Raw genomic sequence first — 144,179 nt, 5'->3', positions numbered from 1 at the left:
AGAACTACAAGATCACGAGAGAACTACAAGATCACAGGAGAACTACAAAATCACAGGGGAACTACAAGATCACAGGAGAACTACAAGATCAGAAGAGAACTACAAGATCACAGGAGAACTACAAGATCAGAGAACTACAAGAACGCATGAGAATTACAAGATCACAAGAGAACTACAAGATGTGTCCTGTGGACAGGTGTTGAGAACTAGCATGCTTGCTAAAATACTTAAACAATGCATCTGGTTCGTCCAATGTATCTGTGATGTCCATGCCAAATAAAGTCTATTATTATTAGATAACTACAAAATCTCAGGAGAACTACAAACTCTCAGGAGTACTACAAACTCTCAGGAGTACTACAAGATCATAGGAGAACTTCAAGATCACAAGAGAACTACAAGATCACAGGAGAAGTACAAGATCACAGGAGAACTACAAGATCAGAGAACTAAAAGATCACAGGAGAACTACAAGATCACATGAGAACTACAAGATCAGAGAACTACAAGATCACAAGAGAACTACAAGATCTCAGGAGAACTACAAGATCAGAGGAGAACTACAAGATCAGAAGAGAACTACAAGCTCTCAGGAGAACTACAAGATCAGAGAACTACAAGAACGCATGAGAATTACAAGATCACAAGAGAACTACAAGATCACAGGAGAACTGCAAGATCATGCAGGAATAAAGACAACAACATGTAAACAACATGTTGCTTTGTCTTTCTGAGGATGATTTGTTGTTCATTCTGTGTCTGTTTTGACATCATGTTGATAAAGTGATGAAAAATACAATAGTCAGTCCGTATATTAAGTTTTATTTTGAAATTGAACGGACGCTCTGTGTGTTTCCTTGTCTGACTTCCTGTCTGGGTCGATCTATTCTGTTCAGCTTAACATGTGTTTGCAGTGTGTGTAAAGTAGACTTGGTGCGTATTTAAAAACGGAGCCGAGTGTAGTGGCGCTGCTGGCACGCTCTGGAGACGGACTGCAGTGCGTTCTGTGGAAATATGAGCTGGAGTGGGTGTGAATGGAGTGTGAATGTGGAAATTGGCAGTCAGAGCAGTAAACAACACCCAGTGCTAATTTTCTTTAAACGTGTTGCAGGCATCAAATCTTCCAAAAACAAGGTTTGACATATTTCTGCTGTTTTTTATAAAATGTTTTTTTTTTCCAAATCATCACATTCAGTTTTTATATCTATTCTTCAGAACGTCCCGACTGTTTTGCAAATCAGGGGTTATAAACACGGGCCTGTTGCAGCTTTCCCTTCAGCTTTGAATGACTTTCTGTGGACCAGAAGAAAAGCTGTTCAGACTGCCGGACATTTCTTATTGTGTCCAGAGCGCGCTGAGCACAACACGTTTTATAAAGATGACCTTATACAGTTTCCCCCTTCAGTCGATGTTGAAGGAAGTTGTCAGGCTATAAAAAAGCACATTTAAATATTGATGGTCTCCTTATCGGTGTGTAAATACAGTGAAATTAACTTTTTAAATAATTTTGTCTTTAATTGCATAGATAAACATTTGGAGCGTCCCACACATGTGAATTGGGAAAAGCAAGGTGTCAATCAAAAACACATTTTTTATCATAGCAGATGTTCAAGAGAGCAATTAAAATGCTAATGTGTGTTATTTCTGAAGTTATAGAATGTAAATTATTCTTTACTTTGGGAACGACCTCCATAACTTATTGCTTTTTGTTTGTTTTCCATCTCAGGGCGTCGTCGCAGGATTGGCACTCTGAGCGCCGGCTCATTTTAAATTTTTACTGGACAAGACAGTTTTTGAATTTATTTAAGTAATTTTTTGGGGCCTTTTTTGCCTTCCTTAGACAGGACAGCTGAGGAGAGAGAGGAAATGTTCGGGAGGAGAGAGAGCGAGGGATGGTATGCAGCAAAGGACCGAGGGTCGGATCAGAACAAGCGGCCTCTGTGACAAGGACTACAGCCTCCATACATGTGGTGACCATAGGATGACCATATGTCCAGATTTGATCTGGACCGTCCCATTTCCAAACTCCATGTGATTCCCCACAAATATCTATAAAACACTCATGTGTCCCAGTTTTGAAAAGTCCCTGTCCCGGTTTTAACAAATATAAACAACACAAGTTGCTAGTAACACTCATTGATCTGTACATGTGCCAATCAATGTCGTCGCCAAGGCTGCTGCTGTTTTAACCAATAGAAAACAACACTAAAGCAGCAAGAGTCAAAGAACAACACTGATTGGTCTGTTCATGTGTCAATCAATTTAAGGGTTGTGGCTGTTGCCTAGCTAGCCTAGCTAATCATGGTAACATGACCTGTTGCGTAACAACAGGTAACCTAACTAATCATGCTAACAGGACCTGCTGCGTAACGACAGGTAGTCTAGCTAATCATGCTAACATGACCTGCTGCGTAACGACAGGTAGTCTAGCTAATCATGCTAACATGACCTGCTGCATAACGACAGGTAGTCTAGCTAATCATGCTAACAGGACCTGCTGCGTAACGACAGGTAGTCTAGCTAATCATGCTAACATGACCTGCTGCGTAACGACATTTAGGCGAGTTGTCATTCTGAAAAGGAAGTCAGCATTTCCAAAGAGCTCCAGGAAAGTAACAGCTTCCTTTGAGAAGTACCAGCTAATGAATATGTTGCATTTAGCACACACTGCATTTTCATATGCTCACGGTGGAAATTACATATTAAAACAAGCAAACACAAGCGGTGGTTTCAGGCTTTGAAGTAGCTCTGTCTACTTCAGTGAAACAAACACTGATAACTATCTTCTATTGTCTATTAACATGGAGGTTGGAAAATATGGTCACCCGAGACGGTGCAACATAAAAACTAGGCTATCCTGCCCCCTTTAAATTGCATTTACAGAGACACACACACCAAAACAGAGCATTCTGAGAGAGCTGGTTTATACAGGGTCACAAACCTCCTCTGGTGCTTGATTCATGTTATATTCTGACCAAAGCACAGCACAGAAATTGGGAAAAGGGTTTTTGAGTACTCTGCACCCTCAGCCTGGAATCTGTTGCAAAATGACTTAAAGCTCAAGGAGCTGGTGTCCTTAAATGTTTTTAAATCTAAAATGAAGGCCATGGAAGCAGATTCTATAAGATGTCGATGCAGCTCGGCTGTTTGAACAAGTGATTCCTAAATATGACTCATAGATGGTTCTATTTTAATCCAAAATGTTGTGCTTTGTAAATTGTACTTTGTCTCATTATGTATTTCCGTCTGTAACTTTGTGTTTTTGCTGCTGCCTGTCTTGGCCAGGTCTCCCTTGAAAAAGGGGTTTTTAATCTCAAAAATCCAATCTGGTTAAATAAATAAAAAATAAAATAAAACAGATGTTTCATTTAGACCACAGGGGACTGTTTGGAAAGGTGCAAAAAGGGGATAATATGTCCTCTTTAACTCTTGTTTTGTACTCTGTGTTTTGTGTTTTTGCTGACAGTGCTGTGAAAAGAAATTTACCCATGGGGACATTAAAGTCTGTGGAACGCTCTCCCCGAGCAGCTGAGGGCTCCACAGTCTGCTGAGGCTTTTAAAAGGGCCCTAAAAACCCACCTTTTTAACAAAGCCTTCTGCTTGTGCTTTTAGTTTTGTTAGTTGCTTAGTTGATTAAAATTTTTTTTCTATTTTTTCTTCCTGTAGCACTTTGAGATTTTTTTTGCAAAAATGTAAAGTGTGTTACAAATTAAATGTATTATTATTATTATTATTATTAATAAAGTCTAGTCTTCTGACAACTCAAAGCACTTTTACACCGCAGGTCACAACTACACATTCACACACTGATGGTAGAGGCCACTGTGTAAAGAGTCCATCAGTATTAACTCATCCATTCACACACATTCACACCCAGCCGACGAAGCAGTGGGAGCAACTTGGGTTTAATTATCTTTCACAAGGACACAACGGACATGTGGCTGCAGGAGCTGGGGATCGAACCCCCGACTTTCCAGTTGAGAGACGACCCACTCAGCCAAGTAAGCCACAGCAGGTCTGTTCCTGATGCTGCTCCTCCTTTTTTACAGAGTACAGAGACCAGAGTCTAATGCACACTCACCTGAAGGCCATAAAAGAAACTCCTGAGCGTCCAATCCAAACGTGTCACTGTGCTATAACCTTCAGCACACAAACGTGCCCTGATTTCTCGCCATGTGGTCGTGTGACTGTTAAAACAACCAATGATGGAGAGGATGAGTCATGGCAGAAGGACACAGGGTACAGAGAGCGTCGTTCTCGCCGTTTTATAACCAGTTTATGATGTTTGATCTATTTTGAGAGTGTTAATTGTTGTGGTGTACCCACTTTCATTCAACCTGCATCATTGACTCCAGAGGTGGTCGAAGACGTTATACATGTCACGGGCTGTTTTTTTTTTCTAAAATTAAAAATGGTGTTGAACATCAGCAGCTTGGAGGCCTTTCTGTTTGGAGATAAAACATTAACACTGACTTCATGTTTCAGCGTCTTGTGGTGGAAATTCAAAAGAGTTCAAAAGGTTTTCCTTCAAAGAATTGTTTTGATTAAAACGCAGAAAAACTGTGATGGCAGCTAGCTTTAAAGAGGGTGTTGACTTGTTGCTCCTGTTTGCCTCCGCCCTACCCTTACACCCAAAAGTGTCCCGCGTTGATAACTGCAACTCCCTTCTCTTTGGTCTCCCTCTCAAGTCCATCCACAAACTTCATCAAGTATCACATCATCTCCAAAACGCCGCTCCGTTCATCACACCTCTCCCGTCCTTCAGCAGCTTCATCAGCTTGCTGTTAAATTTCAGATCGACTTTACGATTCTGTGTTTAGCACGTTAAGCTTGAGTGTTACTTTCATTAAGTTCTCTTTGCTTGCAGTTGAGGGAGGAAGCTTTGTTTCAAAGGGGAAGCCAGTATTGCATTTTTCAAGTCTGGTCTCACCATAAATTTGAAAAAGTTTCCTCTCCCCTCCTATGTCATCATCTTTATGTGGACCAAACCGCTCTATCAGCATGAGTGTGCAGTTCTGCGCAGAGCAAACTGCTCAGATGAACATGCACTCCTGGAAATATTTAGATCATTTCAGGAGGATTGCTCATGACATCCTACTGATCTGGTTAGTTCACACATGCACCTCACAGCTGGAGACTATCCCTGTTATACCCTTTTCACACATACAGAAATCTCCTGAAAAACTCCGGAGATTTGGCTACCTGGAGGTTCTTTAGGCTGTGTGAACGCAAACAGATGCATTTTTCGCGCAGACTTTACCCGGAGTTTCTCCGGCCAGACCCCTAGTATTTTATCCGCAGAATATCCGAGTGAGCTGATGTCTGAGATTTTCAATTTCAGCCAATGGAAAGAGAATGACGTTGATAAAGTGACCGGCTAAAGTGTCTACACGCGATCACTACGATCTCCATGCACATAATTTAACGGCTGCATTCTGTTTTCTGTTCATCAGTATGTTGTTCTCCACTCTTTTGTGGATGTTGTCATTCCATTGGATTACACACAGCATTGATATAAAGGAAAATATTTGTCTTTCTATCAATGCTACGTGTAGTTGAACAGAATGTGAAGAACATACTGGAGAACAGGAAACATAATGCAGCAGGTTCATTAGAGCACAGAGATGGTAGAGGTGGCATGCAGACAGTCTATAGTCGTGCAGCGATCACAGGGAATAAACGTCACCACCCCCTCCCACTCGCTCCAGGTGAATTCTCCTGATTATTTCCTGCTGCGTTCTCACATCAGCTCACTCTGACTTTCTGCAGAATAAATATGAGGAGGCTGGAGGAGAAACTCCGGGTGAAGAGAGAAACATTCAGCTGTTTGAGTTCACACATGACGCTCAGACTGCAAATATCAGGAGTTTTCAGAAGTTTTGGGCAAGTGTGAAAACATTATAAGTGAATCTGGCCCTGAATCCCTGATGCACCACCAACTGATGTTTTACAAAGATGATGAAATGTTTTTATCTTTACAGAATAATGCATAAAGAAGAAGCCAATCATGCTCAAAGCCCCCTCTCTTTTCAGCTTCCCAGAACACATCAGTGTGGGAGACAGGCTGCACCGGTCTGCTCTCAAGTATGACGCTCCTTCTCTCTCTCTTTCTCTCTCTCTCTCTCTCTGTCTCTCTCTCTCTCTCTCTGTGCTACATGACAAAGTGTTCTATGCAAATATGTATGAAAATGGCAATGGCAATATAAACATAATCAATCGTGTAATTGTTCAGAAACAATGGCCGTGTCTGAATAAGTGCAGCTGAGTCATCGCAGGAAAATGATTCAACAGCAAACATGGAAACACATCTTTGTTGAGCTGTTGTTGTTTGTTTGGAGCTGACAAAGTACTACAGGTGTACAAAATAAAAGATGATGAAACCTTGAGCGTTATGCTTACTCATTAACCAGCACTGGTTCACTAACAGACCACACCAAGAAAGTTACTGATTTGGAATAGTTTCTTTATATGCTGAGATCAAAAATGATGAGCGAGGTTAGATAATCGGACAGTTGAGGGTGGAAAGGTGAAAGAGATGAAGGGATGAAGGTAAGGGTTGAGGAAAGGAGGGATGAGATAAGGGTCGAGGGATGAAGGTAAGGGTGGAGGAAAGGAGGGATGGAGGTAAGGGTGGAGGAAAGGAGGGATGAAGGTAAGGGTCAAGGGATGAGGGAAGAAGCGATGAAGGTAAGGGTGGAGGAAAGGAGGGGTGGAGGTAAGGGTCAAGGGAAGAAGGGATGAAGGTAAGGGTGGAGGAAAGGAGGGGTGGAGGTAAGGGTTGAGGGAAGAAAGGATGAAGGTAAGGGTCAAGGGAAGAAGGGAAGAAGGTAAGGGTGGAGGAAAGGAGGGATGGAGGTAAGGGTCGAGGGAAGAAGGGAAGAAGGGATGATGTATTTAGACGATGAGAAAAGTGAAAAAACACAGAGAAGGGGGAGGGTTGTGAAATCAGCGTCAGAGGAGTAGGAGTGAGTAAGACCTGCTTTAATACAAATCAAACGAAAATGGATTTCCTAAAAATCTATATTTAAAGCAATTCTGCAAAAACGTTCACAGAATCTGCATCCAGGTGATCCAGAGTGAAGTCGAACCTGCTGTACCTCCAGAGTTAAATTTTGTAAAGTCGTACATAAAAAAAAGAACACAAATGGATAGAAACTCATCCTGTCTCCTTAAAAATAATCAAAACGACCTGTGTGCAGCGCTGCAAAGATCCATTTATCTGTGCATCATGACAACATTTCCATAAGCCTGGCAGTGATTCACATGGCTGGCACTCTTTTTTTTACACAACACGGTTTGTTATTGATGCCAACTCTTGGCTCTTCGGGGAGATCGAGTCAAAGGGGAGAGGATGTTCGACTGATAAGTCTCAGAATAAAAAAACTCTGAGCAAAACACAATGCATCAAGTGACGAGCGGATATTGCAGAGGCTGAAGCGTCATGTGATGAGAGCGTTTCTGCAAACGAGATATTTACTCGTCTTTTGGAGGAAAACAGACGAGAGCAGCGAGGAGGAGGAGGAGGAGGAGGAGGAAGTGGATTCAAAGCACAAACAGACACTTTTTATGATAATTTCTAAATACAGATTAGAGCCCGAGGATCAGTTTATACTTAACTAATACATACAAATCATGACCATAAATACAAGAAAGGCTCACTTTCCTTTGAAACCATTTAATAAAAGGATACAACACTCAGGAATAAAGTTAAAAGTACCAACCAGTGAGATGTGTAGTGAGTGAAATGATAAAGTGACCTTACTATATGATCAGACATTAAGGAAACATGCTATGTTGAAGTGCTGGCTTCTCTGACAACAATGCAGCAGCCAGTATGTCCTCCTTCTAACTTTAGATTCTGGTCCTGAATGCTCTGGATTTGTTTGGACCAGAGAACGTAGGTGGTTTTAAGGCACCCCCTACACGCCTGTTTTGGACGCCCCTCGGTTTGCCAGATATGAGAGCAGTTATCAGGTCAAACCAACAGGTGTTGCAGCGATGGAAGCGGGCAAGAGAACTGGTTCAGATAGAAGTGATTGTACCCGACCTAAAAAGCCTCTGCATGTTTCTAATAAGCTCCACGAGCAGAAACGTGCTCAAACTAGGATCAATATTGGAGATGCTTCTGAAAAATGGATAGAGGTTAGAACACAGAAAGGTTTACAGACCGATGCAGAGCTGGCTAAACACTGAAGCTTCAGTGTCCACCATGGCAACCTGAGTGAGCATCGACTCTAGAGAGGAGGGGGCGGGGGGGAGACTGCAGTACCCATTTTAAACACTAGGTGTCAGAGTTACACACTGCTCCTTTAATATCTTTAAAGTTATTGAAAATTAAAAAGAACATAACAGAAAGCCTGAAAACAAAGCACTGAGGTGTTTTTGCTGTGAGGCCGGGAGAGAGTTTTATACGGTTTTATATCACATTTAAGAACGAAAGAGGCAGAAAACAGATATAAGACATATAAAAACAAATTAGTATGGATAATACTACAAAAAAAGGAATACTATCGTGAGTTACTAAACAAAAATAGAAACAATATGAAGGCTACATGGGGGGTAATAAACAGTGTAGTAAAGAAAGATAAAGTTAAATCAACTTTTCCGGAATACTTTGTGAAAGACGACATAGACATTTGTGACACAAACAAAATAATAAATTAGTTCAATGTATGTAGGTCCTTGTCTTGCAAAAAATATTCCAAAAAGAATGGAAGATAATGCAGATGGAAACACAATAAAAGATAACGTTAACAGCATTTTTCTTGTTATAGTAGAAAATGATGAAATACTTAAAATTTTAAAAGATTGTGCAAGTAAAGGATCAACTGACTGTGAACATATGGACATGATATTAGTAAAGAATATAATTGATTTGGTCAACATTAACATACATATGTTATTTGTCATTCTCAACGGGAGTATTTCCTGATGAGATGAAAACAGCCAAAGTGATTCCACTTTATAAAAATGGAGACAAACATATTTTCTCCAACTACAGCCCAGTATCCTTGCTTCCACAGTTTTCAAAAATATTAGAGAAATTATTTGCAGCCAGATTGGACACATTTATCGACAAACATAATATTTTAAGCAGCAGTCAGTATGGATTTAGGACCAATCACTCCACATCAATGGCACTTATGGAATTAACTGAAGAAATATCCACTGCAATAGAAAAAGTATTTAGTAAGCATTTTTGTTGACCTCAAAAAAGCATTTGACACCATAGCGCATTCCTCACTTCTTAAAAAACGTAGCAAATACGGTATCAGAGGGGTGGCACATCAGTGGCTAGCTAGTTACTTAGAAAACAGGAAACAGTTTGTTCAGATAAAAAATTCAAAATCTGATCTGTACAACATTCATTTTGGGGTAAATGGTAAATGGACTTGAGCTTATATAGCGCTTTTCTAATCTTCCGACTACTCAAAGCGCTTTTACACCGCAGGTCACACCCACCCATTCACACATTGATGGTAGTGATCGCTATGTAGTATCATCAGAAGTAACTAATCCCATTCATACACCACCACTGAAGCAGTGGGAGCAATTCAGGGTTAGGTGTCTTGCCCAAGGACACATCGGACATGTTGCCCAGCTGGGGATTGATCCCTCAACCAACCGGAAGGCGAGGCGACGACTCTACCAACTGAGCCACAGCCGCCCCAGGGTACCTCAGAGGTCAGTCCTAGGACCAAAACTGTTTATTTTGTACATCAATGATTTTGTGAATGTATCCAAACTGCTCAAGTGTATTCTGTTTGCAGATGATACCACCTTATTTTTTATCTGGGAATAACATATCACAGATGTTGGATGTGGTCAAAAATGAATTGAAGAAAATAAAAGAATGGTTTATTATAAATAAATTATCACTGAATCTTGAAAAAACAAATTTCATGATATTCAGTAATAGAGGGGAAAGCGTTGATGCTTCAATTAATGTAGAAGGTATGGAAATTCACAGAGTAAAGGAAACTAAGTTCTTAGGTGTCATGATTGATGAAAATTTGAACTGGAAGTCACATGTAAATTATATAAAAATGAAAATATCAAAAGCACTTGCTCTGGTACACAAAGTTAAGGATTCATTAGATAATAAAGCATTGTACATTTTATATAACTCATTGATTCTTCCATATCTCACATACTGTGTTGAAGTATGGGGAAGTGCCTGTAAAACATTCACCCATTCAATTTTCATTTTGCAAAAAAGAGCCATAAGAATCATCAGTAGAAGTCGGTATAGAGATCCATCAAACCTGCTATTCATTCAGTTAAAGTTGTTGAAATTTCATGAATTAGTTGATTACAGTATTCTGCAAATTATTTTTAAAGCTAATCATAAAACATTGCCAAAAAACATCCAAAACAGATTTGAAAAAAGGGAAAGCCGTTATAATTTAAAAGGAACAGAGATCTTTAATAAACCGAGATTCAGAACCAAATTGAGGGAACGTTGTTTTATTGTGAAAGGAATCGGTTTATGGAACAATCTCAACAGAAAAACTAAAGAATCAAAATCAAACATGATATTTAAAAGAAAATTAAAGCCAGTTTGTTGAATAAATATGTGGAAATATGTCAGTGAGATACTGTTTTGTTTCGTGATGCTGTAACAAAAATTCATTGTGATATGCTTTGTACGGTGCATAATGAATTGGTAAGGAGGACTTACAATGGGGCTGCCAATGGCTGTGTTTGCCTGCAGCCAATTTAATTTAATTCTAATTGTTTTTGAATTAAGTGTTCTGTTTTGTTTTAATTCATGTTTTGTGAAAGAGGGTCAGATATTATAAGATTAGTCTTCTTTCTGCTCCTTTTCATTCTAAATTTGAGATTTTATGTTTGTTTGTTTTGCTTAACTTTATTGTTTCTTTGAATGAAATAAAATTGACAAATAAAAAAATTAAAATAAAACATACATCGTATTATCTTGCGCTGTCTCTCCAGTTGTCCGGTGGTTCTACTATGGCTGCGCACTGAGAACTTAGCCTGTGATTGTTGACGGCTGAGGGTGCATGTATCCATAACAGAGCGAAGCATAAACGCAATGCACGTATCTGGTGGAAGTTCATGGGTAAGTCCTCCAAGCGAGCGGCCCCGGTTCAAATTCGACATGTGGATCTTACCCCCATGTCATTCCTCACTCTCTCTCCCTCCTCGGTTTCTGACTATCCTCTGACCTATGTCTATAATAAAGGCATCGTATTTTATAAAGTGGAGGAGAACAGCATGATGAACAATATGTGTCCTAAGTTCTTGAGCTGATATAAATGTCTCAGAGTCGCTCGGTGTGAAGTGGCACACAAATGAAAACTGTCTTCTGTAAGTGGTGAGTTTAATGTTTCCTTGGAGCGGAGAATATGAGTGCAGCTGCTGAAGGTTTTTTTTTTTTACCTCGTTTTCAAATTTCTTTCCTGATAATTGTTCATCTTGACATGAGTTTTCATCCTGCACAGTGGAAGTGTAATTTAGTACTGCAGTGATTTTCTTTATCTTACCCCCCCCCCCCCCCCCCCCCCCCACAGCGCCATGGAGGTAGAAAAGCATGGATAAAAATGCAATAAGCACTGCAGAATCAAATTAAAAACCAAAGACCATTGGAAGGTAACATTCACATGCAGCAGTGAGTGTAATAAAAAAATAATAGTTTGATATTTTGATTAAAAACAGAAGACATTTTGGTGCAGGAGAGGTGCTGGCCGAGACAGCAGCATTAAGAGAACAAAGACAGACAGTAAGATTACATCAGAAGCTTTAAAGGAGCTCTTGAGCTCCAGCATTAAACCAAAACAAATTGCTGTTTGGCCACACCTCCTACATACTGAAGCCTCCGCTCTCCTCCAGAGACACACCTCCAACCCCTCTCCCCTCACATTCACACGAAGGAGTCAAGCAGAAACAACGCACAAAATCGCCCTTGGCCCCGAGTCGCAATCACCTGTGTCCTGCATTGTTGTGTTAGCATGCTAATGTTAGCGCTCTTTAGTTAGCTCTTAGCTTCACATTGCATGTAATTTGACACAGAGTGAGCGTGATCCAAAAACTCTTACTAACATCCAAATAATCAGTGAGTATGTTCTTCTTCTTTATAGTCCTTGACTAAAACAGCTTTTATACACAAGGGGAGGAGCCGGCCGTACCATCATGAGGTCATCATGGTGCATTGAAATTAGAGCCCGACCGATTAATTGGCCGGCCAATAATATCTATATTATATATATTAGCATATCCAGTGACTATTGGTGTCGGCTACTTTTATCGCAGATATGCAGCGATATTACTCAATTTATTCACCAGTCAGATAGCATTTCATCTGAGTTTCATTGTCTTACACTAGCAGTTTTTCTTCACCAGCAGAGGGCGCTGTATGGATTACAACGAGCATCATCACTCTGCATAGTGTCAAGCAGTGACACACGTACATGCTCAGATGTTGCTAAAAGAGCGACACAGCTCTTCAATACTTTGATGAATGCAATAAAATTGTGCACGCATGTGTGGAGGCTGTGGTCCTCCAGGTGGGCAGCCCAGGTTTGAATCCGACCTGTGGCTCCTTTACTGCATGTCGGTCCCCAATCACTCTCGCCCTGATCTCCATCTCTAGCCTTGCACTGTCCTATCTCTTTAATAAAGGCACCAAAAGCCCCAAAAAAAATCTTAGGAAAGAAAAAAAATCGTCAGGCAGGAAGACAGTTTAAACCCCCAACATGTACTTAAAGCAAGAGAAAATGGGGACTGCTGGTTCCTACACACACACACTGGGAGATGTTTTTGTTCACTATGACGGGGAAAAGCAATCTTTACACAAATGGCAACATCCATACCTGCACACACACACACACACACACACACACACACACACACACACACACACACACACACACACACACACACACACACACACACACACACACACTCACACACAGGCTTACTGTTACTGTCAGTTCTGGGGCTCGCCGTCTGTCCTTCATTCTCTCATTCGATTGCATTTGTTTTATGATGGACAGACCTTCCCCTGAGTAAACACTGTAATCTCTATCCAATCAAATATCGCTGCGGGCCCCATCCAGAGAAGAAGATGCCTCCACACTCCCTCAATCTGTATGTATTTGTTTTTGTTTATCCTAACAGCCAGAGTTTTCCCAGTCACGGACTCTTTCTCCTGAACGATCCGTCTTTGTTGGGCTGTAACCTCCTGATGTCTGGGTCAACGTCGCTGTGGTTATTTTTTCCACGGGAACAGATTCAGCCCGATGTAGTGCTCCGGTATTACTGTGCTGTTTGTGAACGGCTTTGAATTGCGTCTCCCGGGCGTCGCATCAGAATGATAAGTTTATCATCTCTCTGCAAAATAACAGCAGAATGGGAGGATGGATGCAGCACCTTTAGGAGGTCCATGCAATTGAATCCCCCTCTGGTAATACTGTAATTCATGTCCACCGAAATGTAGCAGCGATTATGTGAAAACACAGTGTGTGTCTGAGTGTGTGTGTGTGTGTGTGTGTGTGTGTGTGTGTGTGTGTGTGTGTGTGTGTGTGTGTGTGTGTACAATGAGGAGGGATTCCAAAAACTCGGTGTGTGTCTTATCTCCAGGCAGCAGTCACATCCCTCTGCCTTGTGTCTGCCTTGTTGTTTTCATATTTCTGCTACAAGTTCCCACTTAGTCAAACGCTCGCTGAGGGGGAGAGGTCACCGGATGCTAGAGAAGGAGGAGGAGGAGGAAGAGGAAGAGGAAGAGGAAGAGGAGGAGGAGGAGGAAGAGGAGGAGGAGGAGGAGGAGGAGGAGGAGGAGGAAGACAAGGAGGAGGTAGAGGAGGAGGAGGAGGAGGAAGAAGAGGAGGAGGAGGACGAGGAGGAGAATGAGTAATGACAGGGGGAGGGAGGGAGAGAAATGGGTGAGGAAATTAAAAGGGGAGTAGATGAGAAGTAAAAAGTGAATGCAAATGGGAGGGAAAGTGGATAAAACAAAGAGCATTGACAGGTACTAGCAGAAAGAGGATGTGTACTGGAAGAGGGGAATAAGGAGAGGAGGACGTAGAAGGACATAAGAAAGAGAAAAGGAGAGTATCAGAGGCAGGGTATAATTCAATAGAAAAGCATCATTTATACAATCGATTTATGAGCAGAACATTCAGAGCTTTAAAAGAAACATGACATTAAGCAAAAAATACGACATTAGGGGCGCAGATGGCCTAGTGGTTAGGTCAGCCCCCCATGCATGTACAGAGGCTAAAGTCCTCGGCTCGGGTTCATGTCATTCCTCACGCTCTCTCTCTCTCGCCACATTTTTCTACTCCACCCACTTTTCTATCAAATAAAGGTTAAAAAAAAAAGACATTTAAATAACAAAATGTATCAAAATAAAAGATACAAGAAACATCAGATACATAAATCAGATTAGGCAAGAATAATACCTTAAATAAAGAAGGAAAAATAGGTTAAAACATGGAGAGGAAGAGGAGGAAGGTAAAGAGGATAGTAGGGGAGGAGGAGGAGGGTGAAGAGGAGAGGAGGAGGAGTTGGGGGTGTTGTGCTGGCCCAGAATAAGCTTGTCTGTTTATCGTTTAATTCCCAATAGAGGGTCGAAAATCCTGTGAGAACGGACTACTGTGGAACCCTGGACAGACTCCATGGTGAGGGCAGGACACACACACTCACCACACACACACACACACACACACACACACACACAGACACACACACACACACACACACACACACACACACACACACACACACACACACACACACACACACACACACACACACACACACACACATGGTATGGTGGAGCTTCAACCAGAGCTCAGCAGGCGCTGAGTGTTGCGCAGCACTTTGACACCTGCTCATTGAAAATCCATCCTGACAGCAGGAATATTAAAAGAAACGTGTTCAGCGACGTTTTCTTCAGAACACTAAGTCCAGCTGTCAGGACGTTAATGATGAAATATGATGACTGATAGGCAGAACATAAACATCCGCCCACACGAGGTTAACCGAACTCTCAAGACAGGCCCGCCTGGCCACTTTGTGACGTGTTGAATGAAGCTGGACCAAAGGTTAAGAACTACTGATGACAGAGTGCACATTCTGAGCGTCATTTCTGTTAATTCATGACTGAGAGCAAATCTTTATGTTCCTATTTATGCTGCACATTACGGGACATTGATGTCTCTATTTTCCCTCGGATAACTCACTGTCCCATTAATTCCCCAGACACAAATGAGAACCCCGCAGAAACGTGACGAGGAACCAGTGAGAGACCGCTCCAGATGTTGTCCTCCCAGAAGCTCAGCTCCTACTTCCTATATAATTCCCCCCCCCCGTCCGCCTCCTCTGGGGCTGACTCGCTTTTTCATGCACAAGATGGAAACACGAGTGATTGTCCCATCAGTATTCACAGCCAGCTCCGGTCCCTGCCGCCGTCTACCTCTCTGCTGCTCATGCATAGCCGCCTCATTTTGCATCTCTTTTTCAGCCCACCTTGGACTCAGCTGAGAGAATTGATACATTTAAAGATGAAATAAATTAGAGGACAGATCCGTGTGTGCGTGTGCGTGTGCGTGTGCGTGTGCGTGTGCGTGTGCGTGCCTGTGCCTGTGCCTGTGCGCGCGCGCATGCGCGTGTGTGTGTGTATGCCTCCTTTATTTCGCAGTTTCTTCCAAATACCTCCTCAGGTGATGCCTGGGGAAGAAAAAGGACCAGTTTAAAAGGAATAAGCAGTGTACAGAGTTCAAAGCAGACTCCTAAAGTTAACACACACACACACACACACAAATCAAACACACACCACCACTCGGTGCTGCATTGATTTAAGTGTACCCTGTGTGCTGGCCAAGAAATAATGTGGCTCCCTGCAGACTAGCTCATTTTAAGGCTGACCTTTGTTAGGAGGAGATGCTGTGAATTCAGTGGCATAGTTTAAAAAGTCTTTCTGCTGAACATAAGCAGAGGAACGAGCGGAGGCGTGGTGCAGAAAATCTCTCCGATACAGCTGTGTGAATAGTTCAGCAAGTGTGAATGAAAGACCAGTTTGCCGTAATAGGCCCTCCGTTTTACAAGCAGCACGACTCAGAGTAAATGTGGGGATGCCTTGTGCTCTCTTTCACGTGTAAAAGCCGGTGTTTTCACTCGTCATAGGGACGACGTGGAGGCAAAAAACAACAGCTGGAGCATTCCACTCTTCTTCAATCAGATAAAAGAATATCTGACGCCTGATTTCTCGTTTGCAATTATGCTTCCCAGCTCAAATGTGCACACTTTCGGGGGAGAATTAAACTCAATTTGTGTGCGAGCGCTCTGCAGGAGAGGCCGTGCTGCGGGATGGCGTACAAAAAAAAAGAAAACATGGCATGCTGATTTCGTTCAGCAGGAGAAGAGCGAAGGCAGTCAGACAAAGTGGCAGAGCGATGATGTGTCGCCGCTCTGTTTTGCAACATTACGATGTGCAGCTGTTTTGTAATGACTACTTCAATTGTACAAAATGTCCCAGAGATCCCAAACCCATATTCACCCGGGCCGCTCTAATGTTTAATGTACACACTGGCTGCTCGCTGCTCGCTCGATTTGCTGGAAGCGCTCCAGAGAGAATACCGGTAGTTTTCTTCCATTTGTGTTTGCCAGCCACATAACCCAATTCAGCTGTAAATATGGGCTATCATGTCCATTTTCCATGGCCGGGCCTCAGACTCATTTACCACCAGCACTGATATGAAATATGAGCTTTTTGTTCCTGGGAAATAGGATTATTGTCATCGATGGGAGAAGGCGGAATCAGATCAGCTTTGACAAAAAGCTGCATCTGCGACATCAGAAGATGAGTTTCAGGAGGGTGTAACGTAAACTAGAGTTTGAAGATCGTGTCGGGCTCAACGAGCAGAAGGCTTTAGCATATAGATGAGGCGGACTTTGTGATCCCTCCAAAGTGGTTTGAGGACTCACTTCAGACTCTCTCTGAAGCTCTCCCTCCGTCACACAAGACACACACATACACACACCTGCTGCTGCTGAACCTTCAGATCTGCTCTCAATTAGCTGTTTGTTTTCACAATATCCAATCATCCCCAGAATTTACCTGCCACACTGTCTCTCTCTCTCTTTCTCTCTCTGTGCCACACACTCTCTCTCTTTCTCTCTCTCTGTGCCACACTCTCTCATTTTCTCTCTCTCTCTGCCACACTCTCTCTCTCTCTCTGCCACTCTCTCTCTCTCTCTCTCTGCCACACTCTCTCTCTTTCTCTCTCTCTGCCACTCACTCTCTCTCTCTCTGCCACACTCTCTCTCTTTCTCTCTCTCTGCCACTCACTCTCTCTCTCTCTGCCACACTCTCTCTCTTTCTCTCTCTCTCTGCCACACTCTCTCTCTTTCTCTCTCTCTGCCACTCACTCTCTCTCTCTCTGCCACACTCTCTCTCTTTCTCTCTCTGCCACTCACTCTCTCTCTCTCTGTGCCACACTCTCTCTCTTTCTCTCTCTCTGTGCCACTCTCTCTCTTTCTCTCTGCCACTCACTCTCTCTCTCTCTGTGCCACACTCTCTCTCTTTCTCTCTCTCTGTGCCACTCTCTCTTTCTCTCTCTGTGCCACACTCTCTCTCTTTCTCTCTCTGTGCCACACTCTCTCTCTTTCTCTCTCGCTTTCTGCCACACTCTCTCTCTCTGCCCCTCTCTCTCTCTTTCTCTCTGCCACACTATCTCTCTCTCTCTCTTTCTCTCTGCCACACTGTCTCTCTCTCTCTTTCTCTCTGCCACACTCTCTCTCTCTTTCTCTCTGCCACACTGTCTCTCTCTCTCTCTTTCTCCCTCTCTGCCCCTATCTCTCTCTGCCACACTGTCTCTCTCTCTCTCTTTCTCCCTCTCTACCCCTCTCTCTCTCTGCCACACTGTCTCTCTCTCTCTCTTTCTCTCTCTGCCCCTCTCTCTCTTTCTCTCTGCCACACTGTCTCTCTCTCTCTCTTTCTCCCTCTCTACTCCTCTCTCTCTGCCACACTGTCTCTCTCTCTCTGCCACACTGTCTCTCTCTCTTTCTCCCTCTCTGCCCCTCTCTCTCTCTGCCACACTGTCTCTCTCTCTCTGACACACTGTCTCTCTCTCTTTCTCTCTGCCACACTGTCTCTCTCTCTCTCTTTCTCCCTCTCTGCCCCTCTCTCTCTCTGCCACACTGTCTCTCTCTCTCTGCCACACTGTCTCTCTCTCTCTCTGCCACACTGTCTCTCTCTCTCTGCCCCTCTCTCTGTTTCTCTCTGCCACACTGTCTCTCTCTCTCTCTTATTCTCTCTGCCAAACTTTCTCTCTCTCTGTGTGCAGCCGTTTGTCTATTTTATGTTTTGTTTTTCCACTCTCTCTCTCTCTCTTTTCTGTCATTATTACATTTCCTCCGGCGTTTTCATCCATGAAACAAACAAGACTGATGTCACGACTAAACCACATATTAGATCAGCATCAATATTCACCTTCTTCCTCGCTTCCTCGTCGCTTTGGCTTCTTCGTGGTTCTGATAATGACTTTTAATGCATTTATTTTTTTACTCCTGTGGTTTGCAGCCTTCCAGTCCTGCTCTCAGTTTCAGGGAAAATCTTTAAACTGCCCATAAAAGATATCGTACCTCTGAATTATTCATCTTCTTTAGAGCGCCACGTCATGGCGATGTTGTTGTCGCAGAGTGAAAATAAAAGAAATAAGTTGTGAGTCGTTTCCACAAAGTGTGTGTGTGTGTGTGTGTGTGTGTGTGTGTGTGTGTGTGATTGTCTTGTGATGTGACGTCTTTTGGTAGATTGTCACTCAAGTTTAGATCAGAGCTCAGACCCGGGAGGTCAGAGATCACGGAGGCTGCTGAAGAAGAAGAACGTGGAAGGGTTGCAGAGAGAAAAACTTACTCAAACATCGAAATTACTTCGTCATGAAACTCTTTACTTGTTAGTAAGTTATTTCGGACATGTTAGCTGTGTTTATGACCATAAACATACCTGAAAAAGGAGAGAAATAATCTTGAGAGTGATTCAGTTGTGTTTCCTCATCAAGAGCGTTTAGTGTAATGAATGGTATGTGGGCGGAGACAAAAGCAACCGCCCCCAGATAATCTAACTCAGACAAGTCAGTAGATCACAGATACACATCAATATATCTTATTTTTAACAATAAAGAATGATTTAAATCATGTCTATTAAACATTCTTTTAACATCTTTAACCTTTTCTTTTAACATAAAAACTGATATTTAAGCATTTTAACTTATTTATACTTTTTAATCACTCTCTATATAACTTCTTGTGACTATGCAATGTTTTTATCCACAATCAATTATTTAACCCTGTAACAGATCATGAACTTTGTGTTTTATTCTTAACTGTAAGTGCATTACTTTTTAACGTGTCACACTTGCAGGAAGTGACCAGAGGCAGAGCACAGGTGTTTTCGGGAAGTGACCAGAGGTGCTGACAGGAAGTGACCAGAGAAAGAGCACAACATTGACAACTGTTTTTGAGAGTTCTATCAGCATTAAAAACCATCCTAAATTCGTCATTACAAAACAAAACCATCAACATCATTGCGGCTGTAGTGGTAGAGCCTGAAGGTCGGAGGTTCGATCCCGAGCTCCTGCAGTTCAGTTTAAAATAAAGCTTTAAAACAAACTAAATCATACTTTTATGAACTCTCACTGTACTTAAAATCAGTTAACTTAAAAGTCACAGTCCAACAACACTGAACTTAAAGAGGCTGTAGAGACATCAGCAACAGAGCTCATGTCTGAGGTCACTCCTGATAAACACTTCAGACGGATGATTTTTCCTCCCTGTCGCTTTCAAACACACAAACTCTTGGAGAAGTTTAGGAGGAACACGACGAGCTGCTGTTCATGAGCCACCTGCTTTCATTTAGTCACTGCATTAAACCGCTGCAGCCATGAAACAGCAGAGTGCTCGGGTATAATCTCCTTCAAACGCCCACCGGCCCGTCCATCAGCACACACTAGACGCTCGTTACAGACACTCCAGCAGCCCACTCCAGCTGCCCCCTCCGCCGCACACTGACCCGCTGCCCCCGTCATCGAACACATATTCTTCTCTGCTGTCCATCACCGCTGAGAGAGATGTGAAGTTCCTGCACAAAGAGGCTGAAGGATGGAGAGAGGTACTCTCTGTCGCTTTCATCTGTGATAATTACAGAGACGCACAATGAGCGAGGGGCTGGAAATGTGTTGGCTGTTTTTATAATCTTCCACCCCTGTCTGACACTCGCTCATCGATGACCATCAGAGGGCGGAAACACCACTCACACGCTGGTTGACTCATGATTGATGTGTGACGATGTGTGTGCCTGCCATGTGACCGTTAACAAGGAGTCCTGTGATATACGGTGATACAATCAGACCGAAGGGATTACTACTTTAATCAATCAGTGGAAACACTAAATGATTTAACAGCCGTTGATTATAGTCGTCTAGTCCATTGAATTTTTTAAAAAGTTTTGCCTTTATTGTCTGGTACAGCTGAAGAGCGACAGGAAACGCTTGGAGGAGAGAGAAAGGGGGGGTGGCATGCAGGAAAGGTCAGAGGTCAGATCAGAACCCAGGGCCGCTGAACGAGGACCACAGCCTCCGGACATTGGGTCGCGCAATATAACTGATCTGTTCATTTGATAAAATCAAACTTAATCAGGTGAATTCAAGCCGCGGTACACTGTACGACATCATGCGGATTCAGACCCTTAAAAAAAAAAAAGTTGTACGGCTGCACACACACACACACACACAGCAGAGCGACGAGCTGATTGCCCCACTTCAGAACCTGATTGTACCTGAACAAACTAGCGGACAATGTCTGAAATCCATATGGAAACACCAGGTAACTGTGGCTCATTTGGTAGAGACAGTCCTCTCTCAACCGGAAGGTCGGGGGTTTGATCCCCAGCTCCTGCAGCCACCTGATATGTTCTTGGGCAAGACACTTAACCCCAAGTTGCTCCCGCTGCTTCATTGGGGGTGTATGAATGAATGAGTTAATACTGATGGACTCTTTACTCAGCAGCCTCTACCATCAGTGTGTGAATGTGTAGGTGTGACCTGCGGTGTAAAAGAGTTTTGAGTAGTCAGAAGACTGGAAAAAAACTATACAAGCTCAGGTCCATTCAACAACTTATCTGTCTTCCCCTTTCGATCATAAAAGAAATGTTGGCTGGAAATATCTAACTCTGTGTATAAATCACTTACTGACTTTTCACCCTCTTAACGGCCCCTTGCAGCCTGGTCAGCGTCAATATCCAGCCCTGCTATTATTAAGAAAAGGTACAAATACAGAATCTGGGTTTGGTGCCGGGGCATAAACTTTTCTCTGTGTAAAAAGGTCTCATGTAGTTTTACTGACATGTGCTTTGTCACAAAATCTGAGTGGGCTCAGCATGAAAACAGAGACACTGTAATGATATGCGAACGGCTGTTTAAAGGCATGCATGTAAAGGGTTAATTTGATGATGTATGCGTTGTCAAAGCGGGGTACACACCACAAGATAATCGGGCTGATTGATCAGCAAAGGCCCGATTATCTGATGGTTCCAAAGATGAGACAGGGTCCTCTTGTTGTGAGGGGAGAGCACCGGACAGCCGAGCCAATCATGAAGCAAGCTGATCGAAGCAGGAAGCAAAACAAACATCACCATGGCAACGACAGCAAACTTAGACAGATAGATAGAAGTTAGATAAACGTCAGAAATGGACGAGCAACTTATTGATTTGTTGCAACAACACATCCAAAAACCACTGCCATCAATTCCTTCCCGCTCGTTGTCCCCCGTGTTAGTTTACTCTTAAGTGACGTTTGAGGGCGTGAGATGACGAGTTCTGAGAGAGGAAACGTGGTCGTCTCATCGCTCTCAACACACTATAAGAACTAAACGGTTTAATCCGTCATGATTTGTCGTCATGTGTGGTCGCTCTCACTTTTTTAAAATCCTTTAAGATTTTTATCTGAGTGTGTGTCCGGCTTAAGTGTTTTTCTTTAAATGTAACAAAGTGAACATAACGTCTTAAATCTGCACGTTTCTTTCTTCAGTGTCTCTGCCATTAACAACGCTGGGTCCAAACTGACCTGTTTTATGAATCAATCCCCTGCACCATCATCTCATCATCATCTCCTTTTTTTTCCCCATCCACATCAAACACCTCGCAGGTCCAATCTGGGCTCTCTGGGATGATGGCGGCTGATTGCTCTCGATCATAATGAGCTCCAACAAAAATAGATTTACTGGGCAAATTATTTTCAAGGGAAATATCTGCTGCACGGTGTTGTTTTGTGTCCCCAATCAGAGCCACAAGGCCTGACTGATAATCAGCCACTAATGAACCAGAGACTCTATTTTAAATGATATCTCAGAAACCTCTCATGCAGTGTTCTTGGAAAGTGTAAACTCTCTTTTACTTGTCAAAATCAGACAACCTGTGAGAGGGCAGCGCTGAAGCAAATGAAAGTATACGGTGAGTCATCACCAACGCCGTGAATTATCATGTTTATGCAGCAACCTTCAATGGGCGGGTGTCACTGGAAAAAAAGATGCTACAGGTTGGAGCATGTGGGTGCCACAGTCGACAGGCAGCGTCATCGCGACCTTTTCACCCCGGCCACCTACAGCACACGTGCACAAAGCAGACCTGCCCATCCTCCCACATCATTGTTAAAACCATCCCCCCTCACACACACACACACACACACACACACACACACACACACACACATACACTCGTACAGACTGTCAGCTCTAATGTGAGGACACTTAATCCAAACCCAACGCCCACATCCTCCACCTGTAAATAATCGTTTGTCCTGTATGATTTTCTGCAGCTGACAACAATTCATCCCCGTCTCTTTGAATGGTAGCTGCACTTCCCCGCCATGCTTTGCCTTTTAGAGACGGATGTACACTCTAACCTGATGATCCATGCCCCGATTCCCAGAGGCTGTGTGTGTGTGTGTGTGTGTGTGTGTGTGTGTGTGTGTGTGTGTGTGCATGTGTGTGCGTGTGTGTGCGTGTGTGTGTGTGTGTGTGTGTGTGTGTGTGTGTGTGTGTGGAGAGAAGGGTCTGCTGACTTCAACAGCTGGCTTCTTCCAATAGGCTGTCAGGGAGCACATCCGCCTAATGATATCACTGCTGCTTGTTGATGTGTGAGGTAAAGAAAGGCCGAGGAAAAAAAGAGGGACAAGACGAGACAAATGTGCTCATATTTATCAGCGAACAGACGCCAGAGAGCGCCCTGCGCTGCTTCACTTGTTGAAAGACATGTTCTCAGGTCAATTCGCTATAGCTGTTCCTTCTTTCTACACTGCCCCTGAAAAAAATCACAACATGTTTCCAGTTCAAGCGCTGGAAGTCAACATCCACATTGGATTCATATGTGTTGGGCATAAACTTAAAAAAGACCGGGAAAGTGTATCCTATTGTATCTGTCACCATATATTATTGTATCGTATCTGTCGTATGGTTTTGTACTGTCAGAGGATATTTCAGTTTTTTTTCCATTTTATACATACAAATATCTAACGATGCACAATTCTGAAAACTTGAAGCTCCTGTATCTACAACATGACTCAAAACCAAGCAGCAACCTCTGAAAAGTGAAGCCGATGCTGAAGTGTAAAATCCTGCAGTTCCTCAAGTGTCCACTAGAGGCTGGCTGCAGAAGCACAGGAAGTCACATACACACCCATTCTAAAAGGCCTGTTTTCACAGCAGAGATTAACATGTTTACAGCCTGGTTCAAAAAACAAATAGGTCTGATTAGCTCATGTCTCGATCGGCACACACTGTACGGGGGGGTGAATGTTTTGATGACTCATCAGTTTTGATTTGATGAAGGATAAGAGTTATTCACAATAAGGTGTGTAACTGACCTGATTGACAGGTGGGCGCGGTGTAACGGTTTGTCAGGAGGTTTAAAACCCGCCTCAGCTCCAGCTCTCAGCCTGTCGTTAGGTTGACTGAAAGTTAGGCTGAGATAGCATTTCCAGCATGGAGACCGCCATCGATGAGATTCTAGCGCCCCCTGCAGGAACAGACGGGCGACGTCACTCAGGCTTCGTCCTTTAATATTTACAGTCTTTCCTCCAAACTGCTAAACTCTGAGCACAGAGTTTCCGTCACACTCCTGGACCAATCAGAGACCTTTCTCTGTATTCAGCGTTTACATTTTCTCTGAGACAATGAGCCAAGGAAATCCTCCGCCACGCTGAACACAGTGTATCAGCACGATTACAGCAAACTTGTCCGTCCAGTGGGAGTTCATCCTCTCTGTTTACATATGCTGCACACACACACACACACACACACACACACACACATTCTCTCACATGCACATGTCGTCTTTTTCAAAGACTCGCGCTCGGGCATTTTGCAGACGTGCAGGGAAACCCACCAACGGCTGCATGAGCACACGGCAGACTGGAGGAGACTGCTGAGACTCTCCCAGAGGAGCTATTTAGCTTTCTGAGGCTACATTGCTACAGCTACCATCCTGAATGTCAAAAGAAATGCATTTACTTACAGTCGGTCCAGTGGGAAAAGACGCTCACTCTGTATTCAGGACACAGATAACAGACGTTTTCTGTTCATTTTCAACGTTCTCTTAAAGATGGAGAGCAGCGAGAGACAGAGACCAGTCAATCAGGTTCTCTTTGACAGGCTCAATGTCTTCACTTAATGGAGCAGTACGTGGCAACACAAACACAAGTGAACCGTTACTTTTCTGCTTCCCGTGTCTTGCATTTCAACTGTATTCTGAGCACGATTCATTAAACCGACTCTAACAGGAAGGAGCCTGAGCAAACACACATTTGGAAGAAATAAATATGAAGATATTAAAGAGTATGATTCAGGGAATCCAGCCGGCACACAAAAGACCTTCGCCTCATCATCACAAACATGATTAATCCAAAGAAGATTGGATCATTTTTTCATTCTGCCTCATTAAGAGCTGAACTCCTTGTTATTCCTTCACAAAGGTTACACAGCAACACAGCAGAGGATTTGAGTGCAACCAAGGAGTAGGTATAAGGGGACCTGTGGGTTTTGCCCTCCTGGTGCCAAAGTTTGCACAACTTCACATAAAGTAGAGAGAAACTGCTTTTCATTTCACCAAATCATCTGATGGAAGCGGGCAAGAGAACTGGTTGAGATAGAAGTGATTGTACTCGACCTAAAAAGCCTCTGCATGTTTCTAATAAGCTCCACGAGCAGAAACGTGCTCAAACTAGGATCAATATTGGAGATGCTTTTGAAAAATGGAGAGAGGTTAGAACACAGAAAGGTTTACAGACAGATGCAGAGCTGGCTAAACACCTGCGTGAGCATTGACTCTAGAGAGGAGGGGGGGGGGGGGGAGATTGTTTAAAATTTGGACTGCAGTACCCATTTTAAACACTAGGTGTTAGAGTTAAATATTTAATTCAGTTGTTTGTTTTTACCTAAGAGCCCGGTTTAAAATATTCAAACAATACAACATTTAGACAAGGAAGTTTATAATTTAAGACAATTGTTTAAGTATATTTTACACTAGATTGCTGTTTTTATACTGTTGATTTATATTTCACCAAATATCATCGATATGAAACGTAAAATAATTTAAGTTCCTCTGAATATCTCTGAGTGTGTGGACTTTGGCGCTCCCTGTGGACACAATGTGTAGTGTAGTCGCCTTTACCCCTAATTTCCACATACTCCCTCTGCGCCGCGGTCCGACAGTGCCGCGCACTACGCCGCCATTAGCCACCATTAGCCGCCATTAGCTGCCATTCTAGTCAATGATTGTGTTTCGCTGCAACCGAGCCTCAAGCTGGACCTAATAGATCGACCCGGACAGGAAGTCAGACAACGAAACGCACAGAGCGTCCGGTCAATTTCAAAACTTCTTGAACCATGCTGCATCAAAAAAAAAACTAATTTGAACTCACATCTCGCCTCAGATGAGACAAAAAGAAAATCAGATCTCAAGGGGGGCCATGGCACCTCTGGACGACCCTCTGGAGGCGCCCCTGTTTACGCCTGAACCTGTGTTTCCCATCCTGGTTGAAAAATGTGTGTGTGTGTGTGTGTGTGTTAGACAGCAGAGATGACATCATGTGTAACAAACCAGCTTCTTTAAACTGCAGAGGAGCCTTGAGATCCATTAAGAAAAAGGGTTTTTATTCTTTAAAAGAGCCAGCACTTTCCTGTCACTCTGCATTCTTACAATCATCGTCATCATATGATATCATAGAAACGGCACAATACTGTGTCAACGACAGAGGAGAAATAGAGACACATATCCACACACCTTTGTACAACATTCAGCGGTAAAAGTACGACACATTTCATGACTGGACTAGGTTTCATTTATAAAAATAAAAGAACATTTACATAAAGACATGGTTTCACTGCGCTGTGTGTCTGTGTGTGTGTGTGTGTGTGTGTGTGTGTGTGTGTGTGTGTGTGTGTGTGTGTGTGTGTGTGTCTGTGTGTGTGTGTGTGTGTGTGTGTGTGTGTGTGTGTGTGTGTGTGTCTGTGTGTCTGTGTGTGTGTGTGTGTGTGTGTGTGCGTGTGTGCGTGCGTGTCTGTGTGTGTGTGCGTGTCTGTGTGTGTGTGTGTGTGTGTGTGTGCGTGCGTGTGTGCCTGTGTGCGTGTGTGCGTGCGTGTGTGTCTGTGTGTGTGTCTGGACGTGGTTGGTTCTGAAGTCTTGGTGGTGTCTGATTCAAAAGAAGCTGCATGTAAAGCTCATCCTCTCCGTGCAGTTACACCATGAGCGATGGAAAGCAAGAGCCCCATGCACAACGCTCGATGCACTTCACAGTTTATGTAAAAAAAAAAACAAAGAAAAAACCAAGTATGTACATGTATCGTGCGGGCCATCATACGTATCTTCTGGCGTCCCTCCTGCACAGTATCTTTTTGAACGACCTCCTGAAGTCGTTGTTGAAGATGGTGTAGATGATTGGGTTCAGCGCACTGTTGCAGTAGCCGAACCAGAAGAAGAACTTGAAGAGCGTGGGCGGCACCGGGCAGGAATCGCACAGCGTCATCAGCATATACGTAAAGAAAAAGGGGAACCAGCACACCATAAACACTCCAATGACGACGGCGAGGACGAAGGTGAAGCGTTTCTCGCGGTTCTGCCGGCCCTTCCAGCGGCTGCCCTTCGTGCTCGGCTCCCGTTTCTGGACGTCGCTGGTCCCCGGTTTGATTTGGCTCAGCTTGGTTTTCCCCTTGGTGGATTTCTTTTTGATGGAGCAGGGATTGTTCACCTTGTGGTCGGAGGAGGACGAGTCCTCGAGGTCCATCCCATTCACCTCGGCCTTCTCCTCCTCGCCTCCTCCTCCTCCTCCCACATCCTCCCTCAGCTCGATGTCCCGCTCGCCGTTTAGTTTCTCTGCGTCGCCAGCGCCCACACCGTTCTCCTTCCGGTTAGCAGCGGTCGTTGCCATCTTAGGCGCCTCCTTCCGCTGCCTATCTCCTGGCGGCGCACGTGTCCTCCTTTTGGCGATCTGGTAGATCCGTACATAGACGAGCACCATGATGAGGCAGGGGAGGAAGAAGGAGCCGATGCAGGAGGAGATGACGTACCATTTGTCGTTATTAATCTTACACACGGGCTCCTCTTTGCTGTTTTCTTTCTCCATAGTGATCAGAGGAGGGAAGGAGATAACCGCCGCGATGACCCACACGATGAAGATGATGCACTTGATGCGTCTCGGCGTCCTCTTCAGGTTGTACTGGATGGCCTGTGTGATGGACCAGTAGCGGTCCAGGCTAATGGCACACAGGTGGGTGATGGAGGCGGTGCAGAAAAGAACGTCGAGAGCCAGATAGATCTCACACCACACCTCGCCAAAGTACCAATATCCCATCAGCTCGTTGGCGAGAGAAAAAGGCATCACCAGGGTGGCCACCAAGATGTCCGCCGACGCCAGGGACACCAGGAATAAGTTCTGCGGAGCCCTGAGGGCCCGGCTTGTAAACACGGCGATGACCACGAGGACGTTTCCAAACACAGTGAGCAGGATCATGATCCCCACCAGCACGGTGAGCGGTAGGGAGATCTGCAGGCTGTAAGGGGCCCCGCCTGGGAGAGTCCGGTTGGTGGTGTTGTTGTTGTCGAACCCCATCAGAGCAGACTGGCCCACCTTCAGTTTGAGTTCACCTGAGGTTAACAAAAAATCATCACCAGGAAGGACCGAGCTAGTGGCTCACAGCGGGGACGAGATAGGAAGCGACTGAATCCGCCCTCGGAGGCTCTCCTGGATTTCTCTCTTTCATCATGAACAGGCTCCTCGAGGATACGCTCTGATCTTTTTCTAAGGCTGTCAGATCATCTGGAAACATGAGGCAGCAAGAGGAAACATCAGAAGCCTTCAATGCTGTTTAACAAGCTCAGTCTTTATCTATCAAAATTATTACTGTTTTAATTATCTCAGGCTTTAAATCAGCTCCTTCTCCTGGTTATTAATGAGAACAAAAGCCAAATAAAGTATGAAATAATCTTACCTGAAACTGGTGAAACAGCCTCTCCGGTGCGCGCGTGCATTAAAAAAACAGTCCCTGTGTAACTTCTTTACGCGGATCAGAATGAAGCAAAGCAGATCCATGTGTCGGATGAAGCGTGAAGTCTCCCCTCCGTGTCTCCTCTCGCTCCCCTCGCAGTGCTCCCTGTGCTGCATCTATAGAGCCCGGTGTTGTGCCCTTAATAAGAGCGCTAATCGTGTTACCCCCGCGCGCGCTGCCGTTCTCCTGGCTCCTGTCTGCCTGCCTGCGCGTGGAGTCTCTCTCCTTCCTCAGTGTTAACCGGAGCGACACTCCCTCTCTTTATAGCCCGCACGCTGCAAAAAGTGTCCCGTGTTCAGAGGGTCACGCAAAGGCAACACACACACACACACACACACACACACACACACACACACACACACACACACACACACACAGAGGGTGACATCGGCAGGAAGTAATATCCACGCGCGTGTGCACGAAATAAAATACCAGTGGATATGCATCCTGCGTGCAGCACAAAATAAACATTAAATTATAAGTGCATTAAGAATGATGTGCTGTACTTTCACATGATGATCAAAACACTTTAAGGAGGAATAACCCCCCCTGAATATTTAATCTGAGGTTTCTTAGGGAGAGCTGTTATTATTCGCCCCTCTATACTTCTGTCTTAATGACTATAAGAGGAGAACCAATCAGCTGATCAAGGCAAACACACTGAGTGCTTTACATAACCAGACACGCAGCTGTTAATGTAACGACAAAGAAATATAATAAAACTGAGGAGGGGAGAAAAGAGGATGCATGGGTTACATCAACACTTAACGCACAGCAAGTTGGGGTTTTTTTTGATGATAAAAAAGGCGTAGATGAATTAACCAATCAGAAGCTCGTGAGAGGTAGCATGTTTGTTTGATATTAAAGTGAGTTTGTTGTGCAAATACAGTGAGCCATCATTTTGGTGTCAGTATAACTGGGAGGTCATTAAAAAGTGAGTTATGATTCTGATTCAGTCACTTTCTCTCTGTGCATAATCACCTGAAATAACACGTTCAAGTGTAGACAGAAAGATGTAAACAACGATATAATGAGTTCATATAAAGGCCTGTGTTTTTAGTATCATTTTAATTAGTAGTAGGCCTACTTCTTTTTTCCACAAATGTTAGTGTTATTGTCGTCTTCTTCAAGGTGTTTTATGATGTTGATAGTAATAGGAAAATAGGATCTTATCTTCAGTTTCCTTTAATCATTTTTTTTTTCAAATGTAAAGTGTCAACATGTCGTTTATTAATCCTCCCAGTCTTAAGTTGAAATGAAAAAGTCTCCCCTATCAGAGTGAACTACTAAAGTTAGGGAGTCATTTTTTGCAGTGCAGCTGCTACACTCGTTGCTAGGCAGCAGCCAGAGCAGCACCACGTGGGAATAGACAGATGCGTTTTATTACTCTGTCCAAACTCAATTAATTTACTCTCTTTTTACACCTCATGTCCACCCAGGGACACACACACACACACACACACACACACACACACACACACACACACACACACACACACACACAGGTAAGATGGGAGCGGCGACACAGCCAGGTGCGGCCTCCTCTTCTTCTACAGATTTAAACGTGCTTGTGTCACAATCGGTAGTAAAACAAGGATCAGGATTCATGTTGCAGATTAACAAAACACACTCAATTCCAAAGAAACAAGCCGGAGTGATGACACGTTTCTGCACATGCTCAGTAGGATTCTCTCTGCCTACTGGAAATGAGCAGTAGGCCGGCCCTTTTTTAAAATTCTTCAAAGTTCATTTTTGGACTTTCCGGGCCTCTAGAGAGAGGAGGACAGTGGACAGAGCCAGAAATCAAGGAGAGAGAGAGTGGGCAACGACACACTGGAAAGGAGCCACCGGTCGGACCGAACCCGGTCAGTCCGCCCGGAGGACTTCAGCCTCTGCCAAGGGGCGCATGCACCAACCACCAGGCAACCGGTGCCCCGATTAATCACATTTTTAATCGCATGTTTGAAATTCCATTATTTCACCTTTAAAATAAAAATTGTTAGGCTTTTATTTTGAAGGTTTTTACTGTCTTATAGTAAGCTGAGAGTACTTTACTTGCTGTGTGCTTTTATATTGAAATACAGTAAGGCCTTTATGGTAGATGGAAGGTTAGGAATGAAATTAAGCACAGAAACAGAAAGAGGTTAGGTATCCCAAAGTGACAGCTCAAAAGAACGGTAACAAAGGCCAATGTGTGATGTCATAAGGTCAATGTGTGATGTCATAAGGTGGATATTACTTTGAACTCGTCAGCTGAGCTGTCTGAGAGTTTGTTAAAGTGAAATGAGACAGCCTGAGGCCCTGTCTACACGACATGATTTCAGACAAAAACAGTAACCTTTTGGTGTGTGTTGGCTGTTTGTTTACATGACAACGTTTGCGTTGCCTGAAAACGCTAACTTTCTCTACTCGGGGCAATCAAACACAGGTGAGACTAACAAAACAAAGGTGAGGACAGTGAGGGAAATCAGAGTGCAGGAAAGACAGTCAAAGGAAGGAAGCGAAACATGAAACATTTTGTAGACTCTCTAAGATGCTTTTATTTTATATCCCATCATGTTACTAACCTGTTGACAGGTTCCAACTTTTTTTAAACCGGCTCAACATCACACTTTGTTTTTTTTTATTATTTGAGGATTGTAATAATTTTAAAATACATTTCTTAGCTTAAAGGAGCAATATGTAACTCTGACACCTAGTGTTTAAAATGGGTACTGCAGTTTAAATTCTAAACATTGTAGAGCGCTGTCTCTCTCCCCCCCCCCCCCCCCTCCTCTCTATAGTCGATGCTCACACAGGTTGCCATGTGGTGGACACTGAAGCTTCAGTGTTTAGCCAGCTCTGCATCAGTCTGTAAACCTTTCTGTGTTCTAACCTCTCTCCATTTTTCAAAAGCATCTCCAATATTGATCCTAGTTTGAGCACGTTTCTGCTCGTGCAGCTTATTAGAAACATGCAGAGGTTTTTTAGGTCGGGTACAATCACTTCTATCTGAACCAGTTCTCTTGCACGCTTCCATCACTGCAACACCTGTTGGTTTGACCTGATAACTGCTCTCATATCTGGCAAACCGAGGGGCGTCCAAAACGGCTGTGTGGAGGGTGCCTTAAAACTGCCTACCTTCTCTGGTCCAAACAAATCCAGAGCATTCAGGACCAGAATCTAAAGTTAGAAGGAGGACATACTGGCTGCTGCATTGTTGTCAGAGAAGCCAACACTTCAACATAGCATGTTTCCTTAATGTCTGATCATATAGTAAGGTCACTTTATCATTTCACTCACTACACATCTTACTGATTGGACCTTTAAATGTTTCTAATAGTGACCTGAAGGTCTGTACATGTACTTAATGTAACCACATGAACAGGTTCCGTTACTCTCTCTCTCTCTATCATGGACGATCGACACTGACGGTTATTTTCAATCTTTTCTGCAAATCGACAACAAACAGGAACAACATTTCTTCAGATTTCATCCGCCGGGGGATTCTTCATTTTTTCCGTCTCCCACAGTCTTTCTGGAACTGGAGCCGCTTTCTAACCTCAGACTCTCCGTCTCTCCGGCTCTCAGTTTAATACGTTGTTTGTGCTCCACTTCTCTAGGAAATTTAAAATCACTGTGGGAGGGGATTCTCGGAGAAGAGAGTTCTAGAGGAAGTGTGGGAGGACGCAGGGTTCGTTCATTTCTCGATTCATCAAAGGACTCTGTGTCAATCCTCTGCTTCTGAAATTATGTCGACCTCACTCTGTGCCGCCTAAAACCTGCAAATGTTACACGGGCTTGATTCAGCCCCAAATCCCAATACATGTTGAAAATCTGAAGGTATTTTTTTTTTGTTTTGTGTCTCTGACTTTACATCCACCTCAATGTTTCTCTTCAATCTGTTCTTTCTTCCGTTTCTGTTTAACATTTACTTTCCTGTTGTGATGTAGTTGGCCGCTGCTTTTGAATTATTCCATAAACAGATTATCAATTATTTCCAAAAGTACAATCAGTTGCGCACGTTGCCCCTCGGAGTGCAGAATCAGTCCCTTCTTTAAATGTCACCGTGTCATCTCTCCACTCTACGGCCGACTGGTGACGTTTTTTAAAACAAAGACCACGCCTCAGTCATCCCATTGCCCTGCTGTACGTATTTACCTCACCTCATCTGTTTCTTTGCCCCTAGATTCGACTTTCTCGTCCCTCCCCCCAAAATCTCCCCCCCCCTCTCTCTGTCTCTTTCCTTTTCTGAATAGAGGCACCTCAGGGGTCTCCACATGTCAGAGCATGAAGAAATGGCTCCCCCTACCTGAGTCTTGACTCCGCCGCTTCCTTCAACCCATCCTGACACCATCTGCTTCAACTCAGTTTCCTCCAGTCCACTTCATCCCCTCATCCCTTGACCTCTACCTACATCCCTCATCCCTTCATCCCTTCATCCCTTCATCCCTTCATCCCTTCATCCCTCTACCCCTACCCATATTCCTTCATCCTTGATCCCTCGTCCCCAACCCACATCCCTCTTCACTTCATCCTTCATCCCTGGATCCCTACCTACATTCCTCACCCCTTCATTCCTTGACCCTTACTTTACCATCTGCTACAACTCAGTTTTCTCCAGTCGACGTCTAAACTCATCCCTCAACCATCGACCCCTGCCCATATTCCTCCATCCTTCAGCCCTTGTCCCCTACCCTCATCCTTTGAACCCTAACCTCATCCCTTCATCCCTTCATCCCTCATCCCTGGACGCCTACTAACCTCCCTTCTCTCATCCCTTCATCTCTCATTTCTATCCATGCATGTCATCTTCATTCCCTGTTACGGTTGGAAGAGATGGGCTTCAGCAGAAGCACAGGTCCTCGACATGAACTTGATGTACATCCTAATCGATGCAAACGTTCCACTCGACAATCATTTTAAAGGATATCGGCAAAGGGTTCACGTTGGTCCGATGCAGAGGTCGAGTACTCAAAATTTGGGCAGACGTACATTTCCAGACTCAGCTGCATTAAACTCACAAGAATTCTGTAAGTATTACACTGTGATGACATACAGTATGTAAAGGAGGTCACTGTGCTCGGGCTCGGTTGGTCCTGGAGGCCACGTGTGAGTTCGCCCTGGGCCCTCTTACTATTTATTTAAGGTGCTGGATGCAGGTGATGGTGACTTATGTTGATTTAAACTCTTTGTTTTATGTCTTATCTGAAAACAAACAGACACATGAAGTTTGTTTTTATGAGCTTCTGCTCACAGGAGGTTTAATGGGGTGGCTCCTTGGTGTCAGGTTTAGTGCAGAGCAGTTTATGTTGTTGGAGAGGTGTGATGATAGCATCATTAAAGATCAATATGTACCCAAGGCTGCTCACCTGAAGGAAACATATACAATAAGGAAATTAATAGAAGATGTGAACGTGGCAAAGGTCAGAAAACTGACCATGACAATCTGTATTTGAAAAAAGAAATTCAAAGACTAATGCAGGATTATTGGAGAAGGGTACAAAATTACTCAAACAAAGCTTGACTTAACAATTCAATTCAGACTTGTTTACACTTGAACAAAAGTCCTGAAGTGTTCATACTGAGCTGCATGTGTGAATACAAAGAGCTTACATACTTTATTCATCCGAGAGGGAATTCTGTTTTACCCTCTGTTAATTTTAGAGACATACTTCTCACACACACAGGACCCGGCTGCTACACGGGGCGCACACCAGAATGTTTTGACGTGCTCAAGGGCATCTCATCAGTCTTCTGGAGTGACCTGGCATGTCTCCAGCTACCAGACCAACTTCCACACCGGGACTTGAGTCGGGGACCCTCTGGTTCCCAACCCAAGTCCCTACAGACTGAGCTACTGCTATTGCCTATCTGCAGCTGCACACTCTCACAAGATCTTTGATTTATTGCATGATGGCCTCAGTGACAAAACTATCTGCACATGCTTTTTATTTTTTGTAATAAACTTTATTTCAAAGTTACACAAAGTAGAAAATATCGTGTAATGATACAAGTACACAAAATAGTTGGACAATTTAAAAAAACAGACTTAAATAAAATAAATCACATTAAACAAAAGAAAAGAAGCCAGGGGACAACATCTCAAAACACCTACTTTTAACTTATCTGCACTTTGTATTTGAGCTGGGCACAGTGACGTCACTCAGGCCTGTTTCTGCAGAAACGGAGGCGTGTCAGCTGACCCCGTTCCTCTTGAGCAGGAGATGACGAGGATTCCTGAAGAGAGGGAGACCAGCTAAGCTCAGAAACCACAACGTGTGAGACAGCTGCTCTCTCTCTCTCTCTCTCCTTTCTCTCTCACACACACACACACACACACACACACACAGTCAGCCTGATATTCCCGTCTGTCCAGGTTGGCGTAAAAACGGTCCTGACTCACTGTTTTTCGGTAAACATCGTTCTGTCACGGCTCTTGTTGATGCATGTGGGCGCAGACGGAGTGCAAAGACACAGTGACACCTGTCGTCTACTGCGGCCAGCAGCCTCCTAGTTTCAGGAAAGATTATGTTTGAAGAAGAACTCAAAGGTAAAGTGTTGGAGGTGCTGAAGCTACCTTTTTTCTAGACTCGTTGGAGCTGCTGTACCCTTCCTCAGAGGTGAGCAGAAGCATGTTGGAGATCAATCAGTTCAGTGAAGCTTCATAAGAGAGACGTTTTCACATGTGAATTAGCCAAATGTGGGACACCTACACTCAGGTGGGTGTAGGTCTTCCTACAACAAATGAAAGTCAATAAAACTAAGGGTTAACACAAGTTGTGATGTCATGTGATCAAAATAACATGACTTCTCAAATGTCCAATCATAGATTAGAATGATACCATCTTCAAAAAGGAAGTACACAGCGTGAAGACCACCCAAAGGTCAGGGACATACTGTTTAGACAAACTTAATGTTAAGGATATACATTTCTTATAACTAAAACAATCCTACTTTTTTTATCTGGATGTTTTTTATGATATGCTTGTTCATCAAAAAATATTATATTATGTTGTAAATAAACTGTATATTTGTTATTTTAAATTAAAATTTCCTTTGATTTGCCTAATGTGGGACAGTTTTTTGCATTCAAATATGCCTGTTATGATTGTATGCGTTTCCTGTTTTGTGGAGCTATTTGTTGACTTATTGGTCGTTTTTTCCATGCTGAATGACATATTTTTAAGAAACCTTGGTTATGTTGCATATTTCTATGTGGAAAAACACAGTTTGGAAGAGTTGACGATCGATTAATCAACTAGTCAACAAAACAGTATTGGTGTTAGTTGGCTAAGCATTTCTTTTGTTCAGGACAGACATATGGAATAGAAAATATTTTAACATTTTAAGATGAATAAATTAATGCATAAAATGTTCATTACATTCTGCTTTCTCTGCATGTCAGATATGATGATATAATAGCCTATTGTCTTTCTACTGAATGCATCAAAACTATTATTGTCCCTTTGTGTTTTGTAACACCAATAACATTGTAAGTTTTAAAATTACAGAACATTGGATTGCACATTTTAGACTTGTGAGGTTTTCATACTTGAATTAAGGTGATTTAGGCCTTTTAACATAGACTTTTCAGTGTCCCACATTAAGAAATGCAGATTGTCTGAGAAAATGTATATGTATACTATTTCTTTAATGAGTGTGATAACTAGATTTTCTCTTTGGGTTTGATTAGGGGACATCCTGGGGATTTCAGAGTGGTACTGGGTATGGCTTTAATGTATAGCTTCATGTTGCATTCAGTCCTCTTCATGGCGGGCAGAGCTCTCAGTATGCAGCTTCAACCGTCAACTTTACTCAGGCTCTATTTCACCAGCAGGGGGCGGTGTTGTACAGGAGCAGAGAGGGACAACTCACACAAACACTGATCTGTAATACACCTGTGGCCTGCTGCTGCCATTGTGTCATCTGATGAGACATGTTCTGTACTTTACATATCACACACGACCTTGAATGATTAACATGTTGTTCATCGCTGAGGAGATTCAGAGACATCCTTTAAACCACTTCTTCAAAATCACTTTTAGACTTGCTTTTATGTGATGTCACCTTTTGAAATGTTTTAATCTATCCCATGCTTTTGAGTCAAAGCTGTTTGTTTAATGGGATTCTTAAAAATGTATTAATGATGGAAAAGTTCAGTTTTAAAGCTGACAGTTTTTATTGGGTTATTATAACAGAAATAAGTCCTGTCAAAAACAAACTATTAGAGTAAACCTTGCTGAATCCATATGTTCTCTCTGCAACCGTTTTATCTGATGACTGATGACAGGTCTTCCTTCTAAGGGACATCTCCAATCTCAATGGGACTAATCCAAGCAGCAACTTCTGGTATTGAAAAAAGAAGCCGATGCTGAAGTGTTAAATCCTGCAGTTCCTCGAATGTCCACTAGAGGCTGGCTGCAGAAGCACAGGAAGTCACATACACACCCATTGTAAAAAGCCTGTTTTTACAGCAGAGATTAACATGTTTACAGCCTGGTTCAAAAAACCAAATAGGTCTGATTAGCTCATGTCTCGATGGACACACACTGTATGGGGGGTGAATGTTTTGATGACTCATCAGTTTTGATTTGATGAAGGATAAGAGTTATTCACAATAAGGTGTGTAGCTGACCTGATTGACAGGTGGGTGTGGTGTAACGGTTTGTCAGGTCTTAAAACCCGCCTCAGCTCCAGCTCTCAGCCGTTAGTTAGACTGAGAAAGCATTTCCAGCATGGAGACTGCCAGGAACAGATGGGGTCGTCCATTCGTTTTAAACAAAGGTCAAAAGAATGACAAAGACACAACACGTGATAAATTTGTAAATATTTATCGGTTTATTACAGTTAAAAAGATGTATGTACATACAGAACATCACCAAACATGGTCATTTTTACTCGTTTGCAGAGCGGCACTCTGCAGCTAGTTGTTTTCTCTTACAATGGGGCGGCATTGATTAAGTTTGTCATTTACAACAAGCACACAAATCAGTGTTTACTTCCTCTTTTGCTTTTCAAAATAATACTTTTATAAAGGTGTTTAACAGAAATAAAAAACAACTGAAGGATGCTTAGTAAAAACAAAACAAAAAAAGAACTGCTGGTCCAGATCTACGTTCCCGCTTCAACACGCGTCTGTGTGCGAACAGGTAGGAACACCTCGCACCGGATGTTGGTCACCGTGGTTAGCGATGAAGACTCACATAGAGGTAGTCACGTCTGCATCTGCTCGACCCCCCCGCCCCCCCACCCAAAAAAAACACCTTCAACATCTGCCCAATCCGTGGAGCCGGATCCCTTTACTGACCGGAGGAGAAGAAGAGCGATTTATCTGCGTGGTGGTTTTTAATCAAAGGTTCTGCTCGGTGAACGTGCGGCGCTCGAATCAAGAAGCGGAGCAAACGGGAGAGAAAAGGGACGCTTCGCCTTAAAGGGCCACTCCACTTGAACTGACTTAAGCAGGATGTGGATGTAGTTATGTGCTTTATCAGATGAAGAAAATGTGATCCAACGGCAACATGAACGATTTGAAAAATGGTTTCAGAACTACGGGCGACCGCACGATATGAGCGGAGAGAAAAACACATGTTGGGAAAAAAAAGGGAAAAAAGTAAGTTTTGGTGGAGTTCCCCTTGAACACCGAAGCCAAGTGAGACACAAGCTGACGCACATCCACTTGGTAGCACGATGGCGTTTACTGTCGTCACATTACAGACGTCGTAATACTGAGTTGACCAGGACGCCACATTTCTGTACAGGGCAAAAGAAGAAGACGACAGAGAGTAACCAGGGCCAAAAGAACATTTTAACCTTCGTCATCAAGTACAGTCAGCGGCCTTAGACACGAGGAGTCGCCCAACAAACACGTGAAAGAAGAAAAAAGAGAGCATTAAGGCTGCTTGTCAAAGTCGATTAAGTAGGAGAAGCATCGCCAAACGCAACGCCTCGATACCCTTTGTAATGTACAAAAAAAAAAAAGGGAGCGTTTGCAGACACACCGAAGCCACTAAATCGAAGTCCTCTACGCAGAAACGCCCCGGTTCTGACCCGAACCAGTCATGTCAACATGCTTGTTTCCTGTACAAAACGACCAGGCAAGAAAAAAAGATCGATTATAAACCAGAGAGGAGCGAAACCACAGATTCAGCGACGCCCTCAGCGGCCGCAAATCACAGACATTAGAAAAATAAACACCAATTCTACTCCGATTATTTTGGATGCAGCGGTACTCTAAATCATCTTTTGGATCCAAACAACAGTCCTCTGACTGAGCGGGCTCCTCCTCCTCCTCCTCCTCCTCCGCACGTTAAAAACTACATTCCAGGATCTGATAAATGCTCTCCGGTCGATCCGTCCCGGTTCAGTTTCCGCCCCGCCTTCCTCTCCGTACACTGGCACGCTCACCCCCGTCGCAAAATGGCACATGACAAAAGTAAAAAACAGAGACTGAATGTAAAAACGGGTCACAGCACTGGCGCTGCATACCTAATGCACATCTCACTTTTGAGTACTCGTTGAAGGCATTTGTCACACAATAGTTTACAGCTCAAAGAAAATACACAAAGAAAAAGAAACTTCCAAAGCTTTGATAGAAAACCCAGGAATGCAATGCCTCCGGTGTGTTGTCGAGCGTGAACACAGAAAGCCCTTTTTACATTTTTTTTGTCTTTTTTCCCCGACAGTCTTAAACTGTAAGTGCGTGAAGCTCAAATATGCACCTTGTTGTCTCATCGCTGCGTCCCAACGATTTGATCTGTGAGAGAAACCAGCGAGCCTGACGCCCGATGGAAAAACTCAGGGAGGTTTGTCTCTTGTCAGGTTTTTTAGTGAAGTCTGTATCAGTGGATATTTCCTTTGTCCAGCCCCCCACCCCCCGTCGTCTTGTACAGCATCAGTTTCAGTCCACAGAAGCAGCAAAAGGTTCTGCTGGTAAATAAGAAGCAGCGGTACATCGTTCACCTCAAACCCGCCCCCCCAGAGCGGAGGTGAGCTGCGGCGCCGTCATCGCTCAGCTCTCCCCGAGGAGGAGACCGAACCACAGCCCACTGAAACACGCAAAAGCTGCTGCAAGAAAAAGTAGACCCACATGTTTCCATCGAGTAACAGAATCATGATTGAAGAGCGAGCTGGGATGCAACACGTTTTGAAAAAGTAACGTCGGGTCGCCGACCGTCCGCTCGGGATGTTTCATGTACACTTGAAAATAATACTAACTGAATATTACATCTCATTAAGAAAACACTCACCGTCAAATGATTTCAAAATAAACAATCCTGATGTGAAGTAAACCGTGCGCTCGCCAAGGACGAAGCAACGTGTGGGAAACATCTCACGGCCGCACGGAAAAATCTGTCACAGTTCAAGAGAGCGAGTTCCTGACAGGTTAAAAAAAAGGATCCTATTCTGAGCCCGCCAACGTCCACGTTTAATGCACACGATAAAATACTTCTTTAAGAGACCGAGTGCCCCTTGCCGCGAGTCACCGCTGAGAGGCTGCTGTGTGTGTTTACATCATCTAGAGGGCGCCAATGTCTCCGTAAAAAGTGCATAAGAGCAGCAGCATTGCTGGGACAGTGTGGGACAAAGAAGATATTAAGAAGTTAAAATTCAGAGACCCGGTCCGAGATTAAACGTCAATGTGTGATGATTTCACTTTCGTTTAAACTCGCCACGACCGCGACAGACGCCGGCGTTTCCTTTCTGATATGTTGGTCAACGATCAATTGAACGACAGCGGCGCAGCCCGACACTGGCAATAATATCAAAGAAGTAAACAGAATTAAAAAATTGCACTCAAGGCAACAACCAGGATTTGTTTACATCATAAAAAAAGAAAAAACGCTCTGACCGCTCGTCCCGCCAACCGTGGTTTTTAAATACCTTTTATCACGTGAAGCGATATTGGCAGCGGCGGTCACAGCGCCACCCATCTCACAGATATTTTTATTTTCTTTTAAAGCAGGCGTGATCAGCGTTTCTCACGTTTGTTTACAAACATTACCGGCTTCATGTTCGACGACTGCCGCTGCAGTTTGTTAGACACGCCTCAGCGCCGCGTTTTTACAGCCGATATCACTCGATTACAGATTAATGCAACAGCAGAAGAAGAAGCAGTAAAAACAAAAGAGAAGAAGAAGAAGGTAAAAACAGCAGTGATAAAAAAAAAAAAAAAAAAAGAACCTTTGAAATAATTTATACCTTTGTATTCTCACGGACATTTGCGTTTAGAGGTGACCCCGCGGCTCGCTCATAACGTAGGCACAGTTTTAAAAAAGAGCACGCCGTCCGTAGACCTTTTTGTTCTCTGCGGTCAAGAAGCCGTTAACAGAAGTGATTCTGAGTGACGCTGATGTAAAAACAAAAGAAAGAGGGCGTATCCAAAGCGACCGTGGCGAGAGGACAGGGTTACGGCAGCAGCAGTAAATGTGACGGCGTTTTTGCATACAGTTGTTTCCTCGCTCACATGATGTAATGACTGTAGATACATTGGCGATGGGAGCACGGCGTATATGTTTCAAAGACTTGCCACGTAGCTCACAGTTACTCAATATATAGAACTTTATATATCTTCAGTTTTTGGCAAACGGAGGGAAATGTTTTTCCTTTTGTACGGTTTCGGAATGAAAGATAAGCAGGGGTCCGAGAATGACCACGATAGCCACGCCTCCAAAGAATCCCCTCGAGTCTGCCTAAGGATGGTGAAAGAAACATCTCCTCCTCCTCCCCCCCTCCTCGTCCTGTTTGCCCCCACCACTGATTTTGGTGGTCTGCTTTCTTTACAGTGTATGATACACGTAGTGTGGCGGGCGGGCGTCAGAGCGCAGAGCGAGAGGAGGGGTCTTAAGTAGGTCTGGGATGGAGCTGCTCCAGGCTCAGACCATGGCACGGTACGGTCCCTGCATCTTGAGGAACTGGATGATGAAGGAGGGGCCTCCGGCGACGATCTGCGGCGGCAGGTGGCTGAGGGGACAGTTCTCGATGCTCATGATGGACAGCTTGCTGCAGAGGGCCAGCTCGAACGGGAGGCTGTGCAGGTTGGGGTTGTCGTTGAGGTACAGCTCCTCCAGGTTCTCCAGTGTACCTGAGGACAGACGACAGGGACAGTAAGAAGAGAAACGTACTGAAGCCGTCATACAGAGAGAGACACAAGGGCGGAGATAAGTGAACTACTGATTTTCAGGAACAAAACGCCGCCCTCCCAACTCCCGATGAAATCATTCCTTTGTTTTTCTCTAAACTGTGATTGTAAAGAAAAACCTTTAAAAAAAGAATGTTCGACTTTTTGATCCAGTAGAGGTCGCCCTTGAGCAACAGCGTAAAACCAAAACAAGCTGTTAGGCCACACCTCTTCCATACTGAAGCCTCCGCTCTCTTCCAGAGACACACCTCCAACCCTCCTCCTCTTGCGTCCGCACAAAATCATCAAATGGAACGCAAGTGGTGGACGACACTCTGCAATCACCTGTGTCCTGCATTGTTGTGTTAGCATGCTAATGTTAGTGCTCTTTAGTTAGCTCGTAGCTTCATGTAAACTGTTAGAATCTGATTCCTGTCGTAACTTTGTGAACAAAAAGAATCGTCTGCTGCTAACGTCTCAAGTTTAATCGCACTGAGTGTGGTGCTTCGTCTCACGTCTAGAGAAAGAGATCTGATAAAACTATTGAAATGTACGTCGCAGGACAAAGATATGGCGATGTGAGTAAATTCAATTCAATTCAAAAAACTTTATTTGTCCCCGGGGGGCAATTCAAATTCAAATTAACCATTTAATGGTTTCTGCATCCTGGGGGATACAGACATGTGACAGGCTGTGGGGTGGGGGCATTAAGTGGGTGTTCAGTCCACACGTAGGCAGGTATTTTTGACCTTTCGTACGTAAACGGCGTTTCAGGTCACTTAAATCTCTCTTTTAGTAAAACTCCTTCCAGGGTGAAGATGTTCAGAAACTGTTTAAGGTGTTTCTGTGTAGACGGGAAAAACAGAGCGTTGTTCTTTGTTCACGCTGTGCACCGGTTTCTCCTCCGTGTGACGCTGTCTCTTTAGTTTAAATTAGATTAATGCATTAATGGCAGATGTGACCAAACTGGCGCTGGTGCTAACGATGCTAAATAGACTTTTTACAAGCTCACAGATACTCTCCCACTATCTATGTTGACGGGCAGAGATGCAGGAATGGACGACTCTGTAAAATAAAATGGTCATTGCAGAGAAATGGCGAGAACATTTTAGCATGTCAAGGTCATCATTTTTGACTTGGCGTGCTTATGACAGCCATAACAGTAGGTTTTGCATTTTCATGTGGATGAACATGTTTTTGGGAACTTGTGTATGTGGACAGGATTATTTTTTGAAACAGAGGATGAAAACCTCAGTTTAAAAAAAATACCTGCCTATGTGTGGACTAGACCTCAATATCATAAGAAACACTGAGGGGGGGGGGGGGGGGGGGGTCAAACACTCAGGTCATGTGACTTCATGCCAACATTCAAACAGTAACCAATCACTTGTATCTAAATCCAGGCAGCGTGGATAGACCATGAACTGAGTGTTTTTCAGTTTTCATGTTTATAAGGAGCATTATTAAGTTCTTGTTGAAAAATTATGAACTGGATTTCTTAGCTCTGATAATCAGGTGCCCCATACGTCTTCTCAGTGTGCAGCGTCACTAGAGGACGCTCTCCCTCCCCGGTAGAGTCACATATCTCCAGCTCTTGTAAGACTGAGGTGTCACGTGTTTATGTTAGCGATCTATGAAGCCGGCAGTTTGAGGGAACTGCTTACCAATCTCCTCTGGAAGATGCTGCAGCAGGTTCTCCCCCAAACCAAGATGAGTGAGGTTGGTGAGGTGACCGATGCCTCTGGGTAACGTAGTCAGCTGGTTATTTGTCAACACCAGTTTCTAATGAGAAAGCGCAAATGGAGCAGGAAGTTTGGCATTAGTGCTAAAGATGTAAAAGTCATTTACCAATTCACACAGAATAATTTCAACTTCAATGGAACTTAAAGGTCACATATTATTTAAAATCCACTTCACCATGTTCCTCTGACTCTAATATGTGTCTCTAGTCTGTCTACAAACCCCCAATGATGAGAAAAGTCCATCCTCTCCGTCTTTTGCCTGCTCCACTTTTCAGAAAATGTGTGCTCAAACAGGCTGTTTGGAGAGTTTCCCTTCATGACATCACAAAGGGCAGTAACCCCTCCCCCAGGTGGGTGACACTCCCACAGCTAGGTGTTTGTTCTGCCCTCTGAGTCTGCCTTCTTTCCGTAAACAATAGGACATGGAGTGAGAAAGACCGAGACACCCAAGCCCTTCCAAAGAAGGAGGCGTGGTCAGCCACAGCTCATTTACATTTAAAGGTACAGACACAGAAACAGCCTGTTCTGAGCAGGGCTGAAATAGAGGGGTTTATAGTTCATGATCATATACAGGATCAGAGTGGATTTAGAACAAGAAACTTCACACACATGTTTTGAGGATCTCTGAGACTTATTAGGAGGATAATATGTGACCTTTAAGATAAACATATCAAACTCATACTGTTAGTTCTGGAATTAAAACATCTCTTGTACAGATGGGAGATCCACCTCTTTGCAGTGAGTAGGATCATTTTGCAGCTACAACACAATAGCCTAATTTAGCAAGACTAAATGTATTTCTTTAAGTATGCAGAAATTCACAGGATGACAACTTAAAAAATGTCGTAAAATGTTTGATATAAAACATTGTGTAAAAACATCGGCTCATAGTCGTTGACACAGTCCTGATCTTTTGTAGTTGATACAACAGAGCCAGTTTTATCCAACACTGATGTTCATTTCTCACAGAGACCATCTGTGGCTGATTATCTAACGGTGAGGACAGCAAGTCCAGGAGCCCGCTCCTTCAGACTGAAAAAGAAAGAAGAGGAGTCTTTCCAACACTTACTTGTAAATCTTTCAGATAAGCTATTTCATTGGGTAGAGATTCCAACTTGTTTTCCTCCAAGTCCAGCTCACGTAGTTTCCTCAAATTCCCAATACCATGTGGTAGCTTCTTGAGGAGATTATTGGACAATATTAAAACCTGTTAAAACAAAAAAGCATGTCACAATGAGAACAATATATCATGACAAAAGCAACAATACACTCCTGATATCGAAATAACACACCGGGCATGAAGTAGGAACATAAAAATGCACATGTTATTTGAAACCAAGAAAAGCCTCAAAGACACGCGTCCTCACATCACTCTTAGGCACACTCACACTAGGCAATCCGTACCGCGCTTGACCCCTAAAGTCCAGTTCGTTTGACGAGTGTGAGTGCTCCAATCTGTGTGTAAGCTCGGTACACTTCCTCGCCCCTGGCATGCTTAGAAGAGGTGTGAGTGAAGACCAGTGGGGGGAATGGGGAGAGGGGGGCAATCCTGCCTAACCGTAGTACCGCACAACTTTGCTTCATGTGAGTGCGCTCTTATTAAATATTGGTCAAAATGAACACCTCAGGTCACACCTACACATTAACACAATGAAAGTAGACCATCTATGTGATCTTGAATAAATTCATCGAGTTGGTTCACTAGCGAGCTAAATTCCTGCTACCTGTGTGTGGAAGACTCACCTCCAGAGAGACCAAACCACAGACGTCTTCTTGGATCTTTGTCAGCTGATTGGTGGCCAGATTCAGCTCAACCATGCTAGTCCATGTGCCAAAGTCCAGCGGCAGAGACGTTAACTGGTTGTCCTGAAGAACAGAAAAACAAACTCTTATAAGCAAAACATTGAACAATTCAGACACCGGTCAACACAAGAACAATTCCGACTGTAAATATTAATGGATGAAGCCTGAGTGACATCAGCCATCTGTTCCTGCAGGGGGTTCTGTAAGCTCATCGGCAGCCACCGCCATGCTGGAAATGCTGTCTCAGTCTAACTTTCACGACAGGCTGAGAGCTGGAGCTGAGGTGGGTTTTAAGCCTCTTGACAAACTGTTACACCGCGCCCGCCTGTCAATCAGGTCAGCTACATGTCTAACTATGGATAACACATATTGCTCATAAAATCAAAACGTGGCCGTTTAAAGAAAAATTCACCCCCGTACAGTGTGTGCCAATCAAGACATGAGCTAATCAGACCTATTTTGTTTTTTGTGCCAGGCTGTAAACATGTTGATTTATGTTTTAAAAAAACACTTTTTTTGGTGGTGGTGTGTAAGTGACTTCCTGTGCGTTTGCAGCCAGCCTCAAGCGGACAACTGCAGGATTTTGCACTTCAGCATTAGCTTAATTTTTCAAGACCGGAAGTTTCCGCTTGATAAAAACATGCAGCACATTCAGTAAGTATGCAAACTCAGAAACACAAGCAAAAAGCAAAAACGGATACAACAATGGAAACCCTGCTGCACTCTGAAAATTAATTAATGATGCAACAACACATATTCAGAAAATGAAAGTGAAACGATGCAAATCCAGCTGTCAGCTGACGGGCTGTAGGACGTCACCTTTATTGGTGTCTCCTTTAGAAACATTCTCATAAAGTATGCACACCTAAAATGTTCTTGAGAAGATTATTGGACAATATTGAAAAATGTTCAAGCTTTAAACATGTCCAAATAAGAACAACAGACCCAACTTGATAAAAGCAAAGATGCACTCCTGATGTCAAACTCAAAAACACGAGCTGAAGTCCATGACGAACGCAAGAATGGAAACCTGCTGCAAATGAAAAAAATGCTGCACTAACAGCAAGCATGCTGCAAATACCTTAAAGACGCAAAAACATACATATTCAGAAAACGACTGCAAAAGAAAAAAATCTAGCTTTCAACTTAAGGCCTGTAGGAACATAGTCTGTAGGGGCGCTCTCTGAAAGTATGCACATCGCCAATATAAAAAACAAACAAAGTACATCATTGTTTTTATTTATGTATATGATTATAGTCCTATCACAGACTGCAGTTTCAAGCTGCGATAATTACATCACTGGGAGGTTTCTCCTTCAATCTGAATGCCCCTGAGGTGTAATAGGGGGATGAAGTGATCCCACACAGGTAGTAACAGAGGCGTTACAGAGGGGAGACGGGATCAGCTGAGCCAGCAGGGGAGCGCAGCGCTGTATGTGTGCATGTCTGACTGTGTATGTGGAGCTCCTGCGGTGCCGAGCTTTCTCAACACCAAAACATAATGTGACTTCACAGACTGAGACACCAATATTACGCCGTCACTGAATCCATATGAATATTTAAAGATGGGATAATGGCTATAGTAGTCAATCCAACAGCTTTAATACTTGTATGTTTGATTTACAAACTTAGATCAACACTCTCATGACGTGTGATTCGTTAGGGACTCTTCTGGATCACTCACTCGTGAGAGGATAATTTGTGTTTTTGCCGAAGTCAAGTATGAAAAGTTGATCCAACTTAATCTCACATGCTCCCACAGGCTTTCTCACTGAAAATATTACAACATGTCAGGGCAGGAAAAGTACAGGTGTAAAGGTTATATAATAATGACAGCTGGATTAAGCTCGGCTGTTTTAGCTTCATGGTTCTGGTGCATTCTGGTCCGCTGTCAAAGTCATGGCTTACAGGGATGCTTGAACATACTGAGGTATTGTTAAAGTCATTGTGCGCTTTATTCTAATAGAACACGTCTGCTGGGAGAAGCACCAAACGTCCAAGTCTGATTATAGAAGCTAGACATATTTAGAATTTTTTTTTTTTTTTTTTTATAAACAGGCTGACTGACTTTTTCTCACTGCTTTCAGTGAGTACCACAGGCGACAGGATTCTCGTGGGATTCCAGGGGGATGGGAATGGATTTCACTTCTAATCACAGGACAGGAAAAACAGTAAACTGGAGCGGACAGGAGCGGGAATCACAGAAGTTTTCTATGCACATAAAAATAAATTAATGAAGGCTGTCATTGCTATCAGCTTCACACTGCATGGTCTCGCACGCGCTGCAGCCATCGCATAAATTAAACAATGTATTCAGAGACAGCAGGTAGAGTTACTGACATGCGTCTTAAGAAGAAGATTTCCTTTATTAATCCCACCAGAGGAAACTACTAGGATACTCTATTATTGAACACACACACACATGCACAAACAGGATCCATAAAATATGTACTGATGAGAGATGTCAGAGTGACGGGCTGCACATGAAGGAGCGCTCAAGCAGCTGGGGGTTCTGTGCCCCTTGAACCTTGGCATTGCTCAGAAAGTGACCTAGCAACCAGACTAACTTCCAGACTTGATCCACACTGGGACTTGAACCGGTGACCCTCTAAAGTCTCTACAGACAGAGCTATATACATGACAGGTGATAGATTCCTATGGCACAAGACATCACAGGTAAATTAATTAGTACTGCCAACGCACTGGCCAAAAGGACAAGGTGAAGTAAAGATAACATAAAAAATAAATAAAGAGGAGTGGGATGGGACGGTACAGGAGTCAGTCTACCAGGATTGGGATGGGACAGGATTATTAAAATGGAATGAGACGGGAGTGAAAACCCCCTCCTGTGTTCATACCTTCATGTTGAGCTTGCTTAACACTTTGGCCCTGGAGAAGATACCGAAAGGGATCTTGTTGATTCGGTTGTGCTCCATGTTCAGGGAGTAGATGGTGGAGAACTGGGACGGTCCTCCAACGGGGTACGACTGGAAGCAGTTCCTGGCCAGTGTTAGACTGGTCAGGTTGACCAGACTCGACAGTAAGCCCTGGTCCGGCACAGAGACCGAAACCATACGATCAGAACAGAACTCTTTAGCAAAATAATGAGATATTTACTTTGGATGTACGAGCAAACATCGGGCATACAAAGGAATTAATCTGCATTAGACCTCAGGAAGTATGAATATCAGACGACAGGACAAGAGGTCTGAATTTAAAATTTACAGGAAATTATAAATGTTGATTTTAGCTTTAAGAAAAATAGAGCCCAGTATTAAGAATAGTTTTATTTTTATGCAGCGATGGCCCTCTTGGTTGTGCTTACCTCTGGCAACACTGAAATGTTGTTGTTCTCGAGGTTTAGCTCCTCCAGTTCTCGACATTTGGCTAATGATCTGGGGATGGCCGACAATCTGTTGTATCGAAGACCTAAGCGGTTTATGCTTGCCAGATTGCCTGGGACAAGAAAATAAAAACAGAGCTTAAGTTATACAAATTAGAATATACGTAAAATCCCAGTGGGAGCAGACAGGTCGACTAAAATAAACAGGTACGTTTTCTTTCGTTGCCTGAAGTTTGTTTACCTATAGTTTCTGGGAGGTCCAAGAGTTCATTGTGCTGCAAGTCGAGGTTGGTTATCTGTGTGCAATTCCCGATCTCCTTCGGTAGATGCTCCAACTGGTTATGGGCAACATCCAGAGTTATGAGGCTGCACAGTTCGCCTGTGGAAAGATGCACGACATGTTCAGATATCTGGAGCTTTTCAGTAACCCGCCCCTCTGCCCCACAGAGGACATCCAACTCATCATAATACAATCTGAATAGCATTGGTGCAGAGTGTAGGATGTGTTTCATCTCTCTAACATTACATTAAGACAACGAAGTAGCAGAGTCAGAAATTAACACCCAGCTGAGCACAAAAAGAAGGTAGATTTTCCATTAGGTGAGTTAACTTCAGAGGGCAATCCGCCTCATGGCGAAGGAAATGTTTGTACTGGGACCCGTCTGATATGGGATTTTTGGGGGAGGTACAGATATTGATATTGGGGAGACATAAAATCCTATACAGATAAATGAGAAGCTCGAATCACGCTGGCTGTGTTGTTGTCAGAGCCGTGTTTACATGGACGGGACGGCCGGCTCCTCCCCTTGAGTATAAAAGCTGTTTTAGTCAAGGACTAGAGAGAAGAAGAAGAACATACTCACTGATTATTTGGATGTTAGTAAGAGTTTTTAGATCACACTCATTCTGTGTCAATTTATATGAAATGTGAAGCTACGAGCTAACTGAAGAGTGCTAACATTAGCATGCTAACACAACAATGCAGGACACAGGTGTCAGCTCAAATAAAGGACTGTCGCTTGCACTTAACGGTACTTAATTATGGAACGTCCTAATTGATTACTCCTTCATGCGAATGCGAGTGGAGGGGGGTTGGAGGTGTGTCTCTGTAGGAGAACGGCAGCTTCAGTGTGGAGGAGGTGTGGCCAAACAGCAGTTTGTTTTGGTTTCATGCTGGTGCTTAAAGGCAACATCTACTGGACCAAATAGTTGCACATTCTTCCTTTAAAGCTAATTTCTTTTTCTCAGATAGATTTTTGTTTTGAGTTCGTAATGTTGTAATGCAGGGGCAGTTCAGTGGGGAGCAGGAGGGACCTGGGCACGACTTCTTTTTTAGAAAATGAAGGCGAGCAAATGTTATTTTTATCATTTCTCAAATTCCTGATCTGATAAAAATGATCTGTGACTCAAATCTACGATCTGATCCGACGGGACATAATACTTTATTACCCAAGAAACAAAAACACTTTTTTTTGTTTTGCCTATAAATGCTTAGCCGGTGATTCAAAGTTAATTTCAGACCCTGTGAAGAAATGTATTTGACAATTTAATGTATAAACTAAACATGAATACATTTGCATGTAAGGTTTATAAAACTATGGATTTGATGAAGGGTTTACACTCCCATCTTTCAACATAGCTTAAACTCACCTATCTCTGCAGGCAGCTGTTTAATCTTGTTCTCACGTATGCTGAGCATGGTGATCTTTGACAGGTTTCGGATGTCCTTCTCCACTGTTGTGATTCGGTTGAAGCGTAGGTACAGCGTGGCAAGCGACGTCAGCCGGTAGACAACGGCCGGTATCTCCCTCAGCTTGTTGTGCCGGAGGTCAAGCATCCGCAGCTTCTTGAGGGAGTCCAGGGAGTCCGGCAAACTGGTCAAGGAGTTCTCACTCAGGGCCAAAGTGACCAGGCCTGACAGGCAACCCACCTCAGCCGGCAGGCTCTGCAGCTTGTTGCTGTATAAGTAGAGTTCAGCCAGCTGTGTCAGCTCCTTTATGGAGGTGGGCAGCATGTGAATGGACCGTTTCGACAGGTCCAGTCTCATCGAGTTCTCCTCCCGGCACTTGTTAAGCTCTTTGATCACCTCGGCATTGCTGGACTTCTTGCGCGTGCCTGGTGCCGGGTTTGGCCGCTTTATTGTATTGTCAACGGAGAAGGCAACACCCGGTGTCGAGCTGCTGGTGTCCTTCTTTCCTTCTTTGGCATCTTTCCCTTTGGTCTTAGTTTCTTTGCCCCCATCCTTGACTAAGCTGGCTAGAGCCTTGGCCTCCTTTTCCCTTTCTTTCCCAGCTGGACCACCTTTAGGGTCCTTTTCTTTCGATTCTTTTTCTTTTCCTAAAGTACTACTCATGTCGACGTTATCGGGCCTCCTGCAGAGTTGCTCATGGGAGTCTCTCTTGTCGGCTTACTTATTTTGGAAAAAGGGGACGCAGACAGCCCAGGAGGCTTTCACGGAAAACATCCCTGTTCAGGCCCACACATTTATGATGATCCTGGAAATAAAGACCTTGTGATCCAAAGGTTTTTTTTTGGGTACACTTTTGATACTTTGTTCCTTTGTTAAAATGGCATGGGCGAAAAAATCCTTTGAAGTAGCTGGATTGAGGCACCAGTGGGCCACATGCTTAAGTGTTTGAACAGCATACAATCCCAGGACCTTCAGATATAAGTTCTTTCAGGTTTCTTTTCAATCCCTTGAAGATTTCCTGTTGGAGAAAGGAAAAACAGGTTGGTTATATTTACAAAATCATGTTGACATTTTAAAATCATTCTCAATCTTTGTAACTTCTACTATTCAGTTGACGTCCCAAGTGTCACTCATTATGGTAATTAATGTCATTTATTTCTAGAATATCTGACACTATTTACGTAGAGAAACACTCATCTATTTCAAAGGGACACAGGGAACAAAAACAAAAAAAGAAGACTCTGCTCACCGCAATTAGCAGAAAAAATATGGGAAGACAATTCAACCACAAACATTTATATCTTCATGACTTCACTTTCTGCATGTATCTAAGATCAGGCATATCCTGTCGCAAAATGATGCAGAAAAACTAGTTCATGCATTTGTTCCCTCCAGGTTGGATTATTGTAATTCTCTTTTGTCAGGGTGCTCTGGTAAGTCTCTAAAGACTCTTCAACTAGTCCAGAACGCTGCAGCTCGTGTACTGACCAGAACTAGGAAAAGGGACCACATCACTCCCGTCCTGGCTTCTCTGCACTGGCTCCCTATACAGTCTAGAATAGAATTCAAGATCCTTCTTCTCACTTACAAAGCTCTAAATGGCCAGGCACCATCTTATCTTAAGGGGCTACTAGTGCCGTACTGCCCTTCGAGAACATTACGGTCCCAGAATGCAGACCTGCTAGTGGTACCTGCAGTCTCTAAGTGTACTATGGGAGGTAAAACCTTCAGTTATCAGGCTCCTTTCCTCTGGAATCATCTTCCAGCCGGGGTCCAGCAGGCAGACACAGTCTGTATTTTTAAGAATAGACTTAAAACTTTCCTTTTTGATAAATCTTATAGTTAGGGCTGGTGCTGGTGTAGACCAGCTCCTAGTTATACTGCTATAGGCTTAGACTACTGGGGGAACTGCCACCTTGAGCCCCTCTCTCTCGCAATCTCTCTCTCTCTCTCACTGTGCATATACAGTACATCATATTACTGCATGTATCTGTAAATCTCAGTCCAGTGTTTCCCCTAGGTTTACAGCGTTGGGGGGGTGGGGACACGGCGACACGACGACATGAAGGAATCTTGGTGTTCATGTGTTACTTTTAATGACAGCTGTCCTTTTCTATGGGAAAGGTATCCTTAAATGACTTCTTTCCCTGATTTCCAACTCTATCCACTATCCTATCTCTACAATAAAGGCACAAAAAGCCCAAAAATAAATAATAATAATTTTGTTTTTTTACTTGACCTTCAGGGGGGGCCGTATAATGGTAGGGGAAACACTGCAGTCACTAACCACCTACGTTCCTGGGAGCTCTTGAGCTCTCTTAGGCTCCTCAAGATCGTTGATTGACGTCCTGTCAGAACACGTTCAGCCTTTTAATAAGGCAGTTTTTTCTTACCACTGTTACTTTTGCTACTTTGCTAAAGTGCTCATGATGGATAGGCCGGGTCTTTGTAATATAGCAATAAGTAAGGTCTTTTACCTGCTTTTTGTAACATTTCAATGAGTAAGGTCTTTTTACCTGCTCTTTTGTAATGTTAACAGACAAAGAGTAAGGTCTTTTACCTGCTTTTTGTAAAGTGTCTCGAGATAACACTTGTTATGGTTTGTTTTGTTTACAAGACGTGTGGTCTCAGTGTCAGCATAATAAAGAACAACACAGAGGACATGACTGAACCTTTACTGACTCTACACACTCGTGGATTTCTCAATTATGCAAGGCGGCCATCAGTTATACGCCATTTCAGCGTTGGGTACCATCAATGAGCAACTAGCATGCCCAAACCCACCTCTACCAACCAAAGCAAAAAACACCAAAATCACTTTCTCTCTGCCTGGGGCTTTAACACAGGCTATGTGCTACGGGTCTACCTGCTTAAAGGTTTGTAGTTAAGTTCAAGATTATTAAATAATAATTATTTTAATAATTATTATTGTGGCTGTGAGAGGCGGGGTTACACCCTGGACTGATCCCAGCCAATCACAAGACTGGCATACAGAGACAGACAACCAGCCAAACTCACATTCACACCTACGGGCAATTTAGAGTCACCAGGAAGCAGGATTACTCGGAGAGAACCAACCATGCACGGGTAGAACATGCAGACTCCACACAGAGAGGCTCCTGTCCGAGGGGGATTCAAACCAGGAACCGTCTTGCTGCTGCGTGGGAACAGCGCTAACCACTGCAACCGCTTTTATTATGATAGAGTTATATCAGGAAATGTGGTGTTTTTGGCAGCAGCGAGAAACAAAACTTAAAAACCACACAGATCCACATAGAAGCTACCAAGATCTAAATGCACAGTGACTTCTAAAAAGATCTTTTTCTGGTCTCATGCACAGAAATGAGTAAGACATCCCATCAGGCAGGCTTCTTTGAGGGGGGTCTTAATGTGTGGGATATGTGTTCATATGCTCAATCCTGTAAAACTGTGCTATAACACCGTTAAATACTGTGATATGAATCTGAGGTCGTATCGTCAACCTCTATTGTAAACTGAATATAATGATAAAAAAGAACAAACATAAGTATCCAGACAATATCTTCCTTTGACTTTCAACAGGTTGTGCAGGTTGTCAGTACCAAGAAATACAGGTTAGTGTGTGTGTGTGTGTGTGTGTGTGTGTGTGTGTGTGTGTGTGTGTGTGTGAGTGAGTGAGTGTACGCGCCTGTCCCCATAAATCTGTTGAATGTACTGTGCATAACCTCATACCAACTCACTCCTACTAAACAAACATGGCCCAGCGGGTGTTGACATTACTTTAAACCTACTGCCCCACCTTCACATGCATTGAGCGATCGGTCTGTTCCCTATGAAGTCTGTAACGCGACAATGAACATTTACATCTTAAAAGACACCCAGACAAAACACACACCCCTTCGGATCTTTACAAGACAAACTGAGCCACAATGTCTCTGCTGGTCTGTCTCTGTTTAGTCTCTGTAACCGGAGTAAAGCTCCCCCTGCACAAGCACGAGCTAAGCTTTGGTGAAAAGAGAGGCAGGTTTGGCTCAGGATCAGAGCTAAGTGAAAAGGTTAGGACTGCTGAGAGTAATCTTTAGAAGTGGCTTTCAAACCATGAAGCCCCCACAACAACAGGTCATATGACCTTTTGGTTAAAAGAACTATCGGGTCAATACCAGCACCCCTGACATGACGGACTGTTGACAGTGTGTTTCTGTGGATAAAAAAGGGAATCCACGGCTTTTTCAGTCTGTCATGAATAAGAAGGTGGACATCTACCACTGGGCATACCAGTGCAAAATAATTATTGGCCGAGAATGACAATAGCCAGCCCAGGCCAAATGCTGGGGCCATGAAAACCAAACTGTGCAAGCGACTTCCTTTTATGGTTCTGCACTCTATGTCCCTGCACTGGTACACCATTCTGTTTATAACAAACTGCATGTTAGCCTCATCTGCGCAGATTTATGTCTGTGTCGGAAGACGTTTTCTGCACTACCTCAATAAAAGTCATAACAGGGTTTGAATAAAGTGGTTAACCAACCTAATGTTTGTTACTTTTTTAAATTTCACTTTTTCTAATTATGACAGTTAAACAGATACAGCCATTTTAGACAAGAATACAGGATTAATGGTTCATATACAGGGCTTTCACACTTGCAGAAAACTCCTGAAAAAGGCCTGATATTTACCGGAGGAGCTGAATGTGTGAACGCAAACAACAGAATAGACTTCACCCAGGACTTCAGGAGTTTCTCCTCCAGTCTCCTCGTATTTATTCTGCAGAAATCAAATCAGAGTGAGCTGATGTGAGATCGCAGCAGGATATAATCAGGAGAATTCACCTCGAGCCAATTGGAGGGGGGAGTGACGTCTATATTCTATGACTGCACTTTGCATTGAGTGTATGCATGCGGCCGCTACGATCTCTGTGCTCTAAAGAACCTGCAGCATTATGTTTTCTTTTCTCCAGTATGTTCTTCTCCACTCTTTAGTTCAGATTCTGATAAAACTGAACTACACAGCATTGATATAAAGACAAATATTCTCATTATAGCATTGTAAAGAGGACTGGTATACTTTGTAGTTGTGTGGGGTTTATTTCAATTCAATGATGTCCCTGCTGGAGACGTTGGTACTAACTATTGGATAACATAACAGACAAGTATTATATCAAGGTATGACAAAACTTGCACATTTTGGTGACTTGTATCTCTAAATATGGGACAACTTGGAGACGTAAATTAAACAGGACTGTCACTTTTTACTCTAAATTCCAACCTGGGGGAGAAAATTCACAAACTAATCTGTGATGAGCCATTTGAATTCAGTTACAATATACAGTCCATAAGGGCTTTGGACCGTCTGAAGTAGTTTGCAGTTTGATCCAGAGGAGGGCACTCTCATTGTAACTTGAACCTCACATGCACTCCTACGACTGATGAGGACAATAGTGTTGTGTCAAAAGCAACGGGGCACGATTCAGGACATGCAGACTGACATGAGGGAGACCCCTCTCTCTACACACAGCAGCTGATTGGAGGAGAGACACAGGGTTGCTAGAAAACCGTGCAACTCTCCAAGATGGCTCGCAAATATTTGTGTGTAGAAGGAAAGTTTCTGCGCTCTGAACGGGTGTTCTTGTCAGCAGGTCATATTGTGAATAAAAAGAGAGCTGCACTCGATCCTGACCAAGTTAATAGACTTGTGTTTCTGGAGAATAATATTTTTTAATGTCATTAGTCTGTCCTTTCGGATTGTCAACAGGCTGTTGGTTTTGGGGCGGGGTGGGATGGGTCATGTTCTTAATTTGTTCAAAGTTGTTCTCTTGAAAAAGTGACAGCCCTATGATACGAGGTTCAACTTGTGCTAATGCATGTCCATCAACACTAACACAATGCTCCCAGAAAATGGACTTCATGGTACTTGCAACCCACATGGAGGCTAATGAAGTTTCCACTAAGGAAATCTTGGCCACATCTGATAATACCAGCACTTGTAGAGCCAAGCATAATTGCACACTGTTCTCATCGTGTATCCATTACAGTGCCTTTGGATTAAAGAGGGAGAGCATCCAGAACACAATTCAGCATGTGTGTAACATAAATGCAACAAATTAAAGTGCTATGACATGCCTGGGCTGGACAATAAATTGCAATGTTGTCATTACGTATTAAGAGCGGTCGCACTAAAACACATCCCAAAAGTCTGAAGTATTTAAGGCAGAAAATATTTCTCACTCAGCATGTGTACATTTTACCTGTTGGAAGAACACATGGATATACTAATCATGCTTTCACACCATTTAGATGAAGCTCAAGCTGCTATCAGACACCCTCAGATTAATCACTGCCAATTTTGTGGAAGAAAAAAAAGCATTTTGGATTATTTTGGCTGCAGGAGTGACTTGTTGACACAGATATTGTGTAAATCATTGCAGCAGATAACAGCTAACATGCACACTTTTATATTTTCTAATTTACCAGACTTGTTTTAGCTATTGAAATATGGTACAGCACATATAAAATGCAACATTAGTAGCTAATATTTATTTTCAATAGTTGCACATTTAAGAAAGCAAACTTAACTATAATGCATGCCAGGCAAGTATATTAACATCGACAACAACCTGTAATTGATGCTCATTTTCCCTCCCGCTGACAGGCAGATGATTAGTCTGGCCCTGGACTAATCTACACTGAAAACTAGGAAATGCATGGTTGCATAATGTAACTTGCAATCTGTCTGCAAACCGGTCAACAAATTCTCTCAGTCATCCATGTGTACAATACTGATACAAGCTGGATAACACTGTCTTCACTGAGCCTTGTGTGCAACACTCCGTGCCATATCGACACTGCACATGTGTATTTGTAAATATTGTTCTTATATTTTGAATTCCCTGTGGTTGTACATGTGTTTTGGAGCTACTGTAAAGACCAAATCCCCCCCGGCATGTTTAAGTATTTCTGATGCTCATTCAATGTGCTTTCTGCTGAAGCATAAAGGAGCTCTCCTCTAATTACATAAACATAGCCACACAAAACAAACCTAACTTCTAGTGTCCATGTCTGTTGCTTTTTTACCGATTTGAATGGGTGTGTGTCGTCATTACGACTGCACATCTGGGAAGTACGATGTTTCCGAGGAGCCCATGAAGGCAGCATAAAAAAAAAACTGTCTAATGTAAAGTAAGCTAGCCTCTAAACTGACGTTGAAAATAAATATTTACAGTTACTTTAAGTAGCAACCAATCTTCAGAAAGTAAAAAATGCACCCACTAAGCCGCATATAAGGACTGACAACAAGGCAGGAAATAAAAGCTGCTAAGCTAAACGTCAACACGTCAGTTATGCTAACGGTGCTAACGTGAGCTAGTTAGCCTAGCTGCTAAGGTTCCAGTCAGATACTGATGAAGGTAACAACACGGCCGAGATGACACCTTAAAACAGGTGTTCACTGCTACTGGTAGATCCATGCAGAGTGTGCAGGTGTCACCTGACAAGAGTACTCACATCCAAACGATAAGCATATACTGAAGCGGAGCTGTGTATGTGTGTATGTGTGTGTGTGTAAGTGTGTGTATGTGTATGTAAGTGTGTGTGTATGTGTATGTAAGTGTGTGTGTAAGTGTGTGTGTGTGTGTGTGTGTGTGTGTGTGTGTGTGTGTGTGTGTGTGTGTGTGTGTGTGTGTGTAGGCCCGAGCCGAGCCGAGCGGCTGTCGGGCGATCACTCCGCCGGGGAGAGAGAGGGGAAACCTCCGCTACAGCCAGAAGACAAGAACCGGCCGCGGCGGCTGATATCGCAGTAGAAACGCCACTAAAATCACTAAAAATGTCTTAGTACTGTAGCACAGTGTCTAAGCGATGTTCCCGTGTTGAATATTAGCCGAGGGAAAAAGGAAAAAACTGTGAAAAACAGCGGCCATTCCGGAGCTGAACAAAAGAGTGCGTTCGTGGTCGCCACCACAGAAACGACACTGAAACGTGATTCAGCCTTTAACCGGAGACTAACGGACAGGTGGGGGGACTCGTCGTCGTATTGTGGGGCTAAAAGGCCCCCTGTTAATGTGATAATATAACTGTTTTACCTTCAGAGGTGTGACTCCGCCATCCTTGCTGCTTCCTCCTCTTTTCCTACACTGCTGCTGCTCTGCACCCCTCCCTCCCCTGACACCAAACTGCGTCATTCGCACGCCTAACCAATGTTATCGCGAGACTTTGTAATATCAAATATTCAGGGATAAACAATGTTACAATTCACTTAGCAGACGCTTTTATCCAAAGCGACGTACATCAGAGAGTAACCACTGGCTTATCATAATAATAATAATTATTATTATAACTTCTATTGCCACTGTATTTCTATTTAAATTTTAGCCCAATACGATTCAGTTTTTGAAATTTTCATGGTTTATGTTAAAGAGGACATGTTATTCCCCTTTTCCATTTCTAAATGAAACATCTGTGCTGTGCTTTGGTCAGAATATAACATGAATCAGGCACCAGAGGAGGTTTGTCACCCTGTATAAAACAGCTCTCTCAGAATGCTCCGTTTTGGTGTGTGTGTCTCTTTAAATGTAATGACCCCCCCACCCCCCATCACTCCTCTGTAACGAGAATTAAAAAAGGTTTTGCTCTAGGCTGGGGGTGGAGTCCATGGGTGGAGATATCAGGGGAGGGGAGGGGATTTTTTTTAGCCTGGACCAGATTTTTTTAATCTGGTCTTGACTACAACACTAATTGGAGGATAGAAAGGGCCGGTACATTTACGTCAAGATTCTGTTGTTTGTAAATTTGTTTTGTCCTCGGTAAAAGTGTTTTTCAATTTGTGAATTTGTCTCACGTTTTGTAAAAATGTTTCCCACTTTGTTTTTACACTTCCAAGCCACGTATTACGAAAACATTTATTCATTCCCTGGAACAATAGATCGTACAAACTTCCACACACAAGACATAAACATACTAACAACGCCGGACGCACCATCACAACAACCGTCCATGTTTGTCCGCCTCAGTAATCTGACCTCCTCATTTATCTTCTTGTAACTCCTTTCAGTTTAATCACTGATTCCACTTTTTCTGAGTTTCTTCACAATCAGTTATTCAATTACAAATGATTCATGTCCAGATCAGACTCCTGAACAGAATAGCCCCAACACAATATGCTAAGCTACTTGGCCATCTAGTTTAAACTCATTTAAATCTTAACCCTTTCACACAACTAACTCAATGCAGCCTTACGTTTATTGGATTTCATGGATTATTGCCGTTAATGCCAATAAATCAACATATTCAACAATTTCAACTACACTATATTATTAACCAAAAAATCAAACATGTGAAATCATAATTCAACACATTACCCCAGAACCTGATCCATTTTAGTCCTTTTTCTTTGATTCCAAACTTGGTGTTGGCAGTCCCGTTTGCATTATGCACCTCACTGTCACACTGCTGTTGCTGTAATCGTGGTGAGATAAGTCTCTGCAGACTTATGTTCTTGGAAGTAGGCCTCTTTAGTTTCTCCGTTGAAGGTGATGATGAGTGTGGCTGGATGGATTAGCCCATGCTTAATCCCTTTTTCACGTAATTTTGCTCAAACATCTTGGAACTGGATTCTTCTTCTGGCTGTCTCCACAGTCAGATCTGGGAAGATCCTTACTTTCATTCCTGGAAAATTCATAATTCCTTCCTTCTTGGCTATTTTTAAAATAGCTTCCTTCGCCGAATATCTTTGCATTCCCACAATCATGGCTCTGGCTCCTGATTTGTTTGCTGACCCGACTCCAGTCAAAATCAGGCCGTCCAAAGAGCCGACCCATAGATTGAACTTTCAGCTGTGGGTTTCCAAATGTTCGGCCTTTTCTCTCGAGTCCTTGTTCTTAATGTTGAGCAACTTGTTGGATTTCTCAGTCTTGGTCTCAAGGTTACTGTGGTCTTGACTACAACACGATGCCCTACACCAAAGGGTCCCAAGCCCACATGGGCTCACAAGTCACTGACAAACAAAACAACCAAGAGCACTTAATGAAAGAAGAGAAAAAGAAAAAGCTACACTGAACATGCAGTAGACTACACGTTAGTGTTGGTCAAGACCACACTAACGAGACCAAGACATTCATGAGACCAGATTGCTCCGAGACTGAGACAAGACCAAGACATTTAGGGATCGAGACTGAGTCAGGACCAAGACCAAGGCAGGGTGAGACCGAATCAAGACCAAGACATTTAGGGAGACCAAGACCGATTTTGAGTTCTACAACACTAATATAGCACGTTGAAATAAATAAACTAAACTAAAAAATACACTCTATAATTAACATACTTAGCTGTTACTGCTAATACGACACATACTTTTATTACTGATGTTGTAGCTTTAAATCTGTCGTATTCATTTTTGTTGTTGCTCTGTTCGTCTCTATCCTTCTTCCTACATCTCCCTCTATCCCTGCAAGCCCAGCAATGTTTCTGCAGATGGCTGTTCATCATGAGTCTGGTTCTGCTCCAGGTTTCTGCCTCTTAAAGGACACAGTCTCCTTTAACCTCCAGTGTAATTAAGTGTCAGAGCTCCCCAAAACATGTCTGTGAAGTTTCTTGTTCTAAATCCACTCTGATACTGTATTTGGGGGTTAGGGTGAGCCGCACTGAGTGAGGAGGAGGGCCGCACGTGGACCATGGGCCGCCAGTTGCCCATCACTGATTTAAAGCATATATGATCTGGAGGCAAGTGGCAGCCGCCGGTGTTGAAAAATGAACCGATGCTGAAGTGTAAAATCCTGCAGTATGTCAAGTGTCCACTAGAGGCTGGCTGCAGAAGCACAGGAAGTCACATACACACCCATTCTAAAAAGTGTTTGCCTGTTTTCACAGCAGAGATTAACATGTTTACAGCCTGGTTCAAAAAACCAAATAGGTCTGATTAGCTCATGTCTCCATTGACACACACTGTACGGGGGGGTGAACGTTTTGAACTCCAGCGCCCCCTGCAGGAACAGACGGATGAGATCACTAAATACTTTGCTATGACAGTAGGTATAAATCCTGCTGGTTAAAACCTACTTTTAAGTACGTTAAGTATGAGTGAAGAAAATATTCCATCACCAAATGCATGCATTAGTGAACCTCATGCTGACAGCTCTTAAAATAATATAATCTAGACCCCTGAAAGTGACTATATTGCATGCATAATGCATATTTATCGTTAAGGGGTTAGGGTTAATCCTGAACATTATTGTTTATAGAAAAATTTAAAAATTAAACAGTAATCTCTGCAGACTCCTTAAAAATCAGTTTCTTAGGGGTGCCGGAAGCCTAGTGGTTAGTGCGGTCGTCCCACGTAATGAGACATAGTCCTCCAAGCGGGCAGCCCTGGTTCAAATCCGACATGTGGCTCCTTTTACAAGTCGTTCCCCACTCACTCTCTCTCTCTCTCTCTCTCCCCGATGTCTGACTCTATCCAGTATTATATATCTCCAATTAAGGCACAACAAACCCTTTATAAATAAAAATAACAACTTATTTTTGAACTGTTTCATGAACGGACGTTGTGTGAGTTCAGTTCCACTGTTTTTATTCCACAGAAACATGTAGAAAACGTTACAAGACTGTAATTGACTACTGTTGTTGTTGTTCCGAGAGCCGCCACCAGGTGTCAGCAAAGTACTGTGGCTTTAAAAGCGACGCGAAGAAGAATGTCACGTGATTCTCCCGGAAGTGTTGGCCTGACAACCGCAATAATCCTCTCACTGGGATAAAGGTAAGATCCCACTCATCCCACGATCGAATTATTAAAGTTATGTTTTTCTGTTTGACCTGAGACGACAGTAAAACATGTTTCAGTTTGTTTTCTTTCTTTTAGCGGTTGCCAGGCAGAATACGTTTGTTGCTATGTTGTGTTAGCTTTGAGCTAAATGTGGCTAACAGTAACTGTTAGCTGAAAAAGACGATTTATAAAAGGTCCGACTCTACTCTGTTACGTTAATGTACATCAGAGTTATGGTGTTTAATACAGAGTAAATGGCTGAATATAGAGCTACAGCAAACGGAGTTTTAATTCATTTTTTAAACTGTAACTTTAAAAATATTCAATAAAATATTCCTACAAAATCTCGTCGAGTGTTTTTGTCCTTCGCGGAATATTTAAAACCATGAAAAGGTTAAAGTGAAACTAAATCAGTCCAGAGGGGGATTTTATACAAAAATGTAATTTAAAAAGTCAGAAATGTAAGGTAATAAATTAAACATCAGGGGCCGGATTCACGAAGAGTTGCTCCTAGTGATTAAATTCTAAGTAAATTCTTAGAATCAGGACATTGACAGTCAAAGTTAAGACTACATCCAATTTTACAGGTCGACCCCTCCTCCTCACTAAGATTAAAGTTTCTGTCTCTTCCTTGCTCAAGAGTTGCTGAAGGCCGATATCAAAGTAACCTGGTCTTCCAAAACCCCTCAGCAGGACCACAGGCTGCAGGGATTTATTCACAAGTCCTGAGTGATCCTGGATTTTTGATTTCCATGAGCTGAGAGCTGTTCTTTACTTCAAAATAAAAGCATGGTTGAATTCAAACAGCAATTAAAGTACTCTCAGCCATTACTTAAGACCTTTCAAAATAAAGGCCTAAACGTTTTTATTATGAAATGTAAAATAATGGAGTTTCAATTAAAAAATGTCATTAATCATGATTAAAAATGTCCGTGGTATTCTAATATTTCTTGGAGATGCACCTGTCAGTCGTGATGAGGTCAGAACACCTTATGACCAGCCGAGAGAGAACCAGAAACTTAAACAACCGCTCTGATGGCCTCATACGTTCATTATTATTTTACATCTTCGGCTTCAGTTTGAATCCTTCTAAATCATACGTTTACCTTTCAGCGAGCAGATCGAAGACACCATGCCAGAAGTCAAGTCAATAATCCGAGAAGTTCTGCCGAAACAAGGTTTGGACCACAGCTGTTTGTTAGCTGCAGACAAAAGCCTGTTTGTGAAACTCAGTACAACATGGGAACTGTTTGGAAAAGTGCAGAAGCTTGCACAAAGAGTCAGTGGGTGCTCTGTGCAGCGTGCTGCCTCTTTACAGTCTCTCTACGGCTCCACAGCATTAACAGTGATGCTCTATTTGAGGAGATGACACTCAAAGTTTGATTGTTCTTTGTATCATGAGAGTAAAGTTCTATTCTAATCCTGCTTGGATCAGTAACGTAGCTGCTAACGTAGACTCTCGAGTCGTTTCTGCACCACCTTCTCGTGTGTGCATGCCATTAAAGTCGAGAGCGTATGATCAGGGAGTGATGGATAAACACTTGAAAGCCCTCCAATCATCCCCCCTGCTTTAAAGAGGAAATATTCTCCCCCCCTTTTCCACCTTCTGTACTGTGCTTTGGTCAAAATATAACATGAATCAAGCACCAGAGGAGGTTTGTGACCCTGTATGAACCAGCTCTCTCAGAATGCTCCATTTTGGTGTGTGTGTCTCTTTAAATGCAATGAGCCCCCCTGAGTTTTCCCCGTAGACATCACTCTTCTGTAGCGAGAATAAAAATGGCCGACCTGCTCAAAAGTTTTGTTCTAGGCTGGGGGTGTAGTCCATGGGTGGAGATACTAGGGGAGGGGAGGGGATTTGTTTTACCAGAATCCCACTGTGACATCACAAGGAGTGCACATTTGAAACGGAGCATTTTTCTCTGTGTTGTAAGACTTATGCAGACCACAAACAAAGGACTGGATGGGTTTATTTCACATTTTGTGGGTCAGTAGACACTCAGGTTACCCAAATATATGTTCAACAACACTGTAGAAGAGGATTTTCCATAATATGTCCCCTTTAACGTTCTGGGGTTTGCAGGAAACTGAAGTGCGACTTTGCAGAGATGCTCTCACAATTTGAAACACAGATGGATTGTTGTCGCTGCTCGTGTGTTTATTTAGGGGTTGCATTAAAGCCGAGACGTTGATTTAATGTGAGAATGTATATTTTCAGGGCAACTCTCCATGGAAGATGTCCCCACCATGGTCCTGTGCAAGCCAAAGCTGCTCCCACTCAAATCTGTCACCCTGGAGAAGTTGGAGAAGATGCAAATGGAGGCGCAGGAGGCGGTCAAGCAGCAGGAACTGGCAATGAAGGAGCCGTCACAGTAAGATGGATGCGCAGCAGAAGACTTAAAACAGAAGGAGTGAAAGTCCAATGGCTGGTTTTTGTTCCAATGCTTTCGAGCACTGAAAGGAAAAGATTCACTGCACATCGGTACGGATCTGTTGCTCACCTCGTCAGGATAGCCGACTGCTGATCCAAATGTTCTACTTCATACTCTGTGTGTTAGTGTTTCTATAACTCTGCAGAAACACCGTGTTGAGGGATGGTAGGTGCAGCTCAGGTGTCAGGTGTTCAGCATGAAGGTGGTGCATGTGAAGGTAGCAGACTGTACTGTGTGTTTATGTTTTAGATCATTGAACTGTGATTCATGAAGAAAAGGAGCAATGCTTGGTACGTTTCCCGCGGCAGTATCCTGCTGATAAATAAATAAACACTCTGAACGCCACTTTTCAAGGTACCTGACTGTTTGTTGTTCCTGCACACGTTTTGACGCCTTCAGTAATAAAATCTTTGTGTCTCGTAGATACATTTGTAGGCACACCACAGGGTTATGGGAGTTCAGCCGATGATTGTCCTTTAAATGAACAAAATCAGTGAATTCCTCAATAATCTGACGATGCAGCTCTGATATCTTAAAGTTACTTGTAGGACGCCGGGCTGCAGCAACACGCCGAGAACAAAGAGGTGGAGTGATGATAACGCTCTAAAGATGAATCAAAGAAAACAGAGGAGAATGTGTTTACAATCTGATGCTCACTAAGCCTCTATTTTTAATCATGAAACATGATAAAGAGTCATCTTGTAAATATTTGGGATTAACTGTTTGTTGTCCTGCAGAGACCACGTTGAATGTTTCTGCAAGACAACACAGGTTTTATTTCCTTGTCTAATTAAGATCTTTTGGGTGGAGTTGACAAATTCTGTGACTCTGTGTCCTACAGGACTGTAAATGGACATTTCTTTTCTAGTCTTCTGACAACTCAAAGCCCTTTAACACTACAGGTCACACCTACACACTCACACCCTGATGGTAGAGGACATGTGGCTGCAGGAGCTGGGGATTGAACCCTTGACCTTCCTGTTGAGAGACAACCGACTCTACCACTGAGCCACAGCTGCCCCGACTGTAACACCTCATGGTCTACTTTAGACTATGAATCAGCCGACTATAAAAACATCTCCCCCCCTGGTCTCACAGCATCATCTCTGACCTTAAACACACTCTGAACTTTGAACTATGACCCTCAAACTTGAGATACTGCATCCCACGTTTTAATAAAGACAGACTAAAATGACTCTTTCAAACAGCTGTTTATCCAAACATTAAATCTGCAATCTGAATCCCCGATCAAAGGACGTCGCAGGCGTGTTGAATGTCAAATGTTTGGATCTATTCTTGAACTTTCATGTTGTTGAAGCTGCTGGGATGCAAAACAAACCTCAGACTCTGACACTAAAGTTTAATGTTTAACCAATGAAATGTTAGAAAAGGTCAAGCAGAGCCCAGAAGCAGCAGCTGGTTGTGGAGCCGTTGAACCAACAGCTCCTTTCTTTATTGGTTTTTTAGATCCTTTTAAAAAGCTCTCGACACAAACCAGTCATCTCTGTACAAACACTGCTGTCTAGAAAACACAAACGGATTGGCAGTGAAATCAAGAAAATACTGTACAAAACAACGTGGAATGACAGACACAGAGAGGCGTGGCACTTTAAGGGTTAGCTTATGTGAATGTTTGAATTGAAACACCGTGGAGGGCAGTACCAACTTCAGTTTCAATTCAAAGTGCAGCTTTTGTTCCTCCGCTTCAGAAATGTACATTCTCTCTGACTGTTTGAAGGGAAATCAGATTTTGTAACCCGACACGTTTGAAAAAATCTGCGAGTAAAAAAAGTCGCTTCGTCCTCTTCTTCAAAGGAAACCTGGCACGTAAAAAGGAGGCGCCTCAGCAGCTTTCAAGTTTGACCACACCGCCGTCTCCCTCGCTGACAAATCTCTTCCGTCCCCTGACGAGACGAGGACAAAAAGATTAGCAACGTGTAAACACATCGACATTCAGAAAACATGTGAAGTGTGACGCCGGCGTGTACTCACCGACAGGGACAAAGATCTCTTAACTTGACGTCGATGATTCCCATGTTGAAGCTCTTGTCGACAAACTGCTCTAGGATGAAGTACGCACGCGGGACATCGATGTTGATCTCGGCGATGTCCAGATAAACTCTCCCGTAGCCCTGTGAAGAAAAACAAACCGTGTCAAATAAACAGGCTGACACGTGCTCTGCAGTGCAGGATTCCACTCACCCTTCTCATCTGGTCCACAGTGATGACGGAGGAAGCAGAGAACGACTTGAGGAGCTGCAGAACCATTTTGAACGTTTTCTCGCCTTTGGACTCCAATGCCGTCACGATCGCCTGAGGGGAAACGACACGATCATTCACTACCTCGTGTTTAAGTTTATACTCGTTCACGACCCAGCGGAAGCACAGGATGTCACACAAAGCACAGAATTGTAGTTCGTAATATTTTTAAACTGTAAATCCTGCTAGAAGAAGCACTTTTGGGGTAGCCTAGCAGTTTTTGTGAGCGCCCCGTGTACAGCGGTTTAACCCTCATGCATCATTATGGACATTTTTGTCCATTTGGTCCAATGTTTCCTCTTCATCTGGTCATCATTTTGTCTGTGTTAGTGCATATGGCACACATTTTTGTGAGAAAGTCTCTCTTGACATATTTTGGAATGCAAATTTTTTTTTTTTTTTTTTTTTATAGATGTTGTTTAATAACTAATTTAACCCTTTAAATGCCAGAATCATGTCATCAAACGGGCATTTAAAGGGTTAAATTCCTGATAATTATTCAATATTTGATATTTTTGAGCAGGGCTGGAGTTGTTTAAGAGATTTATGCAGAAAAAAATAGAAAAAAATATGAATCTGTTCTATTTTTACAGCAGTTTTTTGGAAGTGGACATTTTTGTCCTTAGTGACTTAAGAGGGTAATAAATTAAACTGATGCCTGAGGGTTAAGTCCTTGAGAGCGGACGGTCTGGGTTCTGATCCGAGCTGCAGCTCCTTTCCTGCAGGTCGTTCCCCCCACTCTCTCTCTCTCCCCCCCGGTGTTTCTCTAAAATAAAAGTATAGAAAGCCCCCAATACACCTTTAGAGAAGCAATTTAAATACCCGTTTTTTTTTTACCTTAAAGGGGGGCTCTGTCCTGCAGACCGGTTCAAACAATATACCAGTAGAACGTGCAGAGACATGCACCGCCACCGTCACCCATGGCACTCGACCTGACGCGGTTGAAAATTTGCCCCCATGTGGAAATCGCGCCGCGTGCTGATAGGACAGGCTGAGTGACCAGCTTGAGGTGGGCGGGGTGACTTTAGGCAAAGCTTCTTACTTCACAACTTTACCTCAGAATGAGAAACTAACCACCATACTGATGTCATGCAGGTTTACAAACTGGACATAATGACATCAGAGGGTACCAGACAAACTGCACGCCGTGGACTTTGTTCAAAGAAATATAAAACGTTACACGGATACCTCTGAGAGGACGACAGCGTCCTATACATCGGACTATTAAATGAAGAAAAATATAAACTACATGCATGTCTCTGTTTTAGTTTTTTTTTCAGCTGTCGTGTCTCTAACCACAGGAAATGTTTTTTTTACCTCGTAGACAAACTCGTGGTAGAAGTGGGGGACCTCCAGATCTTGGAGACATCGCTCGGCCTCCTTGCTGTCTCCAGACAGGATGTACTCCTTCAGCAGCAGGTTCATCTGACCGGACAGAGAGAGGGTTAACAATCACAGCCATTTGTTCACATTCTAAATCATTTTCTCTTTCAGTGGTGAAATATGTGACGTTCAGAGCAGCGCAGTCTCTGAGGGCGCACACCAACAGGAAATCAGTACTGTGTGCCCAAGCAACATTCAGGTCCTTCCTCTAGTGTCAGCACTCTGCACACTTCCTTGGCCCTGACTCGGTTTGAAGAAGAGGTGGGCGCACGAGAACAGGCACACAACGTGGATATGACAAATATCCTAAACGATGTTCCTCTCCACGATCGTTTGAAACAAAGGGTTCCCACTCAAATATTTAGTCAGCTGGATAAAACCCACAAGAACTCAGAGGTCTTTGGGAGCTCTATGATGGTAACCTTGCTCAGGCCGGGTTGGATGTGAGTGCGAGAGGGGGGCAACTGGATCTAGTGTGAGTGCACCCTTGGCCTGAACACTGAGGGAGGGGAGTTTGGTCTGAGTACGGCCCAAAGATGATTCTGTTTCCCCCGTATGAAAAAACACGTTTGAGCTTGAGTGAAACATTAACGAGCTGAAGGAAGCGCTGTCTCTACTGTCCTATCTCTCCATTAAAGGCTATATATGATCCAGCAGATGTCGCCCTTGAGCACCAGCATGAAACAAAAACAACTCGCGTTGCATTGTGGGTTAGCATGCTAATGCTAGCGATCTTTATAATGCTTGTATCTTCACACTGCATGTAAATTTACCTGAAATGAGCGTGATCTAGAAACATAGTTAGGCAGTGAGTACAGTATGTTATTCTTCTTTTCTCTAGTCCCTCAATTAAACAACTTTTATACATGAGGGGACGAGCCGGCCGGCCGGGCCAGCTATGTCAAAAAACTCTGAAAACATCACAGACAGTGGGACTCGGGTGTTACACCCATTGTAGACAGTCATGACTCACTGAGTTATTTTCAGAGGATAAAAAAATGCTGCATATTCTACCTCCGAGTCAGCCGACAACATCCGTCCTTCTGTCTTTGAGATTTTGGTTTTCAAAGCAGAACTTTTGTTTTCTGATCTTAGAAACCCCCTTCTCGTGAAACAGGAAGTCAGACAGCTGCATCGATTCTAAAACATAAATGTGTTGTTCTGTGGAAAACACCTGAGGATGGTTTCCTGGGGGGTTTCAGCGCTGACTGAAGTACATGTAAGCGGTGACAGAAAGGAAGAACATCAGACTGCGTTGAGTTTTACCTCTTTGATGAGCTGCGTGACAGGTCTCTGGCCCCCGCCAGCCCCCCACTGGTTTTCGACACGTAGGCCCCCCAGGCTCATCTTCAGCAGCACCGTCGCTCGCTCTAATGCCGACCTGGAAGATAAAAACGGGAGAGGTTTGTGGTGGTCACACTGAAACGCTAACTTTCTCTCTGCTTTGTTCTGTTCCTGTCTAACTGCGTGTCGACCCGGGTGATTGGCTGAAGCTCCTAAAACATATCAACACTTTTTTTTTTTTTTTAAACGCCGTCGCTTTGATAAAAAACGTTAAGGCGCCGTGTTCACCTGAGAAGAAAAGCTGCACGTCCGTCCTGTCTCTATGGCAACAGTCTGTTGACAATGGCTGCTGTATGACCCACACTGCTCCGTTACTTTTCACTTCATGTTTTATATTTGAGATCGTAGCGAGGAGGATGTGGGGACAAAACACAGGGAATATCAGACATTTGGAAAAGAGCGCCAGTGACGTCAACAGAGCCTTTCTGAAAAGTTGAACGAGCACCCGGAGCGGCCACACAAAAAAGTTGGAGCGCTGCTGCTGAGATCGCTCTCTACTCACTGAAACGATTGAAAAAAAGACGCTGCCGCTCAGACACAAACGCCAGGTGGAGACGGCGCCTTACATAGCTTTTACAAAAACAAACAGAATCCAGAAGCAAACACTGGTTAACGTTCACATACCTTGTAAACTCACAGTCCACTCTGCCTTTGTAGCCCTCGATGAAGCTCTTGGATAATATCTGGTCACTAACAGCTCGAGCGATGAACTGACCCACCAGCTGTTCAAAACAAACAAACAAACAAACAAACAATGTAAACAAACGAGCTGTTTTCACATTTCAGGAGGACAGCCCCTGAAATCCTACTGATATTTTTGTTCACACATGCACCTCACAGCGGGAGACTATCCCTGTCAGACGGGAGGTCATCTGTGTTCGATAGTTTAGCATTAATATTTAGAGGCGACCAGCGAAGACATGCTACATTGTTATTAAACATTTAGAAAGGTCACATTGTTCAGTTTAAAGAACCAGAGGCCTAAAAACAAAACACTACACATGACTGTCAGTGGCCTCAGGGGTGGGTGTGTGTGTGTGTGTGTGTGTGTGTGCGTGCGTCTGTCTGTCTCTGTGTGTGTGTGCATGTGTTTGTGTCTGTTTGAGTGTCTGTGTGTGTGTGTGTGTCTGTGTGTCTGTGTGTGTTCACAGGTTTGTCAGACGGATGATTTAGAGAAATTAAAGAGCTTGTTTTTCCTCTTGTGGCCTCCCTGAAGCCTGCGCTCATCACTGATCATTGTTCCTGTTCTAACAAGAGATGACAATCATCTGACTGGCGGCCGGACAGGACAGGCAGCGAGCAGAGTGTGTGTGTGTGTGTGTGTGTGTGTGTGTGTGTGTGTGTGTGTGTGTGTGTGTGTGTGTGTGTGTATGAAACTGAATAGAGGCAGAGAGGTAGACAGAAGGAGGTTGCCTGAGACACGTCTGCGCGCGTTATCAAATATTCACCGTCTCATTAGCGTCATAAGATTTTTTTTTTTTTTTTTTTTTTATTATTCCTCGAGTGGATCCTCTCATCCGGGCGACAATTCACAGCAATCACAGGAGCGATTACGGCAGCGTATTAACAGAAGAGGAGAGTACAAAGAACTGTGGCTTTCAGAAGAGAAACACTGTGAACGGTTTCACTAAGGATGATGGGAATCTACGCCGCTCAGTCCCGAAAGTAATCCAAGAAGTAAAAAGCAAAAGCAGAATTTATTTTCTCTTTGTTTTTTAAAAGTCTAAAATGTGATGTTGAAAAGTGATCAGCAGCCGTGATAACACCCACACAGAACTGAGCGTGTGGGAGAGAAATGACCAGCGGGGCCCGATGAAACACAGAGAGGAGGGGTGTTTGTACGTGTCAGCGTGTGTGTGTGTGTGCATGTGTGAGTGTATGTGGGGGGTAATAACCCTGTAAGCGTCCTTTGCTGAGCTTGCATTTTTGCGAGCACAGACAGACAATGGCCAGAGATCTCATGTCTGTGCAGGCTGAAAAGGACAGAGCGCACGCACGCACGCACGCCCCTGTGAAAACGTGTTTACTGTAACAGGGCGGACAGACATGAGCCTCTTCTGCTGAACAGCCTGTTCACATGTCCTCCAGGAGAGAGGGGATATGAAGGTTTGTTTTGTTACACTACAATTAAAGGTCATTCCTAATCAATGCAACGCAGCTGTAAACATGGTGATCAACAACAACATGAGAATATACAACATGTAAAAACACACAAAGCGTCCCTGAGCCCGATCACATGTTAGAGACAAAGAGTCCTGAATAAAGTCACACCAGTCTATAAGACGCAGTCTGTGTTTGGGGGTCCGTCAGAGAATCTGTCTTTCTGCGCTCAGCAAAGTCCACAACGCTCAGATACTGCATCGCTCTTTTTTTACTTTGTGGCGTTAGCTCTCTAACTAGCTACAGTACGGTAGATGAGTTCTCGGCCTGCTGGTCACTCGTCGACTTAAACCGAGGAGTCTTTAAATCAGTGCAGCACGCCACACACTTTATTTACTCTACAGTGAGCCATCGATTGCATTCACTTCCCCACTGTGACCTCATGATGGAGAAACGATGTTCAAAAGTGGCGCTGCCAGCCTCACCAGCGTCACTATGTATCACCACAGCTCGCAAGCAACAATGAACGGAGGTGAAGTTTTGAACATTTCAGGTGGCGTGCAGCGTGTGATGGTGTCGGCTGCACACACGGCGTGTTTGTCAGCAAGCAGGATGCAGCTAACTTTTAGATGAACAGGTATGAAAAGTGCGTCCTGCAGCACAGTAACGCAAACACACAGCGTTACACTCTCGCCTCCTCTACAGGTGTGTCGTCCCCCCCCCCCCCCCCCCCCGCCCCTCCCACTGGACTCACCTGTGGCGCCCCCGGTGTGTCCAGGACCAGGTCGGGCAGCTCTCGCAGCAGTTTGTCGAAGGAGTTCTCCATGTCACTCCGGGAGAGGAGCGACCCGTACAGGTCTGCCAGCAGCCTGGAGGTCAGTTCCCGCTGGCTGGCTTTGGCCTCCAGGGCCATCGCCACGGCCAACGAGGGAACGCCGCTCCGCATGGTCCCCAGGTTCAGCTCTGCCAGCAGCTCCTGCACGGAGAGACGGGAATGTTGCTGTTTTATTGTTGATGCTTTTTTTATCAACAGAACTCTTTTTTTTCTTCTTCTGTTACAGTGAGTAGGTCGTTCACTTACAGCTACTTCATTTGAGTCTCCATGCTCAAAGTACTCCTGCACTATCGGAGTGACCTTCTTCTCAAAGTCCTTCTCCTCCAGCGGGGGAACCACCGCCTCATACACACAGTTTTCCTGTCGAACACAAACACATCACCGCTTCAGCGTTTGGAAGATTTTAACATCGAAAGAATCCACCCAGAATATTCAGAAAAATTTATCGCAGAGATTAATTGAAACGAAATCAAAACTCATCAGAGAGAAATAAAGACGCTCCACGTGAAGCGTTTAGCCCGGGGGCGGGAACGCACCAGCTCATGTGACTTCACATGAACAACGGAGCCGGCGGTTAAATCTGTGATTGTCATGCTTTACGCAGAGAGGAAAAAAAACGATTTTGGGTGAAGAAATGTCAGAAGAGATGAGAACATCATGGATTGTTTGTTCTTCAGCGAGGGCTGGAGGTCAGATTTTAACAGTCAGCTGCATCTCAGGTGTCCAGTGTACCTGCACAGGTTGGGTCTCACCGCCTTGAGTCAAGGCAGATAATCGGTTGCTAGCCTCCTCAAGTCGGGAACACCCGTGCGATTCTCGGGAAGGAGGAATCAGACTTCAAATCAGGCTGATTATCCTGAAGTCTGAGCCGGGCTTTAGGTCTGTGCATGAAACTATTTATGACATTCAAACCCCTGGATCCATAATAAAGAAGAAGAATATCAAGACCACAGTCGATACCTGAGCTTCATCGTAGTTGGGATCTTTCTCGTCGACCTTCTCTGGTTCATAAACTTCACCGGACCGTCCCCACACACCTTTCCCTCCAGCCCCTCCTGCAGACAAAGGTCAGTCACAATGTGAGATATGATATCACTTAGCATCATCGTGGCTCATGTGAAGGCGATCAAAGAAAGAAGCCATGGATAGTGACATGTTCAAAACATTTAGAGGCAAATACGTCTTGGTTATCTGACATACGAGTTGTTCTGTGGACGAGTTCACATTTCATGGTCAGAAAGCTCGGTAGCAGCTTTTGACAATGTTAGCATCACTGAACACAAAGTCTGTGAAATCTAACACCATCAATCCCTTTCCAAAGCAGAAGTAAGAATGTGAGGTAGTTGGGTTCACAGCATGATGTCATGTTTTTAAAATACTATATAATTATAATGAACAGAAGGTGATGCTGATCGGAAGAGCTTTAAAGGTCCAATCAGTGAGATGTGTAGTGAGTGAAATGATAAAGTGAGCTTACTATATGATCAGACATTAAGGAAACATGCTATGTTGAAGTGCTGGCTTCTCTGACAACAATGCAGCAGCCAGTATGTCCTCCTTCTAACTTTAGATTCTGGTCCTGAATGCTCTGGATTTGTTTGGAGCAGAGAAGGTAGGCGGTTTTAAGACACCCCCCACACGGCCGTTTTGGACGCGTCTCGGTTTGACAGATATGAGAGCAGTTATCAGGTCAAACCAACAGGTGTTGCAGCGATGGAAGCAGCAAGAGAACTGGTTCAGATAGAAGTGATTGTACCCGACCTAAAAAGCCTCTGCATGTTTCTAATAAGCTCCACGAGCAGAAACGTGCTCAAACTAGGATCAATATTGGAGATGCTTTTGAAAAATGGAGAGAGGTTAGAACGCAGAAAGGTTTACAGACCGATGCAGAGCTGGCTAAACACTGAAGCTTCAGTGTCCACCACATGGCAACCTGCATGAGCATCGACTCTGAAGAGGAGCTCTCTATGATGTTTAGAATCTGGACTGCATGTAGTGAGAGGGTGGAGGCCAGTGGTTCTCCGCTGGTGGGTCAGGACCTAAAAGTGGGTCGTGAGTGAACCACTGATCTAGACTCTAAAACACACCAGTAATACTGATGTCATGAGCTCCACACATCACCCAACACTTTTTTAAAAATGCATGACATCATCACTATGGGCCTTTTGAGGTTCATGTCCCACACATACGTTTTCATGGTTGCAGTTAAAACATCCAGAGGGAAATAAAGTATGCCGCTCTACCGCACGATGCTACATGAACATGTCTGTACCCACAACAAAAAGTATAAACAGCTCATCATCTTTGTGTTTTAGTCTCCTGCTATGTTCTTAAACCCGACGGCCAAACACACCGTTAATCCCCGTATTTGGGGGGGCCGTCATGTGCTACACAAACAAACATCTGCTGGGTCGACAGCTTGCAGACAGTTTAAGAAGCGGCTTGTGACACAGGCTGAAACCTCCATTAGTACTCGCCAGCATGGTGCACTTGACATGACTCTATATTTAGCACAACCCTGATTGGTCGTGCTAAACCCGTCCCACTTTCAGAGTTTGAACACACTGCACGCCAGTTTGCCCGTGACTCAGAAGGCGTGCATCCGATTCATTTTTCTTTTAAAACTTTTGATGCAGAAGAGCTCGAGTGACCGGGCTGCATGGGCATGGCGGCAGTGTCTGTTATGCAACTTGCAGACACCGAGCCAAGAGAGGCTCGACTCGTCCCACTCCTCTGACTCCGAGGAGGCGAGAGAAGTGACCGCTGTGCAATGACGACGCAGCAGGCGCCGCATGCTCGCCACACCGACTGACAACCAGAAAGAGAGTGACCTTGATACGACTTCAGAAAAACAGAAAAACAAGCTTTGGGCTCTTGTGAGCCTCATACAGAACACTATATCCACCGCTCAAAACGGCAAAGTCTTTGTCGGTGTTACGGTTTAAAGAGTGACCATGTTAACTAGCGACTTTCAGCCAAAGCGCCTGTGGTTGTCGCATGCCATGAGTCCTAATGCACGCCTCTTTGTTCAGCCTTTTATTAAAGACATATCTAATAAGTATTTTTGACATTACGATGATAAAAAAAAACTAACAACGTGGCGTTTGATATTACACTCTCTGTTGCGTTTGTCTGAAAGTCATCAGTTAACGCGGTCACTCTTTTAACCGTAACACCTTCAGTGATGTTTGCTTATATTTAGAGGAGAATTGCTCTCATAAGGCCCCGTGTCCACCTAGCATTTCTTCAGGAAAAGAAAAGCGCTGGCTGTGCGCTCAGGAGCATTTGCATGACGCGTTTCATGCGCTGAGAAGAAAAGCGCTGCACGTCCATCCTGTATCCATGACAACAGTCTGTTGACAACGGCCGCTGAATGACCGACACTGCTCCGTTACTTTTCACTGCATGCGCTCTCTACTCATTGAGAAATGAAAGAAAAAGACGCCGGCGCTCAGATAAAAACGCTCTGTGGACACGGGGCCTTACACGGCGTCAGGGTGATTACAGGACATATGAATCCTCGACTAACACTCACATGTTCCTGTTTCCCTCAGCAGGTAGTCACTGAGACTGTTATTTAACCTCCTGAGGTCCAGAGAACTTCACAGAGCAGATGGCAAGTTAAGAAAAGTTTGTAGTGGCTGTGACCTGATTTAGATTTCCTCGCCATTTGTCTACATGCAAATTGCTTTATGGCTCCTACAGGGAAAGCTACCAGGTGACGACAGCAGCAGCAGGTCACACACTGACTTGTGATCAAACACCAGTGGCCCTTTGATCAACTTGAGTGGGGTAATGAGCAGCAAATGTTTAAATGCTTTGAAAGTCACAGTCATCATTAAAAACCGGCTGCTGTGCTCTCTCAGTCGTCTTACCTTTCTTCGGCAGACCTCGTCCCTTGCCCAGTCGGGACTTCCTGTCCAACAGTTTGCTTTTGGGGCTTGTGGGAGCCACTAGGGACCCCCTTACAACATCCCCGTTATCGCTGAGCGAGTCCCCCCGGCCGGAGTCCCGGGATGAGTTCTTCCTCAGCCGCCGCTTGGCCTTTGCCTTGAGCCGCGCTTCCTGGATGCTGCTGCTGGTAGAGCTCAGCCAGTTGCCGTTGATCTCGTTGATGTTCTTGTTGGAGATGAGCGACACGCCATTGTCCTCGTCTCCAGAGAGAAAAGAGTCACTCAAGTCTCCTGCTTCTGTGGTATCACAAGAAAGGACGGGGAAGTGTTTAGCGGGGCAGTGCAGAGATATGAGCATCGTATAATGTCGCTGCTTTACACCGTTTGATGCTGTCAGATGTCAGCTTATCAGCTACTCTCGGCTTAATTAGTGCCAGTAAGTAGAGACAAAATAACACGGGTCTGACTGAGCAATCAACATCATTAACAAAACATACTATTGACAGTAGGGAGCTAGTACAATACAAGACTTTTACTGGCACATTTTTGAGGAATCAGAGCGGGATTCTCTGGCACAACTTCACCAACTAACAAGCTGCATGAAGAGTGAAAAGCTTGAAGAGGTCAAAATGCTCCAGGATGGACCCTGATGAAGTCCACAAGCCGAAACGCGTAGGTCTAATTTGTAAATGAAGTGTTGCTGAAGCATTTTGACATTTTTAAGGGAAGCAAAAGATACTCAAAATCCCCCAAAAATAACGAGATATTATTTGTGGTGAATGTCGCAAATCCCTGTTCTCAAATGCATTCAGTAATGCTTCATAAAAGTGTTGATCAGGAACATTTATAGCCAGTTGCATCTGCTAGTTTCTTTCTTGAGTCTATGATAGCCGTATATTTGGATGTGTTTTTTTGTCTTCGTGCATGGACAGATTTGATCTTCAGGCAGTGCATGAAATCAACAATCACCCACTTCCGTGTGAGAAAAAAAAAGCCCCAGTACCCCACATCGGAAACAGCTGATGAGGCTTTTAAGCCGCTGAGACTGGCTCACACTCACCGACAGGGTTTGCGTTCAGCCAGGCCTCGCAGTCAGTTGCCATGTTTCACAGTAGAAATTAGATTCTGCAGCAGAACAGAGTGCAAAATGTGTTTGTTTAAAGGATACCTGCAATTTAGGAGAGAAAGCAGAAATTAACATGCAGAAACAACATGCGCAGACATGCAGCAGCTCCCCCTCCCCCCCTCCCGTCATTCAAAGTCTCACTGTTGGTAAACAATAGCTAAACGCTGCTAGCTTACTCAGCTGCGTCAGACCCTCAGACTGCAGCAGAGTCCTTCACTGCATATTTTAAACGAAAACAACTCAAACACAAAATATCTGCAGCTTGTTATGAACTCGTTGGCTCGACGTGTTTCTGTTGTTGACGCTGAAATGTCGATAAAAGGTCTAAATTTAAACGGCAGTATCCGCAACTTAGTGCTAATCTTTCGGTCTAAATTTTTAAACATGTTTAATATGTTTCTCTATCTACTTTGTTCTTTGGATTAAAAAAACTAACAGGGGACGTTAAACTTAAACTTACTGACCGTCTGTTGTCTCCAAGTGTCAAACTCCGACTGTTGTTTATTGTTTCTTCTGCCCAGCAACGCAGGCACGTAGCTGCGCGCGTCCCGTCTTCTGATTGGCTGGGGGTGTGTGGGGTTTTTAAAAGGAGGAGCCAATGAAAACACACCACGGGATTTTTCTTTCTCGCATGTTCTAAGTTGGGTTGGAGTTGTTTATGAAGTGCTGCCCCTTGCAGACGAAACTCCGGAACAACACTTTTCTTCTTTATTAATGGAGATGTTGAAGTTTATGGGGATTTTCTAAATTATTATTTTTATATAAATCAAGAATAAATGCATATCAAAACAAACAGTCAGAATAAAAGGGAAGACAAATTAAATTAAATTAATAATTAAATAAAAAACTTGAAGAGTAAAGACTTTTCTTGTCGTTTGTCTTTTTCTATAATGCTGAAAATCTTTCCTTGCGTTTTCATTTTTCAAGCTTTTTTACAGACTTCTATGTGAAAATGTACCTGATCTGTGTTTACAAGGATGAGAATAATGTTGTTGTTATTGTTCACAACAAGTCCATCAAAGATTTACTTTATCAGAGAGTTGAAGACGAGGGAGTTATCGATGATAAGGAAAAATTGGTTCCTGGTTCAAATCCAAGACCCCGGCAGTAGCTCAGTCTGTCAGGACTTGAGTTGGGAACCGGTGGGTCACCGGATAGTCCTGGTGAGGACCAAATGTAGAAGTTGGTCTGGCAGCTGCAGAGGTGCCCTGCTGAGGTGCCCTTGAGCAAGACACTGAACCCCCACCTGCTCAGGAGCGCCCACTCTGACATCTCTCCATCAGTGCATGTCCAGAGGATCCTGTTTGTGCATGTATTTCAGCCTAAGTGAGTGTAGCATGCTTCATTTAATAAAGTAAATCTTATCCCTGTCTGTCAGGAGCCTCTCTGTGTGGAGTCTGCATGTTCTCCCTGCACATACATGGGTTTCTGTCCGGGTATACAGTTTATGAGAATGAACCAGGAAGTCAATAAGTTCTGAGTCTAACTAGGTTCATTTTAAATCAGTAAAAAAATGATCAAAAAAATGCTTTTCACAAATTTATTCCAAAAGACAGGCGTGACTCATAACAGTGTTTTGCCTCCACACTAGAGGACGCTCTTTTACAACAGAACCACTGAAATCCGAGGAAGAGTCCCAGCCTGTCCAGCACCTTCACGCCACTGTTTTACTTCATGGTCAATAAACCGAAACACAGCACGTTGAGAAAAGTTGAAATTCTTTATTAAAGTTTTTTTTTTTTTTATGCATCAGAAATCATATGAAAAGTTTGAGAGATAAAGCAGTCATCGTCACAGGATCCATATTCACAGTATAGAAAAACAGCGTGGGTCTGTCCTGGGTTTGAACACATCACTGCAACAGGAAGGGCCGCATGTTGAGCTCTGGTTAATAAATACATGGTCCAGTGAGAGGATTCAGTGTTAAGGCATAACGAGTAACGACACATGACGGTCTGACTTGAGATCAAATGTGCGGAAGGCGAGGAGGGCCGCTGAAATCACTTCTCTTTATAACTTCTGACTTTAACTTATGAGTCAGGGCAGTAACTCAAACTCAGTTTGTCCACCTTCAAAATAAAAGCACCACATGATATTGAAACTGAAATTCACAGAGCAAAGAATTAGTTATTAAACAGCGTCTGTTGCTGCGCACTTCCTGTCCAACGCTTTGTGCTGTTAGGACAACGTGTTTGGAGTTCTCAAAACTTCTGACAAAATGTCAGAATTATTTTTTTGCTTTATGAGATCACACGGCTGAAGAGAGACAGGAAATGTGGGAGGAGATGACATGCAGCAAAGGGCCCTGATCGGATTTGAACCCACGGTCGCTGTGATGATGACTACAGCCTCTGTACATGTGGAACATGACGTAACCGCAAGGCAATCAGCGCACACCAAATCTTATCTTAAACGCCCTTTAACTCAAAAATAAAAGTCCAAATTCAGACTATTTTCCTCCAGGTTCAGGGGAGTAAACATCAGAATTAAAAGTGTAAACTTTCAGCGGCCTAATCCTCTTCGTACAAATCAAAAATAAAACTTTGAATATTTTCTTTATCATCAGTCCGAATAACTGCCAGTTTACCCGGCAGACATTTTTCATTCTTTAAAGAAATAAATAAAAAGGAAAATGCTGTTCACTAAACTAAACATTCAAATCTGTTCGACAAAAACAACAAACCTGAGAATCTGCTTCAGTTTTCTAACTGAGTTAAACATTTCTTTGACACATTTTTCAAGTCACTTTACAAACTGTAGATGTTCTTCAAAGAATCCCTTCAGTTTGACTTCACTCTGAAGAGGACGGAGATCAGACGCACAAACTGGAGGCGTCGTTGTGAACACGTCTCCATTCCAAGAAAAAACATTTAATCACTCGCATTAAATTAAATCAACCGTAAGAAAAATGATGAACTGAAAACGCTGTACTTCGATTTAGTCGCGTCACTATAAAGTACTCTTAAGGTATTTACAAGATTGAAAGCATCAAGGCGGGGGCTTTAACGCATCCCTACAACCAGCAGATTACCAAAAACCAGTGCAATAGTCGAAACATTCTCAAGCTTTCATGAGTCTCCTCATCCATGCCGTGATTTAAAGCTTTCACACAAAACGTCCTGAAAATGCCCTGATACCCCCCCCCCCCCCCCCCACCCCCTCATGTCTGACAGGGATAGTCTCCTGCTGAGAAGTGCGTTTGTGAACAGCCAGCAGTACTCATGAAATTCTCTAGAAATTTTCAGGAGTGCATACATGTGAAAACAGTTATTGACAGTTTGGCACTATCATCACAAATCTCTCCCCTCCCCCCCGCAGTCTGCTGTACGAGAGGTGAGAGGTCAAGCTGGTGTCACTGTGCGGCGGAGGGGTCAGCGAGAGCCCCCGACAGGCTGACTTCTGCAAGCTGGGACAGGTATTTCTGTGAACAGGTGGGGGAAGAAAAAACAAAATATTACAAACCGAAACAGATTCACTATTTTTAATGACAAAATATTGTCTGACACCACCAGCGTTTAGGCCTGTCACAAAAAATCTACTTTGAAGCAACTCTCAAATCTCTGCACGTCAAAAGCACGGTCATTCTTAAACAGACGTACACACAGAGAGCTTTGACTGACAGCACAAATGTTCCCCCTGTAATGTAATCCATCATACGTTCAGGAGTCACTGCTGCTCAGGCCGGCATCAGCTGTGCTGCTCGGGGAAGACACACATGCTGGTTTGCCATGGTGCTGAATATGGAAACTTTATACTCTTGCAAGTTGACATGCAATGTGTATGTTCCTTCAAGTGTGTGTGTGTGTGTGTGTGTGTGTGTGTGTGTGTGTGTGTGTGTGTGTGTGTGTGTGTGTGTGTGCTGGGATCTGTTGATATATGTGTTTTTGTCTGGGTTTGTTTCTCACCACTGAGACACATTTAAAACATTTTTTTGATTTATATTTTGATTGTAAGGTAATGCAGTCTAAATTCTAAACATTGTAGAGAGCTGTCTCTCCCCCCTCCTCCTCTCTAGAGTCGATGCTCACACAGGTTGCCATGTGGTGGACACTGAAGCTTCAGTGTTTAGCCAGCTCTGCATCGGTCTGTAAACCTTTCTGCGTTCTAACCTCTCTCCATTTTTCAAAAGCATCTCCAATATTGATCCTAGTTTGAGCACGTTTCTGCTCGTGGAGCTTATTAGAAACATGCAGAGGTTTTTTAGGTTGAGTACAATCACTTCTATCTGAACCTGGGGTCTCATTTATAACCGTTGCGTACGCACAAAACGGGGTCTGAAACTGGCGTACGCTTGTGATCTATAAAAACAAACCTGACAGTAAAATTTGCACAGAGACACGCCGATGGCTTCGCACATACTCAGCACATCTTCATCAGCTGCACGTATTTGTTCTGTAAATAATTAAAGTGTGGCCCTTAAGTTGGGGCATCTCTGATCATCAGGCCTATATAGCCTCATAATTAGTCACAGAGCAGACAGTTTCCCACGAAAAAATGTGGCCAACTATCAAACGTTTTTGTGCGTTGATCAAACTTTTGATTACTAATATGATAGAGTGAGGGAGACTGCTGACTGAAGTGAGCCCTCTGACAATATGAAGAAGTCAGTGAGGGTCCCGTAAACATGTAAACATTGCAGATATACTCGTGCGTAATGATGAACAGGGTTTTTCCTGGCTCAGAATGGGCCTTTGGGGGGTGACTATACGCGCTGTAGTAAACGTTCAACCCGCATATTACAGTATAGTCTGTGAGTCTGTATTACCTTATTTGACAGAAATCTGTGCATTTCCTTTTATTTCTGACCATTTTTATAAATAATATTATCATTATGCTTAAGATACTGAAACCCCAATTAAATCTGGTTAATGTTTTTTATTGCAACAGTGAATCAGGGGATGAGAAGGATTTTGAGGGAGAGGGGTGTAATGAGATTGGGAGAGGGGAGGTCACATCCTGCCAGTGCATTGCACCCTCTTCCTATGATGGCTGTTCTTTTCCTTTTAAATTGTGTTTTTGTTTTACATACACATTTGTTTAAGTACATTTATTTGAGTTAAGGTACATATGTCAAATAATCAAAGATTTAAGTCACAGATCATTTGGATCATTTGATCAGATCAGGAAATTGAGGAATTATTAAAATATATTTGCTGGCTATAACGCAGCGCTGTTTGACAGTCAGTGTGGAGAAGTTCACATACAGCTGGCTGACGTTACGGTCGTTAAGTTATTGACTGTTGATACAGATAAGTGGACGGAGAAAAGTTGAATGTGCGTTCCCGACTCGGTCCATACGGATAGTGGATCAACTATGTTCTGTTGCACTACAAGTAAACAGGTGCGTGTGGTGGTTGGAGTTCCGGTGTGTGTGTGAGCGTTTGCAGCTATGTATGTTGGTGTGTCTCGTCTCGGCGTGCCCCCGCGATGACCCCTCGGTAGTTTTAACATAACTGTTGGGAAAAATATTTACCGGCATGAAGTTGATTGCTCTTTGAAATTAACTCACCAAACGGAAAATCAACCCACATTTAGCTTGTGGGTGTCAGCGGAGTGTCCGGAACCAGCCAAAAGAAAAGAACAGTCAATCAGCTGGCTATCCAGCGCGAGCCACATAAATGTAAACGTAAATCAACGAGAGGGTAGATGACTGCTAGAAGTCAGAGACATCGTATTTAAGTTCATGTTCTGCTTGTTCAACAGTCGTTTGATGTATTGATATTTTTAACATACATTCAGAGAGGATTTGATTTGCAATTTGAATCGTCTTTTTTTTTTCTTTTGCCGCTCGTGATTTTCCTTTGACGCTGGTTAAAACCTCTTTGGGGGGCGCCAAAGAATTCTCTATGCAGGAAAAACACTGATGGATGGATGTTTTGGCACATAGGACAGGGTGAATGCAGCAGCGACGTGGTGTCATTCTCTGATTGTTCTTCAGTTTGTGATCCTCCTCCGGCAGCAAACTACCGATATATCCATTTTATCCTTCACTTCATTCACAAACTCCTCCGTTTCTGGGTCAGAAAGTTTCGTTTCTTCGTCAAAACTTCCGGGTTTCGCGCGATCCAGGGCTGGAAACCTTTGATCTGCCCCCTCGTCTGTATGCATTTTCATTCACGAGCTGCTTTGCATTGACTGTTTATGGTTGATTGTGGGCATGTAGAGGGCCGAACATGGGACTAATCTACGTGCGCACATTTCCAGGTGGATCCTGATTTATAAAGGGAACATTGCGTGCAGGTGTGCATACAAACGGTTTTATAAATCTGAATCATTTTGTGCGCACGCCATTTCTGGGTTTTTGGCGCACGTACATTTTTAGTATGGATTCTACGCACTCTTTTATAAATGAGACCCCAGTCCTCTTGCCCGCTTGCATCGCTGCAACACCTGTTGCTTTGACCTGATAACTGCTCTCATATCTGGCAAACCGAGGGGCGTCCAAAACGGCCGTGTGGGGGTTGCCTAAAAAAACGCCTGCTCAGTTGTTAGAACGTAGAAAGGTTTACAGACTGATGCAGAGTCTAATCACATCGGACAGTTGAAAACATGACATTCTTTAGGTTATTTGAATGTAGCGTGCTAACGGTCTGATAAGAAATAATATGCATGTAATATGCATCATTGCCTCAGGTGTGAAACGTGTGCCGACTGTACGAGTGTGAAGACATCAATCACCAACATAAAAACAGGTGGTGTAAAGACTGCTGAGTGGATTATCATCATGGTCATCAGGAGTGTGTGTCCCGTGCAGCGTGTACCTGTAGGTTCCTGTAGTGAACAGTGCTGCGGCAGTGACTCGTCTTCGCTGTGTCCTCGCTCGTATAGAAGAACCCGCAGAGTTTACAGAAGAAGCCAGACCGTGGCACGATGAACTCCACTCCTATAGGACGGCAAACACAACACTTACAAGTCCATCCAGGAAATGAGCAAACATAAAACACGAGGCCAGAATTCTGAACAAGGTTGTACAGTTTTTAGATCTGTTATAATAGATTTTTTTATTTTGGCTTGTATTGCTTTATTATTTTTTTAGAGACAGGACAGGGAACAGTTTGAAAACCAGGGAGAGAGAGAGAGAGGGTGGTATGTCATGCCGGAAAGGAGCCACAGGTCGGATTCAATCCTGGGTCGCCACCTCTCGAGGACATGGGTCGAGCGACCCTTGGTCTGCAAACATACGGTTTAGCTCCACCATAAAATTCTCTGATCACAGACAACCTGCTCTGCCAATCACTTTGTCTAAGTACCCAGCTGCTTTTTGTGAGTACATTATGTAATGAGGACAAAGAGGACTTGAAATAAGACAATAAAGCGAGTATTAGGTACATTTAAACGATCTGGTTATCAACACTCATGTTCCAGATGAAAGTGACAAATTAAAGTGCACCCCAACAACAAGATGAGTCATCGTTGTGAAAGTGGTCACAGCCATGCTCTCCACGGGCACAGTTTGCTCCACCGCTCTCGGGGCGTCATACAACAGAAATAGCCAGCCTCTGTCTGTCCTGAGGTCTATTGTTGTTGTAAAGCAGATCGGCTTATGTAAGTCTCCATGCAGCCTGTGCGCTCTGCCTGCCGTGTCATCCTAGCCCTAATGATAATATAAATACTCCACTCTCAGGGGGGCGTTTCACAACCTTCTCACGGAAATAGGGCAGCAAGTGGCCAAGCAATTCCAGGCAATTAGAGTGTTAATGCAACAGGTTGTCAGTGCACTTATTAATGGTGTCCATGACACAACTTTATCTTTAGGACTAAGAGCGCAGCCTGAAGACTCCAGGAAGGGTCTGGAAAATAAGAAAGACCAGTTCAAGGACCCTGGAAGATAGTTTTTATCTCTTTTTAAGTCTACATTACTTTATTCGAGCTCCTCAATAAGGTTAAGGGTATTTTTAGGAGGTTTTTTTTTGTGTCATTTGACAGGGAGAGCTGCAGAAAGTCAGGACATGGAGACGTGCGGGGGGGGGGGGGGGGGGGGGGGGTCGCGTCTGGGAGTCACGCCAGCGATCAGAGTGTGTGTCGAGGACTGGGGCCTCTGTACACGGGACTGAACCAGTGCCCCCCTTTTTTTATTTTTTTTATTTTAAAGATTCATTTTGAGCATTTTGTGCCTTTATTGCAGAGATAGGACAGTGGATACATTCAGAAATCAGAGAGAGAGAGAGGGGAATGACATGCATTTGAACCTGGGCCGCCCGCCTGGAGGACTACAGCCTGGGCATGCGCTCATGGGGCACACGCTCTAACCCCTGCTCCACCAGCGCACCCCTTTTTAAGTGTGTTTCTAAAACAGTCAAGGGTGCGATGAAACATGGTGTGCTTACCCAATGGGATGCTGAGTTCACTGACAGCTTTGTCCTGCTCCTGAGATGGTGAAAGGGCCTCGATCTCTGCGAAAGGAGACGGAAGGTTGAACAAAAACAAACATCAACAGCAGCTGAGGTCTAATGATTCTTGTAGCATAGTATGCAAGCTTCTGCTGTCCTATTACATCCTATACCTGCTGGGTAAAAACTGCTGCAGACTCTAAAAGAGTAGTTTACGCTGGCTACACACAAGACGATTGATTTGGCCCCCCAATCGTAGTTGGGGCATGACACGACCAGCTGCCAAATAATCCCCCAGTGTGGTGTCACTACGATTATTTTACTGCTTCTGAGTCTCAAGTCGGAGGCTCCCTGATCTGCAAAATGTTTGATAATTATAATTCCAGGACGAGCAGCCAATGAGAGCGGATGTTGTATTGAGTCACTTCACAGCTCACAAACATGGCAGTGAACATAAACAGGACTGAGCCCCGAGCCGAGTGGTAACAACACAAGCGTCTTTATAACGTATAACATTTGTAATTACAAATGTGCAAAAACATTAGCTTATCCCTGTCTCGTGTCTCGTGGAGTCGTTGCTACAAACAACAGGTGTGTGGTCTCGCAGTCTCGAGTGTGTGTTCAGAGGATTATAAAGTTAAACATCAGTTGAAACTGTCCTCATGTCTTTGGTCTCTATGTTTTTAAAACCAGTTAAGATTTGCAGCCAGCCTTTCGAGCCCGATCACACAGAGACGTGTGATTAGAAAAGCATCGCCAGCAGAACGCTCTGGTACAGAGCGCTTGCCAGGCGCACTTCTCTGACGCATTTCTGTAGCGTTTTTTTTGGCTTTTTCAGCTCAACACGTGGAGTCGCAGCACTTCATGATGTCACTTTTGGCCAAATCAAATCAAGTAGGAGGCTTTACCTCCCCCCCCCCTCATCGTCTAGGAGCAAAGAAACAGCGAGAGCTCTACATTTACTCAAATATTTTTTTAGCCGCTTTTTTCCACAAGCTGCCCAGCTGTCCCCCCCCCCAGACGAGCGCAGGTGTATTTGGAGCAGCTGAGCCTAGGGCACCGTGTCCGTTTGATCGGGCCCTTAAACATGATTTAACTTACATTTAATCATAATGAAGATTCAACAAGAGGTAAACCCCTGAAAGGGAAATAAAATATAAGGATGTCTGGGAAACAATTAGATTGAAGTGATGTAATTTAATCTTAAAATAACTAAACGCAGGATCTCAAGAGGGATTCTCTCTTAAAAGTACCTTTTTTAAGACTGTCGTCCTTTAGTTGAACAGTGTTAGTTATCGTCTCAGTGACCTCGCCTCCTTCCACACTGTTGATGTCCTTTGATACATGTCCGTGATTTTCCATCGTCTCTTCTGAAGGCCATCGTTTGGATTCATTATCCTCCAAACACGTCTCCTCCAGTGCTGCCTTGAAGTCCTCCGTGGGGAAGTCACTCAGGTTATTCAGTGTGGGCTCTCGAGCTGCAGGACTGAGTCTGAGATCTTCTTCAGGATTGGCTGCGGTTAAAACCTCCCCTGGTTTCTCAGTCACACTTGTTTCTGTCTGGTCTCCGGCTTCTGTACATGTGTGTTCCTGTTCGGGTTTCTCCACAGACGCCTCCTGCAGCTCCAGGGAGGAGGAGGCGGGTGAGGATGTGAGCTCCACCACTGCTTCCTCCTTAACGCAGGACTCAAACTTCTCCAGCTCAGGAAGGTCCGGCTCAACGATGGAATCATCCTCTCCTCCCACTTCATCGACGGTGACCAGCTCCTCCATGTTGTTGGGATACCAACACTCTTCATCAGTGTCGTCTCCACTTCCCCACTCCTTCACCTGAGAGAAAAGAAGTGGGAGTCCAGTACCGCAGCAAACCAAAGGATATATAAAACACATAACCTTTACAGATTTTTTGATCCAGCAGATGTCGCCCTTGAGCACCAGCATGAAACCAAAACAACTCACGCTGCATTGTTGTGTTAGCATGCTAATGCTAGCTATCTTTATTATGCTCGTATCTTCACACTGCATGTAAATTTACACAAAATGACCGTAATCTAGAAACGCAGTTAAGCAGTGAGTACAGTATGTTATTCTTCTTTTCTCTAGTCCCTTGATTAAACAACTTTTATACACGAGGGGATGAGCCAGCCAGCCGTTCCGGCAGTGGGACTCAAGGTGTTACACTCATTGTAGACAGTCATGACTCAGTTATTTTCAGAGGATATACTTGATTTCTATTACATTTAAGTGTGAAAAATTGCATTTAAAGCCTTTAAGCTGAGGGGTTAAATAAGAGTTGGCTTACAGTGTCTCCATCTTTACTGCAGTCAGCAGCTTCTTTTGGCTTGTTGCTTTGAGGTGAAGAAGATTTTTCTTTGGACTGGCGCTCCTGCAAAAGCGAATTAAAAAGTAAGTGGAGGGAGCAACACAAAGAAGATCTACAACAGCGAGTACATGACAAAAGTTACTTGCAGTATTTTCAGATGCGTTTTCTCTCTCGTGTTTCTCTGCAGGGCTGAGCCTCCGGATTGCCTTTTTGCTCCGGCCCCTGCCTGGCGAGCTCTGCCTCTTGTCTTCTTGTGACCGACGAAGAGGCTCCTCAGTCATCTCAAACTCAGGATGCCTCGGCCTGCTGTGGTAGTCATTTCCATCCCTCCTCTTGGGTTTTGGGTCATGCCGTTGGTACGGAGGTCTGGGTGGCTTGTCCAGCTTGTACATTTGCTCCTTGATGTAGAAGTCGTCCTCCATGTTCCTGTAAGCGTTGAAGGCCATGCCTTGAGGGCTGCCTCGAGGGTGCCAGTCTCTGTTGCCCCTCATCCCTTCACCTCCCCCTCGATCGTCCGCAGATCTCGAGCTGATGTGATCGACGGGTTTCTGGTAAGCCTTCCGACGGTCCGCTGCTCTTCCATTGGACCGATCGTCCTCCATGTTGCCTCCGTTCCGCCACGGGTCGTCTCTCTCCCTCTCATCTTCACACCTTCTTAAATGTGATGACCAATCCCAAGAGCCGTGGCGGGGGCCAAGACCATTGCTGCCTCTCTCTGGAGCCCTGCACGGCGCTGCCTGGGGGCTTGGGGCTGAGCTGCAGGAAGTAAAACTGGGGCTGTGGGAATGGGGACTGAGAGAGCGGCTGATGGGGCTGCGGGAGCGAGCTCTCTCTGGCATGTAGCTGAAGGAAAATAATAACATGGTGGAGTTCAAAGACATATCTTCTTAAAGATTTAACCTCTAGGCTACATTTCTGACTGTCAGGAGGGTCAAAAGGTTCCTTACTGTTCAAGTTCTTGCATCTCATCTCTATCCCGGTGAGAGCTGATATCCTGGATGATCGACTGAACATCTTTACCCGGTTTCTAAACAAAAAAGAAATTCAGACTCAGTTATTCTCCAACTCACATAAAATCCTTTTCTACTTTGACCTTTAGTTGTACCTTGAGTTGCAGCTCCTTGTACCTCTTGGACATTCGTATGAGAAGTTTCTGATTGCTGATCATAGCTGGAGTCAGCTGGTAGTATTGAACCATCGCCTGAGCTGCGTCAACATATGCCATCTCCAGAAATGCCTGAAGGAACAGAGACGTGTTTGTAAATAACTGCCGCCATCAGAGACTTACTTTCTTGCAACATATCCGCAAAAACAAGTTTTACATCTCAGATTTCAGCCTTAGGTGCAAGTTTCACTTTTAATTACCATAATAAATCACCAGAACAGTCCCTTTAGTCCCTGTAACAGATACCACGTTCTGATGCTTTCAACTCCATGGTCGGGATTTTAATGTTGGGACCTGGGAACCTGAGTGAGCTGTCATGTTCTTAAACGGCCATTAAAGGTCCAATCAATGAGATGTGTAGTGAGTGAAATGATAAAGGTACCTTACTATATGATCAGACATTAAGGAAACATGTTATGTTGAAGTGCTGGCTTCTCTGACAACAATGCAGCAGCCAGTATGTCCTCCTTCTAACTTTAGATTCTGGTCCTGAATGCTCTGGATTTGTTTGGACCAGAGAAGGTAGGCAGTTTTAAGGCACCCCCACACGGCCGTTTTGGACGCCCCTCGGTTTGCCAGATATGAGAGCAGTTATCAGGTCAAACCAACAGGTGTTGCAGCGATGGAAGCGGGCAAGAGAACTGGTTCAGATAGAAGTGATTGTACCCGACCTAAAAAGCCTCTGCATGTTTCTAATAAGCTCCACGAGCAGAAACGTGCTCAAACTAGGATCAATATTGGAGATGCTTTTGAAAAATGGAGAGAGGTTAGAACACAGAAAGGTTTACAGACCGATGCAGAGCTGGCTAAACACTGAAGCTTCAGTGTCCACCACATGGCAACCTGTGTGAGCATCAACTATAGAGAGGAGGGGGGGAGAGACAGCTCTCTACAATGTTTAGAATTTAGAATGCAGTACCCATTTTAAACACTAGGTGTCAGAGTTTCATACTGCTCCTTTAAGTTGTGACTCTAAATGGTACACCGTCCCTTTAAAAGAAATCAAAATAAAAGCTTTTAGACCTTCTTTAGGTCTGACAGGAAGAAGGAAAGACTTGGAATGACTCTAGACTTGGGGAACAAATATTTGGTAAATAACAGAACTCTTGTACCTGATGGGTCGAGCGCATCAGTATGTAGTTGGTGACTTTGCCAAAGGGTAGTCCCAGGTTGATGACATCATTCTCTGTGCAGCTGCCTTCGGGGAGGTTGCAGATGTGAACGACTCGACCTGCTGTGGCCTTTCTCGGTGGAAATGGCTGAAAATAGAATTAAAAAAAGCCTCTGATGAAAATACTCCAAATGAATGTCTCAATATTCTCATATACATAAACCATTGACACTGACGCCATGACTACCATGGTCATATGGCAGCGCCTGTTAGTTGAGCATTTTCAGAGTTCAGACAGCATAAATGTCCACACCTTTGTTGCTACCCTCACAGTGCTCGGTGTGGGGTTTCAACATTTTACAAACTGTCACATTATTTTGCAAAATGTCCCAACGTTTTAGAAAAGAGGATTATATGAAACAAGAAATGTTGAGTTCTCAGAGTTAAAGCTCGGCGGTAAATAGAGATCTGATTGGCGTTGATCCTCATGTAAATGTGTGTCTGAGAGCAAAGAGAAAACCACAGAAGTGTCTGAGTGATCTTAAAAGAATGGAGTCCGTCTGTCTTCAACTCTACAGCGCAGGATGTGGTTTCTCGTCCAGATGCAGCGCTCCTCCTCACAGCTTCTAAACATAGCTTCTTGGCAGCAGTGCAGGCGTGATAATGAAAGTTTTCTTATTTGGATTTAGAGACTTGTCAGCTGACTGGCCCCAGACATTTCACACATTTAACATAAATCCCTCACGACTGCCAAGAATCGTGACCTTCACATCTCATCACTCTTTGTCTCAAACTTCCTGCATGGCGACGCGACGTCGGCTGCAGAGGGACAGACGGGAGGTAATCTATTTTGGTTTTGCATAATGAACGTACATTTCTCAATGTTTTGGATTTATGTTTCACTTTTTATTCATAGCTCTCAGTCATGTGACCGGCTCGTGACCTGCTCTGACCCCGAGGAGACAGAAGTGGCCGCTCTGCAATCACTAAGACTCGATGCAGCAGGCACGGCATGCATGCCACACCGACTGACAACCAGAAAGAGCGTGACTTTGATACAGCTGCAGATCAATACAAACACTTGTAATTCATAGCTTTCAGTCCCGCTGAGGCGTTGAGTTAAACAAGCGCTCAGAAAAGTAGTGTCCGCCATTGAACATTTCCCTTGTGACTCTTATCAGCAGACAGGACCCTATTTCAGTCCTCACCAGCACTTCACTTTACAGATACCTCGAGGAGAATCCTTCGCCTTACGTCCCCGCCACGATAAGAGTCGACAGAAGTACGGACAGTTTAACTCTTGATGAGTCAGGGTCAATAACGCTGCAGCTTGTGAAGAAGCAGCATTCGTTCTGAAGGTCGTCAGTTAACATGGTCACTCCATAACACCAGACTGATTATATTTAGAGGAGAATCCCCCCCCCCCCCCCGATGCAGGATTAAAGTCTACAAACATGCAGACAGTTTTATGTTGATGCGTCTGGGTCGGCCATGCTGCTGTCATAATCAGAGCATCAGAGAGTGCTAACATGATCTAGTTAATGTTAGCTAACGATAGTGTCGTGGTGCTTGTCAGTCAGTGGTCTTGGGCAGTGATGTTCGTTTTTAAGGCGGGAAGATCCAGTGAACACAATCTTTGATGTCAGGATGAGGAGAAGTCTGTTCCCTCACAGAGACGTGAATCCATAGTATCTAACCTTGTTCTTCTTTTCACTGAACAACTCGTCTGCTCGTTTATAAATCTGCGATCCGTCCTTCTATATCTGCCTTCCAACGAGCCAGTAGCTGTTCCTGCATACCGTTTGACACCTCAGGTTCCTTTTCACATCAAGGCAGAAAGCGGCAATAAATTCAGCTTGTCACATCACAGAGTCGTATTTCTGCAAACATTGTGCTGCAACTGCAGATTTTAAAGTCCCCCCCCCCTGCATCTCATGCTCAAAGACCTGACAGACAGTTCCATGTGCTGGACGGACTGTCCGCCTCATTTCACCTCCGACCAGCGTCTCTGTTGTTTTAACAGGAGAAAGCCTCACGCTTACACGCTGCACACTGAGGCCATTAACGTGCAGAATGTTACAAAACATAGATGAAGGCCTGATCCTGAGGAGTCCTTAAAAAGAGATTATATGTCAGTAAGAAAAAAGGTTTAGAACTCAGGAACAAAAAACTGAGGGCTCATAGACTTCAGGAGGGCACGTTCACACTACAGCTGTCAAATTATTTACATTTTAGTAGCAGGAAACTCTTGAGCCTCAGTTATTAACAAATGGAGGTCGCTGCTCTCTTAGACGGTCATATTATAATTCAGTGGACTCCTTTTCTCTCAGACAGGATCTAAAGAAAGTACTGGAGCACACAAAGCACCTGAGGCAAATCTCTTTAGCTGGACCTGAATAACTTTCTCTGAAGTGATTCATGTGCTCCAGTACTTCCTTTAGATCCTGATTTTAATCACGCTTAATCATATTTTCAAAGCCACACCATGTAGGTTCCACCACCAGGGGGCTCTGAATCAATCCTACAATAACAAAAGATGGCGCTGAGGCTGGCGGGGAATCATGGGAGTCGCAGTGTTTCCCCTATATGCATCCAGCAGAGGCTACTTCATGCATGGGTTGGAGGCACAGATCTTTGGGATTTTACTGATTTGGGTGGTTGTTGGTTAATTATTCTGTCCAATAGAGTAATTTAATGTCCAATTTAATTGCACATAATTAAAACATTGTTCATCTTCACTTCTGCTGCTACAACTCCATCCTAGGGGAAACACTGAAATGATTCTCTCTGCTACTTCACTCCCACAAACCTCTGATGGAAAACCAGGGAAAACCAACCTGGCCATGAAGTTAAGCACATAAACAGGAAGTGGTTAGGGATCCCAAACTGAGGTCAAACAGCTCAAAGGAACGGTAACAAAGGTCAATGTGTGATGTCATAAGGTCAATGTGTGATGTCATAAGGTCAATGTGTGATGTCGTAAGGTGGATATTACTTTGGACTCGTCAGCTGAGCTGTCTGAGAGTTTGTTAAAGTGAAATGAGACATTAAAAGATGCAGCAGTGTCCTTCTTTTACATCACTGAGACTACAGGGAGACACTGACGACCACTATCTACAGAGAGCCTGAAGGGACAAAACACCATGAGGTTAATGTGATTAACTTGTTAATGCTGACAGCCCTTTCATTTGTATGAATCTGATACTCCTTAGAAGGCTTTATTCATTGATGTGATTAAATATAAAGATGATCTCGATGAGCGTTATTCTTGAATGTCTTTGTCACGTCTTCTTTCTCTCTGGCCTGCAGCTTCCTGACATCAACCGCTCCTGATGAAGGAGTGCTAATTTTATGAACTGCTCCTTGCCAGCGATCAGACCACTCAAGTACAATGCAGGTTGGTGTCAATAAACAGATCCCAGAATAGGCTGTTTATGTCCTCGTGATATTAAAGAGAACCAGAGTTTGTTCCTGATCTGCAGGACGTGTTCGCAGTCTGTGAGCGCAGACAGTCGACCACAGCATTGATATCACTGTCAGGGTTGGCTCAGGCCGGGAACAGTAGCTGTTTCTGTTCACCGCAAATTAGAGCGTAGAGCTATGCCGTGCCATTGCCTACACCCGAGGAGGCACCACACACCAGAGCCGTCTTAGATGTTTGAATATGCAGACAGGACTTTGGAAAGATGGAGCGACAGACATTGGGCTCATTCTTCCTTTAACAGGAAGTGATCAATGAAGAGGATCTCCTGATTTGTAGTCGTATGGGACTTAAACACATGTCAGAAAACTTCTGAAAAACTCCTAATATTTTCAGGAGGAGCTGCATGTCTGAACGCAAGAGGTAGAGAGAGAGCGAGAGCTATACGGGTGAGCGTGAGTCATGGGAGGGACTCTGCGCAAGTGGGAAAGACAAGAAACAGAAAGTTAAATTGATCCGCTCCACAGTTTACTGGTTAACCAGTGAAGTGTGTGAACTACACGGCAGACTGCAGTCTGGAAATTGGTCTGGTAGCTGGAGAGGTGCCAGTTCACCTGCAGAGGTGCTCTTGAGCAAGGCACAAACCCCCACCAGCTCAGGAGCGTCCGCTGTGTGTGCAGCCCCCCTCACTCTGAAATCTCTCCATCAGTGCACGTCCTGTAGGATCCTGTTTGTGCATGTGTGAGTATTTCAGCCTCTGTGTGTGTGTGTGTGTGCAGCAAGTTCAACAACAGAGTTTTCCCGTCGCGGGATTTCCAGCGTCCCTACATAAATGTAAATGTACTTTTCAGACGATGTGAAGCCTTCCCTACAGACATACAGGTAACGGCTCTGCCACAGTGTGTTCAGCCATGTGCTCTGCCGTGGAAAACTTCACACCCTCAGCGTTATGACCTACAGAACCAGGGGCCAAATGTTGTGAAGGACAATAACCGCCGTTTCACACACACTGCTTTCCTGTTTACACCGACGTCAAGCTGACATTGGCAGGAATCTCTCCCGAGGACATGTCTATTTATTTGTGCAAAATGTGATCCTCGTTGGAGGATCCAGGGAGATGATCAGTTTAGTTTCACAGCTTCTCGCAACGTTCCTACACGGAGCACTCACTAGCCGATCCCTGAGATCGCTTTACCAGACGCTCGCAGCCTGAAACTGGAAACCGCTGCCTGAGCGTGTGACATGGGGGTCTTAAGGTCTCTGCTCCTAACAGCAGTTAGCTGTAATCCTGTGTTTATCTGTTTGAGTTCTGTTATTGTATGGAGCTACTGTGTTAGTTTGAGCTGCTGAATACGGACTGCAGCGTGTGTGAAAGCCTGCGTGTGCGTGTGTGCTCGAGTCATGCCGTCGTACTTTTGATCACAAATTAAGTGAATGAATATATTTGTTCAAATGTTCTGTGAGCAGCCTTTCATGCACACGCTCACACACACAAATGAAACTCAACATTCGATGTGTTTGTGCTGCAGCGCTCTCTGTTCCACCTGTTCTGCTTCGACAGGTGTGTGTTTATAGCAACTAACATTAGAACATGTAGCACAGCCTGTAAATATGTTCACAGTGATATAACGCCGCCCTTTGTCGATAACCAACCAAAGAAGCACTCAAGTTCAGGCTCCGGTTAAAAAAAGGTTCCCAGGTGATAAAGAAAGGTCAGAACAAAGCAGAGCCGGGGATGATTGTTACTGTTAAAGAATTGGTTTTAACTTCGCCAGGGATTTAAAATTCCTCCTCTCCATCTGAGACACGTTTTTCTACATGGCCCAGATTGTCTTGTATACTTTAAGCTTCCTGTTGTTTTCTACCCGTAGTAATGTGTTTACGTTTACACACAAAGTTATTCAGCTTTTATGTTAGTGGCAATCAATGTTTTGTTGATGTAATTAGTGGAAGGGAGAAGCTATGAATGCATTAAAGATCTGCAACGACCATATACAAATCCAACTCATCTATTCATACACATTCAATCGACGCAGACAAAGCAGAGGGAGCAACTCGGGGTGTGTGTGTGTGTCTTACCCAAGGACAAATTGGACATGTGGCTGTAGCAGCTGGGGATCAAACCCCAGCCCCTCTCTCCTTCCCTCCCGGTAGAGAAAAGACAGACTCTAACCCCTGAACCACAGCCGCCCTAATTTATATTCATATTTGTCAAGATGAAACATTAAAGTGTCAAACCAAGTTTGTTGCATTTTCAGGGATGTTGAAACCTCTCAAAATGTGGTTCATTTTGCAGAAACTATAATTAAAATAATAATTAATTTTATTCCAGTCGGACCCTCGCTCTGAGGTGGGACCCTCGCTCTGAGGTGGGACCCTCGCTCTGAGGTGGGACCCTCGCTCTGAGGTGGGATTCTCGCTCTGAGGTGGGACCCCTCGCTCTGATTGGGGTCTGATTAAGGGAAAGAATGTTTTATTGGACATAACTTAAACAGATGCTTAAAGGAAGAGAGACGTTAAAGAGCAGCGTCTAAAACACATGAAGTGCACACTTTTAAAAAGTCTCCACAGCGTGAACAGTTTGTGTCTTTGTGTATATGTCCTCTGTCATTGTGTGCGTGTAAAGCCGGCTGACTGTTGAAAGCTGCGCGCCGGACGCCAGAGCTGGCTTTCCTCAGGTTTAGCGGGGCTAATTTTCCCATCGCTCATCGTGCATTCTGCTTTTCAAGAGGCCTGCCACACTGATTGATGCCCATAAACAGGTGCCATTATTCAGGTCGAGATACGACTGTTACCCTCCACTGTGGATCTGAGAGAAACGTCCTACCCGGCTTCAAAAGGCTCATTATGACCTTACAATATGGAGACACATCGTGATCTGTCATGTTTGATATGTTAACTTTCTGCTGCATGTTTTCAAAGTCTTCTTTTTGCCCTGTCAGCAGCCTCCTCTTTTTTTTTTATTATTATTATTATGACCATTATGAAAGCGCTATTTTACTGTCCATGTTTGCAAAGCAGCAGCAATAAAAGGAAACTAAACAAGTCATTAATATGGAGGAGGGTAATACAGCACCAATAACTTATTTCTCATGGCGTCCAGTTGAGGGGAATCATGTTGTCAAGTCCAGACAAAGCGCCCTGTTGGGCCCCAGCAGCTGTCAACAACAGGATCTACGTCCGTTCATAACCACAGACTGTAATTGATAATGTACCAGGCTGAGTGAGTCAGCCATCAGTTCCTGCAGGGAAATGCTGTCTCAGTCTAACTTTTAGTCAACCTAACGACAGGCTGAGAGCTGGAGCTGAGGCGGGTTTTAAACCTCCTGAAAAACCGTTACACCGCGCCCACCTGTCAATCAGGTCATCTACACGCCTTATTGTGAATAACTCTTATCCTTATAATATGTTTTGTGTTATAAATAAGTGGCAACCTCCGATGTTGAACAATGAAGCCGATGCTAAAGTGTAAAATCCTGCAGTTCCTCGAGTGTCCACTAGAGGCTGGCTGCAGAAGCACAGGAAGTCACATACACACCCATTCTAAAAAGCCTGTTTTTACAGCAGAGATTAACATGTTTACAGCCTGGTTCAAAAAACAAATAGGTCTGATTAGCTCATGACTCAATCGACACACACTGTATGGGGGTGAATGTTTTGATGACTCATCAGTTTTGATTTGATGAAGGATAAGAGTTATTCACAATAAGGCGTGTAGCTGACCTGATTGACAGGTGGGCGAGGTGTAACGGTTTGTCAGGAGGCTCTAATATTTACAGTCCGTGGTTAAAACCTTTGTGCATCTATGCAGGTGATTAAAAGTTGGATTTGAAAATAAGAACGTCACAACAAGCACTCTGTACATCCTGTCAAACAAAAGATGGATGCAGAGTGAAAACCAGTCCTGAGAAGAATCCAAACATTGGTCTGACCTTTGACTCTGGCTGCTGCTGGGAGGAGAATCCTGCGTCCGTCAGGGGATACGTCTTCATGGCTGCAGCTGGTAAGTATGATGCATTGGCTCCTGACACATCTGCGGAAACAATTTAAGACTTGTCTTCAAAGATTGGCCAAGAGTGGGAAAAAGTTACATCTGCTGACATGATGTCACACAGTAACACCAACACAAGGCACATGAAGAAGAAACTTAAAGAAACTGACTGGATGCAAATAAACATGTGGAATAAATCATCTACGATCTCCTCCAGGCTTTCTGCTCCAGTTTCTGTTTCTGTCATCAAAGAGTTTCTGTTCGATTTCTGTACACGACGACATCGAGCAATTCATTAAATAAACATATTCATTCATGAGACGACGCCTCCACACTTGATGTTTAATACAACTGAAGATGAAGACTGTCGGCTCGTCTGGTTGAATATTTATGAAACTTTTTTTTACTGAGAGAAGACGAATGTTCAGATTTGAAGAATAACTCAAAAAGTAGTTTGAGTTTGGGGGCGGGCTGCTGATCTGACGATCGATCAGTTTTCGCTTCTTTCTTTCTCTGGATGGAATTTCCTTTCATTTTTTTTTATTTCGTTCTGTTTCAGCAGCAGAGCGTGGAGGCTTCCTTTCTTTTCACTTTACAAAAAATGAAAAAGGTGCAGGGAGAAGAAAAACGTATAAAACGCAGTTTGTACAAGGAAAAAAAAGTAGATGAGATAAAACTGAGAATAATCGTGCTCAAAAACATTCATATTTGCATAAGATACATAACGTCTTGCAAAGGTATCTGGTAGCTAGAAGCTGTACATTTTGGAGAGACTGTGGGAGTGATGGGGCAGATCACCACCACATTTTTTGGTCTTGTCCAAAGATACGACTGTTTTGGGAAAATATCTGGACAATCATGGAACAGATTCTTGGACAACTGTTACCATTAACTTTCATCTCACTTTATTTGGGTGATCTGCCTGATGAAATAAAAGGAGGTGATAGATACCTTCTGAAAATATTTTCAGTAGCAGCAAAAAAAGTGATCACCCGTAAATGGTTACAGACTGATCCGCCCACAGTAGATACTGTAACTGGTTCGAAATTATGAAAGAGATTCACGAGATGGAAAGACTGACTTTCTTATTGAGAGTAAGAAAAGATTTGTACAATGCAAAATGGTCAGAATGGAGACAATATTTGACAGATCAATAGATAAGGTGCTAGGTGGTTTGCCCCACTCATTCTAACAACTTTATGTCGTTTACCTCCCTTTCACTGTTTACATTTTTTTTATTTTATCATGTAAATTATGAGAAGCTATTTAAAGACCCCTTGTGAACTGCACTACTTAGGTTATGACCTAAAATTGAACATGTCTACATTTCTGGCAATTATTCTGATGTTATGTTGTTGATGTTTTTCTGTTAAAAAAATAATAAAAAATGTTAGTGGCAAAAATAAAAAAAGATACATAAGGTCATTTAAACAAGGCACATCAAAGTGAGAATTTAAAAAGAGGTTGGAATAATAGAGGCTCCAAACATGTGTCAGGTATAATAAAAGAGTGTGGTGAGTTGAAACTGGAGCGTGATGTTTGGGATCTCCGCTCACAGCACCATCAAACTTTTTACTCCAGCAGTGAGTTTTTGTTTACAGAAATCTGAGGGGTAACTTTTACAAGACGTTTATCGTTTATCTGGAGTGTTGCAATGTTTTCTAAACGGATCGCAGTCGAGCGTTATGATGTCTCTCTGTGTCCTCTCTTCCTTCCACGCTGCCGATCTTAAAAGATAAAACAACACCATGAGGGTGAACACAGTCCGTCAAACTAAACGCTGCTCAGTGAGCGAGTTGTGCAGAGTAATGGGTCAAAGCACAAACGCTCAGTTTGTCTTTAATTCAATAAGAGGAGCCTGGAGGGATAAAGAAAGTGACATTGATAAAGGAGTCAAAGAGAGCAGCTGCTCGACGTGCAGCAGTGCAGAAGAAGAACATGTTTTGATAGATTTGTCCGTTTGTTGATAGAAACTGCACCGACTGTTACAATCCTTCAACAGGAACCACACAGCCTCCGATCGGGTTTAAATCACTAAGAGAGCAGAGAGTGTAACACAACACTTTGTGTCGAGCCTCACGTTCCCCTTCCATTTATAACGCTGTTTGACAAATTCCCACGCTCAGAGAAACAATGCTCAGGGTCAAAACGTGTTATCCTACCTTGACTCGCTGAGGAGTAGACCATGGAGTTTGTGCCGCTGGTGCTCAGACCGACATCCGAAGGCCTGCCGTGAGTGTAGTGAACCGCTCCAGCTGATACGACTGCGGAGCTGCAACAATCACAGGAGGCTGATTATAGCTGCCCGCCCGCCTCGCTCATATCTTGTGACAGAGGCTCATATTCATGGTAACATTAAGACGGCTGAATATAGAGCGAGGAAAAGAGAAATAAAGTTTTCCAACGCTCATCAGGGAATCACACTGAAGCACAAATACATCACAGCGTTTATTCAACTCATCAAGAAGAATCAAAGAAGCATTTTTTTTTTTTTTTTTTTTACAAATAAGTGGTTAAAAAAATCAACAAAATAAACTGAGTTCAGCTCCGAGCTTCCTTTGAACAACGCATGCTACAAACTCACCTGTCGTTTGTGTACAACGTTCGGTTCTGCAGGTGCAGTTTTCCCTTCACGTGATGGTTCCAGTCCTGGAAACAAACACATCGTTAATAATCAAAGACTCAGCTAGGGCTCGGCGTTAGGCAGCACTTTGCCTCTTGTTTGGTCTCATATGTGCAAACCGTTTTATTGTTTTGATTTTGATATACTTTATTAATCCCTGAGGGGTTCACACTCTGTTATTTAGAGACATGCTTCTCACTCACACACAGACCTGAATCACACACAATGGAGAGATGTCAGAGTGAGGGGGTGGCTACACAGGGAGCGCACCAGAGCAGTTGGGTGTTCGGTGCCTTGCTCAAGGGCACCTCTGCAGTGCTCTGGCGCCTCTCCAGCTACCAGACCAACTTCCATATTAAGGTTCGCATCGGGACTTGAACCGGCGACCCTCCGGTTCCCAACCATAAGTCCCAATGGCTACTGCCGCCCCCATCACTCATCTGATTCTTATCTTATTTCAGGAGTGAGTTTTTCATCTATAGTTGAAGATTTCATAAATTTTCTCAGACACAGATGTGTTCACAAAGAAGAAACCTGATTCATGAACACAAAGCAGCGGTGTTGAGACGGATCCGGTCACTCACCTTGAGGTTGTAGACCTTCTTGTCACAGATGCTACACTGGTGCGGCAGTTGAGAGGGCGTGACGGCGTGGAAGTCGTTCACTTGGTAAGGTTGAAGCGCCCTCGCTCCTGAAGATAGTGTTTCCTCACTTCCATGCATGGGCTGGTATCCCCCAAACCCCTGGGTGCTACTTGAGCCAAAAGAGGAAACCCCACCAGTGGGATTGAACTTGGGGTCAGGGGTCGGCTCCTCTGGGTTATAGAGTTCAGTTCTGGAGCGGATTGGCTGGCCAGCTGCTGTCCACACGTTGGTAGCATTAGAAACCATATCCACCTTCCCGCTGTGACTCAAGTTAGGGGGGCCTTTCCACTGCTCCTTGTGCCCGCTGGGGTTGTAAGAATTCATGTTCTGCTCATTGACACTGAAATCAGCTTGTTGCCCCAGCATATCATGACCATAGAAATCTTTCTGAAAGCTGGCGTTGTTCATGTTTTTTGCCAGCGTGTTGATCACAGAGTACTGTCCGTCACAGGAAGCTGATGCTGCAGATGTATTGAACTGAACACGCCGGTCGGTATCAGACAGGTAAGCTGGCCCTGATTTTTTACCATACTCCTGTTGGGCCCCTCCAGCAGGATGGTTTAGTCTCACATTTGCAGGGTTTTGATTTAATCCCCCGCCCACCAAGGCCCCTAACTGTGAATTTGATGATGGGAAACCAAGCATCCCCGTGGGCAGCCCCCCCTGTGGGTTTCCAATCAAAGTAGAAGTCCGTAGCTGATTGAACAGGGGATGGGACATGGCAACATTGGAAAGCACCTGATTGAGAGCGCTAGCTGCTGTGTTGCCCCCCTGAGCCAGTTTAATGCGATGGAGTGTAAGCTGGGCCTGCAGCTGAGCAAGTTGGAGGCTAGCAGGGCTCAGGAAGAGCTGTTGGTTCTGCTGCTGAGGCCCGGGCAGCCCACCGCCTGGCAGCTGACCCCCAACCTGGAGGCCCTTCTTATCGGCACTGTCCACAGGCACGGCACGGATGCTGCAAAACAAAAAACACAGATTTCAGGAATCTCAAAGGCAGCGGTGAAAATATGATTTTTGGATTTACAAAGGGCTGTAGTGTGGACAGGGAGCGTGATGTGATATCCAACGCTCGTGTGCTGTTGGGACACAAACATGGAAAATGACGGGCGTCTTCTTCAGACCTTCCCAGCACCTTTTTACAGTTTATCGAATGTTGTAAGTTGTGAGTTCATTGAATAAAGACGGATACATTGAATTGAGACGCCGTCCTAAAAGTCAGACCCCTGTAATTGAACGGTTTTAGAAGTAGCTCGCACAGCCCTGCAGTGACCCTGTTTGACTGGTCTGTCATTTCAATTTCAGATGAATGCCCTCACATGCTGTCTAAACTTAGTCTACTCAACTATGTATCACATCATCTATGTTAAGCACCTGACACGGCCCTATTTACCCACAAGTCCCCTACGCTGAGAGGTGACAGAACAGTCACATTAGATAGTGGTGAAATCCCAAATTGTTCGACAGAGATTTGTCATTCATGATGTTTTGCATGCAGCGAAGTCGACACACACTAGAATTATGAATGTGATCCTGTTTGCAGAGACCGCTCTCGGCTCATGTCGAGGAACGGTTGTGATAACAGGTTTAGGGTTTTCATTTCTCAAGTATCAAACCGTTTCAAAATCCATTTTCAAATATGAATTTGTGCAACTGGATCCTGTTGAGGATTATCACCTCCTGGTCTGTCTTTCAGTGGCTTGTGCAGTTGTGATGTGGTCTTGCGATTACACTGTCACATCATAAAGTCATCATATCACAACCATTACTCATACTCCTGCTGAGCTGTGAACTGTCCCGCTCTAAACCTTCAGCCCGTCATGCAGACCCCCGGGATATAACCGGGACAACCTTTGTTTAGCCTCAAAGATCTTAAAACTGTTACGGACTGGAGACTTGTCCTCATTTTCACAGTGAATTAACGCATTCCTGTTCTGTTTTTTATTGGGCTTTCACCAGGGGGCGTGTCCAGACTGGGGAGACCCAAATGGAGCACTGACTTATGCAGGGGTGGCATGACGTTTGTGAGCACACGCACGCTAATGAATTACATTTTTTTTTACCTTTTCTTTACTTACTAATGATATGTTCTTGTAAGTTACACAGTGTGGCAAAACATCTTCTTGGCTTGATTCTTTAGGGACTCATCAACAAAGACATGCAAAGTCATGATTTAAAGATGTTAGTAAATTTAAGCGTCTTGCCCAAGGACACATCAGACATGTAGCTGCAGGAGCTGGGGATCGAACCCCCGACCTTCCGGTTCAGAGTTGACTGACTCTACCACTGAATTAACAACAAGTACTTTTATTTTGGAATATTAGATTGTTGGTAGGGAGAGCATCACTGGGGGTAAAAATTGTGTGTTATTTCGTTCTCCTCCAAACTCCTCGCTTGTTGTTGTTTTGCACCGAGCTTAATATTAAATGTCATCTTCCTGATTTTCTTTCCCACTAACTGCACGTAGTTAAACTGCTGCATTATGTTTCCTGTCCTCAGGCAGCGGGGGTTCTAATGTGCATGCAGGTGTGATTTCTTTTTATGCTCAAATGTTTAGCTCCGTCTGACGGCGCGTGCCCCGCCCTACTGGATCTGTTTTTGGAACGTGAGCGCAGCCATGATCAGCTGTACACACATCAAGGGACAACTACAAGATCACTTGAGTATAAAGTTGCTTGTTTAGATGTAATGTTGATAAAGTGATGAAAAAAATACGATCGCGAGTTCGCATTTTGTGTTTTATTTTGAAATTTGACGCTCTGTGCGTTTCCTAGTCTGACTTCCTGCCATTGTTCTATTCTGTCCAGCTCGACTCGAACCTGCAGCGTACTCAGAGTAGAGCCTAGTGGCGCTGGCGGCACGCTCCATAGAAGGACCGCGACGCTCGCTGTGGAAACACAATCATTGACTAGAGTGGCAGCCAACTACGGCAGCGGACAGCGGCGCCCACGGAGTATGGGGAAATTGGGGGTTACAGCGTCTCTGGAAAAGATCAGAGACGTTTCATCAGGAGGCACTTCCAACAACAATTTAAATCATCTGATCTCACAGCTTATTCCAGAAACAGACACAAAGAAGTGAAGACTGGTTTATTGGCTCATGAGTTTCAGCTCTGATGTTGAGAATCAGAGCGACACAAACAAACCTCAAACTAAAGTCGATGTTATTTATTTATTTAAGTTTATTGAACCAGGAGAACCTCATTGAGATTAAGAATCTCATTTGCAAGAGTGTCCTGGCCAAGATGGGCAGCAGCACGACAAAAGGTTACAGACATAAAACACAGAGTAATTACAAACACAGTTTAACATGTCTTGAGTCACAGAGCACAAAGTCATTAAAGCATCTACAAACTGAAGCATCTTCCTCACACACCTTCAATCTACTTTTAAATGATTTAAAGAGACAAGCACCCCCAGACACAGATCATCCTGCAGGAGATTCCAGGCCGCCGGCGCAGCGAACCTGAAACTCCTTTTCCCCATTTCAAGACGCACTGTGGGAACAGATAACTACAATAAGTTTTGCGACTGGGTTGCATACTTTGGGCGGTAACTGACAGTCGGCCGCTTCACAGTTGATTATTCACTCTCTTTAAGTGTGCAAGCTTGCTGATGGAGAGACACACTTACACCATCCAGCTTATGACTCAAAGCTATAAATACCAGCCCTCTGCCATCCCAACACGCCGTGTCCTTCATAGACTAATATGGAGTCTTGGGCAGCTGGCACAGCTTGCTGAACAATTCAATCTCATGATGAAGAGAAGATACAGAGGCGTCCAATCGACCACGACCAGGAATGAAATGGACGAGGTTCAACGAGTAAAGGCCTTTGCAAACTGAGTCTGAGCTAAAAAAAACAAATATGATCTCAGGGACGCTGGTGGCCTAGTGGTTGGTGCGCGCATCCCATGAATGGAGGCTGTAGTCCTCCAAGTGGGCGGACTGAGTTCAAATCCAACCTGTGGCTCCTTTCCCTCATGTCATTCCTTTCTCTCTCTCTCTTTCTCTCTCTCCTCTGTCGTATCTCTATTCGGAACAGATTCTATTTTCTACGGTTTTACACATCCCTCTGTCTGTAGTGTGTGTGTGTGTGTGTGTGTGTGTGTGTGTGTGTGTCTGTTTTTTTCTCTGTGTGTGTGTGTGTGTGTGTGTGTGTCTGTCTGTGTGTGTGTGTGTCTGTGTGTGTGTGTGTGTGTGTGTGTGTGTGTGTGTGTGTGTGTGTGTCTGTGTGTGTGTGTGTGTGTGTCTGTGTGTGTGTGTGTGTGTGTGTGTGTGTGTGTGTGTGTGTGTGTGTGTGAGAAACATGTCTCCAATAACAGAGGGTAAACCAGAATTTCACTCAGTATTCTCCCAGTATAAGGTTTGTGTTAAATCCGGTAAGTATACATTCATAAATATATTTATTTACACTGATGGATATTTTGAAGGTGCTGTTTTATGCAGCAGATGTTCATATTTATGGATTTGTTTTATGTGATGTCTTACGGACTTTATTTATTGTTTACTTTCACACACACACATGCACAAATAGGATCCTATGGACATGCACTGATAGACTCTGCGCCTGAGCTGTTGGGGGGGGGGGGGGTTCAAGGGCACCTCGGCAGCGCTCAGGAACTGACCTGCCACCACTCCAGCAACCAGACCGACTTCAAGACTTGGTCCTCACCAGGACCTGAACCTGCCACACTCGGGTTTCTACAGAGCTTCTGCCGCCCCGACATATTCTGTTCTTGCTGTTTCATTCTTTGTCCACCTGCTCAGAGACAACAGGTGCAAAATGAGTTATAAGAGTTATTGTGTCGTGCATAAACAATCTGCTCAGCCCGACGCAGGCTCACGAGTATCCGTTATTAATCCACAGAGACCAAAGACCAGCAGGACGCACTTCATCATAAAAATACTGACTGAATAAAACCATTGTGACGTCTCTTCAGACTTTACAGACAAACATGGCCGACTTATAAACACTGAAACTAATCAGCAGAGCTCCACAACAATTCCATTTAATCAATAAAAAAAAAAAAAAAAAAGTTACATTCAGGGACTCAGCGGCAGAGGAAACACTTGATGACAAACTTTATCAAGGTTTTATAAAAGATCATTTAAAACATATTTAGATGATTCATTATTTAAGAACCAAAAATTTTAGTATTTTCTTTAATTATGCACAAAACAAAACTCATCTTTATGAACTATCAGCAGAGACTGCGAGGCGGAGAGCAAGCGTGATGTGAGATTATTCTGGCTGTTTTTATTTTCACCCTTTGAAGTCGGTTCACGTTTGTCAGACTGGTCTAAACTACGATGGCTGGGATGTCCTGCTTCAATAAGTGTTTTAAATAAGGCTCAATAGAAACTCATTTCTTAACACGCTTGAATGTTTTTATGTCATTATATTATCCTGTGACTGTGTCATGGACAATAAAGTTTTTTGAATCCTGAAAATTCAAACCCATGGAGAGAGCATGAAAATCCTCAGTAGGTCACAGTGTCTGAGGGCCGACACACACACACACACACACACACACACACACACACACACACACACACACACACACACACACACACACACACACACACACACACACACACACACACACACACACACACACACACACACACACACACACAGAGAGAGCGACAGAGCTGCAGCAGATTCAGCACACCTGCAGCAGAGCAGCTGTTAAAGTTTCATTTTGCTAAACTTCTTTGTCTCAAACAGCTTTTTCTGTGAAAGGAGTAAAATCCTGGAACTTGCAACCTGATCACTTGAAGCTTCCTGCAAACTTTAACACTTTTTATTATTTATTTATTTATCAGTTTATCAGTCAGGGACAACACATGTGGACATTATTACATCTGATGTAACAATGTCTCATCAGTGCAACCGATGCATCGTACATCGGACTTCTAACTTCTTCTGGGTTTTTTAATTTTGTTTCATAAAATGTAAAAAAGTTTTTCAAAATGTAAATTTGCCTCAAGCTTTGCAAAAGTGTTTCACACTTTGTAATTTTGTTTTCATTAAAAAAAGAAGAGGGATAAGAAAATGATTTTAACAAGGTACAGGGAGGAGGAAGGGGTTAACTTCACATTAATGTTTTCTTTCTCTTCCCTTTGTTGTTGTTGTTGTTGTTGTTGTTGTTGTTGTTTTTGTTATTTAGAATTTGTATATAAATATATAAAATCATAACTTTGCATTGTAAAGATAAATGAATAAACTATGAAACTTTATTACATTACAAGCTAGCTGGATAGATGGAGCATGGTGCATCACATAAACCATAAAATAAAAAAATATTAGTCATGTTAAGGTCGATTCTAAAAACCTGGCCACGCAGGAACTCCAGATATTTATATGTTGCACTCTCTGCAGAATAAAAAATTTAAAACCAAACACAGGAGAGGCGGTAAAGAAACCCACGCTGGGGGTTTAGGAACACAAGGATATTCAATGTCAGAATAAAAAGAGGAGGAAGAAATCATGACTGACGAGTAAATCAGAGGAAGGAGGAATTATCCTACAAGCATCTATTTATAAAACAGACCGCACACCTCCATGAATCAGGTCAAAGTAAGATTCCTTTAAACTAATCCGACTAACTAAAAAACAACAACAACCATCTTTGGAGAACATTCCTGTTTTAAAATTCCAGTATAAGCTGCACTCTTGTAACACACACACACACACACACACGTCCACAGAGCTCAAAGTCGGCTCCGTAGTCACAACAAAACGCCACATGGGCCTAATCAGTCCACAGACTGTCATTGAGAAGGAAGCAACGAATTAGAGGAGGCGTTTTAAATCCATAGGAAATGAACCCGGCAAAAGGTCCAAAAGCTGCAGTTGCAGCGGAGTCAGATATAAATCCAGGATGTGTGCATGTTCCAAACACACAGAGCAGCAGCTGTCAAGACTTAGCAGCACATACACCAGAACAGGAAGCCGCCACACCTGGAGGTACGGAGGGAACGCACTAACCTTGCAAAGAGTGGCCGCGGAGGTCGAGCTAACAGCCCTGATACTAAACTCTGCAGCGCGTCCCTACAGCCCGCGCTCTGCCCGGCAGCTGAGAGCGACGCACGTCTCTCCCCACTGACATGACGAGTAACGTCAGCACATGTTCACCAGCATATCATCCCCGCCACCTCCCTGTGTGCCTGTGACCACTGAGCAGGCAGGCGGAGGAGACGCATGTGATGAGAAGTCACAAGTGGTCAGGGTGTGTGTGTGTGTGTGTGTGTGTGTGTGTGTGTGTGTGTGTGTGTGTGTGTGGACGGGGGTAGACCCACACACACGGAGGCTTTTAGGGAATGCTTAGCGATTGTAAAGCTGCAGTGGAGGCGGCAACAGTTTGACCGACATTCTTTGGTTTGAGCTTTTAAATTTAGATTTTCTTTATAAATCACGTTAAGTTTTATTTCTTTATTTCTATTCGTCCGGGCTTATTTACTGTACATTCATTAATACTAATAAAAACTTTATTTATTCAGCACTTTTCTAAAAAAGGTCACAATGTGCTTCACAAAATACAAACATGGACGAGTGTCATGAAGAAGATGAAATTCAATGAATCACAGCAGCACATTAATTACCAATCAGTCAATTAAAAGGCCTTCCTGCAGCGCCGCTGGTCTCGGGGTTAGTGCGTGTATCACATGTACAGAGGCTGAAGACCCCGTGTCTGAGTCCAACCTGTCCCACATATTAATCCCCTCTCTCTCTCTCTCGACTCTATCCACTTTCTGTCTGTAAATAAAAGCGTAAAAAAGCCCTAAAATAAACCTAAAAATAATGTGTCTTTTAAAAAATAATATATTTGAAGTAATGATTTAAAAAAAAAAAAAAAATACTATATACTTTTTATTAACCCCTGAGGGAAATTCAAAGCAGGTGATGAGTTTGACCGTTGTCAAGACGACCGGGTGAAACCGACCTGAGGATGAGAATATGTTTACAGACGAGCTAATTAATTTACATGATGTTTTTAGCACAGCAGCACAAACAGCAACAGTACAGCAGCTTTCAGGAGCAGCTCACGCTTCCTTATGCAGCAGCCTTTGACGTAATACCCGGTGTTTCCACGGCAACGGTAAACATGTCGCATTTGTCATGGCAGCCTTCGCGATAAGACACGTCCCGTGACCAATCTAAAATTACGGATTTCTCTGGCTTTGATAACTGTTGTAAATATTTGATGTACGTTTAAATAATCTTGATTTAAAAAACAAATAAAACATGAAACATTTCCTCAATGTTTTATTTTGAAATACTTTCTGTTTATCTAACTGAGTCGACAAAAGTCTTCAGCTACAGAAAAATAAATCGCTGAGCAGTCGACCCGTTATTAAAGACTTAAGAGCCAAGACTTCGATCTTTCAAAATAAAATGTTCTCAGAATATTTGAAGAGAAGAAATTTTAAAAACAGTCAAAATAGATTTTTGACCCAACTCTCAAGAATGAGTCAAATTATAATAAATATGTTTCATTATGAATGAATGAATGAATGAATGAATGAATGAATAAATAAATTGAATTGTGTTTTGGAGGTAGTGGTGATGAACTCTAGAGGCTCAAATATAAAAACACTTTGAAACATTCACCACACGGGCAGATTGAACAACACGCATCCAGCAGTTTATTATTTGTTCTTACTTTGTAAAAAGTTGATCACTAAATATTCTGAAATGTAAATATAAAGTAGACGACTTTTATTTTGTATTAATTGTAATTATTACATTTAAATATGAGAGTGAGAAATAAATTCAGCGAGGGATTAAGCCGAGCAAGCAACGAGATCTGGGCTGAAGCTGATAGGGAAGTGTTTAACTACCCGCCAAAATGAAACGACCCTCCTCACGAGACACACATGCAACAGGGACAAAAGATTTCATGATTGAAGTGATAAATTAAAGAGATTCAAATCGTAAATTTGAGAGAAAAAAATATGTAAATTAACGAGAGAATAAAGTCATAAATTAACAAAAGAAAATACTTAAATTTCTGTGATTTTTTTTTGTAAATTAAAAAGAATAAATTAACAAAACGTAAATTAATGCGAATAAAGTCGTAAATTTAAGAGAAAAAAAAAGTAAATTAACGAGACATAAATTACCAAAAATAAAGTCGTAAATTAACGAGATAAAGTCGTAAATTAACTTGAGAATAATTTGTAAATTAACGAAAGAAAAGACTTAAATTTACAAGATTAAAGTCGTAAATTTAAGAAAAAAAAAAACGAAAATTTAAGAGAGATTAAAGTCGGAAATTAATGAGATTAGAGTCGTAAATTCACGAGAATAAATAAATAAACAAGGCGTAAAATAACAAGATTAAAGTCGTAAATTTGAGAGAATAATTTAAGACATTAAAGTCGTAAATTAACAAGAGAAAAGTCGATATTTTGGTCTATAATTATTGTAGAAGAGCAGCAGACGTCTGTATGAAAATGAGGAACATGGAGCATCGTGTGAAGTTAAACTTTAGTGAAACTTTCATAAATAAAGACTTCCTCTTGTCGTCTGTAAAACCGACTGATTTTAAACTCTCCGTGGGATGAGCTGCTTTAAGGTCTCTAAATATTGGATTAGTTACGTACGCAGAAATTAAACTACGCGTTCACATTCAGCAACATCAGCGTCACATCGTCAGAAGCATCGGGACCCTGAAAAGATCCTGAAAGAAACTGGAGCTTTTCAAAGAGAGAGAACAACATCGTCTCTTTAGTGGCAGAGGAAATGACCGCTCTTCCAAAACGACCTTTCAGAAGAATCATTTTAACCACAGCTTCAATTAAATTAACGGCTTCATTAAGGCTCTGGGGCGTCGGTTTCTGTTTTTTTCAGATTGGGAATACAGAGCCAGAAATCGAGGAGAGAGAGTTGAGAATGAAATGCCACAGGTTGGATTCGAACCCGGGTCGCCCGCTTGTAGGAGTGTGCCTACACTCGCAGACAGACACACACACACACACACAGACACACACACACACACACACACACACACACACACACACACACACACACACACACACACACACACACACACACACACACACACACACACACTGCATGGGAGTCTCTTAAACAATGTTTGCACTGCCCACTAGGGGGTGCTATGTTTTTCCATAACGTCCCAGGAGGTCCGTCGGGGATGAACAATAATGTAACCTCCATGTGAGGATTGACGCTCTCTTCTTCAGGCAGAGGTCAGCGTGTTATTTATTCTCCTTTACGTTAGGATGAAACTGATTAAGAGCTTCAGTGTTTAAGTCGTGTTTCCTAAGACTCAGAACGGCTGAATACTCAGAGCAAAAAAAAGGAAGAAGAATATGGATTCAAGACTCTTTTTCTAAATCAGCCACACAACCCGTACACTCTTCCCAATATGGCATAAAAAGATACTGACGTCCCAGAGCCTTAATTTAACTTTTCAACAAATCAGACACGTACCCGCAGCCTGCATAGTCGACATATAGATTCCACCATACCACGAGAGACGCTTAAAGTGGGGAGAGGCCTGGGTGAGGAAGCAGGGTCAGCTTGCCTTGCTCCACATTTGGCACAGTCTCAAGCGAGGATGGTTCCTGATTTATGGCGCCCGAGCAATAGGTGAAATATCTTGGCCAGAGAGACGCGGGGTCTGGCCCCTTACGACCAACCATGCAGCTGGTGTGTCCACACTCTGACTCACGCCATGTTCCTGATGATGCTTGTAAAGCGGTCAGATTTATGCTGCGATCAGTCGTGGGGTTTTATGAAGGGATATCAAAAGGTAAACTAGAGTTTGTGAGGTAACTCAAATCTGGTGTACCCGACCACAGCTCAAATAAATCTATAAGTTCACATGCCTGACGTTAAGTCACTAACCCCACCGCACACAAACACATGTCACAGCAAGAGTCATGCAACTTAACCCCCGCTGGAGAAACATTTTTCTCTACCTCTTTCTCACATGCACACGATGGCCGCAGGTTATCTTATTTCAGTCATGAAGACGGCGTAACGCGGGATATCGGGGTCAAAGAGAAACACACAGGTCAAAGGAAACTTCTGACTCGTCAGCTGTCGCCCAACTCGGGAACTTTAAGAGCATTCCAACAAATCTGTTACGCCTGCAGGAAAACTGCAATTAGTCTTCAGAGCTCTGCTGACATGGTGCCTGCACCAAGACTTTAAAACGTGCACCTGTTTAAGGTTTATGCTTAGAAGTCAAAAATCACAGGAAGCCGAAGGCTAAAATTAAAAGACAAATGTTTGCAGGAAAACTGCAGTTAGTCACCAGAGCGCCGCTGACATGCTAGAAATCAAATATCGACTCAAAATTATCTCTTAACAAGAATAAGTCCTGATCAACATCATATTTCAAGATATAAAAAGTTTTTTAAAAAGCAAATGGGGCATGCAAACTGTAGGCGTACTTGAGTAAAGATGAAGTTTGCATGTCTCATTTTAAGACACTCAATGAGTACATTTAGCTTGCATCATTGGCTTATTTGCGTAATTTGCTTTTTGGTTCCTTATATCTTTAAACAAGATATTTATCTGGACTCATCGGGCTAATGTGCAACGAGATATTTTTGACTAAATGTTAAATGGACTTGAGCTTGTTTATTTCATTTCTAGTTTTCTGACGACTCAAAATGCTTTAACACAGCAGGTCACACCTACACATTCACACACTGATAGTAGACAGGGGCGTGTCCAGAGGGGTGGCATGGGCCCCCCTTGAAGTCTGATTGGACACCCCAGGTGCCACCCCAAAAATGCTAAACTGTCACTGGCCATTTGTCCTGTCAGAATACATGATAGTTGGGTTTAACTTATGTTCAACTTTGCAAATCTCTTTCAGAAGACAGGTGCATAGGAAAGTAATGCGTTGGGACCAAAACACTGACAGTTCATGTATTTTTTTTGTTAAAGAGACAGTGCAGGAGTTTGCACATTTTTGAGGACTTACATGACCATACATCTTCATTAAAAAGTTAATGTTGCCGTCATCTTGTGTTCTAAAGTAGATATTCTTGATGAGGTTAGGGAGGATAAATAAAGAACATTTATTGGTGTGTGTTTGTGCGCACATCACGCTTCAGGCCTCCCCTGCATACGTCAGAAACCCAGTTGGGCCACCCGGTCCCAAAAAAAAGTCTAGACGCCTCTGATGGTAGAGGCTGCTGTGTAAAGAATCCATCAGTATTACATCAGGGAGCGGCAGTAGCTCAGTCTACAGGATCTGTTGTGAACCGGAGAGTCGCAGGTTCAAGTCCAAGTGCAGACCAGAATACAGAAGTTGTTCTGGTAGCTGGAGAGCTGCCAGGTCACTTCCCGAGTACTCCAGAGGTGCCCTTGAGCAAGACACTGAACCCCCAACAGCTACCTCCCTGCGTAACATCCCCACTCTGACATCCCCACATTAATGCATGTCCACAGGTCCTGTTTGTGCATGTGTGTATTTTGGGCATATGTGTTGAAGAAGCATGTCTCTCAATAACAGAGTTTTCGCCGACAAAGCAGCAGGAGCAACTTGGGGTTCAGTGTTTTACCCAAGGACACGTAGGACATGTAGCTGCAGGAGCTGGGGATCAAACCCCCGACCTTCTAGTTAAGAGACAAACAACTCGACTACTGAGTAACAGCCGCCCCTTACTGACTAGGAATAAGACAAACTCACTTGTTTAGAGTTGAGTTTTTGCAGTGTAGTCATAGTTACAGGTTGGCTCCTTGATGCTTGAAGACTTTAAACTGACACCTGGTAAGTGTTTATGCTTGTAAGTAAAACATCACAGGAAGCCTGATCGCTATCAGGCTTTCAAGCTGCGGCCGTAAAATCCGGTGTATAAGACGCACTTTTAATACCTATTTTTTCATCTTGGCTGCGTCTTATACACCGGTGCGACCAATATACCAGTATAAAATACTGAAACACGCGCCGTCATTACAGCGGGTGAAGCAGCCCCTAACTGCGACCAGATGCGATTAAATACCCATCTCCATTCATTGTGTATTGAAAGCTGAGTACACGCTGTGCTGGGAAAGACGGCGAAACAGACCAGGCTGGCTACGCGACTTTTTCCAGATCTTTTGTTCCTCACGAGGTCATTATCATGCATTTACAGAAAACAGTGGTATATGTTATCGGAAATAAACCTTGTGGAGTGCTCTTTTGATTGAAAGAGTCCTATATTAAAGTTAAAGAGTGACCAGCGGAGTCGGGCAGCGCGACCCGCAAGCTAGGAGTCTGTGCTTCACAACTTTCCCTGCAGGTTGAGAGCTCGACTACCGTACTGTAGCTAGTAGGAGCGCAAACTACCGAACGCGAAACAAGACGGGACATTAAGAGCGACGCAAAAACTGCACGTTGTAGACATGAACACAATATAAATCGTCACGCAGGAAAACAGTTTCAACTTTTTTTTTTCTCTCGAAGAGACCTTCAAAACAGGGTGTGGATTTTATGGTAATTTAAAAATAAAGACATCTGGGACTCGGAGAGGAGGGGGATGTCGTCCAACACTGTAAAACACAAGAGTATCAGGTGCTTGCCTTCATTCAAAATATGCTTACCACACACTTTCTAAAGTAAACCAGCAAAGCCTTCCAATGTAAACCATAAATTCCAACACTACAATTTTCGGACACATTATCAACACTTGCCGCTCTTTCCTGCCTATCAGGTGTTTCGCTGTCAGCTTTGATTGAAGTGTGCTGACACGGGCTAAGAAACGCCCTCTGGTTACCTGGAATCCGCTGACATTGAGTGTCAAACGGGGGTGCTGAGAGCTGGATCCAGGTGACCAAGTCTCTGCACAGCTTTCTTGGACTTTGGACAGAGTGACATCAGTGAGCCATCTGGCTTGTCAAAGCTGCGGTCGGCAAAAGAAGGATGGAGGCCACACAGGCCGAAAGGGAAAGTCCAAACTTTCAGCAGCTGTAGCTTCAGAAACAGTGCTCACACAAGTTTGACACAACACAGCCCCTCGTCCTTTAATCCTTCAGAAAATCGAGAAAACGGAGGGAGAGGGAACTTTGTTGGAGGAAGAAGATCAGGAAAATAAAGTGCTGCTATATGTTGGACAACAGACGTATTAGTGGGGTAGCAATTAAACAAGACTCAGAGGTGAAGTCAAATGAGGAGGGGGGAGGGGGGGGGGGGTCGTGTTGGCTTTGACAACTTAGCCTGACCAGCCATTTTTCCTGCTGCTCTGAAACAGTTATTTATAGCTGCCATCCTCATGTAGACAGTATATTTCTTTCTCATAGGCTGCCGCCATGTAGTCACATATTTAAACTTACAGCTAAAACAAAACTGTGCTTCTGAAATGCAACAGCTCCAACTATCTACATAAAACAGACGATAACATCTTCCACAGCGTAACTTATTTGTTCTAATCATGATCAGCACGCAGCAGGGTACAGTACGGAGGGCTTACAGTCTCTTCCCCAACAGCGCTCAGCAACATCGGAGCTATATTAGTGAACAAGGTGACGTAGTGATGATTCCCACTCCACCCCGCCACCCCTCCTGCTACTCCTTCTCTCCCGCCTTTACTCCGTTCATTACCCCCATTTCTCTCCACTCTTACCTCACTCAAATTCTCCTCCATCTCTGTCCAAGGCAAGCAATGCATTTTCCCAGCTGTCACTGCTGTCATGCTGGCAAATACCGATCGAAACCCTGTTGCATTGTCCGACCCTCTGACTTCCAAGCCAATGGCAACTCAGCTCCTCTCCCTCACCTTGCTGAAGTTAGAGTTACTGCAGTTCTTTGACCGGCGTCCTGTGATCTCTCAATACGTCACATTTTGAATCCAGAAACTAAACTTTCGTAACAAGTGATTCAAAGTTTAAAAGCTAATAAATAAAATTTTTACATGACTGACACTTCACTCTAAAGATTGGCAAAATTTTTATTTTGGACCTGACTCCCCCCTTTCGGACTCAAGCCAGCAAAGGCCTGATTATCAGATGGTTGTTCCTGTGGGGTGAGGTGTGTTAAGAGTAAGTTTACCCTCCTCGACCTGCTCAGAGTACGGAGACCATATATGTCCTGGTTTTGAACGGTCCCTGTCGCGCAGCATATTCATTGGCTGGTACTTTTCAAAGGAAGCTGTAACTCTCCTGGAGCTCTATGGAAAACGTCGGCTTCCTTTTCAGTAAGACAGCTCGCCTAAATGTCGTTTCGCAACAGGTCCTGTTAGCATGATTAGCTAGGCTACCTGTCAATAAGCAGCAGGTCCTGTTAGCATGATTAGCTAGGCTACCTGTCGTTACAGAGCAGGTCCTGTTAGCATGATTAGCTAAGCTACCTTTCGTTACACAGAAGGTCCTGATAGCATGATTAGCTAGGCTACCTTTCGTTACGCAGCAGGTCCTGTTAGCATGATTAGCTAGGCTACCTGTCGTTACGCAGCAGGTCCTGTTGGCATGATTAGCTAGGCTACCTGTCGTTACGCAGCAGGTCCTGTTAGCACGATTAGCTAGGCTACCTTTCGTTACACAGCAGGTCCTGATAGCATGATTAGCTAGGCTACTTTGTTACACAGCAGCTCCTGATAGCATGATTAGCTAGGTTACTTTGTTACACAGCAGCTCCTGATAGCATGATTAGCTAGGTTACTTTGTTACACAGCAGATCCTGATAGCATGATTAGCTAGGCTACCTGTCATTACAGAGCAGGTCCTGTTAGCATGATTAGCTAGGCTAGCTAAACAGCTGAGATTGACTGACACATGAACAGAGAAATCAGGGTTGAACCTTGACTCGTGGTGCATGGTGTATTGTTTTGGTAGGTTAAAACCGGGACATATTAGTGTTTTATAGATATTTGTGGGGAATCGGGAGACGGACGGCCCACATCAAATCAGGACAGGGCAGTCCCGATTAGAAATCATGACGGTCATAAATCCTGCTATGTGGGGAGAACACCAAGTACAGCCGAGCACGGACTCTGTGGATTGTCCCGTGGAACGGAACAATAGCCAATCAGGAAGCAAGCTGACTGAAGCCGGAAGCACAACAAACGAAACCATGGCAACGACAGCAAACACGAAGCGCAAAGTTAAACGTCAGAAATGGAGGAGCAACTTGCTGATTTGTGTTCTGTCAAAAGAACCACCATCGAACTGACGAGGAAAGGATGACGCTGGTTGTTGGTGAATATTCTGTTAGTGTGTGGCGTGCTGAGTTGGTCGTCTCATTGTTCTCCACACACGAAGAACTAAACTGTTAAAATCTTTAGTATGAAAGTCAGCGGTTTAGGACACAGCCTTAGAGTTTCTCATCCAGCCAGCACAATGTATATTTAAAGACCCTGCAGAGAGACCAAGGCCAACAACAGGACAAAAATTATTTAAAATCGCCCTCAGCGTCCACGCCGTGACTCCTGTAACATGGGAAATTACATTACAGCATATCCATGTGGTCGAGCCATAGCGCTAGTCCTGAGGTATGAAAGGGTATCACAGATTTCTCCGCCCTAGCAATTCTCTTTTTACATCCAAGCATGTGATGGAAAATGAAAACCACAGCGGCCATGCCTCCCTACATGATGTCGCTGGCACAAAATCAGACCGAGAGGAAGGCAGAATGTTTGAGGTCAATCTTTTAGACTTCATCGTCCCAAAGGGGAAACTCTTCCTCACAGCACGGTACAATCAACAAACAAAACAACAGCTTGCAGTACACACACAGATGATTCAGCTCAGCCTGGCGTTTAAGGTTATGGCTGCAGGGATCAAGCTTTTCCCGAAGCGAGCCTTCTTGCTTTAAAAAAACATGATAGCATGGCAGTCGTAGAAATGTTTGGATAATAACCATTTTAGCAAATCAACACGTCTTGACTTCTTATAAATCTTACACGGAAATGATGATGGAAAACACACACGCGCTGGGGGTGGGGGGCAATAAAGACCTGACGGTGACAGGGAGGGAGCTCCTGCCATATGGCTCAACATGTCTCATGCCCGGGAAGCTGCCGGTATCACAGGCTGCTCAAATAGCCCTTAGCACAACTTACACAAAAAAATGGAAGCAAGAAAACCTCAGCAACTCCTCCAGCAGCTGCTCTGCAGAAGCCTTGAAATGTCAGATAAACAGAGCTGAGAAAACGAGAAGAGAAAGTCATATAGAAAAAATAAATAGAAAAAAAGAGAGACTCAGTGGACGTGAGAAATCCCCGAGAAAGCCAGTGGACAGAATGGGTTGGCTATGCCGTGAAGTAATGACCATTGAGGGATTTGTGTGGATCCCAGTCTGCACATAATAGACACTCATGAAATAATACTCCTCAGTTTGTACTGCATCTTGTAATGGCGATGGCTTGACGTTATTAAGACTGTAAGTTGTATAAGCTAAATGTAAAATACCCATTTAATGGACCGTCTGAGACTGATACCAGAGCTACCAGGATACGAGACCTGCATGTCAAACAAGAGAGAAATTACATGGTAGGACTGGACTCGTTGGTTCATAAGGTGTTCTTGTATCGTACTGCCAACCCTTATGGGATAGTTTTCAGTTTTCATCTTTGGGAAGGAATCAGCACATCAACACTCTGCAGGAAGGCAGGAGGACTCCCCCTGAAATCCTCCTGATCTGGCTGTTCACACATGAACCTCACAGCGGGAGACTATCCCTTTCGGATGGGGGGGGGGCAGGGGGTTTCCTGAGGTAAGACGCAGCGCCAAAGTGTCAGACGAAGCAACAGAGCCCTCTATACGACGCTATAATGAGAATATTTGTCTTTCTATCAATGCTACGTGTAGTTGAACAGAATCTCAATCTGAACTAAAGAGTGGAGAAGAACATACTGGAGAACAGGAAACATAATGCAGCAGGTTCATTAGAGCACGGAGATGGTAGAGGTGGCGTAGAGGTGGCGTGCAGACAGTCTATGGTCGTGCGGCGATCACAGGGAATAAACGTCACCACCCCCTCCCACTCGCTCCAGGTGAATTCTCCTGATTATATACTGCTGCATTCTCACATCAGCTCACTCTGACTTTCTGCAGAATAAATACGAGGAGGCTGGCAGGAGAAACTGCGCCTTTTTGAAAAGATCAACAAAACAAAAACTTCAACTTTAAGAGCTTGAAGCGGCCGCACAACAAAATGCAAAACCAAAGTCATTTTCTCCTCCATCACGTCAGCTATAGGCTCCGTATACTCCTGCTTTATATAAAAGAAAGTCAACTCGACTTCCCTGAGTCCTGCCACCTGCTACTTTGGCATCGCTCTAGCATTTCAACAGCTGCATTGCGCTCCACAACTGACCACGGGCGTCCGGTCCCTCGCTTCAGCGCTCAGCAGGCGGTGGAATGTGATGGTGAGACAGCACTGATTATATTAACAGATTTTGATTTTATATTTGAGTTGGCTTTTAGTCATCACAACGGAAAGATGGTTGTAGTTACAGAAGCAAGGATTTGATGCACCTAATGTGACCACGAGGCATCTGATATCATGTTGCCAATTTCCCCACCTCCAAATTTTAATTGCAGATTGCGTTGAACTAGGGCTGTTGAGGCGACATTAGCCTAGAGGTCTGAGCGCGCGTCCAATGTACACAGGCTTAAGTCCTTGCTAGTGGGCGGCCCGAGTTACATCATACCGTCGGACGTCTCGTGCCCATTCATTCGCTGCATGTTTTGACGTCATGTTGATAAAGTGATGAAAAATACGATCGCAAGTCTGTATATTGTGTTTTATTTTGGATTACATGGACGTGTGGTCATATCTGTGCACCGTCATGTTACACAGAAGGTGTGATACCTTTGCACACAAAGGAGCATGCATGTGTCATGCGGCTGTCTTTGTCCAACGAGTCAAGTGTTCTAAAACACTGCCCCGAACATGAACAATGACCCTAAAGAACAGTTTCATGTCAGTCCGGGAATCGAGGTTTGTGGGTTTGATACAAATATTTACCTTCAGAGTAGCTTGTTCTCACATCAGTTGATGATGATGAAAGACCAAACCTTGTTGCCAAAGTAACAGCGTTATGTAAGGCGTGTGCTGCTAGACGGTGACTCACTCGAGACCAACACGCAGCATTTTCAGCTCAATCTTTAGACACTCACACAATGGAAGTTCAGTTACACCACAAATTAGAGTCCTGCAATCAGGGACGGACTGACGGGTTTATTATTCTGCCTTGTGTGGAAAGGTCACGGCTTCTCGGGTAATTCTACTGGAACTTGGTGCACCGCTGCTGATTTTTTTTTTTTTTACGAGTTTCCAAATAAATTATTTATTTTCTTTGGTAAAAGTCTGACTCCTCTCGTCTTTTGCCATTACTCACGAGCCAGGTTATGACAATATGGTGTTTGTTGGTTGATTGTTTTGTCCAATAAATGTTAATAATTATATTAATGAGTTGCTCGCAACTAAAACATTGTTCCACTTCACCACTGCTGCTACAACTCCAACATAGGGGAAACACTGTGTTGATAGCGCTCAGCATTAAGTGAAAGACACTGAGAGGCTATGAAGACGGGCTCATTTATTAATTTACTTAATTGATGTGAATTGAAATGTGACAGTCAAATATCTTCTATTTCTGAATCAATGATGGTCTTCAATATATTTCACTTGCAGGGTTCCAACATTGTCCATGCAAAGATTCACTCCACGTTACCTTTTCTGCCGTTACCTTGTAAGCCATGATAAAAGGCTGAATCTTCTAATTAATGACGTTCTTTTGAGCTGGGACTCGCTGTGATTAACGACTGTTTTAAACTCATTAACTATTATGGTGCAGAGAGGCCAGCAAAGAGCCGAGGGTTTGGATTACAGGAAAGATTAGACAAAGTGGGCTTGGTGACAGGTCGACTGTTTCTCACTGGTGGTAATGCAGTCTCATGAGAGTAACTCTTCCTATTGCTTTCCTGGTCAACCCATTTAAACCCGACGTCTAAACATAGATCTGTTCCAGCGTCCCTGAGGGATCTGAGGTGTGTGAAATTTGTGGCAAAAAGCTAAAAAAAAAAAATCTACAGCTTTTGTGTTTGTGCAAATTAATGTTCCTTCCTCAGCAAAAGCTCAGAGAGAGAGAGAAGGAGAGAGAGGGAGAGAGAGAAACTGACGGAGAGAGAGAGAGAGAGAGGGAGAGAGAGAGAGAGAGAGAGAAAGAGAGAGAGAGAGAGAGAGAGAGAGAGAGAGAGAGAGAGAGAGAGAGAGAGAGAGAGAGTGCAATATGAGACTCTCACAGAGGCAGCTGAGAGGCTCCGTGGACAAAATCATTAAAAATCAACAAACCTGTGAGCAAAACGAACACTTGGTGATTTGCCTCTGGAAAGCTAAGGCCATCTCATGTTGACATTTGTCATCCTCTCTCGTTCTTAAAACAACTTTCCTTTATTTGGACACATCAGGGCACAGGGTAAATGGACTGACAACAAGCCGGCATGTCATCAGCCCAGCAGATCTACTTCCTCTGTTGGCAGAGCAACTCGGACATTTCCATCAATTACCGGCCGTGTAGAACAGATCACCCCCCTCCTCCTCCTCCTCGCCCGGTATACCAAACACACCTGCTGGTAAATGAAGGTTTCAGAGAGGTGGGGGAGGCATCCGGAGCGTGGCATGTGTGATAATTTATACATGGCCTGCCCAAGTGTTATCCTCTACATAGCATATGTTCTGAATGTGCAGGCCTAAGAACAGCCTCTACAGCCTCGGCCAAGTTTTCCTTTCAGCTCAGAAAACAAACGGGAATGGGTTAAAAAGCAAAATGAGCCCACCCTGTTCGATGTCTAAATGTATTAAGACCGCCACAAATCAGCGCGCTTCATTAAAGGGATACTTCACTCATTTGCATTAAGCTTTGTATCATTAGAAACCTGGTAGTATTTTTGAATGGTCGTGCATCCCGCCCTCATTTTCCCCTGAGATGGGAAATCTTTGTATTTCTAAGTCTGAAAAGGAGCTTCCAGTGACGCAAAATGACGATTTTTGCGTCACTGGAAGCTGTTGCGGTTAGCAGGGTGAAACTACAACGCCAGTTCCTCATATTTTCGACCACTGAAGCTACAGACCAATCACAGATCAGTGGGTGGGAACTCACTCCCAGAATTGAAACTTAACGTCCGCCATATTGCTTGGAAGCTATGCTAACAGGCTCTATGGAGAAAGCTGATAATGGCGAACAAATATAAACATAATGGCGAGATGGCTGCTCAAACACATAAAGGATTCTTGGTGTTCATGGGTTACTTTTAATGACAGATGTCCTTTTCTGTGGGAAAGGTATCCTTAAATGACTTCTTTCCCTGATTTCCGACTCTATCCACTATCCTATCCCTACAATAAAGGCACAAAAAGCCAAAAAATAAATCTCGGGCAGCCGTTGGAGGGGGGGCGGGCCGCCTAATATAATGGTAGGGGAAACACTGTACTGTATATTTTGGAGAAACTGTACCGAAAGTGCGATGCTTTTATTTTGAAGGTGGGCAAACTGAAGTGTGGTGATTTGTTTTGACGAGCTGCTGACTCAAATCTCAACACTCAATAAATGGCACGCGGGGAGACTAACAAAGTTTTTCCCTGGTGTTGACACAGGTCAAAGGAGTGAGGAGAGAGAGAGAGTCGGTGCCATGTAGAGCTCCCTCCTTCTTCATACGTCTACATGAGCGAGGGAGGAAATAAAAACCAGAAGTTAAGAAGGACACTCCAACAGGAAATAATAGAATCAAGATGATTTTTTCCCGGCCTCTCGCTCGCGTTGTAAGTTACATAAATATGATTCTAGATTATTTGTGGATATGAGAACTCTGCTGCTACACACTCTTGGTAATGTGTGCTGAGGAAGAGCGGCCATTAGAGGCTTGAAGTACTTTCTGTAGAGGTCTGATGGTCTTACATTTTCGTTCATACTGAATTTCTGAAAACGAATCCCTTCTAAAAAGATTCAAAGGAATAAATCTCTTAACATTCGATATCGTCCTTATAAAACTGATTTCTGACCTTTCTGTTTGTGTGTGTGGAACACCTGTAGCTACCTGCTTTGAAGGACGCTCGGTACATTTGATGTTCTGTCTCTGTGAACCGATGGGAAAAAGCAAAATGCCTTTGGGGTGAGCACACACCCTACAATCTACCCCGGCTTCAGCTGTTGGCCTCACAGAGAAGAGCAGAGTGGCCGTGCAGGACTTAAAACAGCGGGGTCGGTTTATGGGTTTCTTAGACACCCCTGCTCCCCCGATTGTAAACCCGGAGAGAGACACAGTTTTAGTGGATTCTCCAGATTTATAGCTGTAGCGGTTCAGCTGACAGTGTGATGTGAGACCTTGTAAAAGTGAGTTTCTGTGGGATGTGAGACTTTAGGCTGACGATGGAAAACGCTGATTTGTTTTGAGAACTTTTTTTTTTTTTTTTTACTGTTTTTTACCCACTACTCGGGATTTCCCCCTTAAATGTTCTTGGCTTAATTAGTTCCTCCATATTTCCAATTAACAGCGTCTAACTTTACCATGGACTGCCGTGTCTTTCCTGAACACCAGGGTGACATGCAACGCTAAAAACAAACTTAGGGTGGGATTCAATTCAGCGTTTTGATATCAATTTTCTCAAGCCTAAATTCCACCAGATGCGTATTCGGTCCGTCTCCGCTCAGTAACGGCAACTAAACTAAGGTCACAATTTCACCGCTATGCGCTGAAAAGACTTGGAGAAAATATATCTAACTGGAAGTAGCCCAGCAACGGTTGCTATGAGGAAGCTCTCTGATTGGTGGGTCAGCGGACCAATCAGGGAGCCAACAAAGGGTCAATTGGTGGGGTAAAAAAAGGTCCTGAATATTTCTGTTAATTTAATTCTAATGCTAATGCTAATAATAAATGTAATGCTAGTCTTGCAGCCTGCACCTTTCGCTTCCTAAGCGTCAGTGCATTTAATGAGTATCACATAAGCAAGCTTTTAAATATAGAGTGCGTCTACACCGAGACCTTTAGCTCTGCCAGCTCAGATGTTTGAGCTTTAAGGGAGGTAGTGATGGAGAGCGGATAGCAAAGGACCTGAGTGACTGATGCTTCTTTCAGGAAACAAAAGTCCGCTTCGGCTGAATGTTCCAGGGGATTCAATTGTCATCGAGGTCACATAACTTTTGCTTTTTCATCTCCAAAGTAGAAGGAAAATACACTGCCTGGCCAAAAAAAAAAGATCACACACTCTAATATTTTGTTGGACCGCCTTTAGCTTTGATTATGGCACGCATTCGCTGTGGCATTGTTTCGATAAGCTTCTGTAATGTCACAAGATTTATTTCCATCCAGTGTTGCATTAATTTTTCACCAATAAATTGTATTGATGATGGGAGAGTCGGACCACTGCGCAAAGTCTTCTCCAGGACATCCCAAAGAGTCTCAATGGGGTTAAGGTCTGGACTGTGTGGTGGACAATCCATGTGTGAAAATGATGTCTCATGCACCCTGAACCACTCTTTCACAATTTGAGCCCGATGAATCCTGGCATTGTCATCAGGGAAGAAAAAATCCATTGATGGAATAACCTGGTCATTCAGTATATTCAGGTAGTCAGCAGGCACATAATGTTGCTGAACCTAGACATGACCAACTGCAGCAACCCCAGATCATAGCACTGCCCCCACAGGCTTGTACAGTAGGCACTAGGCATGATGGGTGCATCACTTCATCTGCCTCTCTTCTTACCCTGATCACCCTGGAACAGGGGAAATCTTCCTTCCAGTTTTGTGTTGGACAGTTTCCAACCCAATTTTAGTAGTTTCTACAATCTCCTTAGATGTTTTCTCTGCTTGATGCATGCCAGTGATTTGACCCTTCTCAAACAGACTTAACATCTTTTCCACGACCACAGGATGGGTCTTTCAACATAGTTGTTTAAGAAATGAGAAGCAACTCATTGCATCAGTTGGGGTTAAATAACTTGTTGCCAGCTGAAAGATAATCACCCATGCAGTTATTATCCAATGGGAGGCTCTTACCTATTTGCTTAGTTACTTTTTTTTTGGACAGGCAGTGTATGTGTTTCATTTCATTTATCCACGGGTAACAGCTAAATTCAACCAGGTGCATATTGGGTCCGTCTCAGCTCCGTCAGTCCGGAGTCCTCTGCAGCAGATACACAAGGTTTCTGTTTCTGCAGGATGATGGAGCACGGAGCATCAATTCACCACAGCAGAGCGAGCAGGATGGGAAGTATCTGGTGGAAGTTCTGAGTCAAATTCAAGCATGCACAGAAATTGCAAAAAACTTAACCCACGCTAAAAGGTGTGAGAGGTATTTTGGCCTTCTGCCCGCCCCATGGAGCCACGACCTGGATGACTGTAAACCTTCACAGACAGATATCGGCTCTTTTGGCACCCTGACAGCGTGACTTTCTCTCTCGATGAACCTGCTCATCTTTACACTCGTTGAGTTAGTCAGACACAGAACAGAGCACAGTTCTGCAGAGTCACTGTGAGCAGGATGCATCGTCATGTTTAGGTAACAGAATATGAGAATCGGATTAGCTCAGTTGCGTTTTTAGACAGCTGACTGACCACGGTTTATTAGTAAGAACGTGAACTGCGGTTAATGGGTGGCTCTTGGCAACGTGTAATGAAGCCATGAAAATTATATCACAGCTTCTCCGTTTACCAATACTTTTTTCAAGCCAACGTTTGTTCTGCAGACCAGCGCTTGAATCGCATTACAGCCTCGCTCAGAGCACGCCACAAACCAAACCTGAACCTGTGATGGTTTTAGGATTATCGGGTGTATCCCCCATGAAGCCCGGCCTGAGATACGTGCAAATCTCAGCGGTGAATACTCACAGACAGAAATATCTGACAACACTCTTTTGTCATCGCTATAGTCTAATGGTGACACATCAGTGTATAAAGGCTTTACAGCCTCTTTAACTCCGGGCACTGCTTTTGTTCCAGATGGTTAAGGCTGTTAAGTCAACCGACTCGACGCCTGTAAACACCTCGGACATGATACTTCACGCTGAACGATGACAACCAGAGAATATCTTTTACATCCAGAATACAAGAGGAGAAGAATCCTCAAACTAAACTAATAGTTTTAAAAATCAGTTTAAGCAGAGCAGTGATCATCTCTGCAGCCGATAGTGCCTATCATTTTTTTACTTTTTAAGATCCTCTACAGTCGTCTCTTCAACTCTGACTTTCCAGGCGTTTGTTTTTTATAATATTTGGAGAATATGGGCCAGATCCAGGAAAGGATTGCGCTGATTCTGTTGGCGTTAAACGAGAGAAACAGATAGCCACTCAAACTGCACGGCCAAGCAGACAGCATCCTGACGCAGTATTTCTCTTTCTGTTCCAAACATTTCAGCTGCACAGAGTTCATGTCTCAAACACACACACACACACACACACACACAGTTCAAACACTGATGCTCAGTGGCGCTCAGTGTTTGTTTCTTCTCAGAATAAATTCACTTAAAGACCACCCAGACTCCACCAATCACAATCTTACATTTGACAGAAAGGTGGTTGTTATGCAAAAGAGCAGGAAGCCAAGAATCCTGTGTGCAGTCCTTAGTTTGAAAAGGTCTGAAGCACAGCATTAGCAATGTGCTTGGCGCTGATGCCGAATATATCGAGAAGCTCTTGGGGCTGTCTCATTTGCATTGATGTTAGTTCGAGAATATTTAAACATTCGGTGGAAATTACGCCCCCCCCTCCTCTGCAAATAAACCTCGTTGCAAACACCATCTAATCCATACAAACTAACATCGACTTCTTTGACCACACGCAGACTTGAACACTTTGGATCTATCTGAGGTCTACTTCCTTTAAACCATCTGACCTCCATCAGTCAGAAGAGAACGGGGACGTATCATCTTCACTCTCAGGGACTTTTCTTACTGTCTGTTCGAAAAGTCAGAACTGAACCGGGGGGATAAGGCGTTTAAGTTTTCTGCCTCCTTTACTCTGAATAAATCACAGAAAGAGTTGAGACAGAACGAGCTGCTCTGATTGGATGATTTTAAGAGGATGTTAAGTAACTTGGAGGTGGACACATCTGGCTGCAGATGTGTTTGTGGATAATCCTGACAAACATTTGCTGTTTACATTTGTTATTTGAGTCTTTTAATGTCTAATAATGTATTTTATTTGTGTATTTGAATGTTTGGCTGCTCGATGTTTGTGTGAAAATCTGTAAATGTTGCTGCTGCCTGTCTCGACAAGGACACTTTGAAAAAGGAGTTTTCAATCTCAACAAGTTTCTTTCCTGATTAAATAAAAACGTATGTCAGTACTTCCTGGATATGACCACAAAGTACAACATTGTATGTGTCAGGAGATTCATATGTCTTCTGTAGGGACTTGGGTTGGGAACGCAGCAGCTGCTCGAGCAAATAAATGCTTCCTGCTGCGTTCTCACATCAGCTCATTTTGACTTTATGCAGAATAAATACGAGGAGAAACTCTGGGTAAAGTCAGAGAGAAACATTCAGCTGTTTGCGGTACACATGCAGCTCACCCTGAAACCTTTCAGGAGTTTTGTGCAGGTGTGAAAGCAGCTATAAGCTCAACTCTGAACACTCGGAGACTCCTGCCTGGTGCCACACAACTGTCAGCCATTTAACATCAAGATTAGCAACAGTTGCTGCCAAGTGTCAACACAGCAATGAACACCTGTTTGAGGTGGTGGTGGACTAGAGGAGGTGACACAGAAAAATATATGATTCTCCTTTCAGCAGAAGGTGAGAAAATGTCTCCACCCACAAATAACGACAGCACAGATTTACTGCTGCCTTAACTTCTCTGTTCCTGGAAGTGTAGAAACACTGAAGGTTATTTGGACATTGCATTGACTAACCTGCTTGTGTCTGAAACACCCAATCAAACACTCTGCCTTCATGCAGCTCAGCCTCATTAATGTGTAAACCTTTTCTCTCTAAATCTCAAAGCAGGAGGACCCAGACATCTCAGAGCTGAGCAGCCAGCTCACTAATCAATCCTGACAAACATGTCTGCAGGTTTTACATGATGGTAAGGAAAGCCCAGCAGATCATCTGTCGTTAATCCCCTTCAGCGGGACAGGACTGAGTCTCGACCTCTCAGGTTCAGCCTCTTGAGGAGATTTGTTGTAAATATTTTCATTAGTTTAACCTCACAGCGTGTGCCACATCAGTTACAGAAATAAAGGGTTACAAGAGAAACACAGAAGAATCGTCTGTCATGATATCAAACCTTCAGGTGTAAGATAAAACACACTCCCCCACTCGGGACCACATCACCCCGGTCCTACAGAACCTCCACTGGCTCTCCATCCCCCAGCAGATCCACTCCAAACTCTTTATTATCACCTGCAAAGTCCTCCATAACCATGCTCCCCCCAACCCTTGCACCGGCTCTCTCATGTCTGACCCCCCCCCTGCAGGATTAACCACGAGTCCTGGGGGGACAGGGCCATCTCCCACCCTCTGGAACGCAGTCCCAAAAGGCAGCAGAGACCCCCCCCTTCACTCTCCAACTTCAAGAAATCCTCCAAGCCTCCAAACTCTGTTCTCCTCCTCCTCTGACATTATTTCTTCTTTGTTTTGTTTTCTAATTATTCTTTGTTCAGTGTCTTTGAGTGTTCAGAAATAGTTTCATGATTATTAAATTAACAAATAGCTTAAAACTGAAGATCAGACAAACTGCAGAACAGATCAACTGATAGTTTCTTCAAAGTCAGTAACCAACAGGATGTGTTTTCATTCAGCGCGGGATAAATCACGCAGAGAAGGTTAAAAATAACAAACATGAGAGAATTCAAACTTAGAGATATATCTGTTACTTTATAGAACCATTATAACCTGTGTGCCTTAAATCTGTTGAATAAGACTAGCCTGCGTTCAGTAATAAGGCAGGGGTAGGGTCCCAAAGGTTTGCAGACAAAATGCGTGAGAGTCGGGAAAGTACTCACACATTTGGTGGCTTCAGGAAGATTTATTAGCTTTCCTGTGACATTTTTCACACGTCAGTGAACCGCTAAAGAGCTGAAGGGACGGCGATGCAAAGGGGGAACATCGACTTAAACTACTTTCCCTCCTTCGACATGACACCAAAATGATATAGAGCCAGCAGCTGGGACACGGCCGGGAGGAGGAGGAGAGGGGCGAATGCTCATGAGGAAAAAGTCCCTTTACAGAGTGCCGAAAAAAGTGCCCGTGCCACGCCTTTTTGTTGCAGTTTTTGGACATTCAAAGCTCAAGGCGAGGAGTCGCAGCGCTTGTCGATGTCACTTTTGGACGAAGCAGCCAATCAAATCAAGTCGGAGGCTTTACCTCCATTTTTTATGACATTTTTCCTTCCTTGTCGTCAAGGAGACAGGGAGAGCTCTACGTTTGCTCAAATCTATTTTTACCTTACTTTTTTTTGTCAATATCACAAAATATATTTATTGTGTGCTTTCTTATAAAAAGCCTGACAGCATTTAAATGATAATTATTCTGTAATATAAGTTCATGACACCCTGAGGAGAAAGAAGAGTTATTTGTTGTTTTTATACCCGGGGTTAAAGACAAAACTTTCCCTTTAATTATAAAATGAGGATCCATTATCTTCAGAGATACTTTAGAGTACCTGTGTGTAACATGTAATGACATAAAGACGTATAACCCTAACGTCATTTTAACCAGCTGTTCTGTGTCAGCAAAGCTTTTTATAATCGTTTGTTTGATACGCAAATTCAGGCTCGATATGAGAAATCAGGTGGAGCAGCTCGTCCTTCATTCGCTGATGTTGTCCTAAATAATCCAGGTGTGCACAGCTGCAGCCGTCTGATTTAATGTCTAAACGAACATGTTCATTAAAAACACTCTGCAGGATCAGAGAGTTCACTCTGACGGTTTCCTGCGGCTTCCAGAAGCACTGAGAACGCCGTTTACCGCGCTGCGGCTCGGAGAGATGAGACATGGTGACGTTTTTAACTCAATCTGTAAAACACATCCTGTTTGTCCCCGTCATTTCTGTTTTTCTAACAGGAGATACATGTCCAGACGTCGGGACTGAACTCGGGGGAAAGAGCGTTTAGTTATGCTCTCCCCACCTGCAGGGAACTGATTTGAATCTTGCAGAACGCATGAGACCATCGGTCCTTGATGACGAGGAAGAGACCGCCTTTTTTTAGTTGTAATCTGAATTTAAAACTCTTTATCTTCCAACATATTTACATAATTAAAGGGTTAATTACCTTCTTAAATAAATAATATCTCTAAAGAATCAGAGTCATGTCATCGCTCTCAGCAGCGGGTTGCTTCATCTCTTCTAACCATGAGAAACATGGAGTCAGTGGATGCTCTGTATCATCTAAATAATGAGTGTAACTTATTTTTATTCGTTTCTGCTTTTTTTTGCTAGTTATCTGTATTCTTTGACTTTATTTTGAAAGGGCCTTGGAGTAAAGCTTCACAGAACAAAGAGAGTCGGACCGGTGACGTTTTTTCATGTCATCGTTTTCGAGCACAGACGAATTAAAAATTTAAAATTTAAAAAAATTTAAAAAATTGACTTTACAGGAAGTCCACTCTCAATGTTGTTTGCATGTTTGAAATAAATAAAAATAAATTAAGTGAAGCTGATGTTTTATTTAGAAGTCTTGCATCCTGATTATGTAAGAAGATAAAACATGAAGATGAAGATTTTCATGTAAAGAAATTCAAAAATAAACTTTTAAAAGATTTATATTAATTAATATTGTTTTTACAGGCTGCTCATGTTTGATGTTACATTTAGACGAAGTGTGACTCCATATTTAACCATCAGATACTTTAAAAAAAATCAGTTTCTTTGTCATATTTTTGAGTTTTTACAGAGGAGAGTTATTGACACATTAAGGGGAAAATAATAAAAACATTTGGAGATTAAAGTCGTTCTTTTACTCGTTGGTACGGCCTGGCACCATGATAACCTGACTCAGGGGTCTGTTACAAACTCCAAGAGGAATTAAATGGAATATCTGATACGATTATTTAATTCCATTTATCCGTTTAATATTGTTTATTTAAATTCATCTTTTCATTTTTTTTACTTTAATCTTAAATTTTTGTCCTTTAACTCGGTCGTATATTTTTATTATTTTAAATAAAAACTGTGATTGTATTAAATTATCTTCAAAGCAGCACGCTCTTGTTTTGTTTTTGCTGAACTTTATTCAGTGATTAAATTAAAAATAAATATTAAATTCAGAGTCTGTAAACACTCGACAGTCTCAGCGTTCTGATCGACCTTGTTCACCTCTGAGACAAACACTCGTGATATAAAATGATAACTTTATCCTGATTTAAAGCAGACGACCTCTGACTCTTCACCAGCGGGCAGATTAAAGGTGAAACTTCCTGTAGAGACGGACTTCTTCTTAATGTGTGTGTGTGTGTATATGTTGACAGTCAGGCGTCTTCATTTTAAAGTCTCCTCTCGATTGATTTTGATTTATTCAGTTTGCAGATTTATAAATCACTCTCGTCATATTTGTGTCATCTTTTAAAAACACCTGAAATATGTCAATTAAAATGTGCAAAACTTTATAATACCTTTAATAACTTTATACTTATAAAAGGTCAATTAAATATCGTGAAGACGTGCAGATCTGCTCTCAGCTGAAGAGAGAATAACTCAGTACAGCTTTAAGGCTTTAAGGTTTATAAAAAGAAACGTTTTTTAATTATGTTTAATTTTGTTTTTGAAGAATAATTACAATGAAAGATGTGAGCGCTTTATATTTCATGATATCAAAGGTTAAGAGATAGAAGCTTTGATTTTTGCTTTTCGACAGTTTAGATATTCTCTTGAATAAATCACAACACCTTCAAACGAACGCAGGCGCTGCCAGAAAGTGACCATGGCCCAAACCGCCCGCAGCCAAAGTGCTTTAACAAAACTCCATTATGCAAAAAAAACAATTTAACTGTGACTTTAATGGGTCGCTCTGAACACTCTGCTCAGCGTATAAATGTTCCTGAACCCTTTGCGCTCACTCTGGACATGTGAGCAGATTTTTACAGCCTCGTTTTTCTGCTAAAAGACAGAAAAAAGCTCAAACAGTGCAGACAGAAATCTAATTATTATGTAATGCAATAAAAATAAAGAATCTGAGCTGTGAACTTTGAGCAACTTCCTGACGTCGGGATAATATTTAACCATGTAAGAGGATTTTATTTAATCAGTCCTCATGAATTATGATCTTTTTAAAATCCTGTTTCCTAGAAATAAAGGAGATCAGCGGAGAGGCGGCCTGCATGGCACCATGAAACACAACAGGTTTTTGTAATTATCAGAGAGAGAAGACGGTCCTCTCTTACAGCCACAGGTTCATGTTTTAATAAGGGACCCCTGTCAGTCAACAGCCCTCACAGTCATCCTAACTTTTTCTTCCACATTCGGCACCCCCGGTTACAGACGCTGTACAAACCGTCCGTTATCTTCATTTTGACACGTTTACATTTAGACTGCGGCGTTAAAACCTTCCTGAGCAATTTGAGAAGACTGCAGAGAAACTTTCCTGCCGGCAGCTCTTCAAGCACAGGACGTTTTCACTCTTCTAGAAATATATTTTATAATTACCATCCACAAGGAACAAACAGATTTCTAACACTGCCACGTGAGGAACAGGCTCGTCCCTTCTCTGTAAATACTTTAGAAACACTTGAATCTTACCTTTGCAGAACGTCAGCCGTCGCCTCAGTGGGGTATCCACCGCTTTGTCCTTTCCCCAGCATTTTCAAACGGCCCGTATTGCCACTCTCGCAGCTACTTGTCCGATCCCAAGCTTGCTGCATGGCAAAACAAACTCCCCGAGCACCACCTGCAGCTTTAACACCCCTAACCTCTCTGAACGCCCCCCCCCCCCCCCACACCTCCTCAAAAATAACTACAACACTCCTAAGACAGCAAATCCTGACGAGCCAACTTTCTTCAGCAGGCTGTTTTTCAGTCTCACCTACTGCATGGACAGATGACGGGAGGGACCGGCTGCTGAGCGCCTCAGCAGGGGTACTCCTGATCAGCAGCAAAGCCTCCTCTCCACAGCTCTCTTTCCCTTTAATCTGTGATATATACCCTAACAACACTTTCCCCTGTTTCTCCTCGGTAGTGTCTAAAGAGGAAACAAAAGAAGAGCCTCTTCAAAGGAAAACAGGAGGTGGACTGAGAGACGTTTAAGAGGAAATAACAGAAGAGAGGTGGGCTCAGGAGAGAGAGAGAGCAGAAGGGGGGTGAGTTGAAAGAGACCAACTGGGAGTCCCGACTGGGACAGCTCCACGCGGCACAACAACAGGGACAAGAAAGTCCCTCCTGCCACTGCTGATTATCACCTCTGCAGTCCCACACAAACACACACCCACAGACACACGCACCCTCACATAGTCTGGCCAATGAAGCGCTGCACTGGGGTTCTGGGAATGCCATCAGTCACTCAGTATGTGTCTGGATCAATTTAGCTGCTGAATCATTGGAGGGGTCCAGTCTCCAGCCCTGGGAACACAGTGTCAGATTATTCACATTTAGTAATGGCCTGATGCTCTGAGGTTTCACCACTGTGAGCCAAAAGGTAGGGTGTGTTTGGTATTAAGTCACCGTCAGGGGGAAGAATAGCACCGAGTGAGAGCACATCAGCGAAGAGTTCATCTATCACACAAGGAAGCGACAAGTCGAGCTTTAAGTGTTGCCGTGGTGGATTTTTAATTATTTATTTTACCATCACTGGCTCGATAGGAAATAGACTTTTGACAAGTCTAAAAACCTTCATTGTTTCAGAATAAGTTTGAATGTAGACGTCTTAATGTCAGAAACTCCATCTCTGATTGTATGAAACTTCATATTTACCTGAAAACTGATGGTTCGATTAACAATCAAATCAGGAGGAGTTATACATCTGCACTGCTCCTGAGGCTTTATGTTTCTTCTCCCAACAAAAAGGTAAATGTGAGGCCGCATTTACACGACAACATAATTAATTTAAAAACAGTTCTGCAATTAGACAACGTTTTGCTCTCAAACTCTTCCGTCTACAGAGCGATGAGGTGTGAACAAACAAACATGACTAACACATGAACGTTAGTGTGGAAGGACGATGAGGTGGGGTCGTTACTCAGAGTGACCCTAAACTTTTTTCGAGAACATTTAGAGGAAATGTCACAAACAGAACTCAGGAGGCCGCTATTGTTGTTGTAGTCCAGCCGTGGATATGGACAGGAACCGTAATGCGCATGTGAATAAAGTCGCCATATTCAGAGGAACTACATATTTCCAGTTTAGACGGCGACGGAAACTGTGCTGTTTTCAAAAGTTTAAATTCTGCAACCCGCTTTGAGGCAACCAAAAACACAGTTGATGTGTAAACAGGACACAGCTGAAACCGTTGTCGTGCAATCGCCGCCTGAGAACCAGAGAGACCGAAGCTAAAGGGACAGAACTGGAGTTCTTTGGGGCTCGGCGGCCTAGTGGTTAGTCTGCACTCCCCATGTACACAGGCAATAATACTCCAACCAGACAGGCCAGGTTTAAATCTGACCTGTGGCTCCTTTCCCGCATGTCATTCCCCACTCTCTCTCTCTCTCTCTCTCTCTCTCTCTCTCTCTCTCTCTCTCTCTCTCTCTCTCTCTCTCATCTCTAAAAAATGAACAAACTCACACACAAAGAGTCCCTGCACATACGTTTGGTGCATACATTGTAAAATGGTTTGGGGTAAATGACAAGGTTGAAGCACTCCTGCTGAATGCAGGATAAATCAAACTCCTCCCATAAGTGACCGACAAGATAAATAAGAAACAAACAACCAACAGAGGAGGCTTTCACCCTATCGACACATTGTCTGCTTTAATGAAGAATACCTCAGAGATTCTTTGCTATATGTTGCACCTAAATTCTCCTCACAAATGTTGTGTGTGCAACACGTGCATATATTCATGTGACGACCCTACATAACAATCCCCCCACTTATTTTTGGCTCTGTGAGAAAGCAGATACCACTGTAGCATGAAGTGGTTTCTATAATGGTGCGTGCCTGGTGGACTTGTGTTGAGTACGGCAGAAACAGAGTGGATTACATTTAAACCGTTTGTTCAGTGAATATCTGCAAACTCAACATACGATAGTTAGCTCCTTACCCGAAAGGATGTTTTTTATATTTTCAGCTGTTCCCACACATGCACTCGCATTTCTGGACAAGCTGCCCTGAAAGCAGGAGGGGTCTACATGTCAACAGGTCGTGCTTTCAGTTCACTTCAGACCTTCACTGTCCCTGAAAGGGAAAGTTGATTTACAGCAGTAGACAAAAAACACAACAAAGACAAGACACAGCAACACAACCTGATGGAATAAACCTAGAAAAAGAGAAATTACACTGGATGGTAACAAGATAAATAAAGTGGTATAGTGCTGCTGGAAAGTGCAGTCATAGTTTAAAGAATATTAAGTGCATTCAGGGAAGAAGAACAAAGTCCTCAAAGAGAGGACGCTCAGAGCTGGGCAGAGATCGACTTTGCTTTCCTCACTGTTCCAGATATCCAACAGGGAAAGCTGCTGTGTGCCAGTTATTTTACTGGCTGCTTGAACGATACTGGACAGACGATTTTTATTGTGCACTGAAAGGTTATCATACCATGAGATAAAACAAAAGGTTAAAATGGACTCAGTGCTGAAGAAGCAGAATAAAAATGTAAAGGCAGATTGTAATGATCCTGATGAGTAGAAAACTTTAGGATCAGGAATAACTCTAACTAGAAAATCTCCACAATGACACCAGTATCAGAGGACAGTGATGCATGGAGGAGTCTGCGATCATGGGGGGGAAAGGGGGAAAGCTCTCTGAGGCAAGAGGGGCCCATGAAGGTAAGCATCATAGACCATCCTGAATTTGAGCGATGATAACACAATTTGGGCTGCACAGTGGTAAGCGCTGTTTCCCCACAGCGAGAAGGTTCCTGATTCAACTTCCCGTCTTACAGGAGCCTCTCCATGTGGAGTTTGCATGTTCTTCCCGTGCCTGCGTGGGTTCTCTCCGGATACTTGAACTAAATTGCCCGTAGGTGTGAATGTGAGTGTGGCTGGTTGTCTCTATATGTGCCTATGCGACCCTGGGCATGTCAGACTTCGTATTCCCATGCCAGGACCTGCACAATGATAATGATGGCAGAAAAGAAAGGAAGCTAGGACATTTGACCACGACGATAACTTTTTTCAGTCAGCTACAACAGCTGATCAGATCCAGGCCAATGTTAGCCTGGAGGCTAGCGGTATCGCTACTGATCCAACACGCATGAACTGATATTATTAAAGGAGATCTATTCTGCAGATCCATCTTTAAATACATGCATATAATGTGACGATGTTACGACGTCTGTACTAAACCTCGGCTACATTTTTTCAAGTCAGGTTCTGCCGACATATCAGAGCCAAGCATGGAGCAAAGCGGTAGGACACGCCCACCACGGCAGCTCTTTCTAGGACACGCCCACCGGGAAGGGGTGGCATGTGGGGAGGCGGGGCCTTAAAGAGACAGCAGCTGGAATGAAGCGTTTCAGGCAGAGGCTGAACTGAGGTATTTACTGACGATAGTATCAGATCAATAAGGAGGATTTTGAGCTGCACATCTCACAACGCTACTCAACAGGCGTCCCAGACTGACGTCATTAATGGTGACAGTGAGTTTAATAGATCTCCTTTAAATTACTTATGCGGAGGGCCGATTCACTCTGCCTGTCAGAGGCCCAGCCATTTATGTGGACAGGCCTGCGAACGACATTACCCATAATCCTGCCTCCACAGCTAACATTAGCGCGGTCATGTGAACCGGGAGCAGGCTGAGAAGCGATCAGTCACACTCGGTGTAAACAGCTGTGGTTGACAAGCGCTGTGGTGAAATGTTTTTTTTTTTGATGATTGAGAGCGCTAACAAGGGGCCTTGAAAAAGATCTAACTGATGACAAAGTGTCCAAGTCGCAGCTTCTCAGCACTTAGAAAAAGTCTGATTACACTTAAACACCTCGCAGCTGCAGAATGATTCACCTGGAGAAGAAAACTGGTGTTTATCTTTCACTGCAGCTGAACTTGATGAGCTTCATGTGCTTCACATTTGACATGTGAGGTCACAGCACAATTCCAGTTAGGACAACTTTAAAGGACGACATAAAAAGAAAAGAATACACTCGACTTAGTGACAGAAATGTGATACTGTCTGGATATTTACACCTTAACTGAATACTCTTCTGATGCACATCACATGTAAATGCATTTAAAGTCTGAATATTAAAGGTATGTGTTGCTCTGCGAGTATGTTGTGGGAGTTTACCGCTACAGAATATTTGTGAATACTCCAGCCTCCAGCCTATCTGGCACTGCTGATATGTTCAAAAATAGAAATGTACAGCTTTAGTAGTTTGACCTGCAGGTTATTTCATGACAGGAGGATGCTGCTCCACTGTCTGGAGATATCATTAGATTTAACTGCCTGAGATGTTGTCCATATTTACTTATGTAAATCATATAAGGAGGAAATACGGCCCATTACCATGACAGACTTATGCCACATTTACACAAGAATGATCCAGTGAAAAAAGATTGTGTTCAGACGTCAAGGTTTTGATAACAACCGACTACGACTAAAATGCTGCAGCATACATGCCAGACCAGTAGTTGGCAGTTTGACTCTCTAATACAACAACACACACTTGCACACACTCTTCCCTCTACAGAGCAGTGAAATGTAAAACAAAAGCAGCAACCTCCTGTGTTGAAGCATGAAGTGGATGCCGAAGTGTAAAATCCTGCAGTTCCCTGAGTGTCCACTAGAGGCTGGCTGCAGAAGCACAGGAAGTCACATACACACCCATTCTAAAAAGCTTGTTTTTACAGCAGAGATTAACATGTTTACAGCCTGGTTCAAAAAACCAAATAGTTCTGATTAGCTCATGACTCCATCGACACACACTGTACGGGGGGTGAATGTTTTGATGACTCATCAGTTTTGATTTGATGAAGGATAAGAGTTATTCACAATAAGGTGTGTAGCTGACCTGATTGACAGGTGGGCGCAGTGTAACGGTTTGTCGGGAGGTTTAAAACCCGCCTCAGACAGCATTTCCAGCATGGAGACCACCATTGATGGGACTCCAGCGCCCCCTACAGGAACAGATGGGTGACGTCACTCAGGCTTCATCCAGTAATATTTACAGTCTGTGCAAATGCAGTATGGTTGTTAAGAGTTGATATTTGTGGATTTTAAAGCAGCAGAGTACTGTGCGAGCAGTCATTACTATTAAACTAAGATGTATTTAGAGTGTCTCTGGGCTAAATGGAAAAGGGAGATGGCTTGTCCCTCGCACTAATCTCAACGGATGAAAAATGTAATGGTACCAAAATCTCTCCGTATAAGTATCGCCATTATATTCTGTGCCACCATACTTCTTTGAAACAAAGACAACCATCATAATCCATGATATTCGCCAAATGCCAAAGTAAGACTGTGCTAAGTAAGAAACAACTCCCTTTCCAGGCGATCAGTTTTCCAGAAATCGCTCCCGCTGCAGCTGAGAATGCCTCTCCAGAGCCGAGCATTCCCATGAAGAGGGGAATGTTTACTCTGCGGAGGATTTAAGCCGACATGTGTGAAGTCATTAAACGGGCTTAGTCCGTTAATTACAACTGTTCTAATATTCTACCTTTAGCCTCATTAGGAGGAGACCTCTATGTAGAGAACGGAGCAGGCCATAGTAAGTGAGAAGCCCGAGCTCACAGATTCATTCATGAACACATGTGACGCGCGCGCGCGCACACACGCGCACCACACACATGCACGCTGAAGGTCAAATGTGGTTATGGTCATTGCATGAGAAGATGGTATCTATTTCAGCTGGCCCCCCTTTTAATGTGTTCACGCTTGAAAAGAAACAGTCGCTGGCACTAAGCAAACACACCCACAATAGTGTTTGGGGCAGTTTGATGTGATGATCGCTTGTTTTTATTTCATGGATTTAAAGTTTGGAGGTGTTCACTTTTCAGGGTCTTGAGTCTCCCTGTTATGAGTCTTCTCCTGGTTCTGATCCTGCACACAGAGAAACCTGGTTCTTCATATCCCTGTACACATGATAAATACTCGTATCCTGCTTTATGATTACTGCATCTTATTTGTGTCTAAGATGTTTACTTTTCACAACACAAAATCTGAGAGAAATGAGACAACTGTTGCTTATTGCACACTCCACTTAATTTCTGGTCGGAAACGTGTTGGGAAACCAGCGTCCAGCAGCCTGTTCACCACTGACTTGAATAGCTATTATCCAAAGCAACGAACATCGGAGAGTAAGAACAACAGCGAGCGAGGAGAGAGAGAGGAGACGACGCCAGGAAGTGCAAACCAACAGATTTAGGCACAGGTGCTGACAGGAAGTGACCAGAAGCAGAGCACAGGTGCTGACAGGAAGTAACCAGAGACAGAGCACAGGCGCTGACAGGAAGTGACCAGAAGCAGAGCACAGGTGCTGACAGGAAGTAACCAGAGACAGAGCACAGGTGCTGACAGGAAGTAACCAGAGACAGAGCACAGGCGCTGACAGGAAGTGACCAGAAGCAGAGCACAGGGGCTGACAGGAAGTAACCAGAGACAGAGCACAGGCGCTGACAGGAAGTGACCAGAAGCAGAGCACAGGTGCTGACAGGAAGTGACCAGAGACAGAGCACAGGCGCTGACACTAAGTGACCAGAGGCAGAGCACAGGCGCTGACAGGAAGTGATTAGAGGCACTGACAGGAAGTGACCAGAGACAGAGCACAGGCGCTGACAGGAAGTGATCAGAGGCAGAGCACAGGCGCTGACAGGAAGTGATCAGAGGCAGAGAACAGGCGCTGACAGGAAGTGACCCTGTTTCCTTTTTGAGTTGTCCAGGTAGGAACTTATTGTGGTTTTTAAGAAAATCAGGTTTTAATGTTTTCATGCACAAACACAAATAAATGGGCAGTGTTTCCCCTACCATTATTTTTTTGATTTTTTTGGGGGGGCTTTTTGTGCCTTTATTGTAGTGATAGGATAGTGGATAGAGTCGAAAATCAGGGATAGAAAAGGACAGCTGTCATTAAAAGTAACCCATGAACACCAAGATCCCTTTAAGTGTTTGTGTTGGCATGTCGGCGTGTCTCCCCACAACACTGTAAACCAGGGGAAACACTGAACTGAGATACTCAAGTCCACGTAAACGCACTTTAATTCAATTAATTCCATTTCTAAATGATTCGTCCGTTTGGTTGATAAAGTAATTCAATCACGTGTAGATTTCCTGAAGCTGCTCGACTTCTACAGGGCTTTACTTTGATCAAATCCTGAGCGGGCGCCCTGACCAGCACCACCAGAGAACATGCGGAAAAACACGTTCAGAAAGATGTGGACACAAAAACTCAACAAGCTTCACCACCTCCAAAAGGAGGAACATGTCGTCTGCAGTACGGACACGTCGGTGCCCTTGTGGCTAACCCAGACTTCAGAGAAGTTATGGCCTGCCGTCAACATTTGGCCGACCATCCCGAGAACATGTGACCTCATAAAATGAGCTTAAAAAAGGAATGAGGCCCCCGCAATCACTGACGACAACAGCTTGTAAATTCCATTGTTCATGACAGCAGTTGCATTTGTTTTTATTGTTGGTCTAAATTTACTCTGTGACAGAGCACACAGACTCACTGTCATCCACCCGTGGCGTTGGCGTTGCAGTGGACTCGTTTAAAAAGCCTGTTTTAATCCGGGTCCTTTCACAGTTCACGTTTTATAGCCCGTAATAACCACAACACCTGCAGTGGAGCCTGCGTCACATCCTGTGTAAATTAAACGAGTCCCACACCTGTGACACTTTAAACGTCTCCCGTTTGGCGAGGAGTTTGTTAACACGTTCACATTTAATAGACTTGAAGAGCCTCCTCGCTCACTTGGAATGAACTGTGTGGCTGATCCACATCGGCCGTCTAACTTCTTACACGACATTAAACCCTGAATTCACAACTTAACACTTGGGAGTAAAGACTTCTACATCAAGGTTACACTAAAAAACTGAAACGCCATCACAACGGGAGAAGAACTCTGCAGTGTCACATATCATGTCACAAATATATTCATTATGGGCTTTGATCATGACATGAATTATTTACTTATCTATTTATCTGTCTGGGACACGTTGACTTTTAGGAAATGAAACACACATGACACGACATACCGTGAAGTAGACATAAAAACAAGGGCACGGTAGCGTAGTGGTTAATACCAGCGCCACATGTAAGGAGGTTATAGTCCACCAAGCAGGCGGCCCGGTGTCCGAATCTGACCTCTGGCTCATTTCCTGCATGTCATTCCCCACTCTCTCTCTCCCCAATATCTGACTCTATCCACGGTCCTGTCTCTAACTGAAGGCAGAAAAAGAATCAAAATGAAGACCTTTAAAACAGACAGTGAAGCAGACTGTCTGCACGCCACCTCTACCATCTCTGTGCTCTAAAGAACCTGCTGCATTATGTTTCCTGTTCTCCAGTATGTTCTTCTCCACTCTTTAGTTCACATTGAGATTCTGTTCAACTACACGTAGCACTGATATAGAGACATATATTCTTATTATAGCGTTGTCTTACTTTCGAGACATAACCTGAAGAGTTCATGGAAATGTAGGTGTATTTAATTTGATGAATCATCATTTATTATCTTTCATACATATGGATGATTGGTGTGGACGGCCAGCTGCTATGGATCAGTTTGTCCCTGTCCTTCTTTTAAACCCGGCCAGTTAGAGCAAATAGCTGTTTTTATGTTCTCTAAGGGAAACACTTTGTGCCTCTGGCTTGAAAAGTGCTTTAAAAATAAAATTATTTTTATTATCATGAGTCGAGAGGTTTTGACTCTTGGAGGAACTTTTTTCTTGCCACTGTAAGATCGATTAATTTATTGATTGATATTCAGTTTATCAAAGGCTTTAAAGTCTATTATCTACCGTAAAACTTCAAATAAACGCCCAACCCAATTTGTGTCCGAGTCCCTTTTCTTAGCCTGGTGTAGCTGCTTGTTTGAACAGATAAATGCCCCTCTGATTTTAATGCTGATCAGTTAGCTGATCAAATATTTGGAGAAAAAGCAGCAAGACATAAAAAATACTTCAACATCTGTTTAAGAACGACATAAAGATGCTCGTGTGCGTTCCAGTCATGCAGCAAGTCGGCATACTGTCTTTAAAAGCAAAATATAAATAGTGATTTTTAACTTAAAGTGTTAATTGTTTTTTTTAACTTTGTGCACACTTAAATATTCTTTCTGGTGTAATTGTAGAGTTTTATAGTCTTTCCCATCTTTGCTGTTCACGAGTTTAGTTTGAAAATAATGATGTCTCTTATTGACGCCTTTTACCAAACAAAGTCAGCCTCATTTCATAAACTGAAGGAAATAAAAGTCTGGTGCTGTTATTAGAAGCTTTACGGTAACACCAACTGGAAATGATATAATTAGGTGTTATCTTGAAAAGTCCTGTGACCACTGGTTCATTTAAAATGACATCATTAAAGAGGAGAAGTTAACCTTAAAGGTAGAAGTTAGAAAAACTACTCCTCCTCTTTACATGATCAAAGTCGTCGCTGATTGTTCCAGATCGACTCAAAAAGTCCTGAAGATCACAAAGCAAGATATTAAAACAAATCTGATGCATGTCAGACGTTTACCTTGGGCCGTCGGTTTGAGTCATGTCGTGAATGAATCATGGGGCACATTGCTGTTGACCTTTGGTTCCATGGAGTCTAAGCCGGGGCCTCCTGCAGGGCTCCAGTAGATCTAAAGCGGGACAACAGGGGTTAATGTCAGTCTGCCAGTTAGCTAAATAAACATTCTTCTTAGAAAACCCCAGAGACAAAAATAATATTATTTTTCAATTTAAAATATGTGTATCAATTACAGACACAATCATAGATATTTTAAATTTTAGACATCATGATGCTTTTTAACTCACTGAGTCTGGTTCTGCTCAAGGTTTCTGTCTGTTCAATATGAGTCTGGTTCTGATCCAGGTTTCTGTCTGTTCAACATGAGTCTGGTTCAGCTCCAGGTTTCTGTCTGGTCAACATGAGTCTGGTTCTGATCCAGGTTTCTGTCTGTTCTACATGAGTCTGGTTCTGATCCAGGTTTCTGTCTGTTCAACATAAGTCTGGTTATGCTCAAGGTTTCTGTCTGTTCAACATGAGTCTGGTTCTGATCCAGGTTTCTGTCTGTTCAACATGAGTCTGGTTCTGATCCAGGTTTCTTCCTGTTCATCATGAGTCTGGTTCTGCTCAGGTTTCTGTTTGTTCAACATGAGTCTGGTTCTGCTCCAGGTTTCTGTCTGGTCAACATGAGTCTGGTTCTGCTCCAGGTTTCTGTCTGTTCATCATGAGTCTGGTTTTCCTCCAGGTTTCTTCCTGTTCATCATGAGTCTGGTTTCTGTCTCTGAAATGAAGTATTTCCTCTCCACTGTAACGTAGCTAAATGTTGCTAGCTGAGTGCTAATGGTTGATTAATGTTGGGTTTGTTATGAATTGTCGCCATACAAATGAAGATAAAAACCTGAACTTCATGTCTTCGTCTAAAGCGCACTCATCTGGAGGGGCTTTCATGAAACACTTCACATGATTATCTGAAGCAACAGAAATATTTTTTTAGTCTTTCAGCAGCTGAATTGTTCTTTTGCCAATAAAAGTAAAAATGCGAAATAATGGTATTTTAAACATGCGATTAAAAATCCAATGAATCACAATAAACTATTGTAATTTAGTGATTAATCACGATTAACAACTGACCCCCTTTGTTAAATAATTCACAGATAATCTGAATATTATTACCAAAACATTTCTTTATCAATAAAATGTAAATCCTATATATCCTATATAGTTTTGTTTTCTCTATTTGTTCAACAAAGACCAGCATTCAAGCAGCTGTTTAAGAAGATTTCACAGGAAGCTTTTAACAATTGTAATTACATCTCAGTTAAAACAAATAAATCTCCCAAATGTTGAAATTAAATTCTTCAGTTAGCTAGTTTACCTGCTTCTTGTAAATCGTGTGACGCAGTTTCTTTACGTTGACATTAGCTTGACGTTACCTTGACGTTAGCTTGACGTTGCCTTGACGTTAGCGTGACGTTGCCTTGATGGTAGTTGGTTGGCGATTAGTGATATGTAGAGAACGTAGCTAATGCGGCTAATTCTTGAATTTCCCCACTGGGAATCAATAAAGGATTATCTTATCTTAATTATGAGTAACACTGG

The 144,179-nt window shown here is 43.5% G+C and overlaps 4 protein-coding genes across 8 annotated transcripts; all 4 read right to left on the bottom strand.

The window, feature by feature from the left end:
* Positions 1–26,395: 26,395 nt before the first annotated feature.
* On the bottom strand, positions 26,396–28,853 carry adra2a (adrenoceptor alpha 2A). Its single transcript, XM_020653259.3, has 2 exons — positions 28,505–28,853; positions 26,396–28,332 (listed from the first exon to the last, which is right to left on the bottom strand). The coding sequence occupies exon 2, from the start codon at positions 28,123–28,125 to the stop codon at positions 26,872–26,874; it is 1,254 nt and encodes a 417-aa protein (XP_020508915.2). The 5' UTR covers positions 28,126–28,332; positions 28,505–28,853; the 3' UTR covers positions 26,396–26,871.
* An 8,505-nt stretch (positions 28,854–37,358) lies between these two features.
* shoc2 (SHOC2 leucine rich repeat scaffold protein) lies at positions 37,359–58,399 on the bottom strand. Its single transcript, XM_020653254.3, has 9 exons — positions 58,292–58,399; positions 50,199–51,256; positions 48,790–48,927; positions 48,531–48,661; positions 48,064–48,252; positions 45,146–45,268; positions 44,472–44,609; positions 43,325–43,442; positions 37,359–41,624 (listed from the first exon to the last, which is right to left on the bottom strand). Exons 2-9 carry the CDS (start codon positions 50,899–50,901, stop codon positions 41,416–41,418), a joined length of 1,749 nt encoding a protein of 582 aa, XP_020508910.1. The 5' UTR covers positions 50,902–51,256; positions 58,292–58,399; the 3' UTR covers positions 37,359–41,415.
* A 7,413-nt stretch (positions 58,400–65,812) lies between these two features.
* Positions 65,813–77,899, bottom strand: pdcd4b (programmed cell death 4b). Of its 3 annotated transcripts, none has more exons than XM_020653263.3 (12): positions 77,802–77,899; positions 77,272–77,379; positions 76,194–76,508; positions 73,279–73,373; positions 72,565–72,678; positions 72,238–72,459; positions 70,008–70,105; positions 69,306–69,420; positions 67,974–68,081; positions 66,600–66,710; positions 66,390–66,529; positions 65,813–66,301 (listed from the first exon to the last, which is right to left on the bottom strand). In XM_020653263.3, the coding sequence occupies exons 2-12, from the start codon at positions 77,312–77,314 to the stop codon at positions 66,241–66,243; spliced, it is 1,422 nt and encodes a 473-aa protein (XP_020508919.1). In that variant the 5' UTR covers positions 77,315–77,379; positions 77,802–77,899; the 3' UTR covers positions 65,813–66,240. The 3 variants fall into 3 exon arrangements, with proteins under 3 accessions (XP_020508919.1, XP_020508921.1, XP_020508920.1); XM_020653265.3 differs by having other exon boundaries at positions 77,272–77,336; positions 77,802–77,871; XM_020653264.3 differs by having other exon boundaries at positions 77,798–77,853.
* A 1,144-nt stretch (positions 77,900–79,043) lies between these two features.
* On the bottom strand, positions 79,044–133,224 carry rbm20 (RNA binding motif protein 20). Of its 3 annotated transcripts, none has more exons than XM_020653253.3 (14): positions 132,583–133,224; positions 100,886–101,897; positions 100,263–100,327; positions 99,841–99,950; positions 97,620–97,720; positions 90,268–90,414; positions 89,096–89,227; positions 88,938–89,017; positions 88,137–88,833; positions 87,970–88,053; positions 86,921–87,497; positions 85,665–85,730; positions 84,099–84,220; positions 79,044–80,758 (listed from the first exon to the last, which is right to left on the bottom strand). In XM_020653253.3, the coding sequence occupies exons 1-14, from the start codon at positions 132,702–132,704 to the stop codon at positions 80,690–80,692; spliced, it is 3,384 nt and encodes a 1,127-aa protein (XP_020508909.2). In that variant the 5' UTR covers positions 132,705–133,224; the 3' UTR covers positions 79,044–80,689. The 3 variants fall into 3 exon arrangements, with proteins under 3 accessions (XP_020508909.2, XP_065810281.1, XP_065810282.1); XM_065954209.1 differs by lacking the exon at positions 132,583–133,224 and adding an exon at positions 128,852–128,996; XM_065954210.1 differs by lacking the exon at positions 132,583–133,224 and adding an exon at positions 105,567–105,849.
* Between the last annotated feature and the right edge of the window lie 10,955 nt (positions 133,225–144,179).

This window comes from Labrus bergylta, chromosome 1, assembly GCF_963930695.1.
Source record: "Labrus bergylta chromosome 1, fLabBer1.1, whole genome shotgun sequence".
Lineage (NCBI taxonomy): Eukaryota > Metazoa > Chordata > Actinopteri > Labriformes > Labridae > Labrus > Labrus bergylta.
The sequence above is the reverse complement of the archived record's forward strand: the minus strand, read 5'-3'. Positions and strand labels throughout refer to the sequence as shown.

Coding starts and splice junctions, on each gene's coding strand:
- adra2a (XM_020653259.3), bottom strand. CDS start 28,125: ATGGGGTTCGACAACAACAACACCACCAACCGGACTCTCCCAGGCGGG.
- shoc2 (XM_020653254.3), bottom strand. CDS start 50,901: ATGAGTAGTACTTTAGGAAAAGAAAAAGAATCGAAAGAAAAGGACCCT. Junction 48,662..48,789: donor GGACCTCCCAGAAACTATAG/GTAAACAAACTT, acceptor TTCTTGTCCCAG/GCAATCTGGCAAGCATAAAC. Junction 43,443..44,471: donor CTTATCTGAAAGATTTACAA/GTAAGTGTTGGA, acceptor CTTTCTCATTAG/AAACTGGTGTTGACAAATAA.
- pdcd4b (XM_020653263.3), bottom strand. CDS start 77,314: ATGGCAACTGACTGCGAGGCCTGGCTGAACGCAAACCCTGTCG. Junction 70,106..72,237: donor ACACACCGGGGGCGCCACAG/GTGAGTCCAGTG, acceptor TGTTTTGAACAG/CTGGTGGGTCAGTTCATCGC. Junction 66,302..66,389: donor AGAGATCTTTGTCCCTGTCG/GTGAGTACACGC, acceptor TCGTCTCGTCAG/GGGACGGAAGAGATTTGTCA.
- rbm20 (XM_020653253.3), bottom strand. CDS start 132,704: ATGCAGCAAGCTTGGGATCGGACAAGTAGCTGCGAGAGTGGCAATACG. Junction 97,721..99,840: donor CTACTCCTCAGCGAGTCAAG/GTAGGATAACAC, acceptor TTGTTTCCGCAG/ATGTGTCAGGAGCCAATGCA. Junction 85,731..86,920: donor GGACGACAGTCTTAAAAAAG/GTACTTTTAAGA, acceptor CTCCTTTCGCAG/AGATCGAGGCCCTTTCACCA.